Source organism: Manduca sexta, chromosome 11 (assembly GCF_014839805.1).
Source record: "Manduca sexta isolate Smith_Timp_Sample1 chromosome 11, JHU_Msex_v1.0, whole genome shotgun sequence".
Taxonomy (NCBI): domain Eukaryota; kingdom Metazoa; phylum Arthropoda; class Insecta; order Lepidoptera; family Sphingidae; genus Manduca; species Manduca sexta.
In genome coordinates this window covers 4,566,507-4,690,711 of record NC_051125.1, presented here as the reverse complement: position 1 = coordinate 4,690,711, position 124,205 = coordinate 4,566,507, and the positions used below count along the sequence as shown (strand labels likewise).

The following is a 124,205-nucleotide window of genomic DNA, read 5'->3' as shown; positions in this document are numbered from 1 at the left end:
TTCCTATTTGCAATTAAACTGGGATATGAAATCAAGTTTTTCATAAAACACTCTTATTAATGGGAATATAGCGCCTTAAACAAAGTAGAGATGGCGTGAACGATACGTAAATCTTCTAATACAATTTATTTATTAACTCATTCAGTACCCCTGTATTTAAAATCTCGGTAGCTTCACGCAGTTCGCCAAAGATAATTATCGTCCCCCGAGTTTAGTATACCAATTACCACCTAGAATACAATATAACTAATAACTATGATTTTCAATAAAGTTATGTTAGCATTATTATTATTCGTAATTATTCCACAACGATTACTGTCTACAAATTTGAATAATTAGCATAGTCTGCAAGATGATCTCTTATGTTTACGCGAATGTTAGACATTGTAATAAAACTATCTACGGATTTTATCGCGGTATTTTATAATTTTCTTGCGACGTTTCGAAGACTTTGCAGCCTTCATGTCACGGTCCGGTGAAAAACCCCGACAAAATCCGTAAAATAGTTTTATTTCAATTCGCATACTTGTTTTGCACCTTGAATTTACATTCAACAGACGGCCATTTACTAATTATCTGTCAACCCTATCAGGTAGAACCACTTGAAGAAATGAAGAACTATTTACGTGACTACAATGTAACCAAGGAGTTGACGCAATCTCAAACCAAATTGGACTATGGATTTAAATTGCCAGAAACTAAGAGGTTTAACAAACACACATCTTGTACTGAAAACCTTTATATCTATCCTCCAAGTAGACGGGTATGGCTTTATTGATTGATTTTTTTATAACTAAGTAGGTAATTATACAAAAAATATGTTGGAATCAAAGACACTGTACAGTTATATTCTTGGAACTCTCTGCTTCGAACATACTTTTATACAAATTTTCATAGCAGCGACAGCCTAGTTGGGTGTGGAACGGACTACCGAGCCGAATATCTGCGCCTCAGACTTTTCTAAAAATTATGTTTGTATTCTATGTGAATTATCGCTTACTTTAAGGGTGAAGGCATACCTGAAATCGTGAGGAATCCTGCATACCTGAGAAGTTCTCTATGAGAATTTTGAGGGTGTGTGAAGTCTACCAATCCGCACTAGGCTAGCGTGGTGGACTAGGGCGTAATCCCTTTAATTAGAAGATGAGGCCCGTGTCCAGCAGTGGGACAGTATACATATAATACAGGGCTGATATTATTAATACAGATCCGTGAGCAAAATCTAATGAGAAAAAACACAGCTCATAATACCTTAATAACTTTCTTATCAATAAATACAACCAAATAATATCCATAAAAGTATTTAATAGACGGCAGACCAGCCCCCAAGAAGTTCAGCGCACGCCAAAACAGAGATGCAGAGGTGTTACACGGCCCCAGATGTTTACCCAAGGTTGGTCACAGACAAGGATCAGTTCAAACATCCTACTACATTGCCATTAGATTCTGTAAGTATGTGTAAGTTTTATCTATTAACAAAATGAGTAAAAATTATTAACTAATCTTTATGGATATCGAATAATAGGAAAAAAATATTGAAATAATAGGAATTATGCACCATATTTGTTATTTGGAATTTAATTATGTAATAGAAAATAAGCGTAGCGTGTATTGAAGAGGTTTGTTATCCATATAATACTAATATTATAAAGAAAATACGTTTGGTCTAAAATATTTATTGGTTTATTGATTTGTAAAATTCTTTCACTAATATCAAATTATCAGATGCTGATTATGATAATCTCAGTCCTATAAGCTATTTTATTCTGGGAATGAGTAACGCCGGCGGAGCTGCGATCATTAGCAAATCCATACAAAAATCAACAGTAACATGATAGAAGACTTCTCTATCTATTATAATTTACCAAGAAACAAAATAATATATACAAGCTGAACTACACGCTGCGTAGAAATAATGTCAGATATTTTAACAAAAACCAATAATTTCGTTTTCATCTAGCTTGCAATAGAGCAAAGTTGGCATAACGAAATAGAGCCTCTGGATACGACATACGATGGCTATGAAAAGTACTTAGATCCGTACTTAACCTCCAACCGACTCTACCACCGGCCCTACGCGGCAGACAAATTGGACAAAATCTCATGCTCGAAAGATATTGTTACTTTCTATACTTTTGCTAGCGTGCCATGGGTAAGTTTGAATTCATATAAATCTTTATCAACACGTAGAGCGACTGTAAAATTAAACACTTTTATGTTAAGCATAATTTTAAGTATCTAAGTTTATCACAAATATTTTGTTTATTATTTTACTGCGCTCGATTATACTTTTCATAAAATTATTTAAATGTATTTTGACTTACAATTAAAGATAATGCACAAATATCTTGGTAAGTAATTGACTTTGTATTTCGAATTGGAAGCACTATAACGTTAATTTTTATTTTTATTTGAGTTATGTAGCAGCGAGGAGTGTAATTACAATATAATATTACCTTTTAGACTCGAACACCAAAACCCAAAGTAGAAGAATGGCGATTGCCACTGAGTCGACCTAAATCAATGTACGATAGAGAGAAGTTTAAACAGGAATTTAGAGAAATAAGAACGCATAATAAATTGCGGGCTGTTCCAGGGTACGTGGAATTTACTGACTATTGAAATTTAGATGATTGATAAAATTACATTCTCAGTAAATAGTTTTTAAGCGTCTTGTTGAAAACATTTCAGTACCTTTCGCACTGAGTCGAGAGATAACTATGTTAAACAAACATCTCGACCCGAATCTAAAATTCACAACGACGAAGAAGAAGTGAGAGGTTACTATCAAAGAGCCATAGCGAACTTACAAACTAACATACGAGAGCAACACTCAGTTGTAAATGAAAAATATTTCTCAGAAAACACGCAGTACGGGTCTCGAAAACCTCTGTGTTCCGTATTCGATCCATATGTAGAGAAGAATAGACGCCTAGAACATAAAAAGTAATAAAATTTGTATGAATAATTAAGCAGCAAACATTTGTTCAAGATGTTTTACTTAAATAAGAAAACCGTTATTTCAGTCTTCTTTCAAAGCACGTAAAAAGTATTATTAATTAATCAGCTACACCTACTATCTTAAAATATTTAATATACCAATTTCCAATCCAATTTACTGCCTTCAGTTAGAGAATTGTCATTTTTCATAAAATATATTGAATAAAACTTACCGTGTTGAGATTATCGTCCTTGACGGACCTGTAATTTCAACTATTACATTGAAGAATACTTGTTTTTATTTAACTGGCAAACGCCTCAGGCCATTTATTTACTATTCTAATATTCGTAAGTATATATACCTACATCGAAATAGTTTGTGAATTTGTATAGTATTTCTTAGTCTAGTGGAGTGATTGTATTTACTTTTTCATTATAATTTGTTATTTTATTGAAATAAAAACTAAAAACTATTTAAACGGATTTTATCGCGGTTTTTTTTATATTATTATTTTCTCCCGACGTTTCGAAGACCTTGCAGCCTTCATGGTCACGGGGGGGACTGAGGTGTTGTTCATCCGTAAAGTCAAAGTTACAATATCTACCTACATTTTTCAAATATACAACTTTTAAAATTTTATCTGTTGACGGTCCGATCTACGCAGAATGAGCTCACAGTGTCTTGAGGTCTGGCAGCCGGTCTTTTGGGATCCGATTTAATTAAATGTAGAACAGGATCCCAGGCTTGTGCAAGCTTCCAACCATCTTCCCTATTGAAATTTGGGAGAAAATAATAATATAAAAAAAACCGCGATAAAATCCGTTTAAATAGTTTTTAGTTTTTATTTCAATGTCTAACATTCGCGTAAACATAAGAAATCATTGTTATTTTATTATTAGGTGTGTGCGTGCACATAAGATACATTTTTAATGAGAATAATCTCAACGAAACCTGGCTAGATTGATTTTATAATATTACCTTATTTAAATGTAAGTTTAATATTCAATTTAATGCTTAAAATGAAAACTCTTTAGATATCAACCTATTGACACGTAAAATGACAAAATAAAAATCATGAATTTGACAATATTTTGACACCTGGTAAACATATTTAGTATGGAAAGCAAACAATAATTGTTTATTAGCAAAATGTTGAGAAATAAATGGAAATAGTTTATTTTTTAATAATAGCCTTGTTGATATGTTACGGCATATACCTGATACAACCATATTGGATATTGATATTATCATCTATAATTATCTACAATATTTACAACCAAATATGTATGATCTTTTGAACACAAATTCAAATAAATATTTTGCAGACTAATAAATAATGTAAGCAAATACATCTTGTCTTTTAATATTCCTCCTCTTGATATTTATTATATTGAAATAACTATTGGTGGTAGGTCTCTCATATGTGAGAATCCGCCTGGGTAGGTACCACAGCAATGTCTATTTCCGCCGCCAAGCAGCAGTGTATAGTCACTGTTGTGTTCCGGTTTAAAGGACATTGTAGCCAGTGTAACTACTGGACATAATAAAACTTAACATCTCATGTCTTGGGATGGAGAGCGCAATGGAATACCAAAAAATACGATATACCATCAGGCGAACGGCAAGCTCGACTCGTCATTCAAAGAAATAAAAAAAAATGTGCACAATTTTACACAATGGGAGGTTTAGAACTTTATATCAGGTGGCTCACTTTCTTTACTTGGCTTCTATTCACAACCGACTAACATAGTTTTTATTGCTTCTATAAAAAGTAATTGAATAAAACTTACCGTGTTGAGATTATCGTCCTTGACGGACCTGTAGTTGGACTTAAAACATAAAAGGATAGTAGTAGGTCCATAATCATTTTGAACATAACCTTTTTTTCTACATATTTATAAAATCGATGGATTAATTTTACGGACAATAAGTAAGAATAACTAATACACAGGTACACAGTAAGTAGCACACATACATACTTTTACAAAATTAATAAAAATCGACGATCCCCACGTGTAATACAGACATATCGAATTTTGGAAGTACTACAGGTATTTAATAATTTAAGTAAATAACGAGCGTAAATGACATTAAGTGTGACAAGTTATCAAAGTATAGTTAAAATAAAACTATTTTGCGGATTTTATCGCGGTTTTCATATCATAATGTTCTCTCGACGTTTTGAAGACTTCGTTTCGTAGTCTGTCCCGTAACCACAAGGGCTGCAGACTTTGAAACGTCGGGATAAAATTGTCTAACATTCGCGTAAACATAAGAAATCACTATGTATAGTTGTTTACATATAAAAGACGTACTATTAAAATGACTATAGTTGTTCTCATATACATTTTGAATATAGAATAAAATACTTATTATTTATTTATTTATTTAAACTTTATATACAGTAAATGTATACAGGCGGACTTAATGCCTGAGGCATTTTCTAACAGTCAACCTTTGTATTATTATCATTATTTTAATATTATATGCCTCTCTTTAAGGTGAAGCGATTTATGCAATAAAAAAATTTACAAAAGCGTACAATATATTGAATGAAACTTCGTTTACAAGCCTATATATTTTGTACTTTTTTATGAACCGTGTACTAAAGTACACGGTTTAAATCTCAGATTCGCACATATGAGTCCGAGAGGTTAAACTACCAAAAAAATTGTACTAAACGACCGTCTACACCAGATACATCTTATCACAACGCATCATCTTATTACAAACTAAAGCATAAATATTAAATACATATACAGCCGATAATATCCCATAAAACCCAATAAATAAGTACAAACGGAAAGTAATTTGTTATTAATGACGCAAACGTAGAAATTTGGCGCGGCAATCACTTTGCTACCATTACCACTAAGCGTTGTTAATTCGTCGCACGCGTTCCGTGTGCTGTATTTGTTCCTATTGATCAAAATTATTTGCACAAATGATTTAACGCCATTACTAGAGTACACTTCATTTGACTCGCTTGTTTTTTTTGGCCAAAATGTTAAGTTTATTCGTTGTTGCCGTTGCGTTTGTTAGTGTTGGAGCAGATTTTCCGGGAAAGGTAAGTTAGTGATACACATAAAACAGATTTTTTTTATTCTAATAATTTATTTTTCTACTATATAGTACTCTTTGGTACAGCCTGTGAATATCTCCCATATTAAAAGAAACTTTCATATGCAATTGTAAAAAATATATTGAATAAAAATATTATGAAAAAACAATAATATTCCATTCTCTTTGACTAACATTTTAAATATTTGCATTCGTCTTTAAACAGACCAGCGCTCTATAAAAAACGAGTGCTGCATCAAAGAGTAAATACAACCAAGCTAAGAAAAAAGCGAGAAAAGGCCTATGGAGAACCATAGGCCTTTTCTCAGATCTAAATCTAAAGTTTTTAGAAATATTTTTATTTTATAGGAAATTCTTTAAATTTGGTTATTGACCACATTTTTGTTATTTATTACATTTTAATAACAGAAATTGAATTGAACTGTATAATTTTAACCACTTGATGACCACTTGTTATACTTAAACTTCCGAAAGATAAATTAACAGCAACAACATACTTAATTGTTAAATATGTATTTTCTGTTGGCATTCTTGTTAAGCTGCTGTCCGAAATTGTTAAATCTTAGAGCGATAGACTCGCCCTCTAGCACGTCATAGAACCGAAAACACAAGGCAGAAATTGGGTACGCTTCTACCCACCCCTTCGGGGATAAAAGGCGCATGCGTGCATGTGTGTGTTTCATTCAGTTACACGCGGTGTTTATCAGGGCAGTGATAACTACCGTGATATATGAAATTAACAAAATGAGAATTGTATTCATTCTTTCCACTTTCAGATAACTTTGTTTTTTATACTATTCCGTAAAGCGATGATCTAATACTAACAAGTATGTCACACGTATGTGCGGCCTTAGTATAATATTGACTTGTGTATAGATAATAACATAAAATGTCAGCTCTACATCGCAATTTCACGGTTTGTTGCCCATTAAAATTATCAGTTATTATAAATTTTATTATGCTATACTATCCAACATTGCATGATATAGGGTGACATTTGGATTTAAATATAGCCATAAAAAAACAATTAAACTGCATACACGAGCATTTTAAACTTTCCCTTTTCACATACAATCCAATATAAATATACAGAATATACTGAGTATCAGTAAGAAAAAAAATCTTATGAAAAAAAAACACCGAAATGTCTATGTCTTATATTGATAAATTGCGGATTGTCATAAGGTAATTTTAAGGCTAACTATACCTGTGTCAGTACTTACCTATACAGGCTTATTTTTACATTGCGTTTCCTACTAAATAAAATCACATATTCCTATTTACCTCTGCTAAGATTCTGCCAAAAACATTCACAAATAACAAAAGATTTGGCTAGAAATCCTGCTTTTAATTTTCAGATTTTTTATCATTTTGTAGTTTAGTGAAAATATGGCGCGTGTAAGTGTGTTTCTGACTGAAAATATGATGTTGGCGCTCCGACAAATTCTCTTGTTGTTGTAATAGTGAATTTAGGGCATGTAAATATAAATTACTTTTTATTAATATTTATTTTGTTCGAAACTTACATTTTTTATTTTATATCTACAGTTACAATAACTTTTGGTAGAGTTATTTTTCAACAAGACCATGGTTCTAGTATATGGTTCCATCTTCAATAAAGGAAAGTATTTCCATTTATCAACGCAATGTCACAATAAACTTGTTTATAAAGAAATTACTACCAGTAAAACGTGTCGTCTTATCAATTCTTTTATAGTTTACATGAAATGACAATTATGGTAATCCATAAATCGATGGAACACATTCTTGTCATTTACTAGAATGACTAGATATGTTTTAAATTATACAAACCTTTAATAAAATAAGCAAGTATTCTATTAAATATGATAATTGCGATTATAAACATTGAGTATGTCTTAATTAGGAGTAACTACTCTGTGGTGATATTAATTGCATTGTATTTACAAGTTTTGTAAAAATTATTTTGACTATATTTTTCCGGTTTTCGACATCTTTATTCAGTAGGCACTGACCTTTAAGAAGAAAACTAGAAGGGACGATAGCCTAGTTGGGTGTGGAACGGACTGCCAAGACGAATGTCTGCAGGTTCAAATCCCAACGGCACACACCTCTGACTTTTCTAAAAAATCATGTGTGTATTCTTTGTGAATTTATCGTTCGCTTTAACGGTGAAGGAAAACATCGTGAGGAAACCTGCACATCTGAAGAATTTCGAAGGTGTGTGAAGTCTACCAATCCGCACTAGGCCAGCGTGGTGGACTATAGGCCTAATCCCTCTCAGTTGTAGAGGAGGCCCGTGCTCAGCAATGGGCAAGTATATAATACAGGGCTGATTACTGACCTTTAAAGAAAGCCAATAAATTAATTATAATAGTTTAATTGTAATAATCATCATATCTAATATACAAAGTGCACACGGATAAGTAAGTAAAGAGACCGATGTCTCATTAAATTTAATTATAATTTATATTTAAAACCTATCTCTATTTTCTTTCTTTGGCCTAAACGTTCCAAAAAAATGTTCTTTTTAAAGAGTTGAATTGCGTTGACTTCACCTCGATTCCAAATCTTTCGAGCATAAAATTACCTTATAACTCCGAAGAGTTAGGCAAAGACACAAGTAATGAAGACTGTTCATCGAGTGTATTTCCTTTTCCAATGATAAGGGACATGCTTTCAAGTTTACTCTCGTAAATCTGGGCAAATCATATGTTAATTGAAAACTATTTATATTTGCTCCTTGGAATTGAACCGAGAATTCACAGCTCAAATTCGTTGACACTACACCGACGTGGCCTTTATAGAGTACCACGATAGATTATTTACTTAATAATCCATTGTGGATTGAAGGTTGTGTTAGTGTGTACGGTAGATAGAGGCCGACATCTGTACTATGTGTGTCAGTGAAAGTTGTCCTGACGCTTATTCGTGTACTGATCCTAATAAATTGCTACTGTTTATATATTTACTATGCACCTACGTTTTTAAATATGAAGGTCATGTTTGTAAACAGTGAATTATGAGTTGATTGACATTATATAACACCTCTATGATAGCTTCGTCCATTTGGAATAATATTTGCGTTACTCCTTTTGTATTTTTCATATATTTTATGAATTTCGTTTGATGTAATACCGCCGTTTTAAGAAAAAAATATGTATAAAAATATTCCCCAAAATTGAGGTAAACCCATGTTCGTAATCGTTCGTTCGTAACAAGACGATTCAAATGTATGTTTTTTATCTCCGTGTAAAAAAATATGTATGGCGACGGAATAGCAAAAATGGAGAATCTAAATACACTATATTATAACCATTTTGATATTTTATTTAATTTTATTTATTTGGGAAAATAACATTGTTACAATAAAATATAACTTAACAGTGTAACTTAATATAAATTAAATGAGCTAATGTAACAACCACAGCAATTTCCACGTATTATGTAAAGAATATTGTAAATACAAATAAATAATAATACATATAAAAAAATTACAAATTTTTATTCTATAATTAAGTTAACTTTCAATATAATATTACTGAACACTTTCAGTTACATCTAACTGTTTACTATGAAAGCGCCTGTCCAGATAGCAAGGCGTTCATTATAAATGAATTACAACCGGCAATGAATCTGTTACAAGATTTCCTCAATTTACAACTAGTGCCCTTCGGAAAAGCAAGGGTGAGATAAATTGTTAAACAGATCAATATTCCGCTAATTACATACTTAATGTTGCTTACGTAGCTTAGAAAATATTGCTTGTTTATGCTTACACCGGCGATGGCCTAGGTGGGCGTGGAACGGACTGCTGAGACGACTATCCGCAGGATCAAAACCCAAGGGCACATACCTCCGACTTTTCTAAAATTATGTGTGTATTCTTTGTGAATTATTGCTTGCTTTTGGCAAAGGAAAACGTTGTGCGGAAACCTGCATACCCGAGAAGTTCTCAATGGGAACTTTGAAGGTGTGTGAAGTCTACCAATCTATATTAGGCCAGCGTGGTGGACTAAGGCCTAATCCCTCTTAATAGTAGAAGAGACCCGTGCCCAGCAGTGGGACAATATATAACACAGAGCTGATATATGCTTTCATTTATGCACTAGAAGTTAGTGGCACAATTTCTAATCTTGCTTCATCTCCATTCTACTTCTTCGCCTAAAAAAATAGCTTGAATATTGGAAAATTCACTGTCTTAAATAGATTAATGTGTGTGCTAACCAATGTGTGAGAATATAACTAAAATACATATTCTTACGCAACTATTAACATATCTAAAACAGTTTGATGTGTTTTCAACACGATACATGTATTCGTATATGATAAACAATCTAAACCCAGCCCTTAAATTAAATATTTCAGAGTATAAACAATGGATATGGTGGATTCCGGTGTCAACATGGAGCACCAGAGTGTCTGGGCAACTTGATACAAGATTGCACCCTTGATCTGATGTCATCTCGTTCTGATATGGATAAAGTCGAGTACATTGTGTGTGAGATGCAGACTAAAGCCAGCACACGTGGAGACTTGCATGTAAGTAACATAATTGAAATAAGTATTTAGTCCTTGCTGCTTTAAATAAAATTGAAATATTTCATTTAGCAAGTTATTTTTTTTATTAGTTCAAGTAGTATAAGCAGATAACTGTACCTATAATTGTAAATAGGAATGCAAATATGAGTTTGCAGCTATTTTATTGGGCACAAATAAAAAAAATAAGTAGCGTTTTTCGTTTAGTTCAATACTAAGGTGGTACAATTTGTTTGCGTCTTAATTTTTTGTTAATTTCGTGTAGGCGAAAGATATAATCGATTGGATACAATGGAGTTATTAATCGGCATTTTGAGCTATGATAAGAACAATTTGAAAAAACGTAATTAGTCCATTGAAAAGTTACATTTGGGGTTGCGTTTTTTAGAGGACGCAATTTTATTTTTTAGAAGTGTAGGGGGGGTCAGTGTAAAGCTACAGCCAAGTTTGTGGGGTCGCCACCCTTGTCCCACGGCCGCCATCTTGGGTTGAAATGGTTTTTACGATGTATCTCTTAAACTATTTATCTGACAAAAAAAAATTATAAACATTTTTTGTTGCAAATTAAATTCTCTACAACTTTGGTCCAGTAACTTTTGTCGTAGAACTATAAATAAAAAAGTTATAACTTACTTCTAAAAAATAAAATTGCGTCCTCTAAAAAACGCAAGGTAAGGCCTAAAAAATGTAACATTTCAATGGACTAAATAGGGACCGACATTGCTTAAAAAAGCTTCTCATTGATCAAATATTTCGCCTATTTGTAAATTGTATCGTATTTTTTTAACTGAAATAAATAAGTATGTACCTAACCTTGTGACATGTAGGTACTTATTTTTCAGTTCGTGTAACACAAACACAGTGTAGACAGAGATGCAACCTGCGCACCCATTTCTCGTCTGTGGTATCCGTCCTATGATGTTATATATCACTTTGCCCGTTTATATTTTGTTTATTATTTTATCTTTTTCAGTGCGCCATTAAATCAAACGTACCAAGTCAGTTGGTGCAGAACTGCGTATCTTCGAATCAAGGTATTGGTTTGCAGCTGAAATCTGAATACCTCACGAAAATGGTCCAGCCCAGTTTCATACCAACTGTCACATTCGACGGGGTAACTATTTATTTTCATGTGTATATATTTACTGCCCTAAGTATATTTTCTACCTAAAAATATATACACATAAGTACTAAGTTCGAAGCAAAGTTTTCAAAAACTTGACTATAAAATATAACCGGCTAGTCGATTTAAATAAATGCCAGTGCTATTTTTTTACTATTAACAAGTGCACAGAATTTATCTTCATATATTTCGGTTTAGACTTCATGACATAAGCGAATTAACATTATTATGATCTACTATAGCTTAGCTTCCATATTAATGGTTCCACATGCCGGAAACTTTAAAAGCGATAATTATGAGCGTATTGTTTTTATAATCGCCATTACATTATGTTTATTACAGTACTTATATTATTTTCTCAGGCATTCAACCAGAAACTTCAAGATAACGCCATAGATGACCTAATAGGAACTCTATGTTCTATACTAAAAGATGCAAAACCGTGCGCCGAATATTATAACACTCAAGCATTAATGTCAATGATGGGTTAATTATTACTGTCCATTAATTATAAGTAATATTTAATATTTTTTTATATTAGGTATTAATGAAATAAACAATTTGTAAATATATAATATGAAGATGATTTGCGGCAAAAGTAATTAATTAATAAACTAATTAAAACGTGTTTTTAATATAATAACCATTTAAAATAGAATTAATTTTAAATCATTGAATCATTAAATTATGATTCACGGATTGTAGAATTTCACAGTACGAACTTTCAAATCAAAATATATATAATAATTTCACAATTAATTTTAAAGTAACTCTTTGACAGACGTTTTTTATTTAGAATTTATTTTACTTCTAGACGAACTGGCAAAAAATGTCTCAGAAAATGAATAAAAAAAAGATATTACGTTTTTTATATGCCATTTATTATTCATTGTATAAGCGGAGTATTCTCTACAATCCAGCGGTAGTAGTGGGCTATATTCGTATAAACACTAGGGATTCCTTCACTGCCGCAGTTTTCTGAACCGAAAGATACTATTCCCAACTGAAACAAAAATAAGAATAAGTGTAATATTGTTAAAGTGTCTTAATGATCATTAATCAACCAGGTTCGCAAGGTGATTGTATTATTGATTTTAATGATTAGATGCTAATGATTTCTTACATTTACTCGAATGTTAGCCACTTACATATAATGAATGTGATAATAATATTAAAACTAATTCATCAAAATAATTGTTTATGAATTGTGAGAATATTGATGCCTATACTTTTTACTCTCCAGAATACTTTAAGAACTTTGAATACATCTAATAGCTAAACCGCTTATCTAGTGAAAAACAAATGCATGGTTCCATGTTACAATATTGTACTATAACTTACTTGAACATATTTCCCATCTCGCTTGAGCAGTAAAGGCGCTCCTCCGAAGCCGGAGCACGCGTCTTTCCCCTCCTCGCCCCCGGCGCACAGTTGTCCCTCATGCACCGGCACTGATTCCCCGAATACTTGCTCGCAATTTTCTAAAGGAAGCATGGGAACTTCTAGTAATTGTTGGCGGCTAACCTAGAATCGTAATAAAATGCTAGTAAATATTATTAAGCACAGAAATGTTGTAACGTAAAAATCCGCACTAAATCAAACATATAAATAAATATTTAACAAATAGAAGATTTTTGATGATTCTTTTTTGACGCAAATAGAGCTCGGACAATGAAATAATACTGGACAATAGTCTAATTAGAAATGGCGAGACGAAGGTCCGCATATTCAAAACCTAACGCACACATCATCCATCGATATTTTCTGTTATCAATTATTTATTGATCGGTTTAACGGTAAAGGAAAATATCGTGAGGGAACCTGCATTCCTAAGAAGTCGTCAAAAGAATTTCGAAGGCATGTGGTGTCTGCCGCCCCATTAGGTTAGCGTGGTGGACAAAGGCCTTATCCCTATCAGTAGTTGAGAAGGTGACAGTATATGCAGAGCTGGTATTATTATTATATCAATACAAATATTAAAGAAGAAAATTTGTTTTTTCGTAGAGGCTAATCTCTAGAAGTACTGAACTTATTTTAAAAATTCTTTCACTAATATACAGCTACATTACTCATGAGCGCTATAGGCCTTTTATCCGCGGAAATATTTATCCCAAAAAACGGGGGCGAAGCCACAGGCAAAAGCTAGTTACAAATAAAATACAGACTACCATAATCACACCCATAATAATAATTAAATCTTTAATACTCTGTCAGCAGTTATTGAAGCAATGAATATTTAGAGAGATGATTGTGTTAATTGTCAAACGTGTCTATAAGAATGCGAAACAACTTCAGCTAAGTTTAAGCTATGCAGCGCTTAAAATATTATATTAAAGCTATTAAATAATTATAAGAAACTTAATAATAGATGTCAATTTCGTGATATAAACTTAGCTGAGTTTATACTATGTAGCAGTTGAAATATTATATTAAAGCTATTAAAATAATTATACGAAAATCAATAACAGACGTCAATTCATTAATAACGTAACATTATAATACCACATTAGTTTGTCCGGACAGTTTTCCCCATCCGACTAGCGAGGCTCGTTCTTTGATCACGATTTCCGGCTTATCGTTGAGGCAGATCGGCGCTGCTGTCACTGTAATGAGAGATATCAGTGACTGACGACTGATGACTGACGTGCGATGGACAAATGTCATGTTACTGAAGGTCAAGGTCGATTATGGGAAATTGCACGTTTTTTACGTGTATTTAGGTGCGGAGTTAATGTGATTGTTACAAATTATGTTTTATGAAATAAATGTCAAAATATTACCTGAATTAATGTGATTGTTAGAAATTGTTTTATGAAATAAATGTTAAAATCTTGATTATTGAGTGATATAAGTTTAAACATGCTATTGCTTAGTTTAATTTCAATGTCTAACATTCGCGTAAATATAAGAAATCATTATGCAAACCAGTACGGACTGGAACTTGCCAACAAAATACGCCGGTTGGAGAATTTGAAAACTAAGCGCGCAAGATTCTGCACATCATTGAATTTCTTGAAGAGATGTCGTGACCACAATCTCATCCCTACGTGTGTCAAGCTATCACCCAAGAAATACATACGAGGGAGCGCTAAAATTCTTAACCAGGCGAGTACTAAACTGTTACGAGCTACCATACACGAAACACGATCCGACCTCCAGTACATAAATAATTGTGTTGAGATTATATCCAATGAATTGAAGACAGAGTTGTCAGCATTTGATTTTTAAAAATTGCATCGAGACCTTAAATAAGCGCGAAACTTCCAAATATAATGAATGCAAAACAAACATATAATAAAATATAATAAATTACAATCAAAATTATTTGTTGATAATCTTAAAAACACCGAGTGTAGGAATGGAACGCGCGCGACCATAGATAAGATACACTCCCGCGCAAACCATGGACAACGCGCAGTAATAAATCTGTCAAAACAATCATTGGACGAAAACACAATTCAGGTTTTATCGAAAGGCTTAAATTTTGCTGTTACACCACGAAGGATACCGTATGAAGACATTATTTGCAATGTTGAGAATAGTCTCCTCAAAAATAACTTAAAACACGAAGATTCGGAGGCGATACGCCAGGACATTTCGTCAATTTTGCGTCAAAAGAAAGTGCCGAAACCAAATCTTCCAAAACACGAATATATCGCTTTAAAGAACTTGCGATCGATGAAGGACCTTACCATTCTCCGTGCAGATAAAGGAAATGCGACAGTAGTAATGGATACGTCAGACTACAATAATAAAATGGAACAACTTTTATCGGATGTAAGTACCTATAAAATAGTCAAAACAGACCCGACTACCAAAGTATTAAAGGCTACTAGCTCTTTAATAAAAGATTACTCCGATAAGTTAAATCTTGACGTAAACTTACTCGTTCCTTCGTGTGCAAAACCGCCTAAACTGTATGGGTTACCGAAAATACACAAATTAAATGCTCCGCTACGTCCCATTGTGAGTCAGATCGACACACCAACCTACAGATTGGCTCAGCACGTAGCAAAAGTGCTTTCACCACTTAGAGGAAACACTAGAGCGTCTGTGAAGGATTCATACCAATTTGTCAGCGATATTAAAGACCTAAAATTAGCTGACAATGAAACTATGGTCAGTTTTGATGTCCAGTCTCTCTTTACGAGCTTACCAGTACAAGATTGCATCAGAATTGTATCTAAGAAGTTGGCAGAGAATAACATTCCTGTAGAATATGCAGAACTACTCCAACATTGCCTTACATCTGGCTATATGTTGTGGAATAATCAGTTCTATGTACAAGTTGAGGGGGTAGCGATGGGCTGCCCTGTATCTCCGGTAGTCGCCGATATATTTATGGAAGACTTCGAGGAGACAGCCCTGAGTACAGCCCCGGTCACTCCAAGGTTTTATAAACGGTACGTAGACGATACTTTCACAATTTTACCATCTGATAAAGTAACTGCATTTTTAAATCACCTCAACTCCATCAACAATAAAATCCAATTTACTATGGAGTTAGAACAGAATAAATCTCTTGCTTTCTTAGATGTTTTAATCATCCGTAATCCTAATCAGACCTTAAGTCATAGTGTGCATCGGAAACAGACCCATACTGATAAATATCTGAACGGTGAATCTCATCACCATCCAAAACAGTTAGCTACCGTGGGCAAATCTTTGTTTCAGAGAGCACAAGGAATCTGTGACGAGAAACACCTGGCCGCTGAGCTGCAACATGTCAAGCAAGTACTGCGAGACAACAAGCTCCAAATTCCACGCCGCCGTCACAGAAACCGAGTGAAACCAGCCACAGTTGAACGTGTTCCGGTTGTATTACCATATGTAAGAGGAGTCACCGACAAGATTGGCTACATCCTGAAGCGTGCTTCCATAAAAACTTATTTTAAGCCGCCTAAGAAGATTAGTCAATTTTTACCACCTGTCAAGTGTCATATACCTCTACAAGAACCGGGAGTATACAAAATAGATTGCAACTGTGGCCTCTCTTATATCGGGCAAACAAAAGAAATATAGGGACCCGCGTAAAAGAACATATAGCTGACGTGAAACACCGACGCTCGACGAAGTCTGCAGTCGCTGAACACTCTGAAGGAGGCGCCAATCATTATCTGCGACTAGACAAGCCACAAATCCTCGCCAAAGAACACCGATTCCTGCCCAGGATGATTCGCGAGGCTATTGAAATTAAAAACATCCTAATTTCAATAGGGAAGATGGTTGGAAGCTTGCACAAGCCTGGGATCCAGTTCTACATTTAATTAAATCGGAACCCAAAAGACCGGCTGCCAGACTTCAAGACACTGTGAGCTCATTCTGCGTAGATCGGACCACCAACAGCTAAAAATTTAAAAAGTTGTATAATTGTAAAATGTACGTAGATATTGTAACTTTGACTTTGCGGATGAACAACACCTCAGTCCCCCGTGACCATGAAGGCTGCAAAGTCTTCGAAACGTCGGGAGAAAAATAAAAAACAAAAAACCGCGATAGAATCCGAAAAATTAGTTTAATTTCAATGTCTAACATTCGCGTAAATATAAGAAATCATTATGCTATTGCTTACAAAAAACTGATGTTAAAATTCCTGTCAACTTAATTTTTGTGATTATGATGTTTAATATATCTATACCTATTAATATATAAAGCAGAAGAGTTTGTTTGTTGGAACGCGCTAAACTCAAGAACTAGTAAATCGATTTTGATTTTCTTCACTAATCGGATGCTACATTCCTCCTGAATGCTATGGGCTACTTTTTAACCCCGTAAAATATTTATCACGAAAAAACTTTTTGACACAGGCAAAATGTAATATAAATCGAAATAAAAAGAAACGAACAATATTTTTAACCCTGCATAGTCGCTTTAAAGATGTAGGATGATCATACCTGAATACTTAATTTCATCCTTAAGCATTATAAGCGCTATGTCGTGTCTGAATATCTTCTGCTCGTAACCAGGATGGACAATCACTTCTTGTACTTTGATTGCTTGAGTGGGGGGTGCGCAGAAGAAGTCGTTGCAGTCGGGGCTGCGGCCGATATCCCATTCTCCAACTACTACTGTTGATCTGACGAGAAAACAGGAACAAAGCAGAGACAGAATTAAGTATATTAGTGTATTATTTTTTATTACAGCACGGAAAAGCTATTAATTATTTTTTGATTCTATTACTACTTGTCTATGACAGTGTACTTCATTTAGCTTAACTCCTTGGTATTTAGGGCGTGAATAAATTGTTATTTCATTACTTTAAAGAACTTTTTTACATTTTTTTTGTAGATACGATCTTATGCTCAAGACCCAGTGGTGCTGAATCAAAAAAACAAATATGTCCAACTTCATTATGTATGACCAACTTCTAAGCCAACTTACAACTTGTATCCCTCGGGCTTAGCGAGAGCGCAATGAGCAGCGGTGAGGACAATACGTTTCGATATGATGGACCCGCTGCATGCAAATCTTACGTTACCAGTGTCTTTATCTGCAATTAGACGGATTTAGTCATTTCATTTTTAGTATTATAACTACATTTTTCATGACTAGGATAGTGATTAAAGTAATTACAGTAAAAATTATACTATAATACCTGTTTGGAGCCAAACTAATCGGATATCGTGACATTTGAGACAAATACTAATACCTACCATAAACCTACAAGGCAGCTTACATAAGTTATTCATCATCATATTATAATGAGAATGACGCACAAGTTATACATAAAAATCCTACAGCATTTGTACCTATCATTACCTGCCTTTTTTTATGACTGATATGTACTTTAGTTATATGTAATTTAATGACAAGCATATTTCTATAATTAATAGAATACTAACTTATTTGTATACTTGATATTATGACTTACTTGTAAAGCCTATTCTGGCAACCCAAGGATGAGTTCCTAACCCATCATAGTTGACGCCTCGTACCATGCTTTGGCCACATTTCTCTGTATTCTCCTGATATACCTGGCCGCATTCGCACGAGGGACAGCAAATGTAATCTTCTTCATTTCCATGCCCGCAGGTTAGCTGATTGAGTCGATGGAAATATCTGTTGGAACAATGCACATGTAATAAAAAAATAATATTAGGATTGAGGTTCAAATATAGGAGATATAGGATATTATGTATTTGCAATTTTTTAGTTGCTTGATATGTTTTAGCGGGAAATATTACATGAATGTATTAAAACTAATAGGAGACATTAATTATGATGATCAGGATTGTATACCCCGCATATTAATGCAGGGTATACAATCCCTCCTATCCGAATTTCGGCTACAACGGCCAATCTCAATAAAACAGGACTAAAGGCTTACGAGGTGCAGGATTAACACACCCTCAACTTTTTGATTCGGAGATGCAACTGAGTATTTTTTAAGATAGAAAAACCTAGTCACAATGTTTTTAATGTGCATGGTAATATAATCACAAGCTGAAAGCTGGATAATACCATGACCACTACAGACCACGCACAACGGCCCGACTTACTACGGGTTAAGTGCGGAAAAGGGAGCTCCTCAACACAGAACCACTTAATCATCCCTGAGGGTGGTAGTAGTACGAAACTACAATAACAAAAAAAAATATAACCACAATTATTAAAGATTTCTCCTACCAAATAATATTTAACACTATAATTACATTTGTAAAACTAAACTTACTTATCTGATGAGAAACAGGAAAAGTCAAACATATCTTCTAAAAGCGGGCACGCACTGATGGGCACACATTTCGTGTACGGCGGACATGATCCCTGAATGTTATTAGAATGTTAAATTATTTATAGATACTAAATGTAAGTTAAATCTAGACAAATCAGTGACGAAGGCTGATATTTTTCGAAAGGGAACTCGACACAACACATAGGTAAGTACTGCATAATATATATAAGTATATATACAATATAATATATATAAGTCGTGCATAAGTAATATGCTTGAACGCGATCTGCCAGTCCTTCTAATGATAATAAGATTTTATCTATATTAAGAAAGGGAAGCCGAAAAGAATAGGATTATATGCACCCTTCGCCACTGATAAGTTATATGCTTACTTTAATAGCTAAATCTTCTTCACCGCTCTTGACTCCGCCCATTCCAACACTGACTGATATACCTGGAATGTATGAAGACTTTCATAATCAATTGTGTTTTTGATATACAAGAATCTAAATATTATCTAACTGAATTAAAAAAGGTATTTTTAAAATATTACAAACTTCAAATATAATATGTTGCCACTTGCCTCAAGTGTGTATTTATTTATTTAACTTCTAATATAAGTATATTAGAAGCTAAGTAGTAGTAGTTTCATTGTAAGCTAAGTAGCTTACATTAAAAGTACAAAACAATTCTATTTTATGTTATTAATATTAGGAAAACAAACATAACAAACAAACCAGTAAAGCCTCTACAATAAGAAACCACATATTCAGCCAGTACCTACAATGACATAAATATAAATTTTATGACAATAAAATTAATATTACAACAAAAACGCAAAGAACACTAAATTAGCATAGTTTCAGTACAAGCCATATTCGTCTTTTTGACAGCCCGTATATATAGTTTGAAGGATTCTAAATTAATTGTTTTATATTTTCGTTGCCACTGCAGTATTGTAGTGCTCTTTGCATATAACTTAAAAAAACATTTTTACTAATCGCATGCACTCCTTAGACAAATGTGTCAGTATCCAATGCGGTATCTGAGTTCATCAATCATTGTATTCTATAATCTAAGAGTACATGGCCAGAAACATAAACCTATATATTTACAATACTTTTTTGTCAATTTTTTTGTCTTTATTTATTTCGAGGTTTTTATCCAAGCAAGGATATGCCAACCCCATAGTAAAATATAAATTGTCTCAGATACACTCTTCCACCTACTCTTGTATACCAATATAATCCCTTATATTTTAATTTTGTGAAGAATAATAAATATGATTTAGAACACCAAAGTATTCAGGCGATTTAAAGTTTTGAATTTGTTCACATACCTACTTATGTGAGTAACTGAACATGATTAATTGACAGCGAGCTAGTCTAAATAATAAAATTGATTGTCCTTTACTCAAGGCTATGTCTATAAAACATGTTTTTAGAAATATGATTACCTGCGAACATCGATTTCAAGCAAACGGACGCAATAGGAATTCTATCGCTAATAAAAACTCTATCTAGACACCCTTTACCATTAAAGGAAATTCAATCACTGCCATATCCGGGTTTTAAAAAAAACTTGCCAGTTACCGAGATACATACCTAATTCAGAAACATAGACCTATGTATGGAACGCAGCGCTCGGGTTTCATGTAGCTTACCACTCAAATAGCTCAAACGCTAGGCATTATTATACAAGCACCCCAATCACGTCAGGCTTTAAAAAATCTATGAAATTGGTCTATTTGGGATCTACGATGACTCGCGCCAGGAAATACACAGATCTTCTTCAAGTGTCTTTTCATTGTTGAAGGTTTAGGGGACAGCTTCTCATTAGCAATACAGATACAGGTTTTCAACTAATAAGTAATAACTACTTATGTTTTTGCCACGGGTTATATCAGTAGTTGCAGACCTTACTTGTATTTAGTATCGATTAAAAAAAATACTATATCCAAATAGCTAGATAGATAAACGTGATTGATGTATGTACAATTAAATTACAGATTGCCATAAACGACCTTGGTACCAGATTTTATCTTTTATGACAGACGCGTGCCCTAATCGAGGCAACCCATTGTGTGATGCAATTATTGAAGCGCATTGCAATTATTTGTCGGCCATAGGTACAGTCAACTATAAAAATAGCTGAACGAATTCAAAAGTTTAAATCACCTATACACGTTATGTTTAATCGTTTTTTTTTTCTTTGTATGGAGTTAAGTAAATCCGTCATATTGCATTTTTGTGAAGAAAAATAAATTTTGGTTAGAACTCCAAAATATTCAAGCGAATAAAAGTTTCGAATTGGTCCAGCTACTATGTGTAGTAAATGACTGTATCGACCAGCTATCTATTCTACAAAATAATAAAATTGTTTGTCCTTTATTCAAGGCTATTCTTAAAAGCAAATACATTTTTTACCTATTTAAAACATTACGCCACTTAATCGATCCAAAGCGGGAAATGCAATAAAAAAAAGTGTACATATGTACATACATGTACACCTGTTTTATGATGTATATCTAATACTAAGTAGGTTGCAGTTTTGCCGTCCATTTCAGGAATAGATAATGGTGTGAATGTGGTAAAATACAAAGTTCATATTAAATTTGGAAATCGAACCTGTGACGTCACGTCAACAGACATAAGTGATTCTTTTCGTAAACAATTATTGAGAAATATTGGTACATATTATACGAAGATTTAAACAAACAATAGTACTTACTCCCAAACTGAGCCTTAACACTCCATTCAAATATACACACAAAAAACAACACACGAACTCCAATAGACATAATTATAAGTAAAATACAACGGATTTTATAACACGTATCTATAGAATTTTATTTGAGTTTTAATAGTTTTTGTGAAACATCGTCTCGGTTGTATCATCGGATGATATAGTGTCGACGCCGGGACCACAACAAAAATGATACGCTACAAAGCCTCCAATTCGACCGGCAAGAGCCAGGTGTTCACAACCATTTATCAGTTAACAATCGTTAATTTTATATCTATTAAATAACTCTAAAAACATTTTTTATTTATAAACGTAGAGTCCAGACTCTAGAAGACCGAAAGAAACCCCGTCTCAAGCAATGAAACAATTTATGATAGAGCTCGCGGAAAACACGGCTTGGCTGTATTTCGAGTAATATTTCGTATTTATTATATTTCGATTATCGAGTCATTCTTAAAAGAAATTAATAACATTTTACAAATGTGGATCTCTATAATTTATTAATAATCATACATACGTCATGAACAAATTTAAAAATATAGCTACAAGTCTACAACATATCTCATCACATTGTTGATATGAATATGTTTGAAATTGAGTAGTACCTATTAGTAGTGCGGTACAAAAGGTTTGCAGCCCCTGTATCGAAGTGAATCACCGCTACAAGCGCTTGCTTCGAACTGATGCAGGCGTTTACAACTCACATCATTGTTTTAGTACATACGAGTGTAAAATTGCTATTTGTAAAATTATTTTCGTATATACACAATATATTGTACATAGTCGTCAGTCGCGAATCAAATGAGAACTATTTATGTTAAGAGAAAGTGTTAAAAGTAGAGCCAAATTATGTTAAATGCTCTATAAATATGGTTTGTTTATGCTTTTAGAGAAATATGTTACGTATAAAATCCGTAGTAAAGACTAAAAATTAGAATTTAACTTTCATATTAAAGAACATTGTTTTTAAACATCAATTAAAAATTAAAAATCGAGAGTAAGCGGAACCAAAGAAACTAACTTGTAACTAATAAATCATTTCTTACACTGAAATACCTAAGCATAATTTATTTTAGTACATTCGTAAACAATTAACTAGCCGTCAAGTGCAAAAACGTTCGCCGTGAACCAACCGTGTATCTCTAATCTTTGCAAAATCAGTTTTTATTCCTTTGTAGTAAGTTTTTATGGGCCCCGATGTCATTCACATCACTCGGTCAACGCTTGGCGCTTCTCTGACTTATTTTGATTAATATAACGCGTTTTTATGTGAAATGCGGTTTCTTTGTTCTAGTATTATTTTTAAAAACGTCAGAAATTTGTATGTGTAGTTTACAGTGTAATTTACTTTGTCGTTAAAACTTTTAAAAAAATATTTGTTTTTCTCGCGGCCTTGTCAGAATAAATAATTTTCTTCAACGGACATAATATTTTTTAATCTAGAACTATCTTTTTAATCTAGATATTGAATTGATCGAAAATTGTATACAAAATTCAGGTCTTTATGCGATACATTCAACAACATAAGACATTTTAAAACCTGTTTTCGGGATTATCAATTTATATCAGTGTTTATATATGGAAAATTCTTGGTTTCGATTCTCTGGTGGCACCATAATCCATTTACTACATGGTGACTACATCCGGGGGTCGCCGTCCAAACCGTGAAATCCACATTGTTTCAAACAAAACGTGAAAAATTACTTCCTAATCTGATAATGAAACAACAAACTACTTTATGAATTTGCCGTGTTTTTTGTACGTCGACCTTTTACGGGACGGTATATCATTGTTTTACGATGTATACGTTTTAAAGCCCGTAACTACTTTAAAATAAATCTTATTTTCGAGCATTGAATGAAAGATGCATAGAGCGACGTCGCGTCGTGTACAATTGCGACAGAACTCTATAACTTAGATAATTAAGTAGATTTTAAAAATCCAATGCTGTAATAGCCACATTAGAGACTGATAATAATTACTCTTTGATGACAAAGACTCTAAATGACAGAAAAAGAAAAACAATCAAACTTTTGAAACGCCGTCAATTCAGTATCAAAAAGTACATAAATATGGCATAATTAATATCTTTCGAATGCAAATTTACCGTAAACTTTATAATTATTATCCATCAATACTATGAAATAATTTAGGACATGCGCAAAACATATTAATATGGCATATTCTTCCGATATTCACAAGTCTCATCAAGCAATTTTAACCCTGGATAGCAACATGAAGCTCACAAGCAGTGCGTCTGAACAGAATGTTTACTTCACTTATGTGTGCCTAGTAAACGATATTAAACCGAGTGAGAACATGAAGGAATATAATCACAACAAACCAAACTTGCATCATATTGACCATGAATTGGAAGAGGTATAAGTATTAAGTATACAAAGTAGATAATAACTGAATTTTTAATTATCTGATAAAATTTATTTGTAATATAAAGCATAACATAAATTAATTTAAAATGTCAGCTCTTTGTATATCGATAATACAGTATACTAGATACAAATGGACGCTGCCAAGTCTTTAAAATTAGCGAATTTATATAATGAATGGTCAAAATGTAATAGATATTAATATTTTTTAGGCAGATGAAGAAGACCCACCGATACAGGTAGAAAGATCCAAAGCTCTGCATGAACTTATTGAGCGACACAAAAAATCTGAAAAAGATCTAATTGTTGTAAATGACACCAAGGCTTCTGATTCCTCTGCGCCTAATGTAAATATCATTATTATTTCTTTCTTCACTTTATTACATGACATGTTTATATATCTAATTATAAATTTAATACAATAAATAGCATAGGGGTTGTACTTATTTTAAAAGCTGCCTATTTTAATTAAGCTCGTTTGCGCACTTTCTTACAGAGAGTCGCAATATCTGCTTCCCGCTTTATTCACTTCCTCTTTAATTTTAAATCCTAGAAACTTAAACTATAATCCCCCTAGATAATACTAAAATAGTAAGATAATATCCATTTCTTCAACAGCCTCCCACAACTTCAGGTGAAACCCGTGATCCCACCTTAAGTGAAACTGCCGAATCAGGTGCTTACGAAAATCCCAATATTTTACAACTGACTAAAATGAAATGGTTGACAGAAGATCGAGAAAATGCCCCAGATTCTAGGTCAGTAGACAACAATATTTTTTAAAGTATAACCAAGTTCATATACAGACAATGACGTCATTGCAGAAAAGTAAATGCGTTGACTGGTGCAAAGTTGCGGAGGCGAAAGCGCTTATTTTAATTAATTAGAAGTTGATAAAAGGTTTGTTTTAGTATTTTAAATATTTTCGTCCCTTTATCATGTTAAAAACGTTACTATTATTTTACCTGAGTAGACTTGCTTCAAGAATGAAAACTTGAAAATCTTTTTCAGTTCGCCATCCCTCTCGCCGACTTGTTCAGACACTAGTTCCAACTTCAGCGGAGAATCTGAAGAAAATCTTAACAAACGCATCAGTCTAGGGGACAAATATCTGTCAACTATAATACAACTGGACAAAGAACATAACATGTTTGGTCTATCTAACATAACCATTGTTGGATCGAGACAATTGAAAAGAGTAAAAAAAGATGACGAAAGACCGGTGTTTCACCAAACCGCCATCGTACAAATATGCTGTAAAAAGGGATGTTGTAAACACAAGGTTAGTTACGAATTTATTGAAATAAGAAGTTATATACCTGGATACGTTTTTGAAGTATTCATTTCATTAATAACGTAACCTAATGGATTTGTTTTATTACAGAGTAACACTGATTTACCGGGATCACTGAAGGTTTGTGCGATTGATATTTCTAATAGATTTACTACTACTACCAAATTACTAATATAAAAATGAAACTTATGATACCATAAATAAGTGTAGGCACTATTTGAAAAGATATTTTCTTTTCCAGTGCGGTGGATGTCGCGGTTGCTGCGTAGGTCCGTGTTCATCTTGTTTAGGACCATGCGGACCTCCTTGTGTAAGACTTATACAATATAACTATTAAGTACATAATATTATTGATAACATACATCATTTCTTATTTTGTTTTAAACACAGCCGGACCCTCCATGCCAACCATTGGTAAGTTAATTTGTTTATTAACATTAAATCTTTAACTTAATAACATTTTAATTATTTTTAAACAATTTCAGTGCATATCCTGTCCTAAAGGAAAATGCAGCTGTAAAGTGAGTTTTTAAGTGAAATGATAAAATATGGAAATCTACAAAATTCTGGCCGTACGTTAATTTAAGCGATGTTTTTTTTTGCAGATGATATGCCCACCTGTCAAATGCATGATTGACTGCGCTACGTGCTTCGGTTTCAAAGTAAGAGATATTGATTTGTAATCTAGAGTTAAAGTTCTTTAGATTCAGTATAACTTCATTTGACATTTTATTTCTTTACAGGTTTCCGTCAATAAAAAACCGAAATATGAACCATCGCCAGTAGAATTGACACCACGTTCCAGTTGCGTACTTCAAAGGGTAACAAACATACATACATACTTGTACAGTCAGCCACATAAGAGCTAAACAAATTCAAAACTTGAAATCATCCATATACATTAAGTTTAATAGGGGACCGGCCTATGCTTGATTTTGTACATTATTCTATATGTAATGGCTTTTAATACGAAAAAGGAGCACTTCTGCGAAAACAGCATAAAAATAGGTTACAAAATGAGCGAGTAATTCATATTTAAAATATTGTAATGCGCAGAAGTGGGCGTGATGTGGGGATATCGCTTCATCTCTTTATTTTGCACGCGTAGTAATCCCCGATGACGTCACATGTGGGTATTTTGTCTCTTTTCTGTTTCTTGTTAATTACCCCTTCCGATTTTTCACCGGATTTTAATAATTTCTTCTGTGTTATAATTTATATTATGTAAATATTTGATAATTGTTAAGAACAAAAATGAGTCTGGTACCCTATTGGGCTCAATTACGTCACACATAAAAAAATATGGCTATATTTTTTTATGTGTGATGTAAAGGAAATCCCTTTTATTTTATTTTCGTAAAGGCGATTTGAAGCTTCGAATTTATTTAGCCACTTTGTGGCCGCTGACCATGCATACGTATTTTAAAAAAACTCAAATCTTTATCCCGGCAAGGTAAAACAGGCATGTAAATAGTAGCAAAGTCCATATAAATATATTATTTTATGACATCTGAGTATAATTTTTACTTTGATAATATAACATAAAAACCATAACTCATACCCATCTAATTCATTTCCCATTTATGCAGCCTTTAGCAGCTAGATCGTGTCACCATTTGCCGCAATGCATTCCGCCCTCCTCCTGCTTTCCATATCTAATGCCGTGCTTCTGGCCTGCACGCCCCAGCGCCCCCTGCAGCACCCCGGCTCGATGTTTCCACAACCCTCCATGCCCACCAGCAAGAATACCACGCTCTTGTATACCTCCAGAAGAATCTTGTCCTAGGGTGAGATTTTCTAGTCCAAATTATTGTTCTAACATATTTTTACTTATTTTTTCTTTTCTATGATAGTTGATAATGCAAAATTAACAACAGAGGTTTTTTATCTGATAAAGAATTATATTGTTTTCTTTCTCTATTTACAGATTGGGAAATGTGAAGACCCGTCTAAGAAAACTAAATGTTCTAATCTGTCATGCTTAGGCGTAAGTACTGTTCTTTAGTTTTGGTAAAGAATTTAACAGTTTTATGAAATTTAATAAAACAAATATATATTTCAGAACAATGCGTCGTTCAAAAAAGAATTCGAAAGTAGATTTGGTAAACATTAAAACTTATAATGGCTGTGCCGACGAATAAATCTAGCTGCGAATCCTGCTCGTGCAAAGAGGCAAGTAGAAAGTTATAGAATAAAAATTATAAAATTCTTTATTGAATATAACTATGCATACATTTTTCTTTTCAGGACGAAGTTATTTCTCCCGTTCAAAATTTTATTGGAAATAAGGAAAAAGAAGAAAAATTATTGGTATGATTTATTTTACTATTATTAGTGGGAATAAAAAAGTATATATTTTTTACGGAATACTTAGTAAAAAAATTGTTTTAATTCTAGATTAAAGCTGACGAATGTGAATGCTCTACGCCAGGCTGCAGAGGCTGCTTTGTGAAACGACCAGGGGTACATTTATTTTTCTAAAAAATAGTGGTCATAATAATTATATAATCATTATGTATCGATATTCCTTTTCAGAATATTCAATTGAAGGATTCTACGTCGCAATTGTGAAATTCGCTTGATAGCTTTATCCGCTATTATGAGGCCGTTACGACTCCTGATCGTTGAGATAGCAAGAAAGGTGCTTATTATTATTCTACTTATTAAATAGTCAAGTAATGCTTTCTGGTCATGATTTTGATCTTAAGTTACCTTCAATAAAGCAGCCCAATCCTAATCGTTGATCCGACGTCACGAACGAAACAAACAAATTAAGTTATTAATAAGGATGTCAAAACATTTCTAATTGATTTATTTTCGCGATGGATCGCAAAGCGCGATTAGAATCGTTTATTGAAAGGCACCAATAAGTGTAAATGATATACAGCTATTTCAACAGCTTTTTCGATTTATCGCGAAAATGGACCTATCAAAACAAAATATTTTTTTTTGATACGCTTAGAAAAGCCTTTTTGATTCATTCTCGAAATCGAATTGAACATTGAGATTGGTATCGTTTATTGAAAACGGCCGCTAATTTTGCTGATATGTCTAAGATCCTAATTTATTTACAGATAATGCAACACCTACCCCACCTTTCGATACCCACGATCGAATCAAACAAGCCAGAAGTGCCGGACCCTGCACTATTTTGTTACAATAAAGTAGATTAACTTATAACAACTTTTATTTCCAAAACTTAAGGCTCATAATCTCTAGACACTACATATCTTTGCACGCATGGTTTATGCGCTGGCATTTTATGGTTTAGTTGATCAATGACAGTGGATGGTGGGGTTCCTTGGGCGATGTGGCAGTAGTCACTGCAGTACATGAATGGAGCGATGTTAGTCTGGAATGGATTCGGCGGGAATGGTGCCAGGTCGAACGTTTCTCCGTGAGACCACGACGCTAGTGATGATGCCGCGAAGGGAATCTTATACTTCAGTTTGGTTTCTGATGTAAATACCCTGTATAATAAAATTTAACACTAATTAAAGACAAATGTAGCTAAATTATTCGGAATAATACTTTTTATTACGTATGAAAATAATTAATAAGATTGGATTATAACTAGTTTAATTAAACGTTACCCTTTGATATTATCAACTGGATTGTGGCAGGCGGCAACTTCCTTGCATTCTTTCTTAACGTGAATTCTGTCGTAGACATTTCTATGGGCTTTAGACGTCAAGGGCATCCAGATCTCTTTGTGCCGTGGACCGAAGCCTCTCACCTTTATACAGAAAAAAAATATCTATCCAAAACAATTATTTTTATAATTGTTTGAATTCTAAAGCTTTGTTCTTCATACCTTCGGTGTATTAAATTCTGAGTAAAAGGTTATCTGGTCCTTAGCTCCTATACCATACTGGTCTTCTACTGAGAAGGGTTTGTGAACACTTCTAGTTGTGGTTACGTATGGATCCAATAGTCTTCGAAAACCACCTGCACTTTCTGATATCACCGGTGCTTCGTTTCTTCCTGAGGCTACAACCTGATATCATCATGCAATAATTACCTAAAATATAAGTTCTTCTAATTTAAATACTACATGATTATACATTGGTGGTATATTCTTATTGTTTCTTAATAATTTGTAACTTTAATACTGTTTAAATATTGGATGAGGATCTTATAATTTGTAGGGAAAAAAAATTATAACTTACATCAAAAATATATTCTGGATCCGGTGGTCTGACTATAATTTCAGGTGGAACTAAAGGTGATCTCGCGACCCCTCTGTAGTTGTCTTTCATTTCAGATATTATTGTTGGTTGCGTTATACTCTTTCCTTGCAACTGAAATATGGAATATCAACAAAAAACTGTCACGCAATTTCTCTCTACCATTAATAATATAAAGAGATAACAAATGTATCGTAATAGGACTCTTATTTTCAGAGTCTTTTGCAACGACTCTTTTTTTTATTTATTACTAGCTTCCGCTCGCAGCTTCGCCCGCGTGGATTTCGGACTTCAAAAATGGAGGGGGTGCTCAATTTGTCGGGATGTTTTTTTAACGTATGGTGGTATGCAGGTGGTCCGATTGTCCGGTCAGGGTCTGATGATGGGATCCTGGTGAAATCGAAAGAATCTTATAGCATGATTCAGTATTCACGCATGATGGCTTATTATTAGCGTATTTCATGTATAACTTTGGTGTTTCTATACCGATTTCTATGATTCTTTTTTATGAAATATTTAATAATGTTAACTTTTTTAATTAGGGATGACTGAGAGTGTTATAAACGTAAGAGTAGACAAATATAATGAGAATGCTTCGAACTGCTAAGCTATCGGGAGTTACATGTGTTATTGTGAGTCAACCATAAAAGATAGACATATGCTGTCGTGGGATATATTTTACATAATTTTAAGGAGAACATTTCCGTCATACATGATATCTGCGTAGCTTTAACAATTAAGGTTGCACACGCGACGGAAGCTTAAAAAATGGAGTAACTTCTCCCGTTTTCCCAACATTTCCCTTCACTGCTCTGCTCCTATTAATTGTAGCGTGATGAAAAGTATACTATAACCAGCGCAGGAGTATGACAAATAATTGTACCAAGTTTCGTTGAAATCCGTCGAGTAGTTTTTGTTTCTATAACGGTTATATAGACAGACAGACAGACAGACAGACAAAAATTTTACTAATTGCATTTTTGGCATCAGTATCGATCCCTAATCACCCCCTGATAGTTATTTTGGAAATATATTTCATGTACAGAATTGACCTCTCTACAGATTTATTATAAGTATAGAAGAAGAAGAAGAAGAAGATTTCCAATTTGAAAAAAAAGTAAGTGGACAAGAATTGAGGAATCCTATATCCTCGGCGTCATGTATCTCTAAAAGTTGTATGCCTTCTAACTACATCTTCGTGAATAAAAGTCGTAGCTTAAGTATTTATTCTTGTGGTAATTTCAACACAGCATTAATTATAAACAATTAATTAGCCGTTTTATTGTGATCAATTCTAACCCTCTTTTCCACTCCTGTCATAAATATGACCCTTCTGCAATTGATAGAGCAGTCTGCTCTCTCCATAGCCTTGTTAGGGTTGGGCTTCACACAATACGCTCCAGTGGTCGTCTTGTATGTTTCCTTCTCTACAACCATGTCTCGTCCCGTGACTCTTTCTGGAAGTGGATCTTCGATTTTCTGATAGAAGAGAACGTAGATGATAAGAATATCTAATCGAGAATGAGGCTGAAAGTTACTATTTCCTGTCTTACAGAATCTTGAATGTAATAACTAAATATTGGAATAAGAAAATAAGGTAAATATTGATAAAGCGATAAATTATATTTACACAATGTATGATTGGGCAGATAATGAAACTATAATAGAACAAACACCAATCTTGACAAAGATAGAAATCGTCTAGATAAAAAGACCATCCAATTTACTAAACTCGTCCCAAATAGATAACTTGCATTGGTTATAACAACTGACCGCTTTTCGATCTTCTGAAGCGAACTACTGGTATAAACATAATATTAAAATATTTACACAGTCCAAGCTATGTGGTATCGCTGGTATATGTCGTAAACCCACGCTTGTTGCAGATCTGGTCTCATTGTTAGAAAGTCGCAGAGGGATATTATACTGCACGTTACCCCAAGTGTTTACATTCTTTATTAAGAGCTCATTTAGAACGAGAGGTTTACTAGGCTTTGATTGTGCCATTATAAACGGAAAATTACAAAAATAATTTTATAAAGATAAAAAAAATGTTATAAATACATTCATGTATGTCAATCTGATTGACATTTTTGTGACACGTTATTAAATATTATTGATATGGTGCATTCAAATTATTCCATTGAGAACTACAATGTGACTGTATGTAATTATTTTTTTTGCTAATGACTGTATGCTGATGCTATGTGCTCTATTTAAAATCTATTTATAGAATTCGAATATAATTTGGGCTAGCTTGTTCTAGTTAGATCTATTGCAGAACCGAGTTTTGAGGTCTATCAAATATTGTATTATAAACATAGACTTAAAAAAATTACCTTTCTAAAAGTAACGTCACAAAAATCCCTAATTAATATACACTCGCATGCGAATTAGCAACAGTTGGATCGGTCAGTTGGTTATCTTTTGGTCGCTCTTTGAACCACGAAGTTTCGTCATGGATCGCTGGTCGTGCCATATTAGTAGATCCCCAGCTATTTTATGATATAGAAACGGGTGTTCAAATTACCTTTTCTTATTAAATATTTGACTAAAAGAATCATCTTATACAAAACTATCCTCAAAACATAATTGGATTTAAAAATAAGTTTTCCTAAGTATTTTCTTATATAATTAATCTTTCATCCCTAAATATAGTTCTCAATTTAATTCCCTTAGAAAATATTTTGTGAGTAGGTAGATTCCAGGTGATGAGCAAATATAAATACTTATTAGGTACGTAAAATAAAACATGTTTTACATGGACCTTATCGTAAATTATAATATTTTTTTAATAGTTTCAAATCAAATTTATAAACCAAAATTCACTTTCCAAATACTCATAAACATAAATGACTATATTATAGCGGCAATGTGACATTACAAAATAGCTTGTATCAACTTTATAATAGATCGTCTTTTCCGTATGAACGTGGTGTTTCTGTTAACATCGTGGCTATAGTAAGTTTTCTGCCACGGTTGTAGATACATCGGTAGTATTGCGTCGTTCTCTGACAACCATTCTATCACGTAGTCCGTAATTGCTTCTATATGCGGCGACTTTTCGAAGTTCGTGCGGATTTTGAGTTTAGTTTCGGGTCCGAAAGACTGAAATTGTGACATCATAAACATAAATAACATAATGCTTATGCAAAGTGTTTGGGATTATAAATAAATAACAGTTATAATTAAAACTGGATAGAATAAAATAGTTTGATTCACTCACCGAGCTGCTAATTTTATTTGCTACAGATCTTAAAGCTTCTCTGAGAGTACTCCCTTTGCAGTCACCCTGAAACATTTTCCATCGTTATTTCAGTATTAGCAGTTATTTGTCTGATTAAATCACATTAAAACCAAAAAAAAAAATACTTTTTCTAATTTTACCCAATCGTCACGCATTTAATGTCACAATATATAGAAAAAACGATACAATAATCTTGATTTTAAAACGAATACTGATAACAAACCTTCGGCAAAAGTTCCTTGACCATAGCGAATAACTCATCGCATTGATCGTGGTACAAAAAGAACGCCCACGGCGAGCGGAAGAATTCGTAGAAATCGTCTATTTTCTTTGCCTAGACAAAAACATCGAGTCATCGCTATATTACTATTTCTTACACTCGATAGACATACCTACGTGCACATTTCTTGTATTACACATTTTTTATTTACTGATGATAAATAACTATAACAGCAATACGTAACAAAAAAATACTACGATAATTAGAAATCGAAATTGGTTCTCATACTAACTTTTAGGACGTATTGCCAATCTGACTAGATTAACAGGGGCCTAATACTATTTCAGATACAATATAAACAAGTAAACTACTAAACATTATGAAAACAACGTTTATCTTTAATATAACTTATTAGTAATTAGACTTGCCGTGTATCGTAAATGCACATTATTCAATACTAAAGAAGACAATCCATAGATATGTTTGAAGCACTCCAATGGGTATGTGTGAAGACTCAAACACGTGATACCATCTACGATATAATCATTGTTTAGATGCAATTTGAAGTAACCATCCTTGAAAGTTTCCATTACGATACCCTGTGAGAAAGAATAATTATATTTTTATGAATACTTAATCGTACATAAAATAAATAATAATAAACTGCCTTGTTCTATATGCCACACGTTATTTTGACAGCGCATAACAAGCACGGCGCGCGTTTAGGACAATTAAAATCGTCTCACGGAATGCCATTCCACGCTAATTTCATGAAGATAACATAACACGGCCATGTTACGAGTTTACTGCCAAAGAATAATGCCCATAGTTGCTGAGTAGAGAGAGGCCTCTTAAAAGTTTCAGGTGATTTTAATAATATAATATAATAATATCAGCCCTTTATTATATACTTGCCACTGCTGAGCACGGGCCTCCTCTACTACTGAGAGGGATTAGGCATTGATCCACCACGCTGGCCTAGTGCGGATTGGTAGACTTCACACACCGTCGAAATTCCTATAGAGAACCTCTTAGATGTGCAGGTTTCCTCACGATGTTTTCCTTCACCGTTAAAGCGAACGATAAATTCACAAAGAATACACACATGATTTTTTAGAAAAGTAAGAGGTGTGTGCCCTTGGGATTTGAACCTGCGGACATTCGTTTTGGCAGTCCTTTCCACACCCAACTAGGCTATCGCCGCTAGGATTTGCAGGTGATTTTATTCTGTATAAATAAAATACTACGAAGACTCGAAGGACCAAATTGTACAATTTAGGAAGCTTAAACATGTAACAACTAACATTATAATGCAACGATTGAATATAATAATGTGGTATTTTCCTTCCAGGCGGACGAACGTCTAAATACTGCAGACCTCCAGGTAAAGTACAATGCGTCACTATAGGCTTTTTTAGGTTCGGTAGCTTTTCAACTGACTCGTCTGTTGAATTCTGACTAGAATCAAATAAAAGGAATAATTAGTGTTATGAAGTTTTATTGTTAATGTTAATTTATGTAAAATAGTGTTACTTTATGGGTTGGGTAGTGACGAGATAATTCTATGAATAGTATATTTAACGTTAGTTAGTTTAGGTGAGTTAATTCTATTTTTTGTTTGAAAATCTTTCAACCTATTTATATATTGTTCTATTTTGAAATGTATCAACTATTTCTACGTCTTTACATTTCATTAATTGAATGGAAATTAACCAAGTTTAGTTTTAAATTAATCAACTTAATGATTAAACAAACAAACAAACAAACACTTGTGAAGTGGAGGATTTGCTTGTAGAAGATTCACTAGTATTCTGGCTTGAGTATGAGTTAGTGGACCCGGATTCTGTATTTTCAGCGAACGAAAAGCTATCAGATTTCCGGGTAAAAGTAGGAACTTTCTCGGTAAACAATGGATCTAATTCATTCCTTAATTGTGCGCCCAACTGTAACCACAAGGAAAAGATTACCACTAAACTTATTCAAGTGCCTAATTAGGAAGATTGAAATGAGTAATTCGCCATAACTGGATTTTGTGAAAAACATAATTTTATGGTTAATTGGAAAATCAATCATGTATGGTTATTGGTTAAGGGAAGGAATAAGAAGGAAGATAAGTGATTGAACGAGTTAAACCATTCCACGATTTCAATAAAACTACATATTCATAAAAGGAACAGCAAAAACTATGTACACAAAGCATAGTAACAAACTACCCAGTCACCTTTTCACCTATTTCGTATGAGTCATAATATTTCTGTTTGTATGCTTGCGCGAAATATTTCCGGCAGTACGCAGTGGCTGTACCCGCGGCGTATACTGCTGGGTCTTTTGTGCGAAACTGGTGGTCTATTAGTATTCCACCGTCATATGCTATACCGCTTTTAATTATTGCTGAAAGGAGTAATTGTTAAGTAGTATTAAACTTCTGAACCTTTTTATTATGTTATTTGAGAATGGATAAGATACAAGGAACTTTACCAAATAAATAGCAACTGTGAGTCACAACACATAAATAGTAAACATATCTGATGCTAGGTTTCTTAATGTTTGTATATACGGGGTCATTATGGCGTTTTAATAAAACTACATACTCGTCTTCACCTCTGCTGACAGTGACGATAAATCATCCATGAATAACGAACACTTTTACCAAAAAATACGCATTTTACATTGTTATTTTCAAGAAGATAAGTATGTGATTCGTCTATTAAAGAAATGTCAAAATGGTCATGTATATATAAAAGATTTCACTTAGCTCTATATTTTATGTCTTGCGCACCATATTCAAGATTTGATTAATATAAAATAACAAAATGAAACAACATACAAACCAAGATACGCATTACTGTCGATACCCTTCGTCCCGTAATAGAAAAAGGCGGAACATTCAACGCGTATAATCTGGAACTGTGATACAAAGTCGACATGGCTTACTCGGCAGTCAAAACCGACCGTCCAAGACTGGAAATAATAGGCACGGTGCACCGTTACATTTAGATTGTTGAGGACTTCGCGCACTGTGCGGTCTACCTAAAATATAAAAAACTTTTAATCGTTTTCTAAAATGCGTCCAGGCTTTGAAATGAGTCTCTGTAAGTAAATTTGTTGAGTTTTGGCTTGAGTCGATTTTATTTTTAAAAATGGGCTAAAAGAGTATTTTGGTATTGCATTGTATTTTATTAAACTATCGTCCTTAAAAAAATATATTGAAATGACAAATAGTGTATGTGAACCGCAGAACAATGACAAGTGAACGCTAGTTTTAATCACGAAGTTTTAAAACAGAACTTAACAATAACATAGTTGAAATGAAAATTGCTTACATTGACATTACAGAAAATTGGAACTCTTGTTTTAGTATGATCTTCAGGCGGGAAAGGCTCTACGAATACAATGTTCTGAGCTGGAACATTCATTTCTAACAATGTATTGAGACAACAGTAGGCATGTATTGTCGTTCCGTACACAATAATTTTATCTATAAAAATAAAATTATAATGAAAATACGTAATCTATCAAATACTTATTATTTAATTTAGTAATTTTTCTTTATGAATATTTTCAATCAGTGAATGCATAGGTAGTAAATATTATCTATTTCATTTAAATACTCTATTTTGTTTCTACTGCACGGAAATTCAAAACTATGTCACAAAACCCTAAATGCTACTTAAGTTTCCTTAAATCAAGACAGACGTCCAAATACTGACTTTGGTCCTACTTTTACACAATATAGATGAAATATGGTACACAAATACAGCATAACTAACAATCACATTCGCTTCTCATCACATTGTTGACGTATTTTAATGCTTTATTTGCTTCTACAATGTGATTAATTATAAAAACGTTGTGCGGGGTATCGTAAGTTATAACTTGCGGTATAGCATCCTTACGATTCGGAACGTCTAGCCGAACGTATGACGGATTCTCGTCCAATCTATAAAAAACAATTGTTAAATGCAACCCATCTAAATATTCGACGCAACCGAATGTCTAGAACAGGGATAACGAACCACTTGCATGCGTGCCAATTGTGTCACGCGAAAGGATGATTTGGGCACGTCATTAGTTAACAATAAAATACAGGTTGCACTTAAAAAATTTAGGTAAACCAGAGCCTCTGAGTAGCTTGTTACTTAGCAGACTCTGGATGGCACGTTTTGTCATATATATTTTTTTCATAATTATTACCACGTTAACAAATATTGACCATCCCTGCTCGAGAACAAAAAGTTGATTTCCCAAATGAATTGATAAAATTTTGTTAAATACATAAAGCCTCATTCCGACCGATCAATTTTTTCTAGCAATAGTAGTTTTTTTAATATATTCTGTCAAATGACTGGAATACATCCATAGAGCAATAACTTAGCCATTAATCAGAGTATACGCCGACGCGTGCTAGAATTGCCTCATTGCTCATTATAAGACGGGATAACTTTTAAGCAATAATTGCACATGATTATGGCCAGCAATAATTGATCCTTCCAAATGAGGCTTTGTTTAGGTAAATGAATAAAGATGGTTCTCTTACTTGCCGTTTTCACCTCTTTCCATAACATTTTGCAAATAATGAGGATGTTGATACTGCTTTCCAAATAATAGAATAAGTAAATCATAATAGTATTTAGTTCCGTTAAGTAACGTTACATATTTTTCTTGTCTGAAATATCCATTGATTAGGTGCCATTGTGGTACTTAATTGTAATTATTCTAGAGTATTTAAAACGTGCTAACTAAAACTAAGCTGATCTAGCTAAGATATCTAGAACTTGCCCTGATATGTGTGTCAATTTTCATCCAAATCCATTCAGGGTTTACTTCTAATGAAGGTTTAAAGTACAAATATTACACCTTTGCAATTTCTTATTAATATTAGTTGAAAGTAAGGTATTCTTTTACCAATAATAAAACATTTAATTTCCTTTATTTCCATTCCTCAAACTTTATTCACTTTGAAGACTTTGCTAAACCTTTCTCCTGAGAGAAATTGTGAAAACATTTTTTTTTTTATTAAGTTGTTGATCAATAAGCCCGTAAAAGGCTCTAAGTGTCAAAGTTGCCCTACTACTTGACTTCTGTCAAAACTACGTTACTCACAACCAATGTTCGCCCAATCAGCATGCTAACTGTAAATATCGAAGCCACTTCCTATATACATTCTCTTTCTGTGTGGTCGATATTTTTAAATATTTGTTACGTACTTATTTATATCCACCATAGTTCCTTGGACGACATTCACGTAATAAGTATACGGGATACTTTTCAAATATTTCTCCGTATTTCTATGCCTTTGTGGAAACATTTTATCAGTAACGGCCATTGAATGTCTCGTGTAAGGTAATCCGTTTTTAGACAGAAGTGTCACATTTGTGAATGTCAAATAGGATGAGGCATCACTGGAATGGATATAATAAAAACCAAATACAAAATCCAAGGACATGATTCTAATTTTCTAAATTTATGTTATTTGTTAATCATCGTTTGCTTTAATGGTGAAGGAAAACAGCGTGAGGAAACCTGCATTCCTGAAAAGATCTTCATATTGATTTCGAATGTATAAAGATTACACATTGTGGTTGAATAAGGCTTAAACCCTAAATCTTAGTCCTAGGGAATTCTCGTGCCCAGCAATAAGACATTATTAATATATTTTTGATTAATTAAGACAAGTTTGATAATAAAGTAAGTTTTTACTACTAGATCCATAATTTTTAGTCAAAAAATATTTTTTTTAATTCCTAAGAATGAACACAATTACATCTTTCCAACAATTTCCATTCTTTCCTTCTTAGATGTAATTCTTCTCTAGAGTATGATCGCTTCTATAACTATATTATTTTAAACTATTCTTAGTATAATAATATAATAATAATAATAATAACAGCCCTGTATTATATACTTGCCCACTGCTGAGCACGGGCCTCCTCTACTACTGAGAGGGATTAGGCCTTAGTCCACCACGCTGGCCTAGTGCGGATTGTTAGACTTCACACACCTTCGAAATTCCTATAGAGAACTTCTCAGATGTGCAGGTTTCCTCACGATGTTTTCCTTCACCGTTAAAGCGAACGATAAATTCACAAAGAATACACACATGATTTTTTTAGAAAAGTCAGAGGTGTGTGCCCTTGGGATTTGAACCTGCGGACGTTCGTCTCGGCAGTCCGTTCCACACCCAACTAGGCTATCGCCGCTTCAATAATATCTATGATAGACAAGAAACTTTGAAAGAACCCTTAAGCCTTACCTAAAAAGTAAAGAATTGAGAAAAGCCTTAGCAGTCCTCGATGCACCTACTACAACAATGCGCGCGTCGATGTTTGCCTTGGGCACGCTCGTAAATTTCTTGCTTATAAACCAAGTGCTGAATGCCATTCTGTAATGCAAAAAGTGGTAGTAAAAAGAGAAGAACAAATAATTAAAAAAAATATACATTTTCAAAACGCTATGCTATATTAGTAATTATATTTTCTACTTAATTTATCCTTTAAACGATACTTAGAGATATAACAAACTTCCACTAAGTAAGTACATTAAAAGATTTAAAAATATATTTACATATTCTTCGACAGTATAGCAGTTTTCTTGAGATCAGGCACAGCGGATCTGTCTATCTCTGTTTTTCTAGGCAACAGTGGAATCATAGCCGAAGCCATCGAATTCGCTTTGTGGGCATACTGAAATGTCATTTCCAAGAGTGTCAGGTATTATTGTAGTAACTTATGAGGCAATAAAGATTCACAATCCTTTTCTTGATATATTGCAGATATTTTATAACATTATTTAAAATACTAACATTGCTAAGGAAATACAATATAACAACGAAGGTATTTATGATACTAAAAAACTGGTTACGTTTTAACTGACCAACCCGAAAATGATATAAAATCATCCAAACCCATTTATTTCTGTATCCAGTCAACCAGATCAAAGTGCTACTTCCAGATAATCGCATGATGTCCCTCGCAAAGAACCTGAAATGCGCCTCGAACACTGAATAAGCTAAGACCACTTTAAGTGTTGCAAAACCAGTGTTTCTTCCGTGTCCTTTGTAATGATACTTGTGGTTGTGGTATGGGTCTATGTTGAATTTTGTTCGTATGAAATTGAGGTGTTCTGGTTGCCTGAAAACAATAGATCTAGTAGCCTTCGTCTAATTTGTGCCAGGGGTCCGCTAAACATTATTTTGAATGTTCTTTATTATGCTCGATCATTCTTTGTTGTTTAAACTATATATATATATATATATATATATATATATATATATATATATATATATATATATATATATATATATGTACATATAATCCAATCATTAATAATTTAAGTAAAACAAAGTAAAATTAGGTAATATTGAAAACAAAACCTGGATCTGCAAAACCAATATAAATCCACCAATGATGATGATTTATTATTCTTCCTAACCGAATACGCAGGAGATATTATAGTACACAAGTGTGTGCGCAGTACATAGATGCACTCACTGTTCCTTCACTCTCAAAATCCGGTGAGACGGCAATCCGACATGACGGAAGAGAGATTATGCGCAGGACCAACGTCTTTACGTTATTTCCGTGGCACGGGAATATCACACCGCCAGCTTCCTGACTCCGAGCTGTGACTGAGTTTTTTTTTTTTCAATAAAAAGACCCAGTCATTATTTTGGCCCAATCAGGGATTCGAACCCAGGACCTCAGCGTTGTAGTCGTACTCTTACCGTATACAATTACCACTACGACGTCGAGGCAGTCAATCCACTATTAACAACTACATTAGAACTGAAACTATGCTCACTCCAGAATCCCGACACCAACAATAGACAATCCGCTCGTAAGCACGTATGCCAGATGTTCTCTTTTATTCACAACACTGTTTTCTATTGTCCACAGCGTCTCTTTCCCATCTAACTCGTTTAACATACGAGCTATTTCTGGAACGTCTATGAACTCCGCTTCTCGAACTCTTAGCCTTCTGTTACAATACATAAAAATTGCATAATTATAGAGACCGCTAGGAAAAGTTGCGTCTCTCATTGATCGATATTATATTTGGACTGTAGTGAAGACTACCCAAAATCAGACTCAATAAAATCACAATATTGAAAAGAAATATGCGACAAATCGTCTTAAACAATTATTAAGAGAAGAACTACGTACGTAGTGACTTTATAGGTGAAACCCTGCGTACGACATATGATGCTAATATCGTAATTACTACCGTAATTTTAAATAATGTAAATAAGAATGACATTGATAAAATAATATACCCAAGAACAGAAGCTCTGTGCGCTACATACAAAGCGTAGTCGCAACAAATATGCGGTCTTGAAGGAACAAACTGAAAGGCAAGGATCAAGTTCATATTTCATAATTAAATCTTCTTCTTCAGCCTTTGGAATTCCACTGCTGAACGTGGACCTCCCCCAAGGACTTTTACGAGATCGTCTGTCCATCGTTAATTAGACACAAATAAATATTAATGTTTGATATGGTTACAGACAAATTAGAATTAAAACTGTGCACCGTTTCATAATCAGATGTATTTAATTATAAATGAAAATATTTATAAACCAAAATAATGGTAAATTAATAAATTGCTGCTTACACAAAAATGTTGCAACAACGGAAAACTCTTGTCAGCTGATGGAATACTGATAATGCAATAATCATAATCCTTCATCACCTCGAACGCTGCCTGAAGCATATCAAAAGCATATCTGCAAATATATAGCTAAAATTACAAATGTACACAGACAAATATAAGCATGGGCAAATTGATAAGGATTATTATTAAGACTGGATTTTGCAAACTCATTACTCACAATTCAGACAATATTATACTAGCCTATCGGTGGAAATGGCCCTGCTATTTATGCTGGCCTAGCTGTACTTTTCCCATGTAAAATAAATAAAATTATGGTATTTACATATTGGGTATCAGTTTCTCTACAGATAAACACCAGTCGCGTCTTTTATCTCCGAAAGGGTAGGCAAAGGTGGAAGTCGCAACTCATGCACTCACTTTTCACGATACGTAATTTTTATCAAATAATTTGATAGATGGCTAGATTATACACTAACCACCAAAAATGTAAGTAATTCTTTATTTAGAATGATTGAAAACGATTAATGTAAAGGAAATCGACTGCTGCACTAAAAGACGTCGCTTGATATCACTGATCATTATAGATTTTTTTGAATTTCATTAGTGCGTTGGGGTTAAATCGGACGCTTTTTCAACGTGTTAAAGAGTGTTCTCGAAATATTTTTTTACAAAAAATCTATAGAAATTTACATAATTAATTATTAACTTAGCTATGCGTTATTAAATAAACTAAATGGTATTTATTTTTAAAAATTCTTAAATATAACAGTTAATGTTTTATAAGACTTTGAAAAAGTACCATACTTTTAGAAATGTGTGAGAAAGATAGGACCTTCACAGGTATAGTTCGGACTATTCTCTAAAACCGTCTATGTTAAAGGGATTCTAAAATCCGTAAAAAGATCCGTATATTCTGATCTAGATAGTCATTTATAAACATTCAAAAAATTTAATAAATTTCGTAAGATATTTTTAGAAGCGAACTTTGTTTTTTTAATCGTTCTAGGCATACGATCTTACCCCTCATGATTGACACTGTAGATATTTTTAAAAATATTCGAAGAAAAAGTACATACACGTGTAAATAAATAACAAATAAACAAAATTGATCATTCACCTGAGCTAAAAAAAATGACATAATTACTGACTTCAGACGTTATCGTGTGTAAATTTTGACACAAACATGCAATATTTTACAAGTGCTAGATCGAACGATTTTTATCCGTTCTTTATCCACAAATAATTGTATGCGTAAAGATCGGATCTTAGGGAATATAGGTGTTTCGCCAAATTTGAATAAACAAGTCAAAAGATTTATTTCCTTTATGATACTATATAACTACAAAATTAATTGAAAACAGTAAATACTAAATTAAAATTAGGCAAATTGTTGCATGGGGTTAATGCGGATCTGCCAGGGAACGACGAAATACCGATATTCTGTTTGTTAGCATCGTAAACATTATTTACTTGACGGAATCACTCATGTTAACTAGTGGATCGTAGTGAACAAGATGGGGTCGCAGGTAGTGTTGTCTAAAAACAAAAATTATAACACAGTTGCAAGTTATTTGATTTATACGATGTTACACCTCCTACGATCTTACCCCAACGCGCCTTACCTCTAAAAAATCTGTATTTTTTTTAAAGTCACCTTATTAATATTTTTTTTGCTGTATAGTGTAAAAATATTAGGTGTTACCTTATTCGCTATAGATTTGAAGTTAACTGAATTAAAAGATCTATTTAATTATTATAATTAAAGTTAGTGACATCTTTGAGCGCAGCAAGCAGTGTAAGACATATGCTATTGGTATACTATGTATATACCTATCATCTATATCATTTCTTAAACCGATCAACTCAATAATAAAAGCGTTGGGTCCTCCTTGATAGCTGAACTGTTCGAGTTCCTCAGTTTTCATTGGTTTGAATATAGAACGTCTTCCTGGAATATCGTCCATAAAATGTTACTTCTAACAAAAACAACAAACAAAGTGAATTAACAAAGACAGGCGCTGCAAATAGTTTGGAATTAAGGCTCGGAGCTAAACCTCTACGGTCTCTTTTATAAGTCGTAAGTAAATAAGATCAAAAATTAACGAAACCAAAGTTAACTACTTACAAAACAATCGTAAGCAAATAGGTACGTACTACATTTGGGTTTCGATATTTCATTTCTTTTCATACGTTCTTCGCTTTCGGTTGTTTTCGATCTAAAACAGAATATTACTTACAATGGATATAAATTCGACATATTAATTAACCCCGTAGCGTCTTCGATACTATCGCTTCTGAAAATGCTAGTAGGTATGAATGAGTTTCTGCTTTACCTAAGAGCTGATTATTTAAATCACGTTCATCTTATCTGTCAGCTGTACGAAGACCAAAAGTTGATTTCTCTTTATTTATCTTGGAAAGAAACAAATTTGTAACTTGAAGGTAAACTAATACTATCTCTACCGCTCTTTCTCCTATAATACTCGAAGTATAAAGTTCTCTATTTAAAACCACAATAATCCAGTATTACCATAAATAAAGTTATGTGGATGAAGGCAGCGATGTTACATTTTTTTTATAAAACTTAAACGCATAGTCATTTTACATGGGTTTTCAGTTAGAAAATGACACCAAATGGGTACAGCCGACCTATTCACACTTTAAGCAAAATTGGTGACAAGAGGTTTACTCTTCAAAATCAACAAATCTTATTTTGTTACTAAAATTATAATAAATACCAGTTTCTGGAGCTGTTTGGTTGTTTGTAAGTAAACACAAAAAAGTCTGAATGTATTTGAATGATATTTGGCACGCAAGTAGACCACGTCCTACTTTAGCAACTTATATCCCAGAAAAATATATATTCAATGGTATTTCATCCTAGGAAAGGTCTCCTACGTAGGCGTATCGAATAACACTTAGTTATATTATAAAATCAAAAATATATCTGGATACTTACAGCAAATCATAAGAAACAACGTCAGGCACGGAGAGCAGTTTTTTATCAATATTCACAATCTCATAGTCGAAAGGATCGTCTTCCAGCAAATACTTCGCGAATGAATATCTCGGAGACCGAGGCATTGAGGGTGAATTCATGTAAATATTATCGCTAATGTCGTCCGAATGCTGCTGTCTGTACATAATGAGGTCCATACTGCGCCTCATCGCTGCGTTGCGCCTAAAGTTAACTTTGCTAATCTTTTTCGGTTGAGAATCAAGGTGTTCGCTTGATGCTTCCAAGTCCTAGTGAGTTATTAGAAATAGTTATATGTTCGCTTCGTAGTAGCCTACCCTAAAAGTATCTTCTCTAAGGTACTATGCGATATTACGTACTTACAATTAGGTACAAAAGTAGTCGATTCAAAATTTTAAATCACCTTTAAACTTTTGTCTGTGCATTGATATTACTCCACTAAAAGAAACTTCTAAGTGATAACATAATTTATAAAAAAAAAAACAATATTTCAATTGGAGTCAATGTATAGAAGCATTTTGAAGTTTTGAATTTGTTAAGATACTTCAGCGGCTGACTGTACAAACTCTACAGTTAGTAGAGAACATTCTAGAAAAGTAATCTATTAACTTTATTATGTGGGTATTATATGAATATAAATAACTTACATCGTCCATATGACTTTCTTCCATTTTCATATTATGTTCAAAGGGACTCCATTGACCAAGCATTATCGGTTCTCTGTAAATTTGGTAAAACAAAATTTGTTATGCATGAAAATCGGCAGACATACAAAATTCTAAATGAACTCAGAAAACTTTTTTAAAAAAGAATTTGATGCGTTTGGAGCCACGAGCAAAAGCTATTATCTTTCAACTGAATTTAGCTTCTATTTACAAACCATGAACTTCAAGTTACAATAACAAACTAACCCAAAAGTTTTGAGCAAAGTATTAGTGCGTTTAGACTGTTCTTTTTCTAAAGGCGTTGCTTTCATTAAGCCAAAGTAAGGTTGCAGCTCGTAAATGCTTCTCAATTTCTTATAGTTTACTTCAGAGTTCAGGCACATCACTCCGACCGCGTGTTCTTGGTGCTAGAAATGCGGGATTGTTCTGTTTATTATTATTGAGAAGACAACAAAATACTTAAGTAGTTCAGGGGTTTTTATTGTAGAGAATTTCCCGCACTCACACTCAGCACTACAACTCCTGTAAGCCAGGATTAGTGGAACGGATTTTATGACACCGAGCGATGAAGCTCGGTGAGTCTCAGGGAATACTAATCTGTTTTTATGCCACAACGAAATGAATCAAATAGGAAGAGAGAGCTGGAAATATTGTCCACTTCCAAGTAAGTACCTAGGGACCCGTATATTTATTGTACGTTAGTGTAGCTAAATTAACGTACAAAATTAATTCGCACACCACGCGAGGTAGTGTGCAGTGTTATTTACCGGCTTAGGTGTTACCAAATTTTGAATGATCTCTGCCCATACAAACATAATGGCCTATCGCAGCACTATAGTGCTGAAAAGTTTGCGTAATATATAACGAGCAGGTAGCGCTTATTCCTAATCATCGAATAACCTACTTACGCTACTACCAATCTTCTATGAAAAAATAAATACTAGATATATTAATTATTTTATAAATGAATAATATTAAGTTTGATTTACTTTAATAATTTTATTAAACGTACTTATACAAGTAAATAAAAATATACTCAACATCGGCCACGATGACTTTCCTCTGGCTCTCGGGATGTCGTCCAATAATCTCGCTTATATAATATTCTCCATACAACTCTTTAAGCCGTGGACATTTTTTATCCAAAATTTCTACTATATCGTCATTATCTTCTTCTCTAAAATATTAAATTATGTTTCATGAAAATACATACATAGTGCAACACAGTGATGCCACTGCGGCTGTTTTGTAGATAAAGTCTTGTACTTAGGTGTTTAATTGCTTTTATTATTTTAAAAAGGCTGTAGATAGATAATAGGTAAGTATAAATACGACACCCTGAAAATCAGAGCGACAATTATGCTAAATAAAAAAACAGAAATATAACAACGGGTTCAATGCTATAGGCCTTTACTAAAACAAAAACGAGTGCGCAAGAAGCAAAACATATAAGACAGGGCTGTTACTTTTAAAATAAAATAGACTTCAGATAGAACGTACACAGCACGTCGCATGGTCAATCTAGGACAAAATTCCTGTCGCATTGCAGTGTACAAATAATGGTTCACATCAATGTCGTCGCTACCTTTCGAATAATATCTATATATGTTACGTTTCTTAAATGTGTCATATCTCATTAGAATATCTGAAAACAAATGTGGGCATATACGCCTTAAGGAGTCAAACGACAACTTCTGCAAATTATTGTATCAAACAATGGCGAAAGGTCCATATAAACCTGATTCCTGTCGGCTTCAAATCGAAATCTAATTATCTTTGGAACATTTTCAAACTGCATTTATGCATATCAGTGGTATCTATATGATGTGTCGTGTTCCTTTTCGAAAAATTTCACTCTTCGCCACTGGTATCAACTCAGGCATTTTGTGCACCTATATCACTCTTTCAATAACCAACCGAAATAACTCTCGTCAATGTCATCAGCTTACCATATTCGTGCTTCGCCCAAAACTTTCCTTCCTTATCCATTAAGTATCGGGGTTACCAAGCAAGGTAACATACTTAATTGTCCCTTCATCATATACTAGGGACGTACCTACTGCCTTACAAGCTGTAACAGTGATACGCCACCCCCCTCCCGAGTTTTATGGGGCCCTCTAGGCCCATACCTAGATTAAATTAAGCAGGTGCTCGAAAGTTCACACTGCCCAAAAGGCTCCAATCAAATTTTGATATAGGGCCCGTCTATAGCAATCTACACCAATGTCATACAGCTATTTAAATAATGAAAAAGGTCAACCTAAAGATATTTATGTCACCATTGTTATTAAATTATTCACTAACCATCTGGACATCCAGGAGGGACCACCAAAACAATGAAGGTCAGATAGAAATCGTTAAGGAACACCGAAATCAGCGCTTCTTCTAGGAAAAATTCAGTCATTGAATCATCGCAGCACATGAAATGGATGAACAAAGTGTTCCGGGAAAGGTAGTATTTCCTACAATGGTTAATAAAAACTGTATTCTTTTAATTAAAGAGAATTATCCTATTTTATTCTAGTCACTTGGAAAGTGTATAAATTATAATATATACGTCACTCTTCAGGCGTTATACTTAAGTCATATATATGCACACACACACTCGCACTGTTTATCCCCAAATGGTAAAGGGTGCCTCTGTCTAGAGGTGCAACTACTACACCTACTTTCCGCCGTATGTATTCCGTCCGATAATGTGATAGCGGCGAGCCTATCGCTATATCGCACACTAATTCCAGACTTCGGGCTGACACAGAGTAGATAAACCCAAATCACTACTCGACCCACAGATCGAACCCGAAACCTCAGCATTACAGTCATACGTAACACAAGTAGTAATAACAGTTTTAAAATAAATATATATATATATATATATTTTTTGAATCAATAAAAATGCATAAAATTCTACGTATCGCGTTATTATACTATGAACTAACATGCGCAACGTATGGTGCGGCTGGTGTATGTAGATAAAACGTACCTGGGGCCTTATTCTCTATCCCGCACGTTATTTTGACAGTGTGTAACAAGCACGTAACACAACGCATCATGTTTAGGACTATAGAAATTTGGCTTACAGAATACCATTTCACGCGCATTTCTCGAAGATAACATGACACGGCCGCGTTACGCGTTTACACTATCATACAGAATAAGGGCCCTGTATACATTAAGTATGGCAAAAAAACAAGACTGTCATTTTATTGGGATTGGTTGAGATACTCTTTAATCATTGGTTGAGATTACCAAGCGACTGACGCTAATCATTAGTCTCGATCCTCAAACATCAAAATTAAATGACATAGACTTACAAGTGGCGTTTTTGAGGCATTCTAAGAAGATTGACGAGGGATTGATCATTTTAAACCCGCCAAAGAATGAAGTACCACTCAAGGCTATATAATATTTTGGATACATACTGGAACATGTTCCTAATCCATATCTCCCAGTCTGCTGGGTTCACACACGGGATATCTGGATGATCGCACAGAGCCATGAAACCAACTACTTCCTTGTTCTCGTTTATCATGCATATTGATAACGTACATAATTCACTGAAAATTGACATTTAAAGACTAAAAATGCAAATTTCAAAGCACCTACGTATTGTTTACACCGATGCATAAATCCAAAAAGTAATTGTTTTTAGACCAAGACTCCTAAAAAACTCGGTTATTTATAAAATCAGATATGGCCCGCCTAATATAAGCATCAAATTGCGTTCAACGTATTGTTTTCAAGGACTGGAATAAAATGAGCTAGCTCCACACTAATAAGAAATTTCGCACCTCAGACTGCCTGTGTCTTTTAATAGCAGGTATACCACAAAGTTGAGTATTTCCCGCTTAAATTCCCTAACAATATCAAACCATAGAATTATATCACGTATCTTAAATAAGTAAACTATAAATGCTTGATTACTAACATCAAACTTCCAATATCAACATCGCCAAATAGTAAATCCGTATGTTGTCGATTCAGAAACAGTTCTATATCGTATTTATCGCTGTCCACTGCTCTTCTAAATCTTCTACCACTCGATCCTACTTCGAAATCGAAAAATATCGACATTTCAACTGATAAATGACATCAAATTGTTTATTCTAGTAGGCTATGATAATTAAAACACGATCGTTTAAACTATGCAATATATTACAAACATAATTTACATTCTCGAACTAATTATACATTCATTGAATAAATTGACATCATAAATAAAAACATAATAAAGAAATTTATAAATGTCAACACAAGAAATTTCCAAATACTCGGTTTTAAGTACGTTTCTGCGAACGGTAATTCAATGTCGCTGGATAAGCTGCCATTATAAAGTACAGAAGCAAATATACAGAAACTTTATAAATGTTGTTAAAAATTAATTCAATTGTGGCGTTTCTCACGTTCAATGTGGTTTGTATTCTATGAATTGTTTTCGCTTCGAGATATATTTTATTGTATTAATCAATCAATCAAACCACCTAATGTTAGTAGACGAAGCTAAAATAACTATAAACGAAAAACATTTTAAACTACACATAACTAAAATCTTACCTTATAAAAAACTTACAAAGCTACATTAGCAATAAAATACTTTAAATTAATCACATATTTGTAAGAAAATCTCTAAAAACCACTGAAATCAAAGAACACTTCAGTGCACACCGAATAATATGAAAACTATTAAAGATGTCAATAAGCAAATTCAATGTCAATATATTAAATTACAATTGATTTCCTTGAAGAAAACCACAACTTAACAAGTAAAGGCACAGTTCACACATTTTAATCCATCGCTTCGTTAGTCGATGGGAAGATATTATTATAATTTATATCTTGTAATTACGTCAACACACAAACAAAAAAAAGCTAAAATTGAAAAGTATATGAACTAATTTTTACACATTAAAGTCACATTCAAATATCGTATGGTATATAAATACTCACACAATTAATTGTCATAAAGCATGGTTCATAAAGGTGGGATTTCTCATGGACGTAAATGACTTAGCATGGATACGACTTAATAATACGTCAAAACGAAAGAATTAAAATATGCGAGTGTCGCTCAGTCTTTCTCAGATGAGAGGAGGTAGATTTTTAACTCGAACTAAATGCGAATGAGATTTCGACCTGCTGACGTTATTTGGCGTAGTCTTGACGGTCAAACTCGCCACCGTATTCTGACGTTGTAAATTGACTTTGTTGGCGCTGAGAGGTGCGCGTGGGGTCGCGAAGCCGTCATGGTTCAGTTTAAGGGCTGACCGCGTTAATCTCGTGGGCGTGTACATTAGGTTGCTTTTCGGTGTGCCAGGAACGTTCACGTGTTGAATGTTTTCTTTGCCGACTTTAGGCGTCAGAGGCGTTTTGGTCCTCGGAGTTTTTTTTGGGGTAGTCGGCGTGTGGTTTTCCTCGATGGTGGGGTACACTATAGTCGGCATGACGCATTCCTGCGGTTTTGTATTCGCCATCGAACTTCTGCTGATCTGTCTTTCGTTTATACCGTCCTGTGAACAATCGAAATTAGTTTATAGGCACATCAACGACTAAATAAACAAGTGAAAGCGCCGTAACAAATAAACAACGCTGTCCATTACGCTTTCCTAAATCTATTGATAATTCTAAACATGGCACTCAATTTGGTACGAGAAGTCATTACAATGCTAGACATTACCGACGAAAGTAGCACGTTTGATTCCTAAATTCTAAATGAAGAACAATTCGGATACTGTGCTTAAACACGACCGAAATTTAAATAAATCTTTATTAATGTTACAACTAACAAACTTATACAAACCATCAATACAAAGTATCAATAATTCCTCAACCATAACATCTGCTAAACCTACATCATAATATTATAGTGCTTACATTACACTAATATGGCTCTTATCGATACACTGCAGTAAAAAAAAACTACGTGTCAATTAAGACTTCAATCATTCATTGTCGATGTTACCTTAAAATCTGAGTAGGTAGTCAGCAGCGTGGTCTCCATAAGCGGGTCCTTGTTGACGGCTTTTTCGTCTTCCTGCGAAGCCGTAGAGCGAGTCGCGTTTATAGACTTACGCCCGCCACTACGACGTCTGCCGTGGGACTGCAAATAATATCATTTAAATTGACTATCAATAAGCAAATATCATGTTGGTGATCCTAAAATAAATTTTAAATTGAACTTTCTAACAGCCCAAGACGATTCTAACCCGTCGAAGCTTATGCGTGCCAGCCCCGGTCGATAATATTAAATAAATGCTGATGTAAATTTGCGTGACTTATACATGACACTCCTTCCTTCCACCATCCAATAGGTATTACCTAATCACTAATTGGACTATGAAAATCATTGGGCCACACAAGAGCATTTTCTGTGTACACATGTCTAGCTAACCAGCAAATTCATGTAATTTAAAACATTAATTAATTAAAGCGTATTTTCTCACGGTGTATGCTTGTAATCTGGTAGAGAGCAATGTCGTAACATTAATTAATTATTAATTTGCAATCTGCGACCTACTTGTATTAATAACACGACAATAGTGACAGCTTACAACAAATGTTTTACCGCTGATTTCAATAACACACAGATCACGCTTTTATCCTCAAAATGGAAGGCAGAAGTGCAAACCAGGATATCCACTTTTCGACTGTGTGTTCCGTCTCATAACGTTGTTAACGGTCGAGCCTGTCGCCGTATCGAGCACAAATAACCTCCGGACTGATACTAAGCAGAAAAACCTAATACCACTTTGCTCGGTCCGGGATCAGAATCCAGGACCTCAGACGGTGTTGTACCGAATATGCAATACAACTATGCCACCAAGGCAGTCAATAAACGATCCGTAAACTTCAATTCGAACCCGAGGATACGATAAACCAATCATACTAAGCCATCTGTAAGCATTTAAAAAAACTTTGTTCTAGTTGGTCTATTTTCGCGATGGATTGCAAATAAAAGGTTGCGATCGTTTTAAAAAAACGGCAGTAAATCACATAAAGTTATGGATAGTGTTTAAATCCGCTGTAAATTCTGTTCAAGGGTTTCAAGTACCTAAAGCACTCACCCGAAAGTCCAGTGTGTTTTGTATAAGCCGGCCCTGCCAGGCTAACAAACGTATAGTCATGTAAAAAAAAGGCTGAAGTTCTATTTTTGCTTACCGCACGCTTATGTTTCAGAATGCTGCCATTGACGGCGAGTTTGGGTGTTTTCTTTACGTCGCCACCATAGTCTAGCTTCCTCTTAGCGTGATCGCCTTTAGACTCCACCACTGCTCTGGCGGCTAGACGACCACTGATGCGCCTGGTAACAAAATAATGTGTAAGGCAAACGGATTGAGACAACCAAAATTATTCATAATTCGATGAGCCTGGAATTCTTTGGATCTCTCATTAGAATAGATAAATGTATGGAAAGATGCTTTATAAAATATCACACTACAACCAGGTCTAAAAAGAGCCTATTTGATGCTGAAATAATGTATTAATTTATACTAACACGTTTAGAATAACTAGCACCGATAATTTTACTGAATCTGATAATGGTACTACATTATGTAGTATTTCAGATATCCAATTTCACAAATCTTACTCTGGTCAACTCTAGCTACAAAATACGTAACACTTTGTGAACATTTGTGAACAATAAACGACAAGTTTAAAGTACTCCAACATATCTAATTAAGTATCATGAAAGATTAAACTACATCATTTCGAAACACTACAATAACCTCAATCTACCTTCTAAAATAAACAAATGTACAAAACAAACTACCTAAATATCAAACAATAACTACACCAAGAAAAACATGTCGCGTGCGTAATTCGCCACATGTAATTGAACCATAATAAAATTTGTTCTACGTCTACTTTTAAAATGTTTTATATAACTATATAGTTACATTAGTGCAATATTTCTCATTCCCTCTATGTTACGCAACGCAGTTTACATTGAACGCAATATATTTTGTTTCAACCGCTACTTGTCAAACTAAACTTGCCTTAATTACGTGGTAACAGAGTTTTGACGGAGTTCTATTCACAAACGCGCACTGGAATGTCAAAGGAATGAAAAATATCACTTTGGGAAGTAGGCAAGTCTCGTAAATTACCAACTTTTACTGTTCGGGCAGACGGAAATTATACGTTACGGCAAGCTTGTCGAGTGGTTTCTTTTGAAATCAAATAACTTTCAATACATTGATTTCGTTGTTATAGCAAGACAGACTTAAAAAATATGGTTTGTTTAATACAGCATTTTGCAACAAGACTTATTGTACTATATCATTACACTCTGTAAAATATGACCATGTATCTACCGCTTGCTAAAAAACATCTGGTTGTAAACAGGCGTGGGAAAAATTTGTGCAACATTCATTCACTGGCGGTTTATTGATAAGCCATAAAGATCTGCTAGATGGATTTTTAAACTAGTTACATTTTGCAAGTAAAAGTAATTATCAATCAATTATGTTTTTTGCTCAAATGAATATTTAGGACTTGTTAACTAAAGAAAGTTATTAAGTAACGTACATTAAATATGCAGGTCAACAATAAAAAGCAAATTACGAAGTGTAATTAACACGATAAACATAACTCTTATTGACAATGCTTGTTTATTGCAGCTTTTTCACACATAATAACATAAATAACACCACCAATTATATATTAACAAAAACATTATAGCTTAAGATGATATTGACTTATACGACACGTATCGCACGGATGATTTTGACTACCAGCTTGAGTATCATACTAAATGGTCACCTACTATACCTAAAATGCCGCCCCATACAAAGAATTTCTAGTATTAATGTTGTTGTGTGTATTGTAGTTCATACTATTTATAGAGATGGTAAAAAGATATACAATAACCTTCTACCAATAAAATGCCTAACCCAATAACGGATATATTCAGTTATGGTAAATATAAATTATGTTGATGGTAAAACAGACTGAACGCTAATGGTAATTGTCTTTAATGACTCACCTTTTAACAGTAGAGATGGCGGACCTCTTGAGCGCGGACAGGTTGTTGGTGATGGTGGTGACGGCCTTGGTGGCGCTGCCCGTGATGAGCTGCCGCTTGGACGGGGGCCTACGAGAAAGACCTGTTGTCAGTTCTATAACGTGCCTCGTCACCCGCGACGCGTGCACGTTGTAATTAGGTGGCGAGTTTACACTATTATGTACTTTTATTTGCATATGTTAAAAAAACGGTATTATGTTAACACATTATTTCTGAACATTTTATATGTATCAATAAAAAAAATCTAAAACCATTTATGGTTTGCTCAAATGTATCTATTTTAAGATAGAATAGAGAATTCTTCTGAATTGAGCAACGCAAAATTTATCACAATATTAAGTCGACTTTTTTTGCGTTTATATTGTGCAAGATACACACTTGAATAAAGTTGAATCGAACACGAAATAACAAAGCCCCGTAAGTCATATTCAACATTGAAGAATCCGGCTGACTTAATTTGGCAAGATAGACAAAAAATCTCAAAGCCTAAAGTAAAATTTTCGTAATGTTTAGTTTTAATTGGATCTGATACGAGAGGTGCTAGTATGTGTGAGCTGCGTGCAGTATGTAGTGACCTGTTCCTCTCGGCGGTGGCGGCGAGGCCGGCGGCGGTGCGGTTGCGCTTGCCGAGCGGCGACGTGGCGAGCGAGCGGAACAGCGGCGTGGTCGGCGTCAGCGCCTGCTTGCGCGCCGACAGCTTGTTGTGGCGCTCCTGCACACCAACACAAATCGTAACTGCTGGACATAATAACACTTAACATCTCACGTCTTAGGATGGCGAGCGCAGTGGAATACCAAACATTACTTTGTAATTCAAGGTGTTGCATGGTGTTTCTACTGTTTATGGACGATGGTATTGCTACCATCAGGCGAATGACAAGCTTGTCTCGTTATTCAAAGTAATAAAAAAAATACTTTCTTCAACAGCATGATCATGTTCATTTCCGTCGACACATTGACCTAACTATAAAATTAATTAAAAGTCAATGCTTGCTAAAACAACTGTCTATGTTGCCATTTATAGTGTATCCTGATGTTTGTTATTTATTTTTGAAATGAAACAAATTTGTTCACTCATTGTCACTAAACATTTCATATAATTTATCAATCTTATATTCCATTCAGTAGTGCAGTCAATCAATTAACTAATACTAAAGTAGCATAGTACTTACAGCTTTCCTTATCTCCCATTCCTCTTCCATGAGTTGAAGCAGAGGTTTACCATCCACTGTGAAGGTGTTTCCCGTTCTTGTTTCATAATCAGTCACCAAGTCGCGAATTTGTGCTTCGATTTTAGGTAGCTAAGAATAAATAAAAACCATGTTACAGGGTAATATTATCCAAGCATTATTCATTCACAGAAACTACGCAAGCGCAGAATGTGAATTTGTTCGCGCCAACTTTCAATAATCGCTTTGTCAATTTTATTACCGATAACTCCTCTATCTCTATGCTTATTCATTAAATAAAAAAAAACTTCTCTCATTAACATTCCTAAGATAATCTACTGTATTCTTAGTTTCGTGCCCATACCTCAAGTGCCACTTACAATAGTTTTACTTACATTGCTAGCGATAGCCTTCCGTTCCTTCTCCTCGCGCAGCAGCTGCCCGCCGCGGTTGTGGTACCGGCCCGGCTCTGACGCGCGAGCCTCCAGCTCGGTCATCTTGAGCCACAGGTTCTTACGAGTCAGCACCATCTCGAATATTGGCCTGTAGTATTAAGACAAAGGTTGGTAAAGACAAATTAAGATAGGAAGGTGGTGTTTGAAAGGCACCATTGTATTTATAGTACAATGCATCAAAGCATAATATGTTAATAATTAACATTTTATTTATATTTACTTCATTAACGTTTGGTGGAAAATTTACTCACTTACTCCCTAGCAGTTTATTGTAAAGGGTATAAAATATGATATTTTATTGCCTATACTAAAACATAGAAACTACTTTACATACAAATTTATCAACAATGCTATACTCACTTGTTATCATTATAAAACTTGGCAAGCTTCTCAAGGTAGAGCTCATGCAGCGTGAGGGTGTCTTCAGTGAATATGTCCTGGTAATAGTGAACAAACTCTTCACGCTCCTGGTTCGAGTACATTATATTATCCCACATCAACTTGATTTTTGTGCGGACATTGGCTACAAAGACCTGTGTAAAATAAAGTTTTATATATTACATATTTGGACATAATAAACAGGCCTAATTAGACAATATATGACAATCCTCGTGACCAGTTAGAGATGTCTCTTTTTGTTTGCCATATATTATAATAAAAAAATTTTGAGCCAGAAAAATAAATAAGAATAAAACATGTCACTATTCTTTATTATTATTTTAGTCACTAATTTAGTACATTTTGAAATAGTATCTAATAATCCTATAAATTAAAATCGTACCTGAATCTTCTGTCGTTTGATTTGTTCACACCTCTTGATTTCCTCCTTGATTGCTGCCTCTGTCTGTGGATGGCAACCAGGATGTGCATGCAGGAAGTTTTCACGGTATATCTGATCTTCATCCAGACAATCCCACAACTTCTCCAAACGTTCGCGGAGTTCTAGTACCTATTGAAATTACGTAAGGGAATTTCTTAAACTGATTTTTAAATGTGACGAATTGATTATTAGGGACCTTAGTAGAGGGTAAGACTGATTATGCGGGCGAAGCCATGGCCATCACCTAGTAAAATATTATTAAAATTTTATATTGTTTCTTTAAAAATTGTGAAGTACCCTGTTTTGTTTAGGAGATTTTTTTTTACAAATTGAAATGCATTATAAAAATTGTCTATAAAAAAGATTTTTTAGGGATTCAGGACTACATAAGAGATAAAATAAAATTTAATACATACTGAAACAACATAAAATAAACATGGACCATCATAAAAACGTACCCTATTATTGGTCTGTTCGTATTTATTATGCAGATCTTGTTGAAGTTTAGCCAGGAGGTCCATGTTGAGGTCTGTCACCTTAAAATCTACTGACAGGGATGTCATCACAGTGTGTTCAAACTTATTCTGTGGCTTGATCTGCAGTTTTTCTGTAGAATTATAACAAATTAAATCTGTAGGAACACTTAAATATAATGAAATGTCAGTATTTTTCTACTATACCATAATTATGTTAAAACATCAAACTGAATACATTTTTAAAGGTAATCTTACTTCTTAATATTATAAATGCAAATCTTTATGATAATGTTTGGATGTTCATATGTTTGTAAGTCTCATGAAGTACCAAACAAACAACTCATGGATTTGGATGAAATTTGGCACACAGGGACACCATGTCCTGGATTAACAAACACATTACAATGGATATTCAAATATATTTTTTTAAATACATGGTGCTGACGTCATACAATATCTTAAGGAATTTTGTAGCAGAAAAGGCTTTTCACATGAGTGAAGCCACGAGCAACACCTAGTGATTAATAAAAGACATCTACAACAATATGCAATACCAAAAAACCAACAAACAACTCCAACCCTCACCCATTATATCCTTGATTTCAACTTGAATGTTCAAGAATACTTCGGTTCTCTTGTCCCTCTCTGCCTGTAACACTTCAAGGTGATTCTTGAGTCTATCTAACTCGTCCTCTGATGGTAACGGTACATCCTGCAGTTCCTGAATAGTGACTCCGAGTTTCTCCGCCAGATCATTTTGCCATTCTAACAAACGGTCCATTTTCATACGACGTTGCTCTACTTGTTGTCTATACCTGATTAAAATATTGGCTTGTAAATTGACAAAATTAATCATAGCTTTCCACTGATAAAAACTTAGTTGAGTAGCGTTGTTGCAAAAATGACTGTAGATGACTTTAAGACAATTCAAATAACAATAGTTTTAATATAATTGTAAACAAATTGATTAATGAATACTTACCTACATATTCTTATCATATTATAATTAAAATTACAAAGCTATTTACCTGTTATAATCATAAAAATGATTACACTGAGTATCCAAGCTATGCAAAATTTTTGTCTGCAAATAAATGTTACAAAATATTTACCCTGCAATTTGTTCTTCCAATTCTCTCTTGTATTCCACCAGCATCATTTCTTCTTTGAAGTCCAGTATTGTTATGTCAACAGACAAACATCTGCTTAGTTCCTCTGTCTCTTCTTTTAGTTCTACAAGCAACATGGTTAAGTTATACATCTCAATATATTAAACCATACTGCAGGATTTTAATATGCATGTGATAATTTTAGAAGCCTAGAATTGGCATAAAAATCAATAAATATGTTTTGCAACACTAAAAATTATGAGTTTTCCTGATTCCTTTTAGGTTCAAAATTCTTAAGTTTAATCTATACAAAAATGTAAAGTCCTGGCCTATTATTGCATTAAAATATATACATATACCACCATGAAAGGAACAACTTCACAGCTCAGTAACCCATCAATTATATCAAATTCAATATAAGTAATTTTAAAGTTTGTGAATCATTTACTGTGTACTTTACCCATCCATGACAGAGTATTCTATTTAAACTAACATTTCAATAAGGTAAAGTTTGTTTGAAAGTTGTAATGTCGGAATTAATCTTTGAAACTAATTTCATTGTGAAAATGATTTTGGCCATAATAAGCTACATTATCCTAAAGAACTTTGGGTTAAATGTACTGAAAACATACATTATCTTGATTAAGTAAGTTAATAGCACTATACTGACTGTCAACTTGAGCCTGCATGATCTTGAGTTTCTGCCTGGTCTCCGAGATGACATCACGGTGGAGTTCCTTCTCAATCTGGACTAGTTTGGTGATGTTGTTGACCTTGGTACTGTCGTCCACGCCCAAATGGGACCAGTTTAGCCATAGCTCCTCCATCATCGACCGGACATTTTGGGATATCTCCCGGAGGACTTCATTGCTGTGAGGAAATTGTTTTTTTTCGTTAAAGTGTAGATTTTGTTGTCAACAACATAAATTGTATGATGAAGACAAGAATTACAGTTGAATGTTGGTAAAAAATGCTTTAAATGATAAATACTTGGTGTAATGAAATTTTCACATTTAGATACTATATACCAATATAACCGTGCATTCAACCAGTAATTCAAGTCAATAATAGAATAATGTTTCCATGGCATTTTATGGAAGAATTTTTGCAAACTATTACAGTTTTAAATCTTCTAACGACATTTTAGGCAACGCCTTTCGAAGCATTTATGAGACGGTTAGAAGAAGTATTATTGAAGTTTCAACAGAAGTATTTACGTATTGATATTAAACAATGGTTTAGAAAAATCTCTTATGAGGTACCATTATGGTACTTTTATTGTCATGAATGTATTTAAAACTTACAAAAGCTTGTTGACGTCTTCTGTAAGGGTGATCATTTTAATTTGTTACGTAAAAGTTTGTTCACTCAAAAATCAATTCACAATATAGCCCATAAACTTATGAAACACAACACACAGTTTTCGTCGTTGAATAATATCTATGAACCCAATAAATTTTAAAATAACACGAACATTATGCACAAGTCTAGCGAGCCATTTAACGTTTGTTTTCAAATTTCAATACGTTAAAAATGAAATGTCGGCGGCCGCGTACGTGATTGGCCAGTACTAAGTTTGAAAAATATTCGTTCGGAAATCACATAAAACGTTGAAGCTCTTGGTATACCAGTTTATTTTTTTGAGTTTAACGTTATATTATACTTATTTATCACTAATTCATAGACGATTATAATATTTAATCCATTCATTGAAATATAATATAAATATTATTGTATGTATATGACAAAAATGATTTCATCATTAAACTGTATGAATGTCACTGAACTTCTCCTAAATTGCATTTGCGTTGGACCGATTTGATTCATCATGATTTTTTTGTGTTTTCGAGTGGTTCCTTGAATGGTTTAGATTTATAATTATACTCAGTAGGTGGCGCTGTTTTCGGGTTCTAAGATTTTATCTACTTTTTAGGGCAGACCAACTTCTATTTTTCGTTGGAGGAACAAGAAGGTGGGTGGTATGGCGTAGCACAACACCATAATGCTTGTAGTCAAATAAAAAAAAAATAAAAAAAAATTAAGTACTTAGTACGTACATAACTAAATTGAGATTTATTATTTGTTAAAAATCATACTTAATAATTAGTAGAACGCTGGCGCATATTTCCTGACTTAGTATTATTAGTAAGTATATCACGCATTCACACTTTCTATTTGCAAAGGAGTAGGCAGAAGCTCACTAGTGCGCTCGTGTGTATTCCGTCCCATGATGTGATGCGATGATCCCATTACCATATCGGGCACAAGTTTTAGACTCCAAGATAATATTAAGCAAAAAAAGCAATATCACTGACTACCCAACCCTCAAATCAGTATGGCAGTTATATTGCAATGGACAAATACAACTACACCAATCAATACACGAATATGCGATCATACCGAGCATTTTTAGGAATAATATCGTTACCGACATTTCTCAATTTTGCTAAAATGGATTGTTTTATTATTAATTCTTAGGAAGGTAAATATAGAGGTATATTTCTAGTATTTTTTGTAAAGATATAGGTACTTACTGCATACATAAACGTATTGTATAAATACTTACCATAAATATTTAAAATTATTATCGAAAAAAAACGACTCGTGTAAAAAAGCTAAATATCGATTAAGATGTTTTTTCTGAGAAGAATCGATATTATCAAATTAGTTGAAGACAAAAGGAAGAGAACAGTGTTTATTAGTCAACTCGTTAAGCACGTAGTACCTTCAATCTTTTTACCATACAATGACTATTAACAATTTTGCATACAATAATTACCTACCGATTTCCTGTTGATAGACTTGATTTAATTAAACAACGGTAGCATTGCATAACGTGTTGAGCAAGATGGCTACAAAACCCAATAGCTTAGTAAACTAGTACCACGGCACTCGCTAATTTACGTCTCTGCGATTACTTCAATGGGCGTAATAGACTTGTATTTAATATGAAGTAGATCGATACAACTAGCTAGATTAAAGCTGTGTATTTTGTTTCGACATGAATAACTATCTGCCAATCTATTTCATCGCACATCGTCTAGTAGTTTATTAGGTAGTCCGCACCTAGTGTCCGTATTATATAAAATCTCTTATCACACATCAATTCAGAGCTAATGAGCATCATTAATCGACTTCTAACTTGATTATTATCAACTCATATTTGAGTTTTTCTGTTCTCTATCAGTCTGGAATCTGAGTTTATGTCCAATATGGAGAAGGCTCCCCCCTATCACATCAGGGGATACATACGGCGAGAAATGGATATCCTGGTTGCACCTCTGCCTATCCCTTCGGAGATAAAGCTGCGACTTGTGTTCTTGTGTGTTTTGATTAGCTTAATCAGTTTATTTTTGTACTCACCAATTAGATTATTGAACGTAATAAGGAATGCGAGGAAGCAGTGAATAACTTAGTAAAACATTCAAATACAATAATAATATTATGTTCGTTATTAAAACTATTATTAGTGTCGGAATTATAGAGACCTTTTACACTGTGGCCTAGGAGCGGCACGCGTAATCATGCGGGACTCTTACAAAGATTTTTAACAAATATTTTGCATATTGTTGCAGACCTGGACTATGTCCGGCACTACAGGACCGTCCCGTAGAAAGAGGGACGGTTGAACACTTTAGGCACATACTGAGTAGCCTATAGTTACTTAAGAAAATTATAAATCAGGTACTGATTAGTCTTTGTTAATGAATGGATTCCCCTACTTACGCTATTCAAGGATAGCTACAATAAAAGTCTTCAATTATCTACAACACAATAATTAGATATGAAAAGACCATTTGCATAATAAAAAGACAATAGATTATAAAATCAAAAGGGTCTCGTTAGGTGGATGTTGCTAAAGGCTACGACTTCCTCTGATAACATCTCGAGAAAACGACATTTGCAACAGAACATGCCATCGCTGTGCAATGTTGTGAAATGTATTGTCAAAGCAATCTGCACGTCATCTCTCTAATAAATTGTAGTTGTTCTACATCTTAGCAATTTTATAATATAAAATACTTCCTATTGCTTGTTTATAACATATTATAACGAGTAACGTTTAGTCATATCATGCGAAAGATATTTTTTGTCATGGAGTTTCATTTACAATAGAGAGTTAATTATAATAATATACAATTTGTTACCTATTTAAAATGTGTTTGCGATAAATCTAAAGACGTTCCTACTTATTAAATTACGCTACGGGCCTCTTTACACAAGTAATCTGAATAGATTTAAGTTGATTGAATCATTGGAAATTTCGTAAATATTCAATAAATCGCTTCTAAAACTATTGCACCACATTTTATAACATTTTTGTGATTTAATAATTTCATGAATACATGTTGACTTATGATATAAATAATAATAAATTATTGGATGTTGTAATGAATAGTAAACAAGGAAATTAAAAGCATCTATAGTGTTTACAACATGCTATGTCGTAAAATCAGAATGCCATACTTACCATTTCGCTGATGACATTGATTAATAATTAATTATTCATAATCGGCAAACTTATTGCCATCAGCCTATTTAAATGCGTTTCTGAATAAACGCTCTGCTGAATCCGACAACTCGTGTTATATAAATGCCTGCATACATCGTAATCCTTAAAATCAGTGCGGAACTTTTTAACTAAAACACAAAAAAATATATTGTAAAACGCTCTTTTTACAGTAAACATTATATTAGCAAAAAAAATTACAGAATACAATTTTAGACATTCTTTTGACAACGTGCAGCCAGAGAGAATAATAAACGAATAGTCGCCGCGTGACATCTTCTCTTCTGCCAGCCTGCCCGCGCAGCCGAATACTTCCGGAAACGCCCGATGTCATCGGCTAGGATAGCGGCGCGTAACATCGGCCATCCTGCAAAGTGAATACCAAAGGTATTCACAAACATAAATTTGAGAAAGCAGAACTGAATCGGATACTTATATTTTAAACATTTTTACCAGTAAATCACTAACTATTTCTGATCGATTAACTCTTTAATAAACCAATCAAGTCTTGCGTATCCACAATATCCAACAACTTATCCATTTTGCAATTAACTTTCACGCTATATGTGTATATTTTTCGTTAGTACCTAAACCCCGTTTCCTTACTTCATTCCCAGCAACCAAAGACCTTCATTCTATTTATCCAAGTTTACATACAGTTAATGCTGAATACTAGTAGCAATCATAGAATGCTGAGAACCAAACTTAAGTTTAAAATAACACCCAGAACAATTAAACCTTTCAAAGCAAAACCTCCAATTAGTAAGACAGCAGCAAATGAAAAGGAATGAGAAGCACAACTAAAGAACTCCATAGAAGTCGCAAAGGAAGTTAACACACAAGATAATAAAACACACAATAAGGACTTATCAGCACACGATTCATACATATAAATAAGCATACGCAACATATACCAACTCAATCAAATCAATTAATCAAATAGTTTACGAGCAACACAGCATAAAGGCAAGAAGCGTTAGAAAAGTCATAACTGAAATTAATAAAATATTTAAAACTAACATGCGGAAGATTGCCATGCTTCCAGATTATAAACACAGAAAAAATGCATTCAAACCATGCAGAAATACTACAGAAACAACAGATCCGACCATTAAAGAACCGGTACCGGAGACAATCTCTGAAACATAAAAGTAGTCAAATAAAACTTCAGGTGCAGAGAACATCAGCAATGAACTTCTCATCGAGAACAGGGACATTATTAACACCTACACTCACATAGTTATTGACTGAGGTCTTAAGAATAAATTAATTTCAAGTCAGTGGACAACAATTACTATTATACGACTACACAAGAAGATTGAAAAGAACATTTTTTTATTACTAGCTCTTCTAACCTAATCGATAACATAAGATGTACAGACTCCAAATTAAGAACGGATACATTAGCAACAGAACTGGGTGCACGACTTTCGAGAAGTGAACTCTACATGCAATAAAAGTAAATTAGGAAACAAGTTACAATGTGTTTGAATTAGTAATAACGAATTAGTTGAAGTCACAAATTAGGGACAGAATTTATTATTCCAAGTTTCTTAATCTGAGGTACTTTACCGCTAAAATACAAATTTCTTGAAGCATATTATTGTGGACTGATACATTCGCCACAAAGGCAAGTGATGACTATAATTGATTCGCCGTGTTGGCAAGTTGAAAGTCACTCTGTTATGGAGACGGTTGCCAGAACGAGAATCAGCAAAATTAAGTTTCATTAACAAAACAGAGTTATCAATGTCAACGTTAACCCATTTTTGTAAAATAAAAAAAAAATGATATCTGCCATCTCGCGTCTTTATTCAAGAAAACTGATTTTAAATTGAGCAAGTCTAGATTCGTAGCTTTGTAAACTGTGGCAGTGGTTATTCACGTGTGAAAAATGATACAGAAACTGCTTCTGGGCTCTCATACCAATCTCTGAATATGTTCGATGAATGACGGACTCCAGAGAGCATAGCAACATTCAAGATCAAATCGGACGAAACAACTAAAAATACGACAGAGATCTCGGGATCTTCAAAACTTTCGTTTGTTATAACAGAAAACCAATTGAAAGCGCAGTCTACCCCCTAACTATGAGTCGAATAGTCAGTTAAGCCACGCGTGTCAAGACACTTCCTAAATGGGATATTATTTAAAAATATAAGGAACACTAAGAAGACTATAAATCTTAACAGTTTGAATAAATAACTATAGGTCTACAACTTGATGTCAAATATCTATAAAGTCCTCGCTAAAGTGGTTCTATATCGCAGGCATAACCAAGACACTGGACCAGATTCAACTAAGAGAACCAGCAGACTTAACCGTTACCCCAGTGTTTATAAAAACTGTCACTGGCGATCGAAGCCGATGTGGAGACATGTGATTTACAATTACATTACTCAAGTACAGCGTTAGCTACACGTGTATGTTCCGCTTATATAAACAACCAGCACAGAGAGAACATGGCCAACATGGAATAAAAACAACTACAGCAATTTTCATATGCATTACATAATGTTGGCAACTCATCGGAACCAGGATTTGTACATAATTTTTCGGTAATGACAATTTTACATTCCGTAAATTGGGCTCCGTAAATAGTATCGATACTGAAGCACACATCCGTCGCTACTTCTACCGAATATGTTTCAACTTTTTTTTTAATTATTATAACACTACCTGTAATTTCTCGCCATATAATTACATATATACAAAATGACAATAACTGAACTCTAAACATACTTTTTTTTTTAACTATTTGATTAAAATATAAGCTTCTAATGACCCACTAAAATCAGAAGACATCCATCTCTGAAGTATCATCATGACATGAATTCCTTGTGCATGTCTGCTCGATAAAACCACGGTTAAAATATTTCTACAACTCAACAGGTTAACAGAAAATAACTTATCATAAGCAGTATAATAGATGTCAGTCGTAAGGTTTTATCTGATATTTTACTTTTTTGTTCATAATGTTATTACCAACAATAAACCACCACCACCACCATGGTACACTTCAAAATTGCAAGAATACTCAAAGACAAATACAAATGTTTTTGCAATCTCAGATTACCATTCCCACGTTTTATCTAAAATTGAGCGAAGGTTAACCAACCAAGCTTAGTGTTACAGCTAGTACGGCAACACAATCCAGTATACCATTTCAGAGTCACCATATTGTACCTTATTAGTATACTTAGAGAGCATCAATTGTTCAGAGCCATTGCGTAAGTGCTATGTAAGAATACCAAACATTTCAATTAATAAGCCAGTGCTTTTCAATTTATCCAGAGTCCAAGTACAGACAGAATAGTTTTTTATCATGCTCCAAACCAGATCAGTGAGGGTATCTGGAACAGAAGATATGTATGTTATATTATATTATTATATTACATTTCTAAACAACAACGTTTGCTCTGTCTTATTTTCTTTACTCTGTTTTCCTAAATTGCATTTATACATCAACACAGTTGACTGGATTTTGGAACCTCGTATAAGTACCACAAATCACATAATATTGTACTCCTGCCGTATATTGTAGCTTAATCTCTTTATGTCAGACTGTAAGCTTTCCATGTAAGATTAATGAATTCACAGATACTATATATAGTTTATAATTAAATATAAACACTAAACCAGAAACAGAACTAGAAAAACAGAAAAGAAATTAAGTAAAACAGAATTAATGAAGCAGATCAGTAAAATAAAGCAGTCAAATCAGACAGAGTATGTTCTGACGTAGTGTTACCAGGTGTCTCGATGTGCGCGGAATATCCCGGTTATCAGAGTTCTGGAGACGCGTCCCGATTTGCGACTGATTGGAACATTAAATGTCCCGAAAATCAATAAATTTATCAAAAGACATTATTATCAAAAAAATAAACAACACATCACATCACTAGCCCTGTAGGTATAGTTTTATTTTGTTCTGTTGTTTAGAGACGCGACTGTACCGTGATCTACGATTCCGATGTTAAAACAGAAATTGCAATGAAAACCAACATTAGCATGACTTGCAGTATTTTTTTTTTTGTGTTTCGACCTTCAATCTGGATCCCGATTTGTTTTACCTGTTGCCCGATTTCAAACAAATAAGACCTAGTAACACTAATCAGAATGCTCATGGCTACAGACAGAATATGATCAGAAGGCTCATGGCCACAGACAGAATATGATCAGAATGCTCATGACTACAGACAGAATATGATCAGAATGCTCATGGTTACAGACAGAATATGACCAGAATGGTCATTGCTACAGACAGAATATGATCAAAATGGTCACGGCTGCAGATAGAATATTATCAAAAGGCTCACGGCCACAGACAGATCAGATTAAATAAAATAAACAGTTACGCACGTTCGCATTGTCAGCCTGAAGTGTTGCGCCACTAATTTGACTTCACATGACTCCAGTCATTCCTGTCTCCAATGATTTAGTTTCTAAGAAAACACCCTCTCCAGTGAGCCAAGCAGCAGGCATAACGAAGTTTTTGTTATGAATGTCGTTAATCGTACTAATGTGCAGACATCAATTCCATATGCATTCCCAACATATTTACTTCAACAGACGTAGACGTTGCCATGGTAACTAAAAATCTGAGAATCTGGTAATTTTAATTTTGGCATTCAATGATTCATCACAGATTTATTCCGATAGTTCTCTTCACATTCGAATTCAATGTAACTTCAAATTATCATTTGTATAATCCCACTTCTGAATGTAAAACGCTCTTTTTACAGTAAACATTATATTAGCAAAAAAAATTACAGAATACAATTTTAGACATTCTTTTGACAACGTGCAGCCAGAGAGAATAATAAACGAATAGTCGCCGCGTGACATCTTCTCTTCTGCCAGCCTGCCCGCGCAGCCGAATACTTCCGGAAACGCCCGATGTCATCGGCTAGGATAGCGGCGCGTAACAATATTTTATTACAAATATGCTTTCTATTCAAAAATCCTTGTTTACCTAAACTTAAATTAATTTGAACTCTTTAACATGGCTTTGTGAAGACACAACAATGTTGGTACACATATTGATTCCACACAACAGTCGAAGAAACTAATTTATTATTCTCCGTTGACTAGAAAATAAAACGTGGTAAAACATGAGCCGGATAGATAAGTACAGATACAATAAGGAAAGTCGCTTCTTATGGAACGGCATAAGAAAAATGTATTGTCTCTATTAACTACAAATGCGATTAAGTACCTTTGCTTGACTTAAATTGATAGAAAAAGGTGGGATATGCATCGATGATTTGAACAATGTAATGTGTTTAATTGCTCTCTAATTGCTGTTGCGTGTGTCGCTAAGATTTGTGTAATGTATGAGTAGTAATGTAAATGTATGAGACAATTATGAAATATGGGGTATTACATAGAGATGAAAGTGATCAAGTAAAGGAATTTCACTGGATTCTGACTATACTTCTAACAAAATCCATAAACACACATACTTTTGCATTTATTATAATAGTGGATAAGAACGTTTCTGACTTATTCTAGTTAGATATGATACAATTTACTTAAGTATTGTCAATGAGCATCTGTATCTTTTAATAACACAATAATATGTTTCTTATATTAAATAACAATAAAGGTATGCTTGTGCGTAAAAGTAGTATATTATTACATCATTGTTTCGTTTTAGCTTTAGAAATTTGCAGCAATACCGTAATTATAATACGCATAGGTAGTCTCCTTATGGATAGTCTACACTTATAGAGAAAGATAGTCCGCCACGAATTTCAATTATCTAATTCATGACTTTGCAAAACTCATAATTCAATGGATATGTTGGTGACACAGATTTTCTCTTCGACTTTCATTAATCAAGGTTCCGTCTAACTAGTTTGATTAGACATAATGAGACAAACAAAGACATTCATCATATTATTTATATCAGTTAATTAGTTATGAATGTTTAAATTTATGAAAAGATTTTTTTACGCATTCGAAAAAATATTTGTATTAGCTAAAATGGCCGTAATTTATTCGTTTCGAATTTAGACATGGGTTGTAATATTTTTAATAATACACAGTTGAATATTCGATTAAACATAAGTGAGTATAATATATTTATAGCAGTTGACCCGACAGACGTTGTCCCGTCTTAACTATGAATTTGCAGCGCGCATTCTGTCAATCACATGACAGTTATTTGAAACAATTGACAGTTATATAAAATTAATACTTTCTTTAATTTTTCTTGAATTTTCTAATTTTCTGCGCAATTTAATAGTGAAATCGGTCCAGCCGTTCACGCGTGATGGCGTGACCAAGGGAAATAGGGATTCATTTTTATATATATATATGAATTAGATTAGATATATTAATTTTATTGTTTGCAGTTTTGTTTTCATTGTGATTCTATTACTAATGTCTATTATATATAACCTGTAGGTCGTCATACGATGTCAAAAACCTCTAGAAACCGTACGAATGACTACACGAACATTATGTCCCAATTCTGAGAATAAAAGCTAAACCTTACGCACAATAACTTTTGTTAATGGCTTCGCAAGCGTGAAAGAGTTTTTCCGCGATTAAATCTCGCTATATTTTCCAAGGACAAAAGAAGCCTATGTCCTTTCCAGGGTCTCAAACTATCTCCATAGAAAATTTCATTGGAAGTTTTTGAATTTATCGCGTTCGGACAGACAGACTCGTCAGAGGTTTTTGTTTTATAATATGTAAGGAAATTAAAAATTATAAGTCTATACAAAATCAATTAATAAATGTTTATTTCAATAAATAAATAATAATAATATACGAAATAAAAAAAATCTATTAAATATAATAAATCTGTTTTTTTCTTAATTATTCAAATATAAATGAATCCTCCAGTTTAAGACTTGGAATCATATTTGTGGTAAATACGCACAATATTCTAATGCCATTAGACTAGCACAATTGCTCGCTCTACTCGTTTATTGCCTGGCGGCAAGTTACGTGTTGAACTAATTCAATTGCTTCATAACGCGAGGCAGTGATTTTTGCCTGTTAGCACGCGTTATGTGATTTACAAACTGCATAATCGTTTCTTGTCGATAACAGAACGTTGTGATTATTTGCACTTACACATCTAGTTTTTGGTAAAAGGCCGTTGTACGAAAATCCAGTTGCTTTTGGAGTAAAACATAGTTTGAACTTGAGTTTATTATCATTTTAATTATTTTATGCTATATAGTTTCAAAATTATACACTTAAATATTTGCAGAATTGCATAATTCAACACTTGAGTAAAACTGAGTTTAATAGCGTTCTTTTCAGACCACATGTTGGCCCTTAATCACAGAATTACTTATGAAAGAGATTTGTATTTGCTAATGACCAAAAAATCTGTTTAAATTATAATTGAAATTCGCTTTTTTGTAAGTTTTGTACATTAATAAAAGACATCAACGCGATGTATTTTTCAAACTGTCATAATGAGGGTAAAACCATACAAAATCGTTACATTAACATTAGATATCGCTATAAATGAGTTGAATTCAAGGCTTATTGTGCAATAGCCTTAATTTCAAGATCACTGTTCATTAATCATTTGTTACATTTCGCATTAATCACTATATCTTCGTATTGAGTAAATGTATTGTGTAAGTTATCAATAAATATTATGTCCTAAATGTTTGATACAATAATATTACTATGCCAGTGGTAGAAGAGAAACATTTCTTTTAAGTTGATTTCAGACAAGCCCACAAAATTATAATATTGCTTTGCAACGCTACAATTTTATTTTTTTCTTATACTATCTTTAAAAATAAAATGACCTAATTGTACATTTTTATTCAAGTTATAAAATTTTATGTATGATAATATAATAGGTTTTTATTTGGATCATATCATTGTCTGGTCATATCCTGGCTCGCAATATAGTGAATATAAAAATATGCGTGATACTTTATGAAATTATACAGCGTCTAAATTTACTCAAAAGTGTCAAATCATACTATTGATTTTTTCATTTCCCTTTAAAAAGAATAATTATGATACTGAGTATAGAAACTCAATATCACTTTGTCCGATACACGATTCGAATCCGGGACCCTAGATCGGCATCGTAATGTGCACGCAATACAACTACGAAGTCAGAAAGTTCTTGTTTTAGATGTGTCCTATTGAACTTAATGGGAGGTGGAGTAGGGTCCAGATAGAATTTAGACTGAAAAGAGATGATCCCCTCGCTAGTCAACATAAATATTATTATATTGTATCAAAATATTTAATATAATTTTATAATTTTATATCTAAAACTACGTAGCTACACAAAAATATTCCGCATAATAAAAGTAAAACCTGATAACCTATAATATTATATAAACTTTATACTCATGTCCCACTCTTAACCCTTATGTTACGAAACAATTCATTTTTGTTTTTTTATAAGTGCGTAAGTTCCAATATAACAATGTATTGTTAAACAGATTTTGAGCCACGTCCCCTTCACTTGACTATCAAAACACTTCATATAATATGCTTTAATTATAATTACGTCATTAACGCTTGTGTGCTGCTTTCATCTAACTTATGACGAAATAATACAAATTAAATATCAAATAAGACAATTGTAACTGCATATTATGGTTTAATCAACTCGAGATTTTAGGGATTTTTTTTAAATGGTCTTTAATTCAATCACCAATTAATTGATTTCACTTCATGGCTATCAAATTAATTACTGGGTTTCGGTATATACACCTAATTTATCCTTAAAAAATATGCTCATTCTTAAAAGTTGACAATATATGTCTAAATAAGTTCCAATCTAATTAAAATTATATTTTTAAGCATAATTAATTTTTTATCTTGATTCGTTAATAAGCGTGAATTAGTTAAAACGTAGTAAACTATGTTAATTTAAAAAAAATAACACATAGTACACGTGTATTTTGAAATAATAATCAAAACAACATTTGAATTCACTGAAGCTCATAAATAAATTCAATAGATAGACGGAATCTACGCAAAGCGAAAATAGTACATGCATAATGTAATGGGTGCAATAGAAAGTGCCTCAGTAATAAAGATTTAGGATAAGCCGCCGATACTAATAGTGAAATCCTATTTACATTTTGCCGAAATTAATGTTCTTTTATAATAAAATCAGCTTTTTGTGATAAAAAAAAATGCATTGTTCTTTGTTGACTTTGAAAATAATCACATAATTTATTTCCGTTTGTTATTAATTAAGTATGGGAAAAAGATGGCATTAAGATTTTGTACGGTTGAAAATTTGCTTATGCACACTTGTCTGCAGTTTTTATGCTGTTTCTCCTTAGATACATATAATAGACATATAATGAGTATGTTAAACAAACAAAAGCATTCTGCAAAGAATGTTTAACGAATGAACAATGGAATGACCATATTCGACTACCAAAAGATTTTAATATCACAGGATATTTAAATAAATACAATAAATTGAACGAGTATTGCCAGTGTGTGACATAGAGCCAACATTATATTCTTCATCAACTTGTTAGTCGTTTGCTGGAATGATACAAGGTATTACGCCTTATCCTCAGCTTTCCTCTTGTAACTATTATAACCCACTTTAGGTAGGTATAATAGATTTAAGGTTTACTTAGGGGTCTTACAAGGACATTTCGTTTTCTGAATCACACGTCCGTATAAGAAAGCGAATACTAAAAATGTATATAAAGAAATGTATGAAAATTGTACAAAATCCATGTAGGCGCTTGCGCAACTTACATGAGACAATTAAACAGCGGCCGAGTTTGATCAGACGGTTACGCAGCAACCGCCTGGCTAATTGTTACATTACATACCTACATTGAAAATATGCAAAGTTTACGAATCGGCCTGAATAATAAGGCCAAATATTCTTTACTAAACAATTTGTTCATAAAGGAACCCGAGTTGTTTTACAAACATTCCCAAAACATAGATTAAATTCATACCATTTTGTATGATACGTAATATAAGTATGAATGCTTCATAGGTCCAGTACCAGCACTCTTTGATTATAAAACCGGTGATATTCTGAATTTGACTCTTTGTTTATAAAGTCAAAATAAAAAAGCTAATCGGGATTTGATTGATCATTGATCACATCATAGATTAGCAATAAATGAGTGCTAAATGGGAGCACATGTTGTTATGCATATTATTTTGATTGAATTAATCTTTTTAGTTGTAGCAAATTAGTTCGTCACGATTACATACAAATGATCGCATATTGTTATTATAAATAATAAACCTTCATTTTATATACTAAGCTGCATTAGAAGTCTTTAACAATGCCAAAACGATTTATGATATATTTTAAACCTTAAGTTTTCAGCAACAAGATTAATGTTGAGTAGGCAAACCTTCTTTAAGTGTACTGTTCCTAATTCAGAAATTTTAAAAGAAAATATTACGAAGAAATATGAAAGCAGATATATATAATATCGTCATTAAAATCAAGAATGGTAATGAATCTGCACAATGTTCAGAAACTGTTATTTTAAATGTTGTGTCCTCATATATTAACAAATTTTTTCTTCACTTGATTCGCAAGATGCGTATAAAAACGCATATTAAAAATCAAGATCGCATTAAAGATTTTATTTTAGCTTTTTAACAATATAAAAAATTTCGTAATTATATGCAAAATTTTATGTCCTCGCTCCGTATTACCATTCACATTTAGGTTCAATAGTATCCAATTATACTCTTACATTTTATATAAAAATAAAGGCCGTGAAAGGGCTTGTTTATTGCTACACCTTTTGTGCAAAATTTTCCATTGCTTTTTAACTTTCTAACATAAGACAATTTTGATCTTCACTGTTCTTGTTAAATGTAAATCAATACCGAACAAATGTATGGTCTAAACTATTGTCAATTAATAGTATCCTTTACCGGCATAGGCATCTCTCAAGTAATACATGTAATAATATATGTATATATCATAATATCAGCCCTGAATTATATACTGTTCCACTGCTGTCTTTGGCCCACTTCTAAGTCTAAGGAGATTAGGTCTCCACCACGCTTGTAAGTAGTACAGGTAATAGATAGTTATATTTCTTTTAAAATCTGTAAAAAAGAGCCATAATTCCACAACACATATCAGCCATTTATTTAAACATGTCAAAACTAATTATTTTTTGTAAACATTTTGGCTTGTGACATCCTTTTTCTGATAATGAAACGCATTGATGTTTCTCTTGCCTATATATTACTAAAACGTTAAAATATTTCTTAAGCACATAATTAGATATTTATTATGTAATTATCCGTATGTTTTAATAGAGTAACGGTTACGTTTATATGCAAATACAACATGGCACGCATTTCGAAGATTACCGACGAATTACAAACGCACCCAGCACTTACATGACAATATAATTATGGCAAAACATGCTAATGTCGTATCGAACGCTTTTTCCATACATCTCCCAACAAATTTCTATCTATTGTTCTAATTGCGACGCCGACAGACTGACAATGCGGAGTTTGGCGCACACGTAACTGCAAACAGAGCACTCGCACACGACGCCCGTTAAGTGAAACCGAGTATAAAAGCGATGCAAATTACAAGTGCTGGCATTACCCACCACCCTCTCGTCGTGTTCAGTACAACTATAATCCACACACCAAGATGAAGTACCACGTGCGTAAATTTCTTTGTGTTCAGTGCTAGTGCCTTTATCGCTCGATCGATCAGTGCAAATACTACGAACCGCGACCATGTCAGGAATGTGACGCCGACGTGTAAATCTAACACATGTCAAAACATAATCGACGATTATGAAAATTGGAAAAGTATTTTCACTGATTTATGTATGAATTCAGTGAAGGAAAAGCAAAGTCTTCCTGTTGAATCGATTGTTGCACTACCCGATTTTGTAGGAAGTCATAAGTTACATAAAACGGATTTGCGAGGTTCCACGAGTGGTCATTAGTGAAACAAGTTTGCCGATAACATATTCGACTTTGTCATCGTTTCTTGCTTATTTATGTACATCCGCTATTGCAGCGAGATTATTGACCGATCAATATGACTCTATAATAAGCACTATACTTAGAAAGTGAAAAGTTTCTTCCGAGTAATTTACGCAGTACTTATAAATAATATAATAACATATGAATTTTCCTATTCACAGATTTTCCTGGGATTCATCGCCGTAGTGGCCGCCTATCCTGGTATTATTCATGACGAGGCTCCTCAAATCGAAGCAAAATATGACCACCACGCTCTTATCGGAGAATCTGGTCACCACCATCAAGTAGAACATGAACACGCTAAATCACACCAGTCGATCAAGTTTGAGCACTTCCACCCAGTGCCTGTATACGTGAAGAAAGAACACAGCCATCTCCTGAAGCACCCGTTGGAGAAGGGCAAGTCTGAGCAGAACCTGAAGCTGATCCACCCTGAGGCTCAGCACAGTCACGGTGGCGGCCTTGTTTTGGAAGACGACAGACACGACACCGAACATCACATCGCCGGACTCGAGCACGGAGGTCTTGAACACGGTGGTCTTGAGCACGGAGGTTTCGAGCACGGAGGTTTTGAGCACGGAGGCTACGAACACCATGTCGCCGGCGGTTTAGAAGGTTACGAGGGTGGTGAGGGTCTCAAGGGGTACGCTGAACTCCACCAGCCTGAAGCCCACGGTCACTACTACGAGCATGCTCAGGGACTCTCTGGCGACAGCGGCGAAGGTTACAAATACGAAAGCTATTAATTGCATTTAGTTTAACTTCTGACACGGGCATAAAAGCGTGGAACAAATTCCACTGTCTAAAATAACTTTTAGGTCTATTTCTTGCCTGTCGATATTAGATTATAATGTAAATCGTAGCGCGGCTGCTGATCTACATTCAGCTTAAGCTGCGTTACAGATTGAGGCTTCGTATTGTGAATTTAAATGTACCTGATTTAGATTTAATTCCAAAAGAAAGATTTAGGCAGTCCGTGAATTCTTGTCGTGAAAATGTTTGTTTGACATGTAACTTAAAATTAATCTAAATATGTTGAAATTGTATCTATTGTGAAAGTATGCATCTTAATATAAAACAATCGGGATGTTTGTGAAGTTGTACGTCTGTTTCGTTGTGTGTTTGTTTTCTAAAATTGTTTTCTCGCTTTGATCCTCGTTATTAGTAATTATTATTACGTAAGGCAATCGCTGATCGAGTCCCAGTGAAATTGTGATATTAATAAATGTTGGTTTTTTGTCATAACACGATGTTTATATTTTCTTAGTGTTATAATAGTAATTATCATTCCTTACTGCCTCATAAACCTAACATAATTTTCATATCTGTCTATTTGTCGAACACGTCATTCACTCCATGCTCAGTTGCTTGGTTTAAATGCTCAGCAACGTTCAGACATAACTAGCTCTATAAACTATTCACATATCGATGTAACAGCTTTGAGTTACTTGTTTGGTAATATTTTGCGCTTCATAATTTACAAGTATTTAATCACCGAGGCAGATCACATGATTTGTATAATTAATGTGAAGTAATAATTACTCACTGATTATGTAGGGCATAAAGAACTGCAATCTAATCTATAGCACTAGGATCGCATGCAATAGACCTAGTTTAGTTCTACACTACATTACAAAAAATATTACTTATAAAAATATTTACTAATTTAATTTATATAAGCAATGAACATACATCAGTTGTTCATATATGTTACCACAGAAACAATATCTTGATCCTAACGTAAAATCTATGTCTCATATGGAACCTTAATAAATAGTGAAAGGTGGTACAATTTAGCCAACGGCAATAAATTAATGAATCACGCATTTGTAGTTTTACTCTTATATTTTGAAAGCCAAAAAATGTTTCCCATATTGACGGAATTTTGAGTGACACTGAGTGTCAGTTGACCTTATAATGCTTTGGGGTTCGCGGATTTAAAAATCTACGGACAAAAACCTATTATTTTATTGTTTATAGTACATATTGATTGAATTGATGAAAAGAATACTAAACATTATATTATTTTGTATCTTATAAAATGTATCTAAATTTAGCATTATATTACTTGCGCAACAACAATATTAAATAAGTTATACTTTGTTATGGACAACAAATAAATTATATAAAGGAAACTGTAAAGCACAAATGTAGGACGATGTCGGCGGTCTGCACATTTACGCAATTCGCTAATACAAATCTTTTTAAAATGCGACATCTATGCTTCCTGGTGATTTCGTATTCACATTGATGACTGCAGCTTTCTACGTGATATTCAAATTATTTTATATGTGATTAGCAAGTCAACAGCCACAAACTATCAAATAAATATGGGAACTTTAGCTTAATTAAGTTTCATACATTTTGAAATCAATTATTAACAAAAGTCGATGTTGCATCTGCTAATTATAATAGATTTTACTAAAAATTATAATATTCATTTACCATGTTGAGGTTAATAATGATACGAGAAAGCGCCGTTAAAAATACGGATAGCAAAAGCAACAATCTTGTTTATACATGTTTTTAGGTGTAGGCGATTAAATTCAAATACATAATGTAATAGAAAAAATATAATTTAATTTCATTCAAACATACATTTACATTATCAACAGGAAACACCAATTGAAAAAAAACTATTTTACGGATTTATTCACCGCGAAAAAATCCGTAATATAGTTTTATTTTCAATGTCTAACATTCGCATAAACATAAAAAATCATAAGGAAACACCAATTTAAATCTAAATAACAGTATTATATTATTAATGCTCCCACAAATGGCGAGTAATCGTTGACTCTTCATGCTTACTGCTATCAGCAACTTGTCTGTCTATTATCACTGGAATAGCTTGTTGTTCATAAGAATTATTTACCTTTAGGAAGGCTTTATTACGGGCTGCAGCATGTCCAAGTCTCACGGGTTTTATTAGCACGGGAGTCTTGATTTCAATTCTTGAACTTTTGATTACGGGAACTGGTATTGGTGTCGATACTTCGAGAGGTGCAAATTGTTGGGGGCGCCTAAATGTGAAACTTCTAAATCCTGACGGTAAATTTTCACGGTTGTCATTATCAAGTTGGAAATTATTTTCATCGAATTGCTCTTTAGGTGAGAAACGTGTTGCCCTGGCTAAAGCTTCAGCTGTTTCAAGTGCATTTTGTGCTTGTAAATTTGTCCTCAGTCTTTCGATTTCAGTTTCATATTTTCGCTGGTGATGTTTAGGTGCCGCCTTTAGTTCTTGTAGTTTTTTATACAGTTGTAATTCGTTATGAACCAACTGTCCCCTATGCTCTGAGATAAACTGCAAGATCTTATTATTTTCTGATATGGGATTAAGTAATTCTGCCAATTGCTCCTGTCCGAGGTCTACTTGTAGCTTTTGCTTATTTTCTTCTTGAGATTCTTCTTCAGCGGGAGTTACTTTGTACTTATCTTGCAAACTATTTACATTTTCCTTAATGCCGTCTCTGTCCGATTTTTTATCTGTTTGTTCTTGGAAACGGTAAGATTTTTTATAGTAGGGGAGAGATGGTAGACTACTATCCTGCTGATGCTGGTTTTGTTTTTTAGAAACTGATGGTGAAAAATATTTTTCCAAGCGATATCTTTGAAGAACTCCAAACCTTGAAGGAATTTTCCGAAAGTTGCCAATTTGTTTTTCTTCTTGATGAGCTTCATCCTGTTCTCCTAATTGCTTTTCTTCCGCTTGTTGTTCTTCTTCAATATCTTCTTCCTGTTCTTGTCCATTTTCTTTTCCTGATATTTGCCCACTGTAACTGTCCCCATGAATCTTTTTAGCATCTTCCTCAATTTGTTTATTTAGAATTCTGAAAATTTCTTCAAGCTCTGAAATCTCTTTTAGCTTCTGATCAGCATAATTTTCTTCTTCTACTTTATCATTACTTTGCTCGGATTCTTCTTCCTGTTCCTGATCAGTTTTCACTGGATATAATTGTTCAGAATCGTCCTCTTGCGGTCTGAGTTCAGCTCCGCCCGCTTCAAGCGCCTGAACTTGGCTAGGTGTTAAATATAACACAATATCTTTTGTTTCATAATTAGGTACCACTTGTGAAGGCGCTGATGGTTCAAAAAATTGTTGAGGGCCTTGGTCGTAACGGCCTGCGTTTACTGAAAACAGTAAGACTGAAGCTAGTATCCCCCAATACTGAAACAAATTAAATACATTAATTTTATAATTGTTTATAACATACTTTTTATCACAAGGTTATGAATAACTCACTGTTATATGCATGACTGCAGATGAATTAAGCGCTCTATGTGGACTGTTGAGTGACTGTAGATCGTATGTGCATAAACGAAGAAGACCGGTAATTTTATACACAAATTGAATATTCAAAATCGTATATTTTTGCAAGTCGGTATAAAGCCGCCAAACTCGTTAGACATAATATATATGCATGTTTCGTAATTTTTTTGTCTGTGGTCAGGGTTTTAGTTAATATCGTCACATTTTGGACAAAAAACTAATAATTTTACCGTTGGCACCTCAACCTAGTTAAGTTGAGGTAGTCGATAAGATTATCATAGACCTTGAAGTGTATTGTAAACTGTTACATTTTAATACTTAAATATTTCGCAAGATTATTGCCATTTGTCTGTAAAATATTTCTCGATCATTTGTTTGAAATGTTTATTCATAAATCTGAATATATATTTATTATTTTATGTAAATAAAAATGTTGCATTAGGTGATGCTCGCAGCTCAGCCTGCATAAAAAATATGTTTGATTTTACTCTGTTTTTGCGACAAGAAGTAGCTTATAATATATTAATCCGGAGCATGGGACACCCGATATCCAGTTTCATCCAAATCCACTCAGCGGTTTCTGCGCTTATTTCTATTATTTAAACATCCAAAGATCTTGCCAAACCTACGTATTTATACAAAAGCAACATGCAACATAATAACATGCAATATGATATATATAACAATGTTTTTCAATTATAACGGGAATAAATTAATCCTGATATATAAATTAAAAGGCAGTAACTCTGACTGATTAAAAAATTGCAAGAGGATAAATAGTTGCTAATATGGTGATATTGTTTAAGATTATTATTTACTCGACTACGGGTCTACGGGACTAAGCGAGGAAGAGTAATGATCTAACACTATATATGTAAGTATTTTATGTTACACTCTAATGTCTCTTTTTATGGACTAATGTTAGCATACAAGTAATCTATCGATTCTTCTTTATAATATGATAGTTATAAGGTATATATAACTTCCAATATCTTCCAAATCCTCAAATTCCAATTGTGTGTAGGTAAATGTCAACTACACATTTTTTTTAAATATAAACAATTCATATTATAGGTACAGCACTAGCGACACGCCTGGATTTATAGCCAAATGCCAATGATGATACCGAAATCTTAAAAAGCCAAAAAAAAGTGTTTGTTTATAGGAAACATACATACATAGGCAAAGCTAGCTGCTCTTCGAAGCAAGCAACTCGTAGTTAATTATAATTCCCAACATCCTGGCTAAATTGCTATCAGGCTGGATAGAATTAGTTTTATTATACAGCCAATTTCTGCAAACAAAAATATATCTTGTGCTTTTCTTGTTCAGCAGATTATTCTCATCTAAAAATGGTCGTTAACCTCGAAATTTAATAATCAATAAATTTAAGCCTAGTTCAATTAAAAAAGAATGTTCATCTCTTGTGTAAATTATAAATAAGGACTAAAAGAATTCTAAGATTCTATAGATAGGACATCAGGAACATTGTTATACAAAAAGTTTGAAATTGGGCTTCAGTAAATATATTATCTATCTGTAAATTGCAAAACTCGTTAATATAAATTTGACGATAAATAAAAGTTTGGATATAAAGATATCCGTAACTTAATATTGGTAATATATTGATATTTTAAAGACTATTTTGTTTTTATGTTTGATCTATAAGTGCGTATAGATATGTACTACTTCAAAATCAAAAACTTAATATAGTAAAGTGTTTTAATAAAAAATCTTCGTAATTTCATATAATAATTCAATTCGTACTTTTATATAATTTATATAATATCAGTTGATAGCTAATAAACGTAATAACAAGGCGCATATATTAACCTTTTAATCGGATTTGTATAATTGTAACGGTATCGGAAAATAGACGAATATTGTAGCTAATTATAATTATTTAAGACAAGAACATCGTGTGGATAACACTAATCGATAAATGTCATATCTAATACCGCGCAATAATTGCCAAGCTTTTCAACTCCAATAAATAAAATTAAATATTTATGTTTTCAAACTTAGGCTTATAATAATAATATTTTTTATAAGACATGTGCAACATCTGGTTGCATCAATTAATAACACGATTTTGTAAATGTAACATAAATTAAAATATTATTAATTTATTAATAATATTCTAAATCCTATGCAATAAATGATGAAACAATTATGAATATTTTGTTTATTTTATCATAACTTTATTGGGACATAAAACTTAATAAATATAAATACAATAAATGGAACAGTCAAGTGCATAAAATTGTACTAATCTATACTATTATATGAAGCTGAAGAATTTGTTCGTTTGTTTGAACGCGCTAATCTCAAGAACTAACGGTTCAAATTGAAAAATTCTTCTAGTGTTGGATAGCCCTTTTATCGAGGAAGGCTATAGGCTATATTATCATGCTATGACCAATAAAAGCGGAACAGTAATGAAAAATGTTGCAAAAACGCGGAAAATTTATTCCTCTTGAAAGCTTCTGTTTCGTGCGTTAAGGTTACGAAATAAATATGTATGACGGAATTGTTACTCTTAAAACGTTCTAAAATTATATATTACAAAACAAAGTCCCCCGCTTCATCTGTCTGTATGTCTGACGTGTTAAACTCAAAAACTATCCAACAGATTTAGATGAAATTTGGTATGGAGATAGTTTTAAGAACAGTTTTAAGACCATGGGAAGAACATTGTCAACTTTCTATCCCGGAAAAATAATATATAGGGTGACTTTCATAACAGAAAACTTTAGCCCGGAAAAACATTATCGCACGGGCGAAACCGCGCGCAAAAGCTATTTTTGTAAGAAACTTCTTATGGAATATGAACAAATGAAAAACTACTTTGAAATTAATTTAATATCTAAAGATAAGCGTGAAACGATACTTAAATTATAAAATTATAAACAATTTTTAGAGCGGCGATAGTCTAGTTGAGTGTGGGACGGACTGTCGAGACGAATGTCCGCAGGTTCAAATCCCAAGGGCACACACCTCTGACTTTTCTAAAAAATCATATGTGTATTCTTTGTAAATTTATCGTTCCCTTTAACGGTGAAGGAAAACATCGTGAGGAAACCTGCACATCTGAGAAGTTCTCTATAGGAATTTCGAAGGTGTGTGAAGTCTACCAATCCGCACTAGGCCAGCGTGGTGGACTAAGGCCTAATCCCTCTCAGTAGTAGAGGAGGCCCGTGCTCAGCAGTGGGCAAGTATATAATACAGGGCTGATATTATTATTATTATTATTAAACAATTTTCAAATAGGGTATTTGACTTATTTTCATTTATAACTTTTATAAAATATGTACGTCTTATAAATTCTAAAACTGAAGTGAAGAGAAGAAGATTCATTGAAATTTGGTGAAAAATTTTCAAGTTATAAGTCATTGAAATTAAGTAGCAGTGGTGAGTGTCAAAAAACAGAAAAGGGACAAAATACTCGCATGTGACGTCAGCGGGCATTACGATGCGTGCGAAAGAAAGAAATGGAGCGATATTCCCACTCCACGTCCACTCTTGCACGTAGAAATATTAGAAATTTGAATTACTGCCTCATTTATAACGGAATATTAATGCTCTTTTCACAGAAGAATTTATTTTTTTACTCATTGCTGTTACATATTAAACAATGCACAAAATCAAAGATAGTCAAACACCACCCTATTGTAGATTATAATTTTCAGTCAATGAAAATTAGGCCCAGGCCTTTTATGTCACAGTATTCACTGTATTATTATTGTTACTACTCATGGTAAATCACAAAATTGTTATAAATATTTGAAATACCAATTGTTTTGCATGCTTTCTTTATATAACACAAAGTACTGAAATAAATATTCAGATTTGATAATTAAATATATCAAATTAATAAATGAGAAATATTTTAACTAACAACAATGCGAGAAATTTGTTATCAAGAGATAATATTATGCAATACAATTCAACAACGTCTATGGTTATAATTTAATTGAACAATCAATAATTTTACCATTAGCACCTCAATCTAACTAGATTATTGATCTTTAGTCCAAAATGTATTATATTAATTATTAAAACCCTGACCACAGACAAAAATTGACGAAATATGCATATTTTATGCCTAACGAGTCTGGCTGCTTTATACTTGCAAAAATATACGATTTTGAATATTAAATTTGTGTATAAAAATACCGGGCTCCTTTATTTGTGCACATACGATCTACAGTCTCTCATCAGTCTACATAGAGCGCTTCATTCACCTACAGCCATGAACATAAAAGTAAGTTACGCACATACCTTATGAATAAACTATGTACTTATAATAAGACAAAATAAACAATTCTAAAATTCTTTATATCATTTTTTTCAGAATTGGTGGATATTAGCTTCAGTGTTGCTGGTTTCAGCAAACGCGGGCCGCTATGACCTAGGTCCTCAACATTTTTACGAACATTCCCCGCCTCCTCCACAGATTGTGCCAAATTATGAAACAAAGGATGTTGTTTTATATTTAACACCTAGACAAGTTCAGGCACTCGAAGCGGGTGGAGCTATAGTAAGACCACAAGAAAACGATTCTGAACAATTATATCCAGCCGAAACTGGACAAGAAGTTCAGGAACAAGAAGAAGAATCTGAGCAAAGCCATGATAAAGAAACAGAAGAAAATTTAGGTGACCAGAAGCTAACAGACGTTACAGAGCTTGAAGAAATTTTCAGAATCCTAAATAAACAAATTGAAGAAGATGCTAGAAGAATTCATGGGGACAGTTACAGTGGACAAATATCACAAACAGAGAACGGAGAAGAATTAGAAGAGGAAGATGAAAAAGTGGAACCAGAGGAAGAAAAACAAACAGGAGAGCAGGATGAAGTCTATCAAGAAGAAAAACAAATTGGTAACGTTCGGAAGATCCCTTCAAGATTTGGAGTTCTTCAAAGATATCGCTTGGAAAAATATTTTACACCGTCAGTTTCAAACATAAAAAACCAGCAACAGAATGATGATGATATACGCTCCCTGACCTCCGATAGAAAGTCGAACCGTTTCCCAGAAGTAGATAAAAAATCTGAAAATCACGAAAACGGCATTAAGAATAATAAAAATAGGTTGCAAGATAAGTATAAAGTAATTCCTGTTGAAGAGGAATCTCAAGAAGAAAATAAGCAAAAGCTAAACGTAGACCTTGGACAGGAGCAATTAATTAAGTTACTTAGTTCCGTATTAGAAAATAATAAGGTCGTGCAGTCTATCGCACAGCATAGAGAACAGTTGGTTCAAAAAGAATTACAATTACATAAAGGACTTCAGGAGCTAAAGGCGGCGCCTAAACATCACCAACGAAAATATGAAACTGAAATCGAAAGGCTGAGAGCAAATTTAGAAGCACAAAATGCACTTGAGACGGCTGAAGCTTTAGCTAGGTCACGCCGCATCTCCCCTAAAGGAGGATTCAATAAAAATAATTTCGAATTGGATAATGGCAACCGTGAAAGTTTACCATCACCACTAAGGAGTTTTGAATTAAGGGGTTCGCAACAATTAGTACCATATAAGATATTGACACCTATTTCAGGCCCGGTAGTCAAAAGCTCTAGAACTGTTCCAGTGAAAATAAATAAACAAATTCCTGTTAGCAGTAATCCCAAAGAGTTAAAAATTATTCGCCATTTACGATAGTACTATGATTTAGTATTAAATATTATGTATTGTGTGTGTAAATAATTTCAATGTACATTTGAATTAAATTAAATTATAATTGTTGTTATATATTATAATTTCATTACCTATACCTCCAAAGATATAAAGCAAGTTTATTGCTTTTGCTATCCATATTTTTAATGAGATTAGTTGATTATTTTTCCTACAGTCCCGATATTGCCCCCTCTCATTTCGGTTTGTTTTTATTTGTGAAAAAATAGTCGTAGATCCTGCGCTTGATCATGTTCTCGGTGATGATGGACTGCAAACTCATGAGAGTGAAGAAACAGAGTGTGATTCTGTGTATTGCGCACACACTCGTGCACTGTAATATTATCTATGAAATTCGGCTAATAGGAGTGACGATTTTTATGTTTATTTAGTTTTATGTCGCAATAAATTAAATAAAATATTCATAATTATTTCATCATTTGTTGCGTATGATTTAGAATATTGTAAATACTTAAATATTATAATTAATTTGCTAGGTACATTTACGAAATCATTTGCAAAGTTTTTTATGATACAAGCAGACCCGTTTTACATTTTTAGTTCAAAGTTTTAAAATTAAAGGACATTATACTTATAGTAAGTTCCTACATTAGTGTCGTGAAGAAAATACTTTACGATTTATAGGAACTGCCGAATCTGATTTTCTACCATTTGCTTTAGTATTAGCTTGCTAATAAATAGATTACTGCTTACAAATAAACTCACAATAAACGATCCCACATCATAAAACTATCTTAAAAACTCTTAATTATTTAAAAATAGCGACATCTGTTGTTAAAGTTATTAAACTTTTACATCTATAATGATACGATGTTAGCGAAATGTTGGCAGACGGCAAAACGCGGAACTAATTGGATATAAAAATAATCTGTTTACATCCAAGTACAGTCTTCTATGTCGTTCCGCATAAAAAAAATAATCCGATTGACCGACAGCAACACCGTCTGACAGAATATCTCTTATTGTTATTCATGATCTAAGGGTTTATCTAGGAATAAGATAAATAGATGAAAGAAATGAAAACAGGTAGATATACACAATCAAAATAAGTATATTTTCTCTAACATTTTAATGATTTACGTAACCTAAATCACACCTGCATTCTAAAATATGGCACGATTGTGATAGCCCGACTAGCATGGTAACCAATTTTGATAGCTAATTATAACACTTTATTGATGAAATGAAATTAACCCTCTGTGTTTATGAAAAATTCAAATTAATAATTTTAGTGGACAAAAACGATTTATATTTCTTAATTTTCCCTTTGTTCAGAAAATCGCCGAAACAGCAAACTCATTTATGAAATATTTGTTAGACTACCTCGGTGGCATAGTTGCATGATAGCTGTGCTGGGGTCTCAACTTCGATCTCCGGGTCGGGCAAAGTGGCATTGTGTTGTTTCAGTATCACCCCGGAGTCTGGAAATTGTGCCCGATATGGCAATAGGCTCATCCTCTATCATATCATGGGACGGAATATACACGATGGAAAGTTGGTGCGCACCAGTTGCACCTCTGCTTATCCTTTCGGGGATAAAAGGCGTGGGTGTGTGTGTTTAATAATCTCTCAATCAAGTCCGCAGAACCCATAGAACATTAACTAATATAGTTTGTTATTTAGAAACTACAAAATAATTCACATATAAAGAAATCATTACAATTTTGTTAAATCTCGAAAATAACTTTACAAACGTTTCTCTTATACCTAATCAAGGAGACCTCCCAGAGTCCCAGAATCCTACCCGGCGCGGCGCAAAGGTGCCTATAACTGAGGACATTTATTACTGGGAATAAAGAATAATAGGTCAGGCAAGTCGGTTCCCTTGTACCCAGTTTTCATAATTAGATGATTGTTATAGTGATTTCATATGTGAAATTTACAATAATAAAGACAACTGGCTTCGAGTCCATGTCGTTTTCCCATTGGAATAGATTAAATTATAAAAAAAACATAGAAAGTATCCAGTTACTAATAAACATAATTATATTTCACAACGAGAATAATGATTTCATGAGAAAGTATAAAAATTTGACACAGTTTTTACACGTGCGATTACTAAATGTTTTTACAATTTACATGTATTATTGTGTATTTAGTCCAAGATAATTTATTTTCAAACACCTTATCTGTTTTATATAATTCGCTGTTAGAATTGTGTAATAATAACAATTAAATTGTAAATTCCGGTATAATTGCATAATTCATATGAATGCGTAACGAAGAGAAAATGTGTGGGATGTTTGGATAAACTTCATCTCTCAATGTCGGTGAGAACCTACTCAAATTTTTTTAGAAATTCAATTCATAAATAGTTCTTGCGTGTGATACATTTCGCAAAAGATTTTTCTTATAATCATACTTTAATAAGAAATTAAGTTCACTTGCTTTGTTAATAACGTTAATTATAACTAATAAGGCTTTGCGTAGATATCTATTTATATCTATACTAATTGATTAGTAATTAAATTGAACTCAACTTTTATATTTAACGACTAGCTTCCGCCCGCAGCTTTGCCCGCGTGGATTTCGGGTTTCAAAAATGGAGAAGGTGCTCAATTTGTCGGGATGTTTTTTTAATTTATGGTGGTATGCAGGTGGTCCGATTGTCCGGTCAGGGTCTGATGATGGGATCCTGGTGAAATCGAAGGAACTTTTAACCATTAAGGTTGCACACGAAATGACGGAAGCTTAAAAATGGAGTAACTTCTCCCGTTTTCCCAACATTTTCCATCACTGCTATGCTCCTATTAATTGTAGCGTGATGAAAAGTATACTATAACCAGCACAGGAGTATGAAAAATAATTGTACCAAGTTAAGTTAAAATCCGTCGAGTAGTTTTTGTTTCTATAACGGTTATACAGACAGACAGACAAAAATTTTACTAATTGCATTTTTGGCATCAGTATCGATCCATAATCACCCCCAGTTATTTTGGAAATATATTTCATGTACAGAATTGACCTCTCTACAGATTTATTATAAGTATAGATATGCAAAAGTAGCTCAAAAATTGTCCATAACGAAAACATGCATTTTAAAGTAAAACAAAAGAAATAATATCGTGAAGCCAACCAAATAACTAATGATATATTAAATTTTGTGACTGTTCAATTTAGTCGGGTCCGCGATATCACTTTTGTTGAGTTTCAGAACGCGACATTACATTATTATATTCTGTGCTCCAACGCACACTGCTTTGATGTTAGGAACACACCTACATTGCTTAGACAACAGTGAACTTTATACAACATAGCAATAAAGCTCAAATTGACTCTACGTATTAGTTAGAAAACGTTTGTATGGGAAATAGAAAAATGCTGTTTTGAGGATTTTCCCGGCAATTATTCGAATTTTTCTCACCTTTTAAACCTTCCCTAGACCTCCACGAATAATTCAAGACCAAGATAAGATAAATCCGTTCAGCCGTTCTCGAGTTTTAGCGAGACTAACGAACAGCAATTCATTTTTATATATATAGATTAGAGGATTTCATAACATGACGAGCCTAGCCTTATAAGATAACTGTCAAATAAGTAACAGCAAAAACGAGCACGTAGTATCAAGGTCTAAGAAATCACTGCCTAATTTATCAACCAGTTTTGATTTGTTTTTACTCAAAATTACTTCTCGTATTATTCTTCATTGAATAGGTACATATTATGATTATATTTACCACGTGAAATAAAGATATCGGCTCTAATCCTTTTTATAAAATCTATGTAACACTCTTCCACGCTATAATTAAGTTTATTATGAAATAAAGGAAAATAACTCAACAAATGGCTTATGAAGATTGTAAAACGATACGTTTTATTTTGTAAGTAGGTACCTAAGTATATATACAGCTAATGACTATGAATATTTACACATGTATTGACTATTTGGCACTATCACGGCTTTGTGGCGCTGATGTTATGATTACCAGCAGCAGCTCTTCTTCTTGTAGTGGGTGACGTGTTTGATGATGTGCAGGGGGTATGGCTTCCACACCGGGACGGGCACTTCCACGTGCTTCTCAATTGGCACGTGCACCTTCTTGATGACCTCGTAAGGTCTCTCAACTGGAACCGGGACCTCCCTGATGACCTCGACTGGCACCTGTTTAACTACTTCAACTGGGACTGGCCTCTCCACCTCGACGTGCTCCGTCTTGTAGACTGGGTAGGGAACGTGCTTGACAACGTCCACGTGGACAGGGTAAGGTTGGGGTACTGGCACTTTGATTTCATGTGGGACGGGGACAGGCACGGCGTGGGGCACAGCGACCTTAATGTGACGGGTTATTTCAATGGGGATTCGGCGGACGACGTTTTGTACGACGGATTGAAGTTCGAGTCTTGCAGAGCCGGCGTCAGGCTGACCAACTGTCACACTAGTTCCAATAACTCTGGGAGCGCCGACTGAAACGGATGCAATGCCTCCTCCAATGGCAGCTCCGCCGATACCACCGGCCCCGGCGGCGAGAAGACCTGCTCCACCACTGGCACCGAACCCGACACCAGCGTCGCCAACGTTGACCCCAGGTCCACTGGCAATAGGTCCAGGTCCACTAGCGATAGGCCCAGGTCCACTTGCAATGGCGGCAGCTCCGGAGCCATGGAAGGATTCGGCAGCAAAACCAGTGTCAAGTATTTGGCCATGTTCGTGGAAATGAGCTGGGGCATGTTCTTCAACCACGCTTTCTTCTACAACAGCTGCAGAATGGCCTCCGATATGAGCTTCAGTGATACCACTGCTGGGTGGTCCATAAGTATTTGAGGGTGGTCCGAAGGATGCTGAAGGAGCTGCTGCAGCCGATGATAAGAAAGAGTCGTGATGGTCGTGCAATAGTCCAGCCTGGGTGCTGTACACTAATGCTGACAAGAAGAGTGCTTTGACCTGTAACAAGAGATAAAGTTATCAATAATGATTTAGACCTTCAAGAAGATAATGGTTATCATCATGTAAGGAGCCATCATTGAACTCACAACGAACGCCATGGCTTTTAGCTAATCGCTTTGAAGCCAGCCAAATGGATGTGTTGTTGTCTCTTCGAAGTGTTGGTGGTTTGTGATGTGATAAAGAAACCGGCCCACATATTTATACAAGTCGTTGTATAGAACAACGCCCATGAATAAATTATGAGTCAAATCGAACGGATATTCAAAGCTGCCTACGTCATAGAAGCTGAATATTGGGCATATTAAATTATGCTAATCTGTTATCGTGGTCGAGATAGAGATGCGGTTTTCTACGGTTATGCAAGTGAGGTAATTAATATAATCGGAATCAGACATCGGGTCGACTTCCACCGCAAGTGTGACTCATTTGCATACAATATGTTACAAAGCTCTTAGCTTTTGTGTATATTTTGTGAGATAGAATTCATAAAGAATACAGAAACAAATTCTTGTGCACTAGTTAAATGATCATATTTTGTCAATACTAATATCCAATTATTAGCTTTTGCTCAAGGCTTGAACCGAGTAACAGATTTTTCGAGATATATATACCGCTAAATATTTTCCCGAGCTAAAAAGTAGCCTATGTTCTTCCCAGGGTCTCTAAATCCATACCAAATTTAATCGAAATTTGTTTAATAGTTTTTGACTTTATTGCGCTCAGACAGACAGACGCGGCGAGGGATTTTGTTTTATAATATGTAAAGATTGTTTATAATTTTTGGTATCGGAGTATAACAAAATTTAGGTTTTTTATTTTAATTTACGGTTCCGAAACGACTTATGTACAATTAATGCGTTTTTTATTGTAGATTTTCATTCGTCCCAAATCACCTACAAATTGTACTGTTCCAATTTCCTGTGTAAACAAAGAGAGTTACACAGGAAATGAAAACAGAAAATTTTATTAATCGTAGTCAATTTCTAAAAAAACAGCTGCTTCGTTATGGAAATTTAAACTACCGTTCCATAACCACGTTAATAAATTAATAAATATTTTATGAACAAATAAGCTTTTAAAACTTCTTCAAGTATTTAATTTTGACTAGTTAAAATCTAGTTTAAATGAATAAATTTGGCAATACTGGTTAAACTTACTTTGTACTAACCCATTTCTAATGGTTTGAGGTTTCTATTAATACAGTAATATTGTAAGTTAGTAACAAAAGTATTAAAATTAAAGTTACTATTACTTTCGGTATTCTTACAGGTCTGAAAATAAGTAATGTCAGAGGGCCCTATTCCATCTATAGGGGCGAATCCATCTTTTTGCAATTACAAGCGTTCTGTTCGAAGGATAGCTGCGATAGCCATATAAATAAGGGAGTCAAATAATCCCTTATTTACGTATACGGTCATCAAACCTGTTCTTTGGATATAACGCTATAAACGGAATAGGGCCCCCTGACCTACTTAAAGTAACTTGAAAAATATTTTTGACTCTGTCAGTGTTTTTAGAAATAGAAAAATAACATTATTGATAGAAATTTAAAACACATTACTTATAGAGTATACAACTTTAAAGGTTTCAAAATCGAGTTAGTCAACACAAATTTTACCCTGCATCTTACTAAATAGTCAAATAAAACATTATCATTTATTTCTTAATTCTACTGCAATATAGGGCGGGTCGAAAGAGTTAGAGCCATTAAATTAACATACGCATCTGATATTGACCTATGCATATCAGTCCGTTTCCTAATGTGTTACGCGCTAAACTAAATCTTAGCTCCTAAAAGAGTGACAGATATTAATAGTTTTGTTCTCTATTTCGCTTTCTATCTACAATTAATTTGATTTCTTATGTTTACACGAATGATAGACATCTGAATAAAACTAGTTTTCGAATTTTATGACAGTTTTTTAATATTTTTGGACGACTTTAACCTCAGTCCGCGACCGTGAAGGGTGCAAAGTCTTCGAAACGTCGCGGTCGGGAGAAAATTATAATATAAACAAAGCATGTACTCGTATTACTACGACCCAAATTTATCTCTGATGGCAACGTATGGATCATATCTTAAAAAGCGACTGAGAAATTGATAATTTATAATATAATAGAAATGTAACAAGCCGATGTCTGTACATTGTAGATATTGATTCTTATTAGAACAACAAATGCCAAAGCAACATTTTTTATAACTTCTTTCTGCTTGTTTATCTGTATGTTTGTACACATATCACGCAAAAAACTATAGCATGTAATCGAATGCAGCTTTTATGGATGTATTGCTAGAAGTCTAATTTAAAATTATAAGGCAGGACTGACGGACTGACGGCCAATATAAAGCAGGACTTTTAACCCAGAAAACTTTTTCAATCGAGCAGGCTGCCAGCTGAAACTAGTAAGAAATAAATAGTGATATTTCCTTTATCCATAGGACCATAACAAAAAACGTCAGCATCATAACATGATATTGTAACATTCAACTTTTTTATATTCATATGAGATTAAATATATGACATAAATCCGGATAGAATATTTCCTAAAACAGAAGCATTTAATCTTCCAGTAAAATAAATAATAATAACACTATTGTTGAACACTCGTCTTTAATATTTCATATTTTGTAAATGAGCCTATTTTTCTATTCTAATGTTTATTTAAATCCAATAAAAAGTAGATAAACTCAAAAAAAATTATTCCAAATCTGCTGCTGATTAATTACTTTGACATATAAAGGACAGTAAAGTTTCGTTCATAAAGATTCATTCATGGTAGTACATTCTAATTTTTGCTTTCGTTATTAAAATTTTATATTTTATTATTGATATTGGAAATTATATTTTCATTTTAGGATTAATTATTAATATTATTACATTTGTTTTCCAGGAATAGTATTATATTTAACAATAAAAAAAATATTATATCACCAAGTTTTGCCAATTATTTTACAATTTTATATTATATTTTTCTGCATACACTATATTATACAATGTCAATTTTGTATAAGTATATTATGTATTCAATATATTTAAACGCGTTATATTTATATCTATGCAAATTACATTATGACCAAAAGAGTCACAAAATCTAAATATACTTTCAATTTCTTACGTATTAATGATAGTATGATATTTTATCAGATAACATGCAAAATAGCTTTTTATTACAGGAAATTAAAGATTTGTCCCAAAAGAGAAACTGAAAATTTATATGTACTAATAGATCGTAAAAATCTCCTAAATTAAGTAAAAAAAAAATGATACATGGCACAAACACACAAACAAAAAAATCTGCAAATTTTTTACTTTTTTATTTATACAAATAATGTATTGAAGCTAATTAATCAGAAATACCATGGTACTATGATGCCACGAAAGTAGTTAAACAAATTCAGAACTTCAAAATGCTTCGGTATATTAACTTCAACCGAAACATATTTTTTACTTTGTCTAAAATAAATTAATCCCTTTGAAGTTTATTTTAGTAAAGTAAAAACGATTATTGATAAAGATATAAAAATTTAAAGGCGATTTGAATTTGTTCAGCTATTTGGTGGCTGACTGTACATGTACTTACGCATATAAAACTTAAACTGCATAAAATTATTTAAAACGTTTGATACATTATTGTAAGTTTAGGTATGTACAATAGAAAACAAGGAGTCTATGAGGTACGAATGATCGCAAAATCACTTACATTACATTTAGCCTAGGTATTTTCCTTCCAACATGTGGTAGAAGCCTATTATAAACTATCGAATCTATATTATTTATTTATTCTGATTCTAATAATAAAATTTATTAACCCTTCATTGATTCAGACGCGCTATGACGTTCAATAATAATTTCTATAGGGTTAACAATCACAAAAGTGATAACACCAACGTAAACAGCGCCTAATCCCGCGGCCTACAAAGGCAATAGATTTCTGCAAAAGCCCATCAATTACAATAATAATTTATGACCATAATCAACACATTTTTACGTAAACGCCTGACATCCCTAGGTTGACCAATAAATTTGTAATTATAATACGACAGTTTCACCATAAAATTTCACTATAGCGATGGGAATTTGTATGTTAATGCAATATACTGGTTATAAATGGTGTCCGATTTTTCGATATCATTTCCGGTTACGCTTGCTTTTTACGTAATCACAATACTTGTTGACCCACAAAATCAATATGCATCAATTATACGCACATGTACGCGTTGTTGATTTTATTGGCGATCAATTTATCTTAGTAAATTAATTAAATTATTTTAAATTTGATATTATATAATGGGTATGTTTTCTTGATATCCGTTTACGTAGACATTTCGAATGTTAAGTTTCCAATGGGCTGTTACTAAAATCAATTGGAAACTTAATCGATATGTGTGCTGTATCTGATTGAGATCATAGCTTCTAAATTATTTTAGAGTATACCATCGTAATTCGGCCATAGCCTATAGATAATATTCTAATAATGTTTCATCTATAACAGGGACAATGCATGTGAAGTTTATCATTGGACTATTATTCTGTTTACAAATATTTAAGTCATGCCTGGTTCAAGTCTAATTAAAACTAAAGTCTCAATTAGACGGATCGAGTTCCTTGCGAGAAATGTTTGAAATGCTTCCTAGTCAACGCGGGCAAGAATTTCCTCGCTAGTGTGTTCAGATAATGCAACTTTTTATGTCCATTCAAGACTCGCACGTGCGAGGTGAGAAAATTGCTCCGTCTAATTGCGGCTTAATGGGTACGCTGTGTAAAGTGTAGTTTATGACTGTACGCATTTAAATACCGTGGCAACATTGATATATGGATAACATTATATTATAATATTTATTCGAATTAATATTAAGGTATGTTTGATTTAGGCATTTAACAGGGCCACGGACTGTATCATGCATTTAAAATTACAATACTTACGTATCTTCATTTGTCGCCTAGAAATATAAAATACATCCTGGCTACATTAAACAAAACTTCTAAACACGGACATAAGTGAATTGAATCAAAGCTTTCTTTAAAATGTTTAATCTCTATCTAATTAGTAAATCAATAATCAAAATTTACATAATTATTATTTACTGCTATTTTTTTGAGGTTGACTAATCCGGCGCTTCATTATTTCAAGTTCTACGTTGTGTTACAGTTTTTTAACAACAGATGAGCGACTTCTTCGTCTCGTCTTGTAGTTCTATCATATGTATTAATCATACAAATATTTATCTTCATAATATATATTATGGAAAGCATAACCCTTAGAGTTGCGAAACTCAAGTGGCGGTGGGCAGGGCACATAGCTCGTAGAACTGATGGCCGTTGGGGCGAAAAAGTTCTGGAGTGGCGACCACGAACCGGGAGACGCAGCGTAGGCAGACCCTACACGTGATGGACCGACGATCTGGTGAGGGCCGCCGGAGTCCGATGGATGAGGGCGTCCAGAACATGTCCCTGTGGCGCTTAATGGGGGAGGCCTATGTCCAACAGTGGACGATTCCCGGCTGAAATGATCTCGTTTAGAAGTGCTCATCTCTCACGGGGTTACGATGGCCGCCAATTTCCATTTCCACAAACTTGTATTATTTTGATCCGCATTTATATACAAAATAGAATAACATTGAATTTCAAACAATGGCCCCTAAATAGAAATATTAGTTTTGATCAAAGACCTAAGCATTCCTTATAAAATAGATACAATCACAAACATGTTATTAACATAATATTTTTTTATAAATATGGGTAATTATAAATAACTATCTTGTACAGTGAAAATTACCATTACATCTAGCCCTGTGAGATACGAACATGATATTATGTAATAGGTACAAAGTATATTATTAGGTTCAATTTCTCGCAACAGTTCTATCTAGTTATGACTTACGAAGCTTTCAAAATAATATTATGTGTATGCGTAGATAAGTAATACTTAGATGCATATCTATACTATTATATAAAGCTGAAGAGTTTGTTTGTTTGTTTGAACGCGCTAATCTCAGGAACTACCGGTCCAAACCGAAAAATTCTTTTTGCGTTGGATAGCCCTTTGTTCGTGGAGTGCTATAGGCTATATATCATCACGCTATACCCAATAGGAGCGGAGCAGTAATGGCTAATCTCAGGAACTACCGGTCAAAACTGATAAATTCTTTTTGTGTTGGATAGCCCTTTGTTCGTGGAGTGCTATAGGCTATATATCATTACGCTATACCCAATAGGAGCGGAGCAGTAATGGCTAATCTCAGGAACTACCGGTCCAAACTGAAAAATTCTTTTTGCGTTGGATAGCCCTTTGTTCGTGGAGTGCTATAGGCTATATATCATCACGCTATATTCAATAGGAGCGGAGCAGTAATGGCTAATCTCAGGAACTACCGATTCGAACTGAAAAAATATTTTTGGGTTGAATAGTCCTTTTGTTTATGGAGTGCTCAAAGTCATATATCATCATGCTATGACCAATATGAGCGGAGCAGTAATGGCTAATCTCAGGAACTACCGGTTTGAACTGAAAAAATCTTTTTGTGTTGGATAGCCCTTTGTTCCTGGAGTGCTATAGGCTGTATATTATGACGCTATGACCAATAGGAGCGGAGCAGTAATGAAACATGTTGCAAAAACGGGGAAAATTATAAGTTTTGAGAGCTTCTGTTGCGTGCGCTGCGTAAACGGTTAAAGTTATGCAACAATGATGTATGACGGGATTGTTCCACTTTAAAAGTTCTAAAAAATATATTATAAAACAAAGTCCCCCGCTGCATCTGTCTGTCTGAACGTGTTAAACTCAAAAACTACCCAACGTATTAAGATGAAATTTGGTATGGAGACAGTTTGAGACCCTGGGAAGAACATAGGCTCCTGGGAAACTACTACTTTTATAACGGAAAACTTTAGCCTGAAAAACTTTATAACGCGGGCGGAGCCGCGGGCAAAAGCTAGTATATGTATAAAACTGTTAATTATTATAATATGTTAGATTTTTATTAGCTATCAAATATGTGCACATAATTACATAATAGACTTGATTAACATGTTTGAGTAGGCAGACTAAATTTTATTTATTCAGGTCAGTTAGACCAACTATTATGAATATTATCACATTACCATAATGAGATGAAATTTCATGTGCTTGTTGGTATTTACGAACAGAATGAAATAAAAATAATATATCTTTGGAAGTTTTTATTTATGTAATAAAACTTACATTACTATATACAAAGAAAAGTATTATTGTATACCCGTAAGGTATATTCACCTAAATTAATGACTTAGTATCACCCTAGATTGCAGCCTATCGATGAGCCATTACTAGAAATATTTACAAAAGACCGGACTAGGTAATGGTAAAGAATATTGGCGTGAGGTAATATGGTGTCCGATTGACGAAGATTACCAGCCGGACAATCAGAATGGTGATTACCATCCGTGACCGTGGTGGCCGAAGTGGCTCAGAAGGTCGTGGTGATCGTGGTGGCTGTGGTGGTGCACGTGGGCCTTGTGGTGCACGGTCTTCACTAGTGGCACTGGGTAAGACTTCACGATTGGGACTGGCACCTTCACCAATTTGACAATCGGCACCTCAACGATCTTCTCAACAGGCACTGGGTGGTCAACTGGCACCTCGACGACCTTCTCGTATGGCACTTTCACGATCTTCTCAACGGGGAAAGGCACTGGCCTGTCGATCTTCACGTGCTGGATCTTCACGACTGGCACTGGCACCTTGCGGACAACTGGAACTTGGACGGGGTAGGGCTGAGGAACGGGCACTTTGACAGGGTGGGGCACTGGCACGGGAACAGCCTCGGGAACTTGGTGGGTCACCTCACGCAGCACTTGGTAAGGCTCTTCCCGGACACGGTACTGTGTAGCAGCTCCGTGGGTATTAGCGAGTCCGTGAATTTCGCCAATGACAGGGGCTTTGGGTCCTTCAGGAACGAAATCACCAGCGGCCGCAAGTCCGAGAGATCCACCGAAACCAGATGCACCTCCTGCGTTGAATCCATGTCCAGAGTAGGTTGCTGAGGGCAAAGATCCGACAGGGAAGCTGTTAGGAGAGAAGCTTGATATAGATGCGACCGCGCTAGGTGCACTCAAACCAATTGGGGCCGATGCGTGGCTTATGGATGAGATGTGGGCGTGGTCACCGTGGTGCTCAATGTGTGCGTGGTCAACGTGCGCATGGTTTAGGTGTGCGTGCTCTACGTGCGCATGGTCCAGATGTGCATGTTCTAAGTGCGCATGCTCATGATGATCATAGCTGGGTAGTGACCAAGAGTAGCCGCTGCAAAAAAGGATGGCTAAGACGACGAATTTGGTCTGAAAAGAAAAATATTTTTACTTTAGATTTGTACTTATATTGCTGTTCTTATTTAAATCTCGATAATAGCCTTATACTCACATAAGCAGCCATTATGTATAGCTAATCGCTGGCCACTGAATTGAACTTGTATTCGCAACTACAACCAACGGTTGTTTGTGTGGATTCGAATAGTTCCATGATATTTATATCGATGTCACAGTTGGTCCGTGGGTCAGCCTCGGCCCGAGAATGAGATTAGAGAACAGGTTTTCGATAGTCTCTCTTTTTCTAACGGAAATAAACGCGTGAATTAATTATAATATTGTTACTCAACATTTGGGCGAGGAAATGAACACATGGCTATCATTGTGGTGATTTCTTAACTTCGGGTTGGGCTCATCATAATTTGAACATTGGATTCGAAATTATTTTTAAATAATTTATTTACTAGTGAAATGAATAGTGATCAAGAAGAGGACACTGTTGTTAGCAAGCAGTAACTTTACATTAGTTTTATAGAAGACATTAGTATTATTTTGGTTGAGCCGCCCATGCCTATATTGTCTGTACCGTATCCCTGCTATTACAAGTTATTTTTTTACTTACATACATATGCCTTTAAAAGTTAAATGTTATACCATATGAAATAGGTATTAATTTGAGGAATATTTCATATGTGTCATGCCTATATCAATAAGGAATCCACCAAAGCCTTGCCGACCTAAATCAGTTCCATGATACAAGAGAACAAAACGAGACACGTGTCCAACGCTATATAAATCACTTAAGCTATTATTGATTTTTCATTGAACAAGTATTCATGTATATTTACACAATACAAAAGTAAATTATCGCCACAAACTTGTTTACATGTTCGGCATTTACTTCAAACGTTTAAAAAATATAATAACATAATATTCCTTTCTTAGACATCATCTTTAATTCCTGCGACTGAAATGTATTCCACTCTACTGATATAAAGACATCTTAATAACATTACCAATTTCACAATGTGTTGTTTGGTTTGTTAAACCAACACTGGTAAAAGTGTTACTTGATGAATGGGCGTCTTTAATTACTAACAAAATAATTATCTTACAATGAAATCCATACTTTGTTTTACTTCATCATAAATATCTACGGGGAATGACAATAAAAGTATACGCTGGTCTAGAAAGCGCAACGCACGCAACCACGATTCAGACGTATCACATATAATTAATTGGGTGCATAAACGGGCCGAGACTCTAATTATCTAAGTTTCTGTGTTTTATTTTTTAGTTTTTATTGCAGTTTAATTTTGTTTCACTTAGGACCATGCATCTCCACGCTAGCATAGTTTCTATTCTATAAATTGCATAATAGGCCCACCAATATCATTCATCAGTGCAATCGATCATACTTAACTAAGTGAAATTAGAACGAAATTTTCATAAAAAAGATCTTAAGTCGATGTGATGTCACACCAAAGTGTTTTAGATGCATAACGTGCCACACGCAACGTCTCAACCGCACTACTTTTTTAAAGACTTTATAATATTGGTTTTACTACAACCTACCGTCATTGAGGAAAATAATGGCAACAGTTTATTTGTAATATTTATTTTATTTATTTTGTCAACACACAAAAAATGCTTACAACGTTATAAACAATGTTAACAGCAACTCAGCTTATCACAACAAAAAGAATAATACATCTATGCAACTCTTATACAAACTAAATATTTACAACATATTCTTAAATTAAAAACTTCATACACATTGGTGGTAATGTCGAATGATGCAACTGCAATTTAACTAGAAAACAATTGGTTGCTTTTGAAATTATTTCCAGAATATTTGTCAGCTTCAATTATGTTTTATATACAAGCAAACTGATTCTTAATTAATAGAATTTTATATCTATAATCCTATAAATGCCAAAATAAGATTCATACAAGTCAAATATGATAACAGCTATCCACACAAACTTATAAGTTAAATAAATACATGACTAATTCATAGACTTAGAACAAGTACATTGACGAAAGGTAACAAAATATAAAATTGATTGTTGTACACTGGATAACAAAATTAAATTAACGAAATGTAAAGCGATAATGATTTTTGTCAGGCTGCCACCTTGTCTGATTTGTCCTTTGCGTCAGGAGGAGGCGGCCGCAAGAGTATCGGTACCGAGGTGTCTACGCTGTCAGTGTCAGCGTCTGCTTCGTACATTGCTTCAGATTTTAATATTCTAAAAACTTTAGGCTTGGTAACCCTTCGTTGTCTATTATATTTATCATGTTTCACATGAACTCTATTCCTAGATGACTGTGGTGGCGGTGGTCTCAGGAGTGGATATGGTTCGTCTACAGGATATTTTCTTTGATATGAATGACGACCTGACAAAAGTGCATTCGGATGCCGATGTCTATCCCTATTTTTATGAATAATTATTAAAGGTTTTTTGGATCGGTCTTCGTCATAATTCGCTACAAAACTTTCATCGGCCTGTGCTGTTGTATCCGACTCAGGACCAACATCGCTTTCACCTTCTGTATCATCTTGATCCATGACTGCTCCGATAGGATGGCTGTTCGTCGCATCCGCAATCGGTATTATACTCTCTTCTTCTTCTTGACTCCTTGAATATTTAACGCCTTGATATGGAAACCGTCCATTATTGTAAATATCTATGTAAGGACTTGACAGTGCACTTAACCCATCGCTAATTGGAGCCAAATTTGCATTATTCTCATTTCTAAGCAAAAGTTGCAACTGCGAGAGATCCAGTTTAATTGGAGCTTTGAATTGGTCTTTCAAAGATAACATGGAGCTCTCATCAATTGCAGGCTTTCCTTTCAACATTTCCGCAAATAGTTTTAAATCTACGTTGTAGGGATTAGCAATTTTATAGCCGTTTATTGTGGATAAACCATCTATTTCTGGTCTGTTAACACTCAATGATGGTTGTTTATTTAACATTAGTTTGCTTAGAAGATTCGATGTTACGTCTAATTGGTGACTTCCGAGATTTTGATTTATTCTCATCGGCAATGGTGTAGGCAAGACTGTTTGATCAAAGTTACCGTTTTGTACTTTGAATATATCGTTGGGAAGGCCTTGTGTTATTCTAAATGGTAAATCATTTAATTTTAGCAAACTTGCGATATCCGATGTTATTTGGTTTTGAGGTCGAGATGGCCCTTGTTGTTGGAAATTTACTACCGATTGTACAGAGTCCGGGTAACTGCTAGTGATCTGTGGTGTGTAGGTAACGGTTTGTGATGATGCTGGGAATCCCATAGGATTCAAGTTATTAGCATCTTGTGATTGCTGCTGTTTTGCAAAATAAGCTCCATTTGATTCCAGCTGTTTGAAATTTTCAGCTGCTAAGAAATCATCGGGTTTCGTTTTAAGGTTAAAGCCATAGAGCGTATTTTTATCTTTATAATATGTATCAGCAATTGGCCTATTATAATATTGTTTCATATTTTGATCAGATTGATCTTTTCCCTGGTTAAACCTATTATTGCTATCCAACCCTGCTAATGCTTTGAGTTGTGCCTCGTTATTTTGTACCACATTACTGACGTCAATAGGCACAATATTTTTTAAAGCTTTAGCATGATCAAAAGGCTGCTTTACCTTATTATCTCCACTGTTATCATTTGAATTACCGTAGTAATAAGGAGATGCTGTTATTAAATCTGGTTGTGGAGTACTATAACTGTAGGAATTAAAACTAAGTCCGGATGCATATTTATTCTTTTGTTTGTCATTATTTTCATAAACATTGGCATTAGAGTTTTGTGAGTATTGATTATTATTCATGAAATTATTTGGGTAGCTGTTTCCGTATAACTGTTGTTGTTTCATGTTTTCTTGTGCCTTTGCTGCCGCTTTGGCAAATTCTTGGGCTTCGAAATTTTCAGAAACAGGTTTAATATTTTGATCGTAGTTATATGATTTACCTGTATCTAAATTGAAATTCATTTGGCTTATAGCACCACCATCAGATTGTGAATTAATTCCTGGGTACTTTGGATAATTTGCAGGGTAATTTTCTGGGCTAATTAATGGTTTTTTACCTGTCAACTTCCATCCATAATCACCATTAGAATACAATTCTTGCTGAGGTGACTCCTGCTGTAATTCTCTCTGTCGACTTTTCATATTATTTAAAGTTTGATAATCCGGTTGCGCATAGTTCACGTATGCGCCGTTAGCGGGAGATAAAGAGCCTATTCTATGAGTGTCACTACCAGCGCTATCTAAAGTAGAATCTGGCCTAGTATCTTGTTGATTGTTATTGTAGGCATAATTTTGATATTGCGACAGAGATACTTCTTGTAAAGATTTTGACAAGGCATTTATGCCAGCATTCATGGTATTCTGCCATGACTCTCGAATGGGATCTGAGTAAGGTGAAGATAACGGCGCTGAGGTAGACGATAGGTAATCATTTTGATACTGCTGCATATTTGCAGGGTATCTCACTCCGTTGGCAGAATTATCATAATGGTCTATGAGCATTTTTTTGCTCGAATCATTGTCGTAATTAATGGAATTGCTTCCTATTGTGGACGATACTCTATTACCATACGTTGGCGAACTGACTTGGATTGGTGACAAAGGTGAAGATACATATTGCTGCAAATTTGGTGAACTAGATAAGAATATAGGTGAAGAACTCGACACGTAATTATTACTCGGAGTACCAACAAACTGACTATTCGGAAGTGATGTTGATAAAAATGGAGTTACGGGCGATGGAGTGCTTTGCGAATTATCTGACGAAAACGCATTTGCATTGAACTGATAATTTGTGTTTGACAGATACGCCTGAGAATGAGACGTTTTTGGTTCCATCTGTATTTGGTTTGATTGTTGATTAGTATTATCATAACTTGGAGCTGAAATTGTGGAGTATTGATACTGCGGTTGAGGTGTGGCCGTATATCCCAAATTGGGAGGTGGAGTAGAAAGCTGTTGTTGCTGTTGGTAGTATTGGCTCTCTGCTCTCATTTGTTGGAGAAAATCTTCTGGTGGTAGGGAATATTGCATTGCCGCATACTGGTTACTAGCCGCTGAGCCGCTGTCCTGATTTTCCGATACGGTGGACTCCGTTTTTTGTGTGTCATCTTGTTGAAATGGATTTTTTATGTGATACACTTTTCTTGTTCTTCCACGGTCTGCTCTATTGAACTCGTCATTATTGTCATCAGACATACGATACTGTACGCTTACAGAGCTTATAGATTGGCTGCTCGGATCTCTTTGTATTATATTGGTACTATAGCTGGTAATTGTTTCGATTTGTCCATCATTGGATGCTATCTGTTGGTACCGCATAACATCTCCATTGTTCATTCCATCTTGACAGCGGGTGTTGTCAATGAGTAGAATTATGACTAGTATCCGTATCTGAAATATAATAAAAATATCTCATTAAATATAAAACGATTAAATAGTGATAATTAATCACATTGGGTTTCTAAAGTCTTATTGGAATACTGTTACATAATTTTGATTCGTTATTGATTTTATTTGCATTTTAAACTTGCGTAAGCTTAAAATAAATTTTATTTTTAAGAATACTTTAATTCGTTGTGATATTTGGTCAATGGATTCTTCTTGACGATATTCTGATTTCCATCGAGCACATGCTTGAAAATAAAACATTTATTTTTAATGCGTGAGTAATATGTCAGTAATTATCTTAAATACTTTAAGTTATTTTGTATCCACAGTTATTACAAAAACGATTTGCATGATATAATAACAAAGAATACTAGTATTTGCAACAGCCAATATTAATTTATAAAAATTAGTTAAAAAAACTCACACCAATTAATGTTGTTTCCATAGTTTTTTTCAACAGAATATAATATTTAACGAAAAACATTTCTAATCGTTAAAACATAAAAATATGCGGAGGCGCGTTAGAGGCGTTGACAAAGTTATACATAAAATGAATAATAAATTATCGTATAACACATATGTGACTGTTTTCTAAAATGGGCAATTATTTATCAAAATTAATCGTTTAGAAAAGTATGTTCACGATAATTAATATGTTTACCACGTTAATCGATGCTCAAACTACGGTACTGCAGTTTTGTTTGAGGTGATAAATAATTATGCCCCGATGACGTAGTTGTACTGCATGCGCGGTACGGCAGCGCTCTGAGGTTCTGGGTTCGAATTCCGGGGGTAAAGTGATATTTGGGTTTTTCTGCTCAGTATCAGCCCGGAGTCTGGAATTTGTGCCCGATATGGCGATAGGCTCGCCCCCTATCACATCATGCGACGGAACACACTTGGCTAAAAGTGGGTGCCATGGTTGCGTCTCTGCATACCCCTTCGGGGATAAATACGTGATGTGTGTTTAAATAAATAATTATCGTTTAGTGTAATCATCTAGAACTGGAATTAATATGATATTTATTGAGACATGATCTGTGTTAAGAGATTTGGTCGGAAGCCTTTCGTTCTCGAAAGAATTTTTTTTTTGAATATTCCTGTCTAAGCCTACTTGTAAGATAAATATATATAACTAGCTTTTGCTCGCGGCTCCGCCCGCGTTATAAAGTTTTTCAGGCTAAAGTTTTCCGTTATAAAAGTAGTAGTTTCCCGGGAGCCTATGCTCTTCCCAGGGTCTCAAACTGTCTCCATACCAAATTTCATCTTAATACGTTGGGTAGTTTTTGAGTTTAACACGTTCAGGCAGACAGATGCAGCGGGGGACTTTTGTTTTATAATATATTTTTTAGAACTTTTTAAGAGGAACAATCCCGTCATATATCATTGTTGCATAACTTTAACCGTTTACGCAGCGCACGCAACGGAAGCTCTCAAAACTAATAATTTTTCCCCGTTTTTGCAACATGTTCCATAACTGCTCCGCTCCTATTGGTCATAGCGTGATGATATATAGCCTATAGCACTCCAGGAACAAAGGGCTATCCAACACAAAAAGATTTTTTCAGTTCAAACCGGTAGTTCCTGACATTAGCCATTACTGCTCCGCTCCTATTGGTCATAGCGTGATAATATATAGCCTATAGCGGTCCACAAATAAAGGGCTATCCAACACAAAACGATTTTTTCAGTTGAAACCGGTAGTTCCTGAGATTAGCCATTACTACTCCGCTCCTATTGGTCATAGCGTGATGATATATAACTTTGAGCACTCCACAAACAAAGGACTATTCACCACAAAAAGATTTTTTCAGTTCGAATCGATAGTTCCCGAGATTAGCCATTACTGCTCCGCTCCTATTGGGTATAGCGTGATGATATATAGTCTATAGCACTCTACGAACAAAGGGCTATCCAACGCTAAAAGAATTTTTCAGTTTGGGCCGGTAGTTCATGAGATTAGCGCGTTCAAACAAACAAACAAACAAACTCTTCAGCTTTATATAATAGTATAGATGTGACTTTTTTACGTAATATTACCTGCATACGTTTGAGATAGATTTAGACGTATGTACCAATACGAAAACAGTAATTCGTAAGTAACTTTAACAAAGCGCCTTTAAACTGCATATATGTGCGCTAATTAGTTCGAAATATAAAAATAAAACTATCGTTTATCAAGTTAATACAATTTCACTCGGTATTTGACATTCCAAAAACCAGTTGCTGAATAGCACGTGTTATGTAAAAATCGAGATATTTTAGACAAAATTTGACTCGCAACATTCGTATGCAATAAATTTTAAACACGGCTTGCAACTGGGCTCTATTCGGAGCAACTGTGTAACTTCCTTTACACCATTTACACAATTAATAAACTTTGAACATATTTAAAAGAAATAATAGTATTACTGCTGAATAGCCTACATTTAATCTTATGCAATTATTAAATTTATTAGAATATTTCGACTTAAAAACAAAACAGAGCCGAAACGATAACTGTTTCCCAAAATTCGCGGCCAGTTTTTTTTACCAATCATGTTAAGAAAGTGAAATTATATGGACAACCACTTTACTACATGTTTTACGGTAAAAAGTACGGATCCGCATAGCACGAGCTAACGCGAGGAATGCACACTTGGACATTTTAATGAGATGTGACTTCTCAGCCGTGAATCGCTTTCCTACTGGTCTTGAGACTTATTTCAAGATCAACCGCGTGTATGAGATGAATGCTTGTTCGTCAATAGATTAACGTCTGCTCGCCCATTGAACATCTTTGAGTATTGAAAATATCGAAATCGAAATAAATATATCAAGTATTAAGAAGTAGTGTAGAATAGCATAAGTTTTAATTTGTGAAAAATATTAGATTTTAGTGGGGGCCACTTCTTATAATATTAAATAATTATTTTATTTATTTACAACTTACAAAAGATCATTAGAGCCCTATGATCTAAAAATAATTATACAAATTTTTCGTGTGCATAAAATAAAAACATGTCACATGCATCGATAACATAATACATACATTTATATATACCTGTAGAAATATAAATAACGTGTACAGAGAGTTGCAATGACATTATGGTGATCATAAAAGAACCCACTCTATTGCATTCTCAATTGCTTATGTCAAAAACTCAAAATAATTTATCAATTATTTAGAAGTGCCCGATGAAACCTTGTTGTCTTTTAAAGCCATCGTTGTTGAAAATATATTTACATGCAAATAATATAGCGAATATATTTCAATACTTTGCATTTATTCAAAGTAATAGTTCTACTATTCATTTATTTATGGAAGTAAATGTAATAAATGAAGTATGTATCACTTAACTATTATATAATATTGAACTATTATATAAAATAATCTTTTGGAGATATTTAAATGGAAGATAAGAGGAAACATTTTCATTTTATCTTAAACCGCGGGCAAGTTCAACAGATCTCCTCTGTGCGTTCGTTAATTGACTAGAGTTTATTTTGAAAAATATTTTATTTTATAATATATTATTTATTACTTGCCTATAAAATGTTTTTTAATTAAAAATAAACAATAATAAAATCTTTAAGGAAGTAGTTAATAGTACCATAGTTATTTTATTTGTAGATACTTTAGATTGCTAAAAATAGACACCAATAAATACGTCGTTATATCACTTGGGAAATCTTTGATCACTTAGTGTGTAAATTTAAAATTTAATAATATAGTTATATCAAGAACAAACGTGCAGTTTAGTAAGTATCATGACGTGCCACTGCTATGATGAGCATGCTTCGGATTCTATTCAAATATTCTTAATATTGAACCAACGAAGTTAATCCAACAGACAATTTTTTTTTTATAAATTTATACGGTATTATTGCTATTAGATTCTTATAATCGATCTAATTTATTATTCACAATATTATTACTAGAATTATTGTGATTACTTCCCACATTTTTATCGCAACGCCCTACAGTAACAGCCAACAATTACAGGGTCCGTAATGCGCGACGGTTCCGCCTTAACTCTATGTTAGGGTCCCAGAGCTTTCTCTTTCCGGACCACAACTCAAATCGATAATATCGACACGCTAGCTTCATTGTTTACGACTATTCATTTATTCGTTTATATTGCCGTAGGTAATGCTAAATTTCAAAATAAATTATGAATTTCGATATGACTATTTGAATAATTCGAATAGAAAATATATAAGCTAATATTAGAAATTGTTTTCTATATTTGAAAAATATAAAAATGTAATTAGGTTTATTAAATTCGTTTATTAACATTTCAATAGTCCAAATGTATGATATAAATATTAATCATTCGTGCAACATAATCTTTATGTGACACGAATAACAAGACTACCGATTAGTTTATTTTTGTTTCAAATCAAGTCGATAAAATTAGAAATTGGTAAATCAAAATCAACTCGAGGAAAAGTTCTTACATAATAAGAGAAAAGCATACAGGCATGTCAAGCTTCTAATCGCAGTTAGTGAATCCCCAAGAATCTAATGGCAAAGGTCACCGTGACATTGGCAACACTGGCAGGATGAGTCGTTTCTCTGCCCTTTACCGGTCACGTTTCACTCGTCCAGGGGAAAGTGGTCGGAAGCACTCGCTACCTGCTCGGGAACCGACCGAGACCTGTTTAGGTCTTTGACATGCTGGGAACATCGTGGGAGTCTTAACTAATTAGTATTTATCAGGTTTGTTTTCTTGTTGACAGACACTTCGCCCGTATCTGGTCTTTATAGTTTGTTTGCGTGAATAAAATCTAATAATATAAATTCGAAAGTTTTCAACATTAAACGCAGAAACTTCTGATACTGTTAGTTCACAGGTAGACTTACGACGTCAATCTTCGATCCGTTCCATGAATCAACTAATAAAAATAAATCATTTGTAACCTTGTCAAAAAAACTTTGCTCTGATTGGTCTATTTCCGCGATGAACCAAAATAACAATTGCGATTGTTTATTAAAAGCGGTGGTAAATCTATCTTTGTACCAAATTGTATGTATAAAACGATTATGAATGGAAATAAATTTTAATGTATATAATGTGTTTTATAACCGATGTCAATACAAACTATGCTTTAAATAAACACCTTGAACATTCGCCCTTACTGACCTCTACTCATAATAAAGTTAACACCATCAATAAAGTTAACGCTTGATAAATAGCAAAAGCTGACACAACATGTAATTATTTACGTAGACTCTGTAGATAGCTAAGCTTACAATTTGTAGTAACTTTGTACAGGAGGAGATAATTAAGACGTTATATTATAAATAATAAGGTTTAAATTTTGTATGCAGCGACTGATTATTCACGTTTGTTACTATGTACTACTTATGTAATAAGGAGAGAGCCTCTCGCCATATCGGGCATAAAGCCCGGACTCTGGACTGATACTGAGTAGAAAAACATAATATCACTTTGCCCGGCCTAGGCATCAAATCTCAACACTGCAGTCGTACTGTAATACAACTGCGCCATCGAGGCAGAAAAAAAATTAAAATACATAACATCAACGATTTACAGGTTATTTGAATGCTACATTTCTTTACGCCATTCATTTTTATACTAATTTAGAATCAGCACATTTTTTCTCCGTTGTTTGAAGCTAGGCTCAAATTTTCGAAAACTAATTGACGCTTAAGTCAATAAGCCTTCCGACCGTCGATGTAGATTTCAATAATATTTTTTAACAATATACCATTCTATATTACACTATATTCTCAAGTTCTCTGTCAATTTAAACAAAATGTAATCAAGCATTTATAACTTAAATTACTATATGCTTTACTGAACGTCATGAATCACAAAATGGTCTATAAATATTCATTTTAAATAAACTTTATAAAGAATAAGACCTCGGTTTAATATTTGTTTTAAAAATATATATACTGAGCCAAAATAAATTGCGGCCATAATAGACCCCAGGCTGATAAGGGTTATGGGCTAGAAGATTAATTAATAACAACGTTGCATTGTTGGACGCTTTAGAAAGCACATACTTAATATCCTTGCTCACCTTTTGAACGTAATAAGCGGGTTGACAATGTGTGGCATTTAATTATAGATGCTATTCCCTTGTGAAGTAAGGTCATGTGTCATAAGTCATGGATATTTATGGACAAGACATTTCCCAACTGGTTGTAATACTCAATAGCACAAGTAAATTCCTATGCACAAAGAAGGATTTTGACGCTGTTTCATTTCTGCAAATAATTTCTTTATTTTACTCAGTTTTAGTTGTATTAATTATGTTGTTGACATGCTTAATTAAATCATTCAAATAATTCGCGTTTGGGGACCGTTTCTAATACAATAAAATTAGGAAAGATAACGGGATAAATATCATAAAAAATAGGTTTAAAATTTTGTAGGTAAATAAAAAAAACAGATTGGATCATTATATTTCTAATATAAACATAATTGATAAAAGCGTGTCTCTACATTCGTTTTGCGCAATATAATAAATATTACACAGAACATTATCAGAAATAGCTTCAAATTGTAACCAATTTACTTTCAACCACGAAAACGTTGATTTATGATATAAATAGCAAAAGGTATTTCCATAGATATTACGCAATGTAGGTAAAGATTAACGATGTGGCATAAAGTGGAGCGAGCACGACATTTGTATCTTAAATGGGGTCTAATGATTACGCAACGGATTATGTGTAGTGAAAGTTAAACGCAATACATTCGGGATGACTCATGTAATGCATAGGAATCTCTTTCCCTTATATTGCTACATAATTTTCGTATTATGTACTAAGTACTGAATAGAAGACTGAGACTTCTCTCATCGTGCATTTTTCTGGGCTAAAAAGTAATGCATATTATTAATATTACTAAGTTATAAATTAGGACATGATTTTACCGTTTACCAAAAATCATTTAAATTCGTTCAGCGATGTCTGTATTTATTTCTAACTAACAGGATTATGCAAATCGAAAGGTGCTGGATATTTATTAAGACAACGAAGAGCTCGATAATGCCCTGTATATGTATATTTTCATATAGGTTTCATAATGTCAAAGCCCATCATAAACACACAACGACAAATTTAACTATCTTTTAAGTGGTATTCGAAATGAAAACACGTTAAGATTAAGTGGTGTCAATGACGTAATCAGACGCACGCGCAAGCCAAGCGTGTGACAATTTCTCTCGTGTCATTGAATGATCAATCAACCAGCATAGGTAATAAGGGATCTGATATAATGATGCGCATATGGCAAACCGCCGTAACGGAGTCACTGACCACGGCAATTCATCATTCAACACAATAATCAATTACAGGCACGGTTGAGGCATATCAGTTACATTGTATTGGACTTTTATGATTGTTAGAGCTAATAAAGGTTTATAAGGGGATGTTTTAAATAGTTTTGTTTACAGCACGAATGGAATGACTCAACCACAGTAGTCTCATAGATATGTTATATGTTTGTAAGGGGTTACTAAACATCCATGATCCACCAATTTGTTTGCGCGTCTTTGTCATAGAAAAAAAAACAAAGATACAAAGCATTTTCGGTAACCTCTTAAAGTTAGTCTGAGCTATAATCTACTTTGGCATTTTAGTTTTCGAACTGATCATGCTCAACATAGTGTTAAGATACTGTCATCAAACTACAATAATTTATACAATTATGAAAATTTACTATTGTAACATTTATAGTAAAGTAGCAAGCATTTATAATGATAAAATTAATGTCATACATATCTTGTCGCGTATTATATATCTAGATGCTGTTAAATACAGCATTCTTCTAAACTAGATCAGTTGATTCAACAAGATATACATTGATTAATTGCTTTATTATTTGTCCAATTAACAGCAAAATTGTTACAAATGTTTACTATTTGCTGTCTAATTTCACACGCTCGCACGTAACTAGTTCGAATATCGCTAATCACTTTAACTGACAATATAATAAGCAATAAGACGCATTATTTCTCACGTCGCATGTTTTAGAGATATTTACTGATTATTGTGTCTTTTTTACGTACTTTACTCTCGCGCCTTTGAAAGTCTTTTTGACATTCATGAGTTTAGAGTTTGTTGAGAGGTACTAGAGGTGATGTGAATTAATTTTATCGAAAGCAAATGTTATTTAAAACCTTAATTAAAAACAAATACAATTTAATCTGTTAAAAAAAGGCAAACCAGTAACGTGCACCCCACACTGTCACTATATTGTAAAAATGTCGTATAAGGGTTTCTTATATACGTGTATAAATATTCTGACATACCTTTATGGATATGGTCTCGTTTATACTAATAAAAAGAGAGAGAGAGAGAAAGTGTATGTTTACCTAAAGTGCTTGATAACGGCGGTGCTCAAAAATGTTCTATCAACTAAATATTTATCAACGCAGTATAAACCATTTAAGGTATTTGTAATATTGCAAAGTTTATATAGAAAAGGCACAGTACTAACATTTCAAATGTCGACTGACAAGTTACGTTGTGTCCCTGGAATGTAATAAAGTGGTCCAGTCCTCCTGGATATACACCTGATGACCCTAGAACGCGACGCGCCGGAACGAGCCACTACAGCGAGTTTTTCAGCACGTGATCAAAGGACGTTACTTATTCAGTCAGCGTTATAAAGTAAGATAGGTATGTTTCATAAAGCAATACTTCAGACATCCTTGGAGGTCTGATAAATGATTATATTCCTTAAATATAATGCGAACTGTGGAAACAAGAATATATTATAATGACTACATTGAATTCTGCATAAATAAATAGCTAAAATATTGTGCAGTAAATCTCATCATGTGATTATTTAATTTTTTCATTGTTTTAAATATGGACCGAAATCTATATCAAGTTGTAATTTGATTAAAAGACGTAAATAATAAACATATAACATTAATTGTTAGAGTTTGATTTGTAAGTGCATTGAATAAAATTACCTTAAAAGTACTTTTATCTTAATATCAGAAATCTTTATTCCACCACATTCGTGTTAAACGTTAATATTACTGAAATAATATAAGTGTATTTATAGAAATTATATTTCTCCTTACTTACAGAAACATAGTTTGAACATTTTAACCATTCTATAGGCTCATAAATAAATCTAAATATAGAAAATGGTATGCAAGTGTGTTAAACGTTAACGCAACCCAAATCAATTCTTATGTTTAGATTTGTAAGACATTCATATTAATGAAGTTTGATGACAACTATAAACATATAGGACGAAACATTTCAAATATAAATCTTAAGATAACTCAATAATATTTCATAATCGTCGTGCAACCTTTGATAAATTAGAAAATGTTTTCGTAAAGAAAATATAAGACACCATAAAATGAAATCAAGTAAGAATTAACATTAATATATTTTGAGTTTTTACTTATTTAGGGTGATTTTATTTCCATATTTTTACTAATGTCTTATATGTGTTATGTCCGTATTAAGCGTCTTTTAAACTCATATCTATATTCTTTTATAACCCTCGGTCCTTCAATAATCCAAAAATATTTTTGAATGCAATAGATGAGGATGAATGAGTTATCATTTTAATCGCTAGAACGTTTTCTACTTAATACTTTAAATTTATTCTGTGTGCAGTGAAATGTTTTTCTTTTCTGGTGTAAATTAAACTCATATTTATAATTCTTTTTTACACTTGGCCCTCCAATTATCCAAACATGTTTTTAAGGAAATAGATGAGGATGAATCAGTCATCATCTTAATCGCTAGAACATTTCCACTTAGCTTAATTTATTTTCTTGGTAGAGAATTGGTTTTTAGTGTAAGTTCACCTTTTTTAATTAGATGGTATTGGTTCAAACCAAATGCTTTAGATACTTACGTTTCGCAACACGGCCTTCATCTTGTATATCAGCACTAACCAACAGTCAATCAACACATAATCACTGTCACACCATAATCCGAATCACAAAGGGTTGATCAAGGGTTCTATGGTCGTCGGTCGCAGCTGTGGTGAAGTGAAGTTCAAGGCTAGGCAGGCATACACTTATATACGGGGGTAGCGGACCGTGGCGCGGAGTCTGTGTGAGTGCAGCTCGCTGGAGGATGGACTCGCATAGTTTTATGCACACTTGCACATTGAGAGGTGTTCTCAAAGATTTCGGATTACTGTAGACTAATCTTTAAGAATCACTGTACTTATTGCTTAAAGATAGTAAACAAATTAATAAAATATTAATGGTATAATACGTAAATAAACGAAACCAACAGGTTAGAAAAATACTTGTTTTCTGGATAACAATAGCAATCAGTGTCGGATAAAAGGTTTACGTATTTCGTCTTTAAATGTGGTTACAAACTTATTTGTCAGACAATTGTGTTCAATGTTAAATATGCATTGTGCAATACACACACACTACACACTACTACTACACATTTATATTAATTATTTTCATTTATTTTTCAGAAAGACAAAATAAAGAATTTCAGCTATTACTTTGTGTGTACAGATATATTGGTTAGTTTTAATCTTACATTATTTTGTATGTACCGTAGTAGATTGTGCCTTTCACATGACCTATGTTTTTATCGGATACAAAAGTCAATAAAATTTAAGTACTTTCAATTCACTTAATTTTTTTTGTAATAACTGTTAACGTAGATGGGTATGGTAAAAGTTTGAGAAGCGGTAGCGAGCGCTGAGTTTCAGAACATTAACATTTCCACGCCTAGGGCCAGGCTATAACATAGGAAAACCTTTAACATATACATTAGTTACGTAAATCTTCTAAAAGCTTTTATACTTTGTTATATTGAGATGCATCGTCTCTTACACACTATAATTTTTGTATCCAAATAAAAATAATAACAATATAGCATTCAATATTACAAGTATTACCTTTGCTACTATTTGTGCATGGTCAAATATTTTGTATTTACAAAACTTGTCTCTCTTCGTAACAAAAGATTTCAACGCGCTGTTTTTTTGCCATATTTATTAATGAAATCGAGAAATAGATCATTGTGACGGTCTACAGTTACTAGAGGTTTCTATACTTAAATATTCAACTGTATTCATTAATATCAGATAATATTTTAAGCGGGTAAAAATATTATATACCGAGTAGAAAATGATTGTCTGTTGCGACGCTCTAGTTGTTACAAATTTCACGAAAACCTAATAATATTCTAAGCGAAATAAAAGTGACATTACACTCTTATAAATTAAATTAATTAATTTATTATTTGTTACCTTATTCATTTTTTTCATGGATTGATACTTTTTTAGTAATATGGTTTACTTAATTTATATATATTTATGGTGAGTACAATTAGTAAATGCTTTGTATAATTTACAATAATCATGTATTAAGACTTACTTTTTCTTATAATTACTTGCTATACTTTGTATAACTGTAATAGTGTATTATTAATAGTAGGCCTAATAAATAAAAAAATAAATAAATTAAACCGATTCTATTGTATTTTGTAACGAATGCGGTTAAGCTATAATGCCTGAAGGCATAGTTCTGCCGTCTTTCAATAAGACACATTTTACTTGTCTCTCGAACAAATGATATTTATAAATCACGATATTTATATAACCTATACATATAATAATACAGTAGAACTAGGCGTGTTTACATATTGAAAGGAAAGTAAAAAAGAGAGAGTGGGACAAGAGAAAAGTTATAGAACACAAGTCTGCGAGAACTCTCTTTCGTCTCTGTTTTCTGTTTGTTTGTTAGCGCACATCTCTTAAACTATTAAACGGATTTTTATTTAGTTTTCACATGTGAACAAAATAAGTACGAGCAGCAAGCTTCAGCTTTCTCTCATTAAAGTAAATATTAGAAAAACTCGACTCTTGTACTATTTTAACTTAAGTTATTCATCAGAAAATATGATTTACTCCATATTTGAATATGAAATAATATCTTTACCAATAATAAACGGAACCCCTTGAAAACAATTGAATTTAAACTCCAAAGCTAAACAAATAAACAGGAAATTGCCTTAGCAAGAGGTAAGAGTTCAAATGCCTCCCATTCATTGTAATAGAAACTATAAAAACGACAGTTTCTAAAGGAATATACTACAAACATAAGACTACATTAGTAATAACATCAAATTATTAATACTCCACAAAAAACCATTTTATAAGTTAGTGAATCTTTATTTTAAAGGATTTAATTATACAAAATAGGATATACGTTTATAAATAACAATTCCAGAAATAAAATTGATAAGTCTCATAATATTTATTAATTAATTGCACAGTGTAAATTAAATTAAATTATAAATGAATTATATAATAAAAATTTAGATAGATTATTATTATTAAAGTAAAAATGTCTTGAAATATGAGGAACTCCAGTTTCAATTGACAATGTAGCTGCTGTTTGTGTCATGCAAGCCAAGTTTAGGAAATGATCGTAAATTTAATTGCTCATTACGTACTTGTTCCGTTTTTTCTTTCAAATGATTGCGTCGACTTATTGCATTTGTTATTTTATCCCGCACTTAAAATATCAATTAAATAAAACTATAGTTTTATATCATATTAAGTAGTACCGTATTGCAATAAGTTAGTACTTACCTTACCTTCGCTATTTAGATAAACTTATGCATATAAGAAACCATTCGTAAAATAACTTTAAAAACTTCATGTCTTTACATTTACGAGTTCTAATGGTATATGCAACACAATACAAAAATAATTGCACACTTCCTAAAACATCCGTTAAAACGTAAACGTATTGTTTCGAAGACAATACTCTAATTGCATTAAAATTACATCGTATCGTAAGCTAATTGCGTAATGGCTACAAGTGATCACAATTTCCCTTATACTTACCTCATTACGGCAGAAACACACGAGCGCCTGACCGAACCATCCGAGCTTCGAGCTATGCATATTCAAATAGCTTTCTGAGCCGCTCCATAGAAACTGCTTTCTAAATGGATCCAGTGTTTAATTGCTTGTTTGAAATGCGAAGGGTTTTTTTCTCAGATATCGTTTGTTTGTATAAAATTGTTTACTGTAGGATTTCTTCCACAAAATCGAATATGAAAATTCAAATAATTTAAAACAAAATTATTTGAATTTTCATATACATATAATAATTTTCGATTTTCAGAAACAGACGTTTTTTAATGGCTTGTAATGTTTAAGCGAATGATAATAATGTAATGCGGATTTATCGCGGTTTTTTATATTATAAATTTCTCCCGACGTTTTGAAGACTTTGCAGCCTTCATGGGCATGGGAGGGACATGCGATAAAATCCGTAAAATTGTTATATTTCAAAGACTTTATTTGCTGAAATATTGCGGTGTATTGACTACATATAACACCAACAAATTTAAAAGCTGACAAAACATTGAACAAGCTCTTAAAAAGCATTTAATTAATTATGGCGCCATCTTGAAAACCCTTTTCCATGCTGCAAAAATCTTCATTACATATATTCAGGTCTAAACGAAGAAATGTTCAAATCGATGTTCGGTGTAATAACCAATCATGACGTTACGCGTTCTAATGGTATGTTACAAGTACACATTGCCTTTTCCTGATTCCTCGCAACCGGTAGAGCAGCGGAAAACGCGGAAAGTGATCAGAAAACGAGAGTGGAGCGAAAACACCGCTCATCCAACACCAAAGATGCGAATACTATTCAGCGTACAAGATTGCTAACAAGTTTTCTTAAGTTAGGCGTCGTTAATTCGAATTAACAAGATTTTTTCGCAATTCCATGAGATATCATTTGACATATTTTTTTTAAAATTGAATAGTCTACCTATAGATAGATAGGTAAATCTTAAATATACAAAAGTCCTTGTTTAGGTTTTACCTTTTGTATATTTTTACCGCCAGAGAGCTATATACAGTCATTACTAAGATATAAGGACATAGCCTGAAGGAAAAAAAGGACTAACCATTATACAGTCCTAATGGAATACTTCATCGTTTAAAATTTTAGTGATGTTGCAGTTTTTTATTGTCAGGCGTTTCATATTATCCGGTGACCAATAATCTAAACATTTCTGTTGAAGTAAAAGAATACTATTTGATGCAAAGTCATGAAGATACTCAATTATTTTTGATCAATCAGATACTATTGTCTGCAATTATAACACCTTCTAATTTATAGATAGAATTTCTGTATCACAAAATATTATGCTACAAGTTGAGAATCGATCCTCTCCATCTGAATAAATAGTATAACTCAACGACTTGGTGCTGACTTTTCTTACCTGAACAATATTCTTGCTACTGGTTGGTTTTCCAAATTGTATTCCTAAATTCCTATCTAATGACAACGATCGAAGTATTGCTCTGATGTCAGCGAAAAATACTTCCAGAGTCACTTGCTCGCTTACTCCTTCTTCTAATTAAAGTATATCTATGGTATAATACATAAGCATGTCAGAGACAACCTACCATTACACAATACATCATTGTTGTTATTCTGTACCATATGTCGCATACACGATAAATATATACGCTTTTTTAATGCGATTTTGATCTTAACCTCTAGTGACCTTTACAGTATCAACAGATCAGAGTACAATTATGATCCCGCAACCGTTATGCATCGATGTTCTTTTTTATTTTACGATCCTGTAACTGTTGTTTATTTTTATGTCACTACTGGATATACATGCCCCGCTTTTGCAAAAGCTACTGTAAACTTTGGACGCTAGGATCTATATTCGCATATTGTAACACCCAAAGGGAAAGCTAGCTAAGTCTCTAGACACCCTAATGTCTTTATACCGCGTCAAATTTAAATAATATAGACAGAGATTAATAATAATATTACTAATAATTTTTGAATGCAATATATCGATGAAATTAATTCGATCTTTATTTCTCGCGTGGACTTCAAATATTTCTTTAATTATTTATATGAAAAATACTAAATTTAACCCTGATATCCGCAACTTCATCAAAACAACTGTAAATTCATCAATAACTTTGCGCTAACTTGTATTTTGACCCCTATAGGTAGAAATACAGTTTAACTGTATTTAATTGCTTACGGTACAATACGCTTGAATAACAATGCTTTCGTACTATGTGCAATATGTAAGCACATTAGGTCTTTAATCATTATGTGTTGTCTAATACTATTTGTAATATTGTGTTTGCATGTGTTGAGAATTGTAATTGCTTGATTTAATTAATGCTGGATAAAGAATCATGCTATCGATTTCTAAGATGTAATGTTAAAGAATTTATGACTAAGACAGATTAACTCGGTTTTTCTAAAACATGAGTTATTGTTCGCAATATTAAATGAAAAAAATACATACAGCGCCTGTCAACATTTCCCTGAAAACAAAAAGTTTATAATGAGGATATCTTGTTAGCAAGATGGTCTAAATCTTACGATAAGAAGTAATTGCATAAGTTACAGATTCCTATACAATATTTTTATAACTTATATATAAACATTTTATAAGAATAGTATATTATTTTTGTTAGTTTATTCACTATCAAAAATAATAGTAAAATTATAAAATAAGTATTGGTAAATAATATAACCCTGTTATTTTAGCTTTGACTTTAATGTTGGTTAACACATAGTGTTGAAAACAAACAATAACGATATAAACGTTCATTATTTGTTAAACAGTTACCATATGTTTGTCAAACTTAATATTATCATTAGCATTTAAAACTGGCAATTCACACATCAAGCAAAAAACAAGAAATAAATAACAATTAATTAAATTAAACAATAATTTCATTCCTACAAATTCGATAAGTCTTATATTTTATTAGGTACATTTTTTCATTTTCGTACGAGCATGTCATTGTGCTATCAATAATTCATTTTAGCTAGTACGCACCGATTTACTTAAAGTACTTATCTATAACTATACAAATACATAATATTTACATTTTTCTACAAACATTTGACTCTTTATGACGACTTCCTCTTATCACTTCCACCATTTTGCTTCTTCGCATGCGTGGCATTTTCGCTTTTATTCTCTGGCCGCGCCATACGCTTCGGGTGAGAATGGTAATTTCTAGGATACGCAGGAGGTTTTTGTTTGCCGACAGGGGGAATATATTGGGATGGTAGTGTATACTCCGCTTCCGGATTTTGTTCATAATGCAATCCAGTTTGGGTGTGAGAAGTTGAGAATGAATGTGAATTTACATACGCAACCTTCTCCGAGTCAGGATGTTTAAGATACGTCTGTGGTATCATTACTTTGTATGGTGATTGATATTTGTAGGAATAAGGCATCGGGGTGACATATGTTACTGTTTGAACAGGACCACTGGTTGGTTGTCGAGTTTTATAGCTTAGCGGTAGAACAGTGGCGATAGTATGGTCTTTGCTTGGATAGTTTTCAGTAAGCACTAAATTATGAGCCGAGTCTTCACTTGCTGGTTGTTGATATACATATCCTTGATTTTCACCTGAGTCGGCTTCGGAATAATATTTTTGAGCATTTTGTTGTACTTGAGCCTGATATACTGCAGCCGCATCACTATGGATGGGTTGTTCTACCGTGAAGTATTGTTGTTGGGCACCTGATTCTTCTTTTGGTGGTCCGTATACTGGTACTCGAGTAACTTTATTAGTATCGTATTCAGCAGAATCAACTTCCGATTTTTGTGGAACTACACCATATTCAGGTGATGGAGTCCTTGCTTCATAGTTTGTTTGAACCTGGGCTTGGGGATTTACATACTCAAAAGTTGTTGTAACAGAACTTCCATGATCAGCTGCTTGCGCAGGAACCGAGTATTCAACTTCCGCTGAGGTATCCTGAACATGTGTTTGATGGTTTAATGTAGCATCTTGGTATCCCGACTCTTGAGATGTGGCTTGATCGGCCTGGTGAGTCTGCTGTTGGTATTGAGGTTCAACGTAATGCGCCTGTGTTGGCACCACAGATTGCGGCACGTATTGGTAACGATACTCGTATTTTTGTTGATGCATCGGCTGATGGTAGAGCGAATGTCCTGGGGGAAGGTAGTACTGCTGACGAGTATAGCTTGATGGATATCTCGCCATCACTGGTTTGACGGCAGAATATTGAACACCAGAAAAGTCTGCATGAGTGTACGAAGGTTGAACATAAGGATGGGCGTATTGTTGTGGTTCATAATTTGTAGCAGGGGCAGCAACAGTAGCATCAGATGGTTTCAATGTTAGCGATTCCTGATATGCCATAACCGGAGGCCCATGGGAATATCCCATCTTTTTGAAATATTGATTAACCAACTCTTGTAAGTTAACATTATTTAAATACCTCGACAATGGATAATTCTCTGGAAGGTTAGCAAATAACTCAGCTGTTGGATTTTTAAGTGATGAGCTCGGTATACGAAGGACTAATACAGGTACCACCCTGTGATCAGGTTTTGTGTCTTGTAAATTATTCAAATGATCGGGAGTTAAACCGGCGCTTTTATATTCGGGATACTTCAATAATTGGGTTGGATCTACAAAATAATTTGGCATAACTGTTGGGAATTGACCACTGAGACCAGAAAACCCTTTTCCGTTGTATGTGGTGTACAATGTTGAAGGGTGAGACGCTGGTGCTTGATGCTGGGAGTAATCTACTTGGGAGTGTTGTGGTGGCGGAGATACTAATCCCTTAATATTATTATAATTCGTTCTGTGTCCATTTAACTGCGATTTATATGGGTAAGAATTTTTTTCGTCTTTCACTGGCACTAATTCAAATGCCCGGGATGGTTGAATTTCAACTTTTGTTGAAACTGTCGGATGTCTCCCAGCTGCGTGATCATAATTTTCTCCGGGATGTGAAACCGGAGGTATGTCCTGCTGGGAATATGGGTATATCATGAATTTTCCTTTCTCTTGTGCTCCTTTACCAAAATAGGAGTATGAGTATCCATTATTGGTTTTATATCCGTAACCAAGATTTGCATCTATCGTTCGTTTGCCTTTTGACTTTGAATCTGTATCATTGACGATTTCTATTGCTATGATTGCAGGGAAAGGAGTTGTCACATTCGTAACAGTTTTGTTTTCTTGTTCACTTTCTTTGTTATCAGCATCAGCTTTTATACCAAATTTAGCTTCAACTTCCCTCAAAAATTTCCTTTCTTCTTCTGTCAGTGTTGTGTTAGATTTTTTATCCTTCTCTTTAACATCTGTCTTGTATTTCTTGGGTTCTGGGCCTGCGCATATCGTCGCTATCACTGCGCAGAATATTATCTGAAATTGAGATAAGAAAAAAAATTAGCAAATATTCAATTTGACTCATAACAATACCTACTATATTATAAGTGCACTGATCAATTCTACAAATCAAAACATGGCACATAGCTAAACAAATGACTCTCTAAATATCCATTACCATTTATTACTTGACTACACATTGAATTTGCAACAAATATAACAACTCGGTGTAAATCATGTGTAATTGTGATATAATTAAAAATGAAACCCGTGTAATACCATTCTCCTGAACGTTGCGTGTTTATGCTGACTGTTCTCTCTAATAAGATGTGCAAAGAGGTAACACAATATTTTAGTATTCCATCATTGGTTCTTGTGAAATTGCTAATGTTGCGACAATTTGACGAGTCACACATTAGATTGTACGTTTAGATAAGGTATTACGTTATTATGACATGGTGCGGAAAATCCGTGTTTTATTGTCTTGTACAAAATTCTAACGTAATAGTTTGTTGTTGATAATTTTTTTTTTATTTGAATCTCGAGCTGCAACATGTCACAACATCAGGAAACTTAAGAAACCAACTTCTAATCAAACCTTTATCTCTACTATACATTTTGTTTTTATTTATATAACTAAGTTTCGCCTTTAATAATATTTATCTTTAATGTCCATGCATAGAGATGTTTATAAAACAAACGTTGACTATTAAGATACATTACCACCTTACTGCATGAACAATATATTTATAAATAAATATAGGAAAATGGTTCTTAGGAAGTTTATTATCCAATGCCCCATAAAAATACTCGGCCTAAAATGTTGCGTAAACAGAGTTTTCTGATGCGCAAGAGTGCGCGATCGTCTTCGTCGGCGCCGCTTTCCACGACCCCGCTCTAACGATTAAATCTGCGAGTTAGTAATTAATAATACAAATTCTTTATGTGCTGTCTATTTGAGTGATGTAATATTCAAAGCACTGTTATTCAATATTATAAGAGGCGAAACATTGAATTCATCTTTGTAAGTTTCTATCAACTATTATTATGTTCCGCGAAAATGTATAACACGAGACGAATTAAATAGTACAAAGACTTAGAACATCACTATTTAATTTTGTATGCATTGTCCAGATGTTTCTAGGTGGTCACCATATTTAAAACTATATATGTCCATAATTGCCTTTGCATAATCCACTTATAATTTTCAGGAGAGAGGGTATACGTGTGCCAAAAACTAACAGTTAAGTCATGTGAAGGTATTCATTTCTGATCCCCTTCTCTCTTTCTTAAAAAAGGGCGAAAAACAAAACAGACTTAATATTTATCCACGGACGCTACTTTCGAACACCTATAGCTATATTCATATGTTACTAATATGATGACAGAGAACCCAAGCCACGTCTGACACGGTCATTCTTTGGATCGCCGACTGCATAATCGTATAAATCTTGGAACTTTGCCAGCCTCTGAATGTGCGTTGAGCTTTTATGTGAAACCTGTTGTGGTTTAGCGAAACAGTTTTGCGAAACGTGCTTTGATGAACCTGAGATAGTGAATTGAGGGTGAATTTTAATATACTATTTCCCTGCATAGAGTCTAAAAGGCTGGAAAAGGAGATAGATTTGATTACTTTTTCGTACGTTTGTAGGGTTAAGTGAAATACAGATATTAAGCTATAAGGATCTCGTTATTTTCGAATTAAACATAAAATTGAAAGTTACAAACCACTATTAACTGGTTTATTAAAGGTTAAAAATAACCATTAACTGGTTATTAAAAGAAACGGGAGTTGAAACTCTTAGTAAATAACAAAATACGGTAAAAAAATCTGAGTTAATTTTTTTTCGTTACCTAACTTCCTGCTGTGCGTTTAAATATAAATGTACTTAAATTAAACCTAAATACAAATAGGTAACGTCGATAATCAATTAAATAAAAAAAGTTTATAAGCTCCATGATATTCCAAAATGTAACTTAGATATCATTTTATCTTAACTATTTCAAATCAATAGAATAAAAGTGGAAACATATTTGACACAGACAATACCTAATCCTTCTAGATGGAGAACACTATAACATCAGCTAATAAAAATATCATTATTATAATGAACGTTATTAACATTTCAACAAGCAAAAAACAGACCGACACATTACATTCTACTTAAATCTCAATCAAGCTGAGCATATTTAACCCGATGTCGCAGATGAAAGTAATCGGAAACTAAACGATATAAATGAAAGAGAAAGTCACTGTCCAAGGATTGCGACATTACTCTTCCTGATCTTCACCAGACAAT

General features: G+C 33.7%; 13 protein-coding genes across 15 annotated transcripts in view; 4 read left to right on the top strand and 9 right to left on the bottom strand.

Moving 5' to 3' along the window:
* Window positions 1-5,796: 5,796 nt before the first annotated feature.
* LOC115442550 (gamma-interferon-inducible lysosomal thiol reductase) lies at window positions 5,797-12,857 on the top strand. Its single transcript, XM_030167609.2, has 5 exons — window positions 5,797-6,008; window positions 9,557-9,688; window positions 10,370-10,543; window positions 11,514-11,654; window positions 12,026-12,857. Exons 1-5 carry the CDS (start codon window positions 5,946-5,948, stop codon window positions 12,152-12,154), a joined length of 639 nt encoding a protein of 212 aa, XP_030023469.1. The 5' UTR covers window positions 5,797-5,945; the 3' UTR covers window positions 12,155-12,857.
* On the bottom strand, window positions 12,523-22,312 carry LOC115442528 (CLIP domain-containing serine protease 14D). 2 transcript variants are annotated; one of them, XM_030167581.2, is made up of 9 exons: window positions 22,066-22,312; window positions 19,728-19,789; window positions 19,336-19,427; window positions 18,535-18,722; window positions 18,045-18,153; window positions 17,558-17,739; window positions 14,166-14,266; window positions 13,005-13,187; window positions 12,523-12,666 (listed from the first exon to the last, which is right to left on the bottom strand). In XM_030167581.2, exons 1-9 carry the CDS (start codon window positions 22,133-22,135, stop codon window positions 12,550-12,552), a joined length of 1,104 nt encoding a protein of 367 aa, XP_030023441.1. In that variant the 5' UTR covers window positions 22,136-22,312; the 3' UTR covers window positions 12,523-12,549. The 2 variants fall into 2 exon arrangements, with proteins under 2 accessions (XP_030023441.1, XP_030023450.1); XM_030167590.2 differs by having other exon boundaries at window positions 14,169-14,266.
* A 1,775-nt stretch (window positions 22,313-24,087) lies between these two features.
* Window positions 24,088-28,938, top strand: LOC115443008. The gene is made up of 17 exons (XM_030168278.2): window positions 24,088-24,459; window positions 24,680-24,814; window positions 25,086-25,225; window positions 25,479-25,749; window positions 25,852-25,881; window positions 26,003-26,071; window positions 26,152-26,175; window positions 26,247-26,282; window positions 26,367-26,423; window positions 26,505-26,582; window positions 27,351-27,548; window positions 27,689-27,748; window positions 27,824-27,933; window positions 28,009-28,071; window positions 28,159-28,224; window positions 28,297-28,402; window positions 28,836-28,938. Exons 1-13 carry the CDS (start codon window positions 24,256-24,258, stop codon window positions 27,872-27,874), a joined length of 1,353 nt encoding a protein of 450 aa, XP_030024138.1. The 5' UTR covers window positions 24,088-24,255; the 3' UTR covers window positions 27,875-27,933; window positions 28,009-28,071; window positions 28,159-28,224; window positions 28,297-28,402; window positions 28,836-28,938.
* On the bottom strand, window positions 28,931-32,062 carry LOC115443019. The gene is made up of 6 exons (XM_030168288.1): window positions 31,779-32,062; window positions 31,248-31,427; window positions 29,931-30,062; window positions 29,576-29,758; window positions 29,355-29,497; window positions 28,931-29,231 (listed from the first exon to the last, which is right to left on the bottom strand). The coding sequence occupies exons 1-6, from the start codon at window positions 31,953-31,955 to the stop codon at window positions 28,961-28,963; spliced, it is 1,086 nt and encodes a 361-aa protein (XP_030024148.1). The 5' UTR covers window positions 31,956-32,062; the 3' UTR covers window positions 28,931-28,960.
* Window positions 32,063-32,703: 641 nt separating this feature from the next.
* LOC115442292 (cilia- and flagella-associated protein 61-like) lies at window positions 32,704-49,765 on the bottom strand. Of its 2 annotated transcripts, none has more exons than XM_030167305.2 (28): window positions 49,596-49,765; window positions 49,090-49,224; window positions 47,972-48,129; window positions 47,168-47,312; window positions 46,709-46,844; window positions 45,914-46,074; window positions 45,650-45,722; window positions 44,985-45,271; window positions 44,180-44,241; window positions 43,856-43,973; window positions 42,026-42,137; window positions 41,688-41,758; window positions 41,216-41,392; window positions 40,320-40,545; window positions 39,980-40,098; window positions 39,669-39,797; window positions 38,623-38,817; window positions 37,953-38,081; window positions 37,186-37,355; window positions 36,739-36,893; window positions 36,247-36,445; window positions 35,637-35,806; window positions 35,183-35,358; window positions 34,720-34,873; window positions 33,844-34,014; window positions 33,419-33,529; window positions 33,175-33,240; window positions 32,704-33,056 (listed from the first exon to the last, which is right to left on the bottom strand). In XM_030167305.2, the coding sequence occupies exons 1-28, from the start codon at window positions 49,739-49,741 to the stop codon at window positions 32,829-32,831; spliced, it is 4,179 nt and encodes a 1,392-aa protein (XP_030023165.1). In that variant the 5' UTR covers window positions 49,742-49,765; the 3' UTR covers window positions 32,704-32,828. The 2 variants fall into 2 exon arrangements, with proteins under 2 accessions (XP_030023165.1, XP_030023173.1); XM_030167313.2 differs by having other exon boundaries at window positions 35,189-35,358.
* Window positions 49,766-49,908: 143 nt separating this feature from the next.
* LOC115442308 (protein regulator of cytokinesis 1) lies at window positions 49,909-60,057 on the bottom strand. Its single transcript, XM_030167325.2, has 14 exons — window positions 60,023-60,057; window positions 59,389-59,588; window positions 58,722-58,842; window positions 58,195-58,424; window positions 57,592-57,740; window positions 57,095-57,262; window positions 56,674-56,846; window positions 56,254-56,401; window positions 55,862-55,990; window positions 55,265-55,401; window positions 54,651-54,758; window positions 52,823-52,964; window positions 51,627-51,764; window positions 49,909-51,174 (listed from the first exon to the last, which is right to left on the bottom strand). The coding sequence occupies exons 1-14, from the start codon at window positions 60,055-60,057 to the stop codon at window positions 50,746-50,748; spliced, it is 2,307 nt and encodes a 768-aa protein (XP_030023185.1). The 3' UTR covers window positions 49,909-50,745.
* Window positions 60,058-74,756: 14,699 nt separating this feature from the next.
* LOC115442947 (histidine-rich glycoprotein) lies at window positions 74,757-76,440 on the top strand. The gene is made up of 2 exons (XM_030168156.2): window positions 74,757-74,863; window positions 75,357-76,440. Exons 1-2 carry the CDS (start codon window positions 74,852-74,854, stop codon window positions 75,939-75,941), a joined length of 597 nt encoding a protein of 198 aa, XP_030024016.1. The 5' UTR covers window positions 74,757-74,851; the 3' UTR covers window positions 75,942-76,440.
* A 1,519-nt stretch (window positions 76,441-77,959) lies between these two features.
* LOC115442016 (stress response protein NST1) lies at window positions 77,960-79,493 on the bottom strand. Its single transcript, XM_030166969.1, has 2 exons — window positions 79,439-79,493; window positions 77,960-79,363 (listed from the first exon to the last, which is right to left on the bottom strand). Exons 1-2 carry the CDS (start codon window positions 79,448-79,450, stop codon window positions 77,960-77,962), a joined length of 1,416 nt encoding a protein of 471 aa, XP_030022829.1. The 5' UTR covers window positions 79,451-79,493.
* A 4,224-nt stretch (window positions 79,494-83,717) lies between these two features.
* Window positions 83,718-85,130, top strand: LOC115442006 (conglutin beta 5). The gene is made up of 2 exons (XM_030166956.1): window positions 83,718-83,729; window positions 83,820-85,130. Exons 1-2 carry the CDS (start codon window positions 83,718-83,720, stop codon window positions 85,128-85,130), a joined length of 1,323 nt encoding a protein of 440 aa, XP_030022816.1.
* Window positions 85,131-88,951: 3,821 nt separating this feature from the next.
* Window positions 88,952-90,212, bottom strand: LOC115442634. Its single transcript, XM_030167739.1, has 2 exons — window positions 90,135-90,212; window positions 88,952-90,045 (listed from the first exon to the last, which is right to left on the bottom strand). Exons 1-2 carry the CDS (start codon window positions 90,144-90,146, stop codon window positions 89,086-89,088), a joined length of 972 nt encoding a protein of 323 aa, XP_030023599.1. The 5' UTR covers window positions 90,147-90,212; the 3' UTR covers window positions 88,952-89,085.
* A 7,011-nt stretch (window positions 90,213-97,223) lies between these two features.
* LOC115442587 lies at window positions 97,224-98,513 on the bottom strand. The gene is made up of 2 exons (XM_030167667.2): window positions 98,449-98,513; window positions 97,224-98,366 (listed from the first exon to the last, which is right to left on the bottom strand). Exons 1-2 carry the CDS (start codon window positions 98,458-98,460, stop codon window positions 97,464-97,466), a joined length of 915 nt encoding a protein of 304 aa, XP_030023527.1. The 5' UTR covers window positions 98,461-98,513; the 3' UTR covers window positions 97,224-97,463.
* Window positions 98,514-99,967: 1,454 nt separating this feature from the next.
* LOC115442919 (transcription factor mef2A) lies at window positions 99,968-113,744 on the bottom strand. Its single transcript, XM_030168129.1, has 2 exons — window positions 113,604-113,744; window positions 99,968-103,758 (listed from the first exon to the last, which is right to left on the bottom strand). The coding sequence occupies exons 1-2, from the start codon at window positions 113,622-113,624 to the stop codon at window positions 100,459-100,461; spliced, it is 3,321 nt and encodes a 1,106-aa protein (XP_030023989.1). The 5' UTR covers window positions 113,625-113,744; the 3' UTR covers window positions 99,968-100,458.
* Window positions 113,745-119,277: 5,533 nt separating this feature from the next.
* The window catches only part of LOC115442846, a 10,166-nt gene continuing 5,238 nt past the window's right edge, over window positions 119,278-124,205 (bottom strand). Inside the window, exon 3 of the mRNA XM_030168041.2 lies at window positions 119,278-121,941. Within this exon, the coding sequence (XP_030023901.1) occupies window positions 119,656-121,941 (2,286 nt within the window). The 3' untranslated portion in view covers window positions 119,278-119,655. The remainder of the gene's footprint in view (window positions 121,942-124,205) is intronic.

Bases quoted from the DNA above. Each gene is read 5' to 3' on its own strand.
- LOC115442919 (XM_030168129.1), bottom strand. From the start codon at position 113,624: ATGAAGGCCGTGTTGCGAAAC. The intron at 103,759-113,603 runs GTAAGTATCTAA...ATTATATTTCAG, and splicing joins TGAAGGCCGTGTTGCGAAAC to ATACGGATACTAGTCATAAT.
- LOC115442292 (XM_030167305.2), bottom strand. From the start codon at position 49,741: ATGTCGATATTTTTCGATTTCGAAGTAGGATCGAGTGGTAGAAGATTT. The intron at 40,546-41,215 runs GTGAGCATAGTT...TATTGTTTTCAG, and splicing joins GTTGGTGTCGGGATTCTGGA to GCAACCAGAACACCTCAATT. The intron at 36,446-36,738 runs GTAAGCAATTTT...TTTATATTTTAG, and splicing joins CAATTTTCTGTAATGTCAAT to GTAGACCGCACAGTGCGCGA.
- LOC115442550 (XM_030167609.2), top strand. From the start codon at position 5,946: ATGTTAAGTTTATTCGTTGTTGCCGTTGCGTTTGTTAGTGTTGGAGCA. The intron at 6,009-9,556 runs GTAAGTTAGTGA...GAACACTTTCAG, and splicing joins GAGCAGATTTTCCGGGAAAG to TTACATCTAACTGTTTACTA. The intron at 11,655-12,025 runs GTAACTATTTAT...TTATTTTCTCAG, and splicing joins CAACTGTCACATTCGACGGG to GCATTCAACCAGAAACTTCA.
- LOC115443008 (XM_030168278.2), top strand. From the start codon at position 24,256: ATGGCATATTCTTCCGATATTCACAAGTCTCATCAAGCAATTTTAACC. The intron at 24,460-24,679 runs GTATAAGTATTA...AATATTTTTTAG, and splicing joins TTGACCATGAATTGGAAGAG to GCAGATGAAGAAGACCCACC. The intron at 27,749-27,823 runs GTAAGTACTGTT...TATATATTTCAG, and splicing joins CTAATCTGTCATGCTTAGGC to AACAATGCGTCGTTCAAAAA.
- LOC115442308 (XM_030167325.2), bottom strand. From the start codon at position 60,057: ATGATCACCCTTACAGAAGACGTCAACAAGCTTTT. The intron at 55,991-56,253 runs GTAAGTAAAACT...ATTTATTCTTAG, and splicing joins GGAAGGCTATCGCTAGCAAT to CTACCTAAAATCGAAGCACA. The intron at 55,402-55,861 runs GTAAGTACTATG...GTTGGTGTGCAG, and splicing joins AATGGGAGATAAGGAAAGCT to GAGCGCCACAACAAGCTGTC.
- LOC115442528 (XM_030167581.2), bottom strand. From the start codon at position 22,135: ATGTCTATTGGAGTTCGTGTGTTGTTTTTTGTGTGTATATTTGAATGG. The intron at 18,723-19,335 runs GTAAGTTTAGTT...TTGTTCCAACAG, and splicing joins TCCTGTTTCTCATCAGATAA to ATATTTCCATCGACTCAATC. The intron at 18,154-18,534 runs GTAAGTCATAAT...GTCTAATTGCAG, and splicing joins TGCCAGAATAGGCTTTACAA to ATAAAGACACTGGTAACGTA.
- LOC115443019 (XM_030168288.1), bottom strand. From the start codon at position 31,955: ATGGCACAATCAAAGCCTAGTAAACCTCTCGTTCTAAATGAGCTCTTA. The intron at 30,063-31,247 runs GTTAGAATTGAT...TCCATATTTCAG, and splicing joins TGACAGGAGTGGAAAAGAGG to TTGCAAGGAAAGAGTATAAC. The intron at 29,232-29,354 runs GTAACGTTTAAT...TTTATTATACAG, and splicing joins CCAGTTGATAATATCAAAGG to GGTATTTACATCAGAAACCA.